Below are 144,179 nucleotides of genomic sequence, written 5' to 3' on the forward strand. Positions count from 1 at the left end.
AACCACTAGACCACTAGGGAAGTCCCTTGCTTTTTTTTTTTTTTTTAATTGCTGTAAAATTAGGCATTACATGGCTAACCCTCATTTTGCTTATCCATTCACCCACTGATGGACATTTGGGTTGTTTCCACTTTGGGGCAATCATGAACAGTGCTGCTCTGAATGTTCACAAACAACTGTTCATGCAGGGCAAGGGCTCTGCAGACAATGCTGAATTCTCCTTCCTCACCTCAGAGAGGCAAGCTCTTTCTTGGAAGAAAATGTACCCAGGCCTCCGGGTGAACCTTGCTTGACAATGATGGATAGAGTGTTAAGACTTATCCACTACTCCTGAGAAGGCAGATTGATACACGGATGTCAGAAGGTCTCAGTCCCTGTATAAGGGATTTTCGCATGTTTCCCTTAATAAGGTGGGACAAGAGCCAGGTGGGACCAATTAGTCCTTTCCTGGATTGATACACAGTAGTCCCCCCTTGTTAGTGGGGCATATGTTCCAAGACCCCAGGTGGATGCCTGAAACCACAGACAGTACCAAGCCCTCTATACACTATGTTTTTCCTATACATACATATGATAAAGTTTAATTTATAAATTAGGCAGAGTAAGAGATTAATAACAATAATAAAACAGAACAATTTTAACAATATACTGTAACAAGAGTCATATGAATGTGGTCTCTCTCTAAAAATATCTTATTTTACAAATTTAATGCCTTTTCCACTTTTTTTTTTTTTAGATGTTGGGGTAGGAGTTTATTAATTAATTTATTTATTTTTGCTGTGTTGGGTCTTCGTTTCTGTGCGAGGGCTTTCTCTAGTTGTGGCAAGCGGGGACCACTCTTCATTGCAGTGTGCGGGCCTCTCACTATCGCGGCCTCTCTTGTTGCGGATCACAGGCTCCAGACGCGCAGGCTCAGTAGTTGTGGCTGACGGGCCCAGCTGCTCTGCGGCATGTGGGATCTTCCCAGACCAGGGCTCGAACCCGTGTCCCCTGCATTAGTAGGCAGATTCTCAACCACTGTGTCACCAGGGAAGCCCCCTGCCTTTTCCACCTTTAAGCACTTATACACTGTGGCTGTAACTTTTTCAGTTTGAGGTGTAACAGCAAAACTAGTGCAGATTTATTTTTTAATTCTTCACAATTTTGTGGATAGAAGATTCATTCTTACTGTAGATCTTAGCAAGCTAGGCATACAATTTTTTTCTTCCTTTGTTAAGTCAAGGACTTTCACCTTTCCACTTAAAAGAAGCACTTTACAGCTGCTCTTTGGCACATCTGAATTGCCAGCAACACGAATTGCACCTTGGGGGTCATTATTAAGTAAAATAAGGGTTACTGGAACACAAGCACTGAGATACCCCAACAGTCCATCTGATAACCGAGCTGCTACTAAGTGACTAATGGGTGGGACATGATGGACAAAAGGATGATTCTCAGCCTAGAGGACGGAATCAGATGGCGCGAGATTTTATCACACTTCTCCTCATAGCATGCAATATAAAACAGATGAAGTGTTTATTTCTGGAATTTTTCATTTAATATTTTTGAACCACCGTTGACCCCTGGTAACTGAAACCACAGATAAGTGAGGACGACTGTATAAAAATGTCTGGAAAAACCTCTTTTCTCACCGGGGTTGCTATAGTGAAAAACTAAGGTTGGTGTCCATTACTGCTACTTGTCCACTGTATGGAGGGAGACTGTCGGCAGAATTCATTCATTCATTCAACAAAATCACTGAGTGCTTTCTACATGCTCGGTAGTACTCTAGGTACTAGGGATATAGGTATGGGAGAAAAAGACAAAAAACAAACACGAAAACAAACCCTGAGATCAGAAAGCTTACTTCTAGTTGGAGAGACAGGCCATAAAAATATGAAAAATATAGTCACAAGGTGATATGTATTATGGGGAAAATTTAAGCAGAGCAAAGGAATAGGGTGTTCTTGGCAGAATGCAAAGGTTGCTATTTTAAAGAGGAAAGTCAGAAAGGTCGGATTAAAAAGGTGACATTTGAGCCAAACCTGAAGCAGGTTGTGGTATCTAATGCTGTCTACCAAATTACCACAGCCTTAGCTGCTATAAAACAACATTTATGGGACTTCCCTGGTGGTCCAGTGAAGAATCCATCTTGCAATGCAGGGGATGCGGGTTCAATCCCTGGTCAGGTAACTAATATCCCACATGCCACGGGGCAACTAACCCCCTGTGCTGCAACTACTGAGCACGCGAGCCACAGCTAGAGAGCCCGTGTGCCACAAACTACAGAGCCCACGTGCTCTGCAGCCTGTGCACCACAACTGGAGAGAAGCTTGCCTGCCACAGTGAAAGATCCCATGTGCTGCAACTAAGACCCAATGTAGTCAATAAATAAATAAATATTTTTTTAAAAAAGAATTTAAAAGCAAGTAAGAGTTCATCAAGGCTGCTAAATAGATCAATCTACTAAAAGCAATCCATTTGTATACATCTGCCACAAACATCTAAAAAATAAAAAAATTTTTAAAAACCCCACACATTCATAATCTCACAGTTTCTGTGTGTCAGGGCGCTAAGCATGGCTTAGCTGGACCCTCTGCTTCAGGGTCTCTCACAATCAAGGCATCGACTGGGGTTGGGGGTCTCACCAAAAGGCTCAGCTGGGGGAGGATCTGCTTCCAAGCTCACATGGTTGTTGTCAGAATTTCAGTTCCTCTAGGGCTATTGGACTAAGGGTCTCAATTCCTAGATAAGCACCCCTCATTTACTTGCCATGTGGGTCTCTCCAACATGGCAACTTGGGTCATCAAAGCCAGCAAGGAAAAGCATCTGTTACCAAGGCAGAAATTACTGCCTTATGTAACCTAATCACAGAATTGATGTCTCATTGCCTGTGATTGGTCCCGCCCATACTCAATGGTAGGAGATTATGAAAGGGTGTCAATACCAGGAAGCAGGATCACTACGGACCATCCTAGAAGCTGCCTGTCCTAGAGATGAAAGAGTGAGTCATGGGGGACCCCAGGGGGAAGAGTGTAACAGGCAGAAGGAATAAATGCAGAGGTCCTGGGTGGGAGCTTGCCTGGGGTGTTCAGGGAACAGCAAGGTGGCCAGTGTGGCTGGAGTACAGCGAGCAAGGTGTAGGGGAGAAGAGACGAGCACAGCAGGGCAGGTAATGGGGGCCAGGTTACGTGGGGCATTTTGACTTTGACTTTTTTCTTTTTTTTTTTTAGCGGTACATGGGACTCTCATTGTTGCGGCCTCTCCCGCTGCAGAGCGCAGGCTCCGGACGCGCAGACTCAGCGGCCATGGCTCACGGGCCCAGCCGCTCCGCGACATGCGGGATCCTCCCGGACCGGGGCACGAACCTGTGTCCCCTGCATCGGCAGGCGGACTCTCAACCACTGCGCCACCAGGGAAGCCCCTGACTTTTACTTTAAATGAGAAGGTAGTCATTGGAGGGTTTTAAGCAGAGGAATGACATGAGCTGAATTGTTCTGGATCCTCGATACTCAAACTTTGGTCCATGGACTAGTAGTAGCAGCAGCACTTAAAGCGCATTAGAAATGAAGAATCTCAGGCCCCACCCCAGACCTACTGCATCAGAAACTGTATTTAATAAGACCCCCAGGTTAGTGGAACACACAGTAGTGGCATCAGAATCGCCTGGATCATTTGTTGAACCATAGCTTGTTGGTCCCCGTTAACTCCCAGAGTTTCTGATTCAGTAAATGTGGGAGGTGGTCTGAGATCCTGCGTTTCTAACAATATCCCAAATGATGCTGCTGCTGCTGGTCCAGGGACCCTGCTTTTAGAACCGCTGGTCTACGGTGTGCCCAGTGCCAGGGCTCAGGGCCGAGTAAGACAAAATCCCTGTCTTGAAGTGGCTCGCAGCTTCAGGCCTTTCTCTGGCCTCTGCGGGGAGACAACACATCAGATCCAAAGCTCTTTCCTTGCCGTAAATCCTAGGAAGGTAGATTTTATATGCTGCCCCTTGAAATCACATTAGTGATGTACGCTCATGACTACCCTGGTGTCCTGTTTTATTTCTGCAGTTAAATCCCATCTCCGTTTCTCCTAGCCATGGCAGACAGAGGGAACAGGTGGTCACCATCTCCCTGCTAATAACTCTTCATATATTTGCAGCCCATTATTAAGTTGCCCTCAGATTTTCCTTCTTCAAGGCTAAATAATTAGCTACCCTTTTCTGAATCACGGGGAGGAGAGGGTTTGGCTGACTATAGCTACCAGCCTTAGTCAGGAGCATATGTGGTAGAAATTCTTGAACCAGTGTAAGGGCTGGAGGTATTATGGGTTGGGGACTTCAGTGGGGTTTCAAAGGCTAGCCCTTCAGATTCCTTCATCTGAGCAAGACCCTTAGAAGTGATGCCAGCAAACAGCATGCAAGATAAGGAGATGTCCAGTGGATCAGCTGGAGGTCAAGCATCACCGGTGAGTCAAACATCTTGAGGGATTATGGACACCATCAGGCCTACCCCTGCCTCCATGCAATCTTCCACCTGATCCTTTCTAGCCAATGGAATGACACTCATGGGGCAGCCTGGCTGCTGGTGACCATCTTCCTCGGTAGGAAGTGTGTGACCAACATAAAGATGATGTTCTTTTTTTTTTAATTAATTAATTTTATTTTTGGCTGCATTGGGTCTTTGTTGCTGCGTGCAGGCTTTCTCTAGTTGCAGCGAGCAGGGGCTACTCTTCCGTGCGGTGTGCGGGCTTCTCATTGCGGTGGCCTCTCTTGTTGCGGAGCACGGGCTCTAGGTGCGTGGGCTGCAGTAGTTGTGGCACTTGGGCTCAGTAGTTGTGGCACACGGGCTTAGGTGCTCCATGGCATGTGGGATCTTCCCAGACCAGGGCTTGTACCTGTGTCCCTTGCATTGGCAGGTGGATTCTTAACCACTGCGCCACCAGGGAAGTCCAAAGATGATGTTATAGTGTGCGGAGGTCAAGGTCAAACTTTAGATCACCTGCATCAGCCTACCGTAGGAGGCCTGTTAGGAAATGCAGATCCCCCAGACCCCACTGCACCAGAATCTCTGCTGAGGAGTCTGAGAATGGGAAATTAACAAGACAGCCCCCATCCTGCTCTTCTGTGCAGTCAGGTTTGAGAACGAATGTCCTAGTGTGTAATACAGCTCTCCTTCTTCTCCTTTTTGGCCATGAACAGAAAAGGACAATGGTTCAGGGTAAACAAAGCATCTAGTACAGCGACTAGTAAAAATAGTGACTTGTCTGTGTAGTGTGTATATATTTTGAAAATAAAAAATAGTAATAGCTAGCATTTCTTGAGACCCTCCTTGGTGGCAGGCACTGTGCTAAGGGATGAATCCTCATTCCCATGAAATAGTGGCTGTTAGCATCCCATTCATGGAGGAGGGAGGTGAGGCGCACAGAGAGACAGGTGTGAAGTCACACAGCTTCTAAGTGGCAGGTGGTACGATTTAGACCCCGGCCCAGCTCACTCCGGAGGTCAGGATTTTTTTTTTTTTTTTTTTTTTTTTTGCGGTACGCGGGCCTCTCACTGTTGTGGCCTCTCCCGTTGCGGAGCACAGGCTCTGGACGCGCAGGCTCAGCGGCCATGGCTCACGGGCCCAGCCGCTCCACGGTATTTGGGATCTTCCCGGACCAGGGCACGAACCCGTGTCCCCTGCATTGGCAGGCGGACTCTCAACCACTGCGCCACCAGGGAAGCCCAGAGGTCAGGATTTTAACCTCCACATTATCCCTTCCTCCCCACGACATACTCTTCCCTTCCAACTGTAAAATAGGGAAAGAGGCACCGTGGCTGCAGATTAAATGTATGCTATGGGGGAAAGAAGCCACTAGTTTTGAACTATGAGCTGGTGTTTCACATGCATTTTTCTCATTGGCCCCATCTCACACCTGCCCTGGGAGGAAAGCATTATACCCTTTCTGTAGGTGAGGAAAACTGAGGTTCCCAGGATTAAATGGCTTGCCTGAGGCCACACAGTTACTATGTAGGTGAGGTTGGACTTGAAGCTATCAAACCACACTACCCCTGGTGAGGATGGAGATGAAAGGGGTCTGGCTCCAATGCAGGGTCACTCAGAGGGTTGCTCTGTTATGTCAGCCCTGGGGCCGCCTTTCCTATTTCCAGACCAGCTATTTAATTAGCCTGGAGCCTTCTTACTTCTGTGGTGTTCAGAAACACTGCCCAGGGTTACAGGCACAGCTAAAACAGGAGCTAAATGGCATGTTCTGGAAGCTGTATAATTAAAATTGACTTGGGAGACAATGCCGTCAGCCTGTATGGCAGAAATAGAAAGTCACCTAACCAGAATGTGTGTTGCCCATATGGATGCCAGTGACTGCTTTTGCTGTTCTGGTGCTTTTTAGTTATAATAGGTATCGTGGGGTCTGTGGTTTGCAGTGCCAACTCCAACTACCTTCTTAAGGATGCTGAAGAGAAAACCATTATTATGTGCCTGTGTCTGCCATCCAGGGCTGGGTCTCTGAGGGGAGAATGTGAGAGGCCAGGTTCCTTGTAGACCCTGTAGACTGAGATGAGCCTGGGAGTGCCACCAGGAGGTGACTGAAGCCTCATGTCCTGATCTTCAACTCTGAGTGTCTTTCTGCATTAGGAGGGGCTGAACTCTGGAACCATCGAAACTGCCCATTGGGCATCTACACTTGGATGTTCCACTGCCGTATCATTGTGCGCATTTTTGTCTCCTGTAGTCTCTTACAGAACCCCTCCTGCCCCTCTCTGGGTCCTTATGGGGTCATGGCTAATGATACCCACATATGTCTGGTCACCTGGTCCAGGCTGACTCAAGCAGAGTGCTGGGTCCTCTGGAAACGCTGCCTGGTCCAGAGGTAGGCATGTGACCTAAGCAGGACCATTTAGAGTTTTTCCCTAAGATTTCACACAAAGCCTCTCTTCCTTTTGGAGCATAAACTGTTAAAATATAAGCTTAGGGCACTAGTGACCATTTTTCTGCCATGTGAAGCAAACTTACTCCAGGGGGAAAAATAATCCAGTGTTCAGAGAGAAGGTACGGAGAGAGAGTGAGTCCTCATGACTTCACCGCATCCCTAAATCCAGACATCTCTGTAGGATTTGCCCTTGGCCTTCCAAGTTAATAAGCCCATCAGCTCTTTTTCGCTCAAGCTGGATTGAACTGGGTTTCTTTCAGGAACCCTAGACAATACACATCTGAGGTTCAACATAACCAAACATAAAACCCCAATTCCTCCCCCAGCAAACCTACCCTCCTCCAGCCTCCCCTGCCTTCCACACCTCATCACTGCTTATTCAGTTTCGGCCACTGATTCATTGCCATGACCTTGGTTCAGACTCACACTGCTTCTTACCCAGATTGCTGCAACAGCCTCCCTGCCTTCAGGCTTGTCTACTCGGTGCTCACAGGTACACAGACAGACAGACAGACAGACAGACACACACACACACACACACACACGCCAGAAATCTGTCTCAGCCTGACCCTTCCTGCTCTTCTATGGGGTAACTCACAAGGCTGCCAGACTACCTGGCCCCTGGTCCCTCCTACCTGTTGAATTTCAGCTGGTACCACCCTCCCCTCACTTCAGCTAGAGAGCTACTTGGAGTTCCCACTCTCACCTCTAAGCTAATGTACATGCGACCTCCAGGGGTTCTTAATCCTTTCTCTGCCATGGACCGCTCTGCCAGTCTGTGGAAGCCTATAGACCCCACCTCAAAATAATGTCTTTTCAATCATAGAGCAGGATACATGGAATTATAATGAAATTATAATATATTGATATACCTTTATCAAAATATTAAAACCAATTTAAATTTAACTATGGTAATGCATGTGCTTCTTCAATAATGCATTAAATAGAAAGACCTAGTGTGGAGGCCTAATAACTGCTGTAATTTTCAAACAGTAAAGAGTGTCAATGAAAAGTCAAGTTATAAGCAACAACTGTGATGTGATAGGAATATATGTGATTTCTACTGGTGACAAAGTCCCAGGTCAGTGACCATGGAGATGTAACTTTATGCCTTTCCAAATTCATGGACTCCTCCACCCCAATTAAGCACCACTGGGCTCTAGAATAATCTCCCCATCTCGGTTCTTTGGGACTCAGCTTAAGGTCACCCCTCAGGAAGCCTTCTCTGACCCTCACCACACTAGGTTAGGGCCCCTCCTCAGTACCCCGACAGCCCCCTGGGTCTCCCTTTATCACACCACAGGTTACATGCAATTCCATGAATTTGTCAGTGTATTGGCCTGGGGGCCTCTCCGCCGAGACCCGTGAAGGTACCAGCTGCCTTATCCAACCAGGCACAGCCTTGGTCTGAGTCCAGGTTTCACCTCAAAGCTGGACCGCAGGTCCCCTGTTGGGCAGGTAGAGGCTCATAGAGCCGGGGACCCTGAAGTGACATTCCCCTGATGAATGACTTAGGACCGATTTCTTGTTCCTTCTTTCATTGGAGGCAGGATGGTGCAGCCCTAAAGAAATGGGCTTTACAGCTAACCAGATCTGCATTTTTCTCCTGTCTCTGTCACTTCTCACCTGTTTACCTTGGGCAACTCCCTTCCCCTTTCAGATCTTCAGCTTCCTCGCCTGTAATATGGGACGATGACAGTACCCACTTTGCAGGGCTCTGGTGAGGATTACACAAGGATGCACGTGAAGGGATCAGCCCTCGATCATAATAATGACTCAAGAGTTGGAGGCACCCATATCAGCTATTGATACCATCCATTTGTTCATTCAACAAGCATTTATTAAGTGCCCATCGCATGCCGGTGCTTGACATACATGAAAGTATTTGATAATCCCAGAGGTAGGTTCTGTTATCCCCATTTAAAATAACCCCCTTCATTGGAGGAGGGGTGCTTGGTATTCTGAGACAGTTTTAAGTCTTTACCGATTAAGGTACCAAACTAACCCTAAGGATTTCATCCCCCTCCACCCAATATCCGGCACTATGCGGCAATGTGGGGCAGTGGCTAGGGAAGGATTTCCGTTTCAGGGGTCTAGGTTTGAATTCCAGCTCCTCGACGCTGTATAGATAGCCCCTGGGCAACTTCACTGCTTTGTGCCTCCGTTTTTTCTCATTTGAAAAGTGGGACAGTAATAGTGCCCACCTCAAGCATATCAGAGAATTAAAAGATTGAATTTGATGTAAAAGGTTTTAAAAGGTTTAAAGCCCTGCCTGGCACAGCCTCAAAAAGCTTAGCTATTCCTCATGAGAACACCTGGCTAACCCCTCCACCTCCCTCAAGTCCCCTCAAGGAGCACCTATCCCAGTGGGCACCCCTCCTCTGTGAAGCCCACTCCCGAACAAGCACACTTCCCATCAGTGTTAAAGAAACATTGTGGATACATACCATGAAGTTGTTAGAAGTACAGACCATGTGGGTTCAAATGCCAGTGTGACCAACTGGCAGCTGTCATGACTTGGTAGAGTGGCTTTACCTCTGTGCACCTCAGTTTCCCCACCCGTAAACTGGGGATAGTTGCAGCAGCTCCCTCAAAAAGTTAAGAGGAGTCAAGCACTCTGCTCGATGTACAGGAGTACGCAAGGCAGAGGAGGACAAGATGAAATGCTTGTGAAGGGTTGAGCACGGTGCCTGCGGAATTATAATCGCTCAACATGTGTTACATGCCATGTGCTACAAATGAAATAGTACATCATACTTAGAAATGTATATGTATGCTAGATATTTACACAAAATATTTACACATATGTATGTTACACCTTTTGTTTATAACTTCCGCATTAATTTTCTCATTTACTCCCACAAGACAGCCCTGGAGGAAAGGCAGGGCAGAGATTTTATGCTATTTTTACTGATGAAAAGACAGAGGCAGTGGGAGATTTAAAAAGCGGGTAAACTGGTGACTGGCAACTGGAGGTGACTGGCAACTGGAGATGGCTGGGCATTTTAAAAAGAGAACCGGCGAAGGGCAGTGTTCCACCTCATATCCCTCAGTGGAGACCCAGCCCCAGCTCTGCGGCCTTGGGGTGGGAGGACCGGTTTGGAGGAGGCCTCCATGCCCAGAGCGTCCCAGCCACGAGGGCTGGCAGGCTGGCGGGTGGATACGCCCGGGGGCGCACGCTCGCTGGCGTGGAGCTTCGAACGGGCAGAGACGCAGGACGCTGGGCGCGACGCTGGGTGGCGCTGCTGGGCCGTCCCGCGCCAGACCTGTTGCGCCCGGGGCGCAAGTCCGGCAGGTTTAGGGTAAAAGGACGCACCGATCTCTCCGCGCGCCCCTGCCACTCTGGCCGCTGTATCTCCCTCGGGGAGCCCAAGGCCCCACCTTAACTTGAGGCTCCCATTCGTTTGGGCTTTGCGTTCCTCACCGCAACAGTTCTAGGCGCGTCGGGGTGGGGGCGGGAATAAAGTTTTTCCAACCTGGTCTGGGAGAGGGCCGGATGGGGAGGACTCTCCCAGCTCCAGACTACAAGGTGGGCTGGACCGTGCCCCTTCGGCTTCACGGCTGCCTTGGAGGCCCTGCTCTTCGTAGGTGCCAGCCTCGGTGCCGACCGGATGGGCTGACCCGCGCACCGCCCCCTCCCACCCCGTTCCCCATCGCGGTCCCCTCCCCCGCCTCCGGCGCGCACGGGCCCCAGCGTCTCCGGCCCCGCCCGCGCAGGGGTCGCTGCAGTCTCCGTGGCTGCCCCGGGCTCCCTCCCCAGGCGCCCCGGCCTTAAGCAAGCCTGGGGAGCGCCTCGCGGGGAGCGCGGGACAGCGAGGGAGGCCGAGGCGGAGGCCCTGGGCGCCCGAGCTCTCCCAACCTGGGAGGCGGCCCCGACTCCGGGAGCCGGAACGCAGGGGAAGGCAAGGACGGGGCGGCCGACGGAGGGGCGGGAGCCGCTCATCAGCCACGCCAGTCACGTCTGGGGCCACCCGGCTGCCTTTTTCTTTCTTTCCCCCTTTGCTTTCTCCCCTCTCTCGGGTTGGCGAGGGCAAAGTGGCCGTGGCGGCGCCATGCCCGGGCCGGAGTGAGTGCGCGCGGGCGAAAATGGCGTACATTCAGGTAGGGCTGAGGCCGGGGGGCCAGGTCCGCGGTGTGGGTGAGGGGTGCCGCGCCCCCTGCGACTGTGAGCGCGCGGGAGGGAGGGCAGACGGCTGCGCTGCCACAAACTTGCCTGGAGAAAAAGGGTGTCTGAGCACAGGCTACCTGTGCAGCAGTGGGGGGTGCGCCCCAGGAGAAGAGGCTGGGGACCCCCGCACCCCAGGACCAAGAGCCCTAAGCGGACTCCTCACGCGCGCCCTCGCCTCCTGGGGAAGGAATGGGGGTGGGGCGGACTTTTCTTCTCCCTTCCCCCACCTCCTCCCTCTTGCACCCCTCCCCAGGGGAGGGGCCGCGGGCAGGGCGGCCCGGGGCGCGCCAGCCGCCCGGCCCGCCAGCTGCCGTTGCCTTGGTGACGGCTCCGGCTAATTGGCCGGCGGAGGGAGCCTGTTCCGGCCAGGAGGGACAAGGACGTCGTCTCTCCCGGGCACTGGGTGTTGAGCGGTGGGGGACCCACCAGAGGCGCGCTGGTGGTGTTGGGGGGCAGCCGATTACTTTGGGCCATTGCATTGGGGTCTGGGAGTGGTGGACCACCATCATCTTGGGGCTACCCCCCAAGAATCCTTAGGCTGAAATAATTTACAAGCACCTTCTTTGCGGGGGGTGAGGGGCGCTGCTTGACTGAAAGACCTTTCTTCTCAATACATGGCGGGGAGGTGGCGACGGGTCAGCGCCAAGGTCATGCAGTCAGACCCGCTGAGCTGCTTGCTTCTGGGGTTGGCTCCTCTCAGCCTGGCAGAGAAGCCCCCAGGCTCCCACAGTCAGGGTGCATCTGGGCTCACATCTCCCCTCGGCTACAGCTGGGGTTGCTGCTGGTCCCCTCGTCCCCCGTTGGCTCACGCACCCCCTCATCATGTCCTTAGACTCTTCCACCGGCCAGGAGCCCTGCTCTGCCACCTAGACCATAGCCTCCACCTCCCTCTCCTGGCTTAGATTCGCTCCATTGACTTCTCTTTTATGGAATCCCTAGGTCATCTTTTCAAGTTCAGTGAAGGTCACGTTTACTGTTCACCTACTGTGTGGATGTTGTCGGGAGGGGCGCTGTTCGACAGTTGCTCAACAGACACTTGGCTGATCACCTACTATGTATGGGCAGTGGGGACACAGCTGAGAAAGCAGCAGGTCCCTGCCCCTCAGAATGCACAGTGCAGTGAGAAAGGAACAATGTTAGAACCGGCTTCTACGGGTCTTAATGACTGCCTTCAAGCACAGAGCAATTAAGTGACTTGCCCCAGGCCATACAGGAGCTTAGGGGTGGTGGTGAGGCCTAAAGGGGGGGCTGGTGGAGATCGGTGGGGGATTTGTTAAGCATCTGGTATGAGGATGGCCCGGTGATGTTGACTTTCCTCCTAGAACAAGGTGTTAAACTTTTTCTGTAAAGGGCTGGATAGTAAATACTTCTTTTTTCTTGGAGGGCTGCGTGGTCTGTGTCACAGCCTCTTGACTCTGGCACTAAGCGGCCGTAGACAGTAGTAAATTAATGGGCATGGCTATGTTTAAATAAAAGTCTGTGGACACTGAAACTGAATTTCATATACTTTGTATGAGCCAAGAAGTATTAATCTTTAAATTTCTTTTTCAACCAAATAAAAATATACAAACCATTCTTAGCTGGAGGGCCATAGAAAAACAGGCTGCAGGCTGGATTTGGTCTGCTAGCCATAGCTTGCACCCCCTGTTCTAGAATATCTGGGTTCTCCTCCTTCCTCCTTTTTTTTCTGGCTCGGATCAGTTCTCCTCCATTGGGTCAAACACATGAAACGGAGCCTCAAAGACTCGGCATGCCTGGGAGCCTCAGAGCATCTTCCCTTTCCTCTTTCTTCATCTTCCTTGGTTTCTCTTTGCCACCCTGATAGTCACCTTGCACCTGGGCCTTGAGAAAGCTGCGTGGTTGTACCTCACTGGGGCCCCTGAGGTGGCCTTGCCTCTGCTCATTCATCATGGTTTTAGAAATGGTTCTCTTTGGATCACTACATACCCAAGAAACACTGCCCTGTGAGCCTGGATTGTTGTGAAAAAGCATCACTTTATCCTTGCACTTTACCATAAGCATTTTAAAGCACTTTCTCATGTAAGCCCCACGAGGGCATAGCTTTTTGCTGCATTGTTCACCTCACCGCTGTATTGGCCAGGACAGTCCCCGGTGCCTAGCAGGTTCCAACTGGACTTGACAAACCGTCTGGTTCTCATAAGCCACAGAAAGGGTTCAGATATTGTGCAGCTGGGCAGGACAAAGCATTTTCATAGTGTCCTAGCTTAGCCCTTCCACTAAAGAAAAGAGGTTAACTGAGGCTCAGAGTGCCCCCCCTGCCACCCCTACTTGCCCAAGTCACATGACTGGCCACTGGTGAGGCCAGGACTAGTGCTTCTTCACTCAGTTTCGTAAGCTCCCCCTCACCCCCCTCCGTGTGATTAGTGCCGGAGACTCCGTTTCCCGAGCTGCAGTAAATCGCTTATCACTTCAAGGATTTTGAGTTTTTCATGAGCTGCGAACCACCTGTGCTGTTATTCACTTCATTTTTTTTCTATAAATAGACTTGCACTTTATTTTAACTTTAAAAAATAGTATGAAAAGGAATCTTTATGTTATTACCATAATAGAAAACCAGGGTCACGTGATATAAACAGAAGGCAACAGGAAAACAATGAGAATAATGCCACATTCTTGGATTCTAGATGGGTAGGCTGTCTCCAAGGCTCTGAGCTGGGATCTGCTCTCTGTTTAAAAAGGAAGGCGGGGATGGGATTTGCAACTGTTAGAAAAATGTCACATACAATGGTACCGAATTAAGAGTTTCTCCTCCTTGCAAGAGAATTGAAAAAGACAGTTAACTTTCTCCCTCTTGACTCAAAGTTCTGAGTTCTATGGGAGACTCCTCCTAACCTACCTGGTTTACTTGGCCCGTTTGGAAAGCCATTAAGACTCTTTCCCAGAAGGGGGTGGCGGGAGCCTGTGCCTTCGGAACCGAACCGAGAGAAGAAACGGGGGTGGAGGTGGGGCTGGAGAAGGGAGGGAGCCCCTCCCTTCTTCCCTGAGGACCAGACTATGGCTTTCTTTTCTTTGGCTCCCTCTATTTGTGGGTGGTCATGTGAAGCTCCCCACCATTGGAGCAGAATTGGAAGGTAGGGCCTCGGGGAGGGCGGTGGAGCCAAGTCACATCCACGCTGTGCCTGCCTGCATGTTAGCTAATCATGTCCTTTTGGGTTGGCTTCATGGCTATTTCTGTATAGGAAGGTTTACTCCTCTCCTGAAGTGTGGCTGCATTGGATAGCATGACTATCTATCCACCCGCTCTGATTCATAACAGCATACGGTGCAAATCAAATCGAAATGCTAAAGTTTCCCATTTATTCGGTGTTGGTTAGCCAGGAGGCTACCAGCAACCCTGAAGGTAGCAACACCTTGTTAGGAGGTCAGCTCCCTTCCCAGGATGGTAAGTGGAAAGAAGCAGGGCTTTTTTTTTTTTTTTTTTTGGGGGGGGGGGAAGGGGTTGCTGGAATATTGCTAAACTGGTCTTGTCTCTCTCTCTCTGTCGCCCCCTTCGCCCTCTGCGCCCCTTGGCTTCACGTGGATCTCTAAAAGGGCAGTTGGAACCTTTAAACGAGGTGAGTTAATTCGGTGATTTGTTTGGTCTGGCTTCTAATCAAGAAATGCTTGCTTGTCATTTTGGAGCCTTATGTGGGGCTGCGGGGATATTGAATATTAAACAGCAACCGGATGTTGATAACGGCACAGTTTCGATCCCCTTCTACGGAAGGGAGATCCCGGTGAAGAGACACTAGTTGATGAGATAAGTTTTCCTTCCCACCCCCTACTTATGCCATTTGATTATCTCTGTTTACTTTCATGTAATGAGATTATTTTTTAAAAAATATTTTTGCTTAGCTTTCAAGAAGACAAAGTAATATTCATTGTGTTTTGAGAACATATTGCATAGCCCTCATGATGTTGAATAAACCACCCACATGTCAAGAAAGACGGTCACATAAACTACAAAAAAAATACCTGCAAATATTTTGCTCGCTATTAATGGCTCGGACGGTTGGTGTTTGCCATCTTTGTGCCTGCAGTTGGTAAATAGAAATGGAAGACATTTTGTCCTAAGTGATCAGTGGCGGAGACAGACCTCCTGAATGTCGTTATTTCTCATCAGGGATCAGCTGCTTGTAATTTTGGGTGTTTTTCCTCTTCTTCCTCTCCACCCTTTCCACCTCCCCTCTACCCCTCTCCACTACCCACCTCCCACAATGGCCTCAGGGTTTTCTTTCTAGAATCTCCGATCTGCTGCTCTGCAGATGGACTTGCCGGCACTGCTGTCAGAAGTGCTATGAATCCAGCTGTTGCCAGTCGAGTGAGGATGAAGTTGAAATTCTGGGACCTTTCCCTGCCCAGACTCCTCCCTGGCTGTAAGTAAAACTGCTTCAAACTTCCTGGAAAGCAATCTTAAGACCTTCCTTTTCTCCGTTTCTGCGAGGGGGTTTGGGGCACGGGAAGGAGGATTTGGGGTATGAAAGCAGGAAAGGCTGAGTTTTCATCGACCTCTTAGTGGCTGATGGGATGTGCTCTGTGCCTCATTGCGTTTGGCAAGCTGGCGAGACCAGCTGGGGGTGGGGCTTCAGTTTAGCTGGTTTCACATCGGGCCTTCTGAGATATGAACTGTGTAATGCTAAGCATGTGGGCACTTTTAATCACGTTGAGTGTCGTTCCAAGCAGAAAAAGATCTGTGAGCGTCTATATTCTTCAAGGGATGTCCAAATTGTAAAGGTTTCAATCCAAGTCAGTATGACAGACTGTCGTAGCACCTGGCACGTGCCTGGCTCATGCTAGATGCTCGGTGAGTATTTGGTGTGGATAGCATGAACAAACAAGTGCCTCTCTGCTGGTTTGAGCAGGAACTTCAGAAACAGGGACGCAGAAAAGCACCTCCAGTCGCCATCGTGTCCTCCTTCGCTGTTTATGTTCTCTCTGGCATCTTTCGTTTTATTTCCAATTCGTTTTCCTCCCGCGCCTGCATACAACATCTCCATCTGCCAGTCGCTCAGATATTTTGGGAACGCAGTTTTGAAGCTTCTCAGCCACGTGTCTGGTCCACCTCTCTGTGGCTGGGAGAGGAATGTGGCCGGAGAGTCTGGGTTGAGTCTAGAGGGCCAGGGCCTGGGAATCATCAAGTGCCACTTCCCAGGATACGGAGGGGAGGCTCAGAGAGGTGGGAAGACAGTGTGAAGGCCCACAGCTGGAGCCTCAGTGGGGATCCACTGCTGTCTCAGCTAAATCCTTGGGCTAAGATTCCAGAAGCCTCTGGCGCCCCATCTTTGCCTCCAAGTTCGGGGTCATGCCTCAGTCCTCTTATTTTCTTAGAAGCAAGTATCAGATATTTCCATAGCAAAATGGCTCTGTGTCAGGCTCTGTGAGTCCAAATCCTGTTTCTCCTACTTTTTTCTAGTTCTGTCCCCTTGGGCAAGTTGCTTGATCTCTCTATGCCTTGACTTCCCATCTGTCAAATGGGGATGATAAAAAGAATAGTATTTATCTTATAGGGTGGTTGTGGTGATTGCATGAATTAGTGTATGGAAAAGTACCTAGGGCTGCTTGATACCTTGTTGGTAATCATAGACGTTAAGTGATTCTTTTTACCCTATTCTGGGCCTCCCCATCTGTAAAGTAGGAAAAGTAATAGAACTTACTTTATAGGGTCGCTGTTAAGAGTAATGAGATGGGCTTCCCTGGTGGCGCAGTGGTTGAGAGTCCGCCTGCTGATGCAGGGAACACGGGTTCGTGCCCCGGTCCGGGAGGATCCCACGTGCCGCGGAGCAGCTGGGCCCGTGAGCCATGGCTGCTGAGCCTGCGCGTCCGGAGCCTGTGCTCCGCAACGGGAGAGGCCACAACAGTGACAGGCCCGCGTACCAAAAAAAAAAAAAAAAAAAGAGTAATGAGATATGCACATAACGTGCTGAGCACAATAGTAAGTATTCATCTCTATTATTATTAGGTACAGATAGAGATTCTTTAAACTGATAAAGATAATGTTAAGGAACCTTCCATTACTCACAGGTTGTAGCCTGAATCCTGCAGGTGTGTATAGAGTTGAGATGTTTGGTGAAACCAACTCGTTAATCAGGGGATCATTCCCATTTTCCAGTGACAGAGGTTGGCTCAGCCCATCTGGTGTCTTTAAAGCCATGCTCAGAAGAACTCCAGCTCTGCTATGGCAGGGCTATCTTGTTCATTCCAAAAAATCGCTGTTGACCAACTGACTAACCTGCAGGCAGAAATTGAGTCCTGAAAGTGCCAGTCATGCTATTGAAAAGTTAATCTCAGTTTCTTTGATAGTTTTTTTCTTGAGGTTGCCCTACAAGGCTAGATAGAGTCCTGTTCCCATGCTCAGGGGATTTAAACTCTAGTATAGGAGATACAGCAGGTATATAAGTTCAGTTTGTGTATTCACACCCTGCACACCCATATGACGGTCTTGCATAGAGTTTTGTTATGGAAAAATCCTGGGAGAATGACTGCAGGCATAGCTGGATCCAGGGGCTCAAATGATGTCATGGGCGTGCATGTACGTGCTCTCACTCTCTTTATGTTTCTTCTGTTTTGGCCTCATTCTTAAGCTTTCTTTCTTCTCTGCCTCATTTTTTTTTTTTTGCGGTACGCAGGCCTCTCACTGTTGTGGCCTCTCCCGTTGCGGAGCACAGGCTCCGGACGCACAGGCTCAGTGGCCATGGCTCACGGGCCCAGCCGCTCCACGGCATGTGGGATCTTCCCAGACCGGGGCACGAACCCGTGTCCCCTGCATCGGCAGGCGGACTCGCAACCACTGCGCCACCAGGGAAGCCCAAGACACTTGTTTTGGTTATGCCACAAGCAGAGAAGTGGGCTGGAACCTTCCAGCAGAGCCAACACACCACACAGCTTCAGGAGGTGCCCTTCACGTGGTGGTCATTATGAATGGGACCACCTAGAGTAGTGCAGTGTGCGGTCTGAGCAGCTGTATATGGCCTTCGTGCTTCCTAAAATGACCCAGGTCTTCCTTGAATCCTGGGCACATTGAGTACATTTTTTTTTTTTTTTTTTGCGGTATGTGGGCCTCTCACTGCTGCGGCCTCTCCCGTTGCGGAGCACAGGCTCCGGATGCACAGGCTCAGCGGCCATGGCTCACGGGCCCAGCCGCTCCGCGGCATGTGGGATCTTCCTGGACCGGGGCACGGACCCGTGTCCCCTGCATCGGCAGGCAGACTCTCAACCACTGCGCCACCAGGGAGGCCCCTGGGTACATTTTTGACTGTCAATATCATGCAAAATATTAAGAGAAATCTGTAAAGGGGAGGTCGGTTAAATCCTTCAAAAAGAGAATTTACAGCTTGTGCTTTCCTCAGGTTTATTTACCAAGCAGGCAGTTGCATGTTATCAAACAGGCAGGGAGTAGAAATGTCAAGTGTACAGGCCTTGTAGTGCTGTTCCTACTGTGACATTTGAACCAAGAACCACAGAACATGCCTCTCTGTGGGGTGGCATGTGGCAGATGAGCTGGCCCTTTGTGTGTGTGATTTGGGGGGACACACCATTAATTGTCACATATGCTTCCATCACGTGGGTCCCCCAGCTTTCTTGGGCTGGGGTGGGCTGGACTGGGCTGGTGAGGGTCAGAAAAATGGTACAATCTGACTGGCTCCTTTTGGGGCAGTGCCAGAAAGACCCTCACTGAAGAGTGAATTAGGTTATTTCTTTGTCCAACAAGCATGTGTTGAGTACCTACTAAGTGCAGGGCTCTTACAGGCCTCCCAGGGGATACCCAGCTCTGTAGCGTGGGGCATGTGATCCGGAGTCTGGTACTGCTGCATTCCACTGGGGTTCTGCCATTTCACAGTGGTGCAGGTCAATTCTCCATCCCTCCCTCCACCCGATTGGGGCCTCCATTTCCCTGTCTGTAAAGGGGGTGGGGGTGGTTCATAACGACTAACTCCTGTATTGTTTCAAGGATGAAATGATGGTTCATACAGAGCATTTAGCACAGTACCTGGCACATAGTAGGTGCTCAGCACCTGGTACTATTTTTTTTTTTTTTTTTTGCGGTACGCAGGCCTCTCACTGTTGTGGCCTCTCACTGTTGTGGCCTCTCCCGTTGTGGAGCACAGTCTCCGGATGCGCAGGCCCAGCGACCATGGCTCATGGGCCCAGCCACTCCACGGCATGTGGGATCCTCCCGGACCGGGGCACGAACCCGTGTCCCCTGCATTGGCAGGCGGACTCTCAACCACTGCGCCACCGGGGAAGCCCTTCCATTCTCCTTTTACAGACCAGGAGCAGGAGGCAAACAAGGGCTGGGAGTTTCACCCCATAACGTGCCCATTCGTCCTGGCTGTGACCCTAGCTTTGGAGGAACATCAGATCAGTCTCATGTCATGTCCAGGCTGCATCTGCAGACCTTATAGAATTTGAAAGTTGAATTTTTCAAGACTAGTTTCGCCTCAGGTTTAAATGTCAAGTTGGGGGATGCAGTCTTGAAGGTATGGCTGAGGGGCTTGCTATCGGCAGCATCAATCTCATGGCCACTTTGCAAGCTGTCTCCCTGCTCCTTCCCCCTCCCAGCATCCTTAGTAGCTGTGTGAGTATTGGGGGATCTTAAAGCCACCTCTGCTATAATAACATCAATTAAAATGTATTGAGCACTTACCTGCAACATACCAACCACTGTTCTAAGCATTTTATATTGTTAACTCAGTGTTCACAGCAACTGGGTAAGGTAGGTACTATTATTAGTCCCATTTTACAGATGGGGAGACGGAGGCACAGAGAGAGGGAGGGACTTGCCTTGAGCTAGCTCTTAATTACTACCTTGTACCGCCACCCGCCGAAGCGCTTTCCATTTTTTCAGCATTTCTCATCCTTATTGGGAGCACATTGAGTTGTGGCTGCTGCTAATTCGCAGCTGTTTCTACACATCAAAATGTTGCTCTTAAATCATTGATTCTCAGGGCCATTTTGTAGCCGTAGCCTTGCCATTCAAAGAAACTTTGAGTGACATTGTTATAGGATATTTTTTAAAGATGCTATAGACACAGTGACTGTTGAAATAGCGGGACACTTCTTACCAAAAGCCACTTGCAGAAGTTCTGATGCCTATAAACAGCCACATTCTCCCTTCCAGACTGAAGATTGACAGACAGGTCTTGTCTTGGTTTAGTCAAAGTGGCGCCCTCTGTGTGGCAATATCCCGAATAAGTTTACATATCCCTCCCCCCACCCCAGCCTCAACTTTGAAATTATGCAAATTCTTGGCAGATTGTTCTAAATTGGGAAATACTCATTTATATCATTTCACATTTTGTGCAACAAGTAAGACGTTATTGAGAGTTAACGGCTATTGAGAGTTTATTTCAAATTTGCATTATTCCAAGTTGCATAAACTGGGTCTGAGAGCAGTTTCGTCATGGGTCTATCTCCCACGGGACAGAGATGCCAATCCCTGGGGATTCTCTGACAATCACTGAGACCTCTTCTGTCCTACAGGTTGACCAGCCGGAACAGTGACAAGGACGGGGACTCTGTCCACACAGGCAGTGATGTCCCGCTGACCCCGCGGACCAACTCCCCAGATCGGAGATGCTCATCCTCGGACACATCTAAGTCTACATACAGCCTGACCCGGAGGATTTCAAGTAAGCGTCTCTGCCGTGACAGTCAAGGGTCCTGGCTCGAGCAAGCCTTGCTGCTCAGCTGCCACTCAGAGTCCTGTGAAGTACACCCCCGCTATCTGGGTCCCCAGGACAAATGGAGAAAGCTGGCATTCCCAGACACTCAGGAGCATCCCCGGGAAAGACGTGCAGGACAGGGTCATCTCTGGGGAGGGGGTGGAGTGGTGTGACAGTCCAGGAGACAAGATGACAGAGATAATGGCAGTGTGACAAAGGAGGGCATTGCACCTGATTTCTTCCAGGTTCAGTAAGAAGCGATCATTTTGATTGATTTTTGTAGTATTGATCACAAGTTTCATTGAATTGCCTCAGTTGATGACATTGTCAGCATATATCATTTCGGACCCCAAAAGGCAAGTGTTAGTTACTGTGTTACGTAGCAGGTCTTGCAAATTCAAGTGACTTCAGGGGCCAAATGGATTGTGTCAGTGGCTGAGTGCAGAGGGTTGGAGAGAGATAAATGTCACCCTAATGCAGTGACAAATGGCAGCTGACTCTTGGCCTTGTACTAGGGCAGGGTGGCGATTGGGGCCAGTTAGGAAGCTAACGTCTCATTGAATGGGGGCAGCTACTACTCAGCTCTTGCCATGTGGGATTGTATTGCCTGATCTTTGGAAAGAGAAACTGGCAGTCTGGGTTTTTATATGAAACTTCTTTACTTTTAAACCCAAACAGAATGTATCTCTGGGTTGAATGTGGCCCTCAGGCCACTCAGTTTGTCCACTCTGATGTATAGCCTGTGTGTTTGACCAGATGGCATGATTTGGGTGTGGAGGAGAAAGCCCAGAGACTCCCAATCTCCTGTCACTCCCCAAATGGGTCTCCTCTGTCTCATTCAGCTGATGTCTGAAATTCACTTAACAGGGAAAAAGCTTAAATTCATGAAACTAATCCACTCAGTTGGAAATGATTGATGTCTGGTCTTTCCCGGGACGAGGTGGGGAAGAAGAAGGAAGTAAAGTTCAAGGGCTTGAAATAGTGAAACGGAGGGGATGTCGGGCTTCTGTAGCCTCAGTCTTTCCATCTGTAGAATGAGAGGGCTGACCTGCCCCACGCTGTGCCATACAGCGGCCACCACCCATGTGGCTGAGCTGAGATGCCCCGCACCTGTTACATACCCAGTGGATTTTGAAGCCAGTGTGAAAAAGAGAATTTATAGTGTCTCACTAAAATGTTTTTATATTGAGTGCATATTGAAATGATTATATTTTGGATATATTGGGTTAAATAAAACATTAAAATTAATTTCGCCTCTTTCTTTGTAGTTTTAAAAAATTGTGGCTACCAGAAAATTTTCAGTTACCTTTGTGGCTGGAACATCTGTATCTGGCTCACATTTATTTTCTCTTGGATGGCGCTAGTCTAGATGATTCCTAAATCTCGTGCCCAGCTCTATACAGAGATGACTGCATTTAGCACATATTTATCAGAGAGTGCAGCCACGCACCGGCAAAGGCTTATGATTTTAGCCAGCAAGACAGGCTTTGGGCAATTAACAAGATGCCATGAAAGGACAAATACCAGTCCCACTAATACGAGGCATCTCATAATCAAACTCCTAAGCCCAGAGAGTAGAATATGGTTACCAGGGGGAGCTGGAACCAGGCGGGTGTTGGTTTCACTTATGCCAGATGAGTAAGTTCTAGAGATTCACTGTCCAGCAGAGTGCATAAAATTAACAGTACTGTATGGAATACTTAAAAAAGAGGGTAGATCTTATGTTCTTACCACACGCATAAAATTAAATAAATAAAGAAGGCAGGAGGAAACTTTTGAAGATGATAGATACGTTTATGGTATAGATTGTGGTGACAGTTTCATGGGTACAAACTTATCTCCAAACTCATCAAGTTCTTTATATTAAATATAGACAGGTTTTTGTATGTCAATCATGCCTCAATTAAGTGCTTGAAAAATGAAAAATGAATGCCATGGGCTCATTGCTAGAATAGAGGGATGAGCAGAGATTGGAATGATGAGCCTGGGAGCAGTGAACTCTGCTGCTTGCCGGGGAGAGGTACCCCGTAAGTGACGAGGTGTGAATGTGATCCTTGAAGATGGGCAATAGCTACCATTTAGTGCCTCTTAACCATGTGCATGTTCTGTGCTGAGCCCTCTCTGTGCATTGCTCAGTGAATCTTCACCACAGTCCCTGAGATGGGTGCTGTGATTGACTCCATGTTTCAGATGGGAAAACCGAGTGTGTAAAGTGTGCCTGGAGTCACATGGCTCATTACTAGAGATTCACACTCACTGGGAAGTAGCCGGGTTGGAATTTGACCCAGGCACTCTGGCCCCAGAGCCTACTCTGTGAAAGTGGAGGCAGTATAGGGTAATGGTTAGAGCCAGACTCTGGGGCCAGACAGGTGGGGCTTGACTCCTGGCTCCTCCTCTTACTAGGTTGTGTGACCTTTGGTGAGTGACTTAAACTTTCTGTTTCCTCATCTGTAAAGTGGAGATAACAGTCCCTGGCTAATACCTTGTGAAGACTAGATGACTAGATATATGCAGTGCAGTTAGGGCAGTACCTGGCGCTTAGCTGCGGTGATGATGGCGATGGGGATGGCTGTACCACCAGGCTGCCTCCCATGGAGTAAATAAGAGGATTTCCGGGAGTGGAGAGCACCTGGCAAAGAGCATTATGAAGCAGAGCGAACAGGTGTGAGGATCCAGGAAATGTCGTCAGTCTCACAGATTGGCCCAGGTCCGGTCCAGTACTTGGTGTGGTGTTCATTGTTATTTCTGATGGGTGTGTAGGTCTCGAGTCCAGACGACCCAGCTCGCCACTCATCGATATTAAACCCATCGAGTTCGGCGTTCTCAGTGCCAAGAAGGAGCCCATCCAGCCCTCGGTGCTCAGACGGACCTATACCCCGGATGACTATTTCAGAAAGTTCGAGCCCCACCTGTACTCCCTCAGCTCCAACAGCGACGACGTGGACTTTCTGACGGACGCAGAGATCCTGTCCAAGTACCAGCTGGGCATGCTGCACTTCAGCACCCAGTACGACCTTCTGCACAACCACCTGACGGTGCGCGTGATCGAGGCCAGGGACCTGCCACCTCCCATCTCCCACGACGGCACGCGCCAGGACATGGCGCACTCCAACCCCTACGTCAAGATCTGCCTCCTGCCAGACCAGAAGAACTCCAAGCAGACTGGGGTCAAACGCAAGACCCAGAAGCCCGTGTTCGAGGAGCGCTACACCTTTGAGATCCCCTTCCTGGAGGCGCAGAGGAGGACCCTGCTGCTGACCGTGCTGGACTTTGATAAGTTCTCACGCCACTGTGTCATCGGCAAGGTGGCCGTGCCTTTGTGCGAGGTCGACTTGGTGAAAGGCGGACACTGGTGGAAGGCGCTGATTCCCAGTTCTCAGGTAAGGGGTGGGTTGGCAGCGTCTCCTCTTGGGAGCTTTTTAAAAAATGATTATTTTTATCTCAGTATTTAACTTTTTTTGTTGTTTTTGCATTTTTAAAACCTTTGGTTTTTTAAATAATTTTTGACTCCCAAGAAGTTGCAAGAACAGTACAGAGAGTCCTGTGTATTCTTCATCCAGCTTCCCCGATGATAAATCTGATACGATCCGAGTGCATTAGCGATACCAGAAAACTGATGTTGGTAACTAAACTACAGACCCTATGCAATTTTTCACCAGTTTTCCCATGCACCTCCGTGTGTGTGTGTGTGTGTGTGTGTGTGTGTGTGTAGTTCTATGAAATTTTACCATGTGTATGGGTTCATGTAGCCACCACTGCCCTGGGAGCTCTTTGTCATTGATGCTGGGTTATTTACTAAGGAGAGTGATTGTCCAGGGTATGAAGCTATCAGTCATTTTGACTTTCCGAAATTGATTTGGGAAAAATAAAATGAAGGCTGAAGAATGGGATGACAGATGGATGTTTTTCGGGCAAATTGTGAGATTAGCTTCCTTCCCTCTTGCACCCCAGGGGAGAGCAATTGGCTGCTTGGGGAGCCACCCATGGACCAGGCTGTCTCACCGGTGGGCTTTTAGGGTCCCTCCCTTGGGCATTCTGTGGGCTGGAGGACAGCACTGCCCCCACTGTGGGTGGAAAGATATGAGGGGAGTGTAAGGGAAGGAAAAAACCCCACCACTTGGAGGCTGGTCTAGACCATCCATGCGGGGACAATGATCCTGTGTAATGCAGATGGGATTGTTTTGCATCAAATACATCAAGGTGCTTCTAAAGCTGAGCTCTACTGTCCAGGGATTTGATAAGCTAGCATCACATTAGGGGTGCAGGTGTTAAACATGAGGCCTGGAGGGGCTGTTCCAGTGTGTGTGTGTGTGTGTGTGTGTGTGTGTGTGTGTGTGTGTGTGTGTGTGTGTGTGTGTGTGTGTGTGTGTGTGTGTGTGTGTGTGTGTGTGTGTGTGTGTGTGTGGCAGGGGAAGTCATTTAATAGGGTGGTGACACCAGAGGAAACACCAGGAGGGGGTGCGAAAGTCACATGAAGGGTGCAGTTATTGAGCCGACCGCCACTGTGGGTGACTGGAGCTGAAACCTGCTGGGGGAACTGGGAGCCAGTGTCAGACACACACCTAAGAGCCTTTCCACCTGAGGGGTGAGGGACCTGGGGTCTTTGTACAGCACCTCCTATCAGCCACTGAATGAGGGCTGGGGGGATGGGGATGTTCATTTCCTGGTATTTCTGTCCTGTTGTTACGCTGGCAGGTACAGAGACTTTTGACATCCAGAAATGCAAAAAAAGTGCAGGAGCTGGCAGGCTGAAGTGGTCACGGTCAGGAGAAGGTGGGCACGATGTTGGCAATGTCTGCTCTAATCCCAAATCCTCTTTCCCGTCACACGATCAGGATATATTTGGTGCTTTCTGTGTATCCTCCTCGATATTTGATATCACTCGGTTTTCCACTGTCAAGAAAATTATGTTGAAACAGGGAGGCCCACCTGACAAAATAAATTCCAAATTTGCCAGCTCCGCTCTTCACATCAGTGGAAGGCCCCGGAGGTGGAGAATCTGGACACCCCCATACCTCGGCTCTTTTAGGTCTTGGCTGAAAGGTTACCTTGCCTGAAATGGAAAGTCTTCCTGGCCCATCTGCCCTGGTTTGGTTCTCCTGAAAGCTGAGGCCAAGGCAGGGGCCTGGGTGCAGATCGTTAATTTAGGAGGTGATCCCAAGAAGCAGGAGTGAGAGCTGAGAAGGAGACAGGGAAGGCGGGAACATCAGAGTCAGTGGTGGTTCTGAAGGTCGCCATTCTGGCACTGGGATGGGCATGGACCCCGTCCTAGCACACTGGCCAGGTGGGCTCCCGAAACCTCACAGAAGGGCTAAGGCAGAGAAGAGAAGCAGCCCAAGTGTGCTGGTGTGCACCGGGTGTGCTGCTCTCTGCCTGAGCTGAGACCTCGCCCAGACAGGACCATGGGAGCATTTGTATCAGACGCCAGAGGCAGCCCCCGCCCTGGGCACTCCCTGTCCCCTTCTCCTGCTTTAGTTTTCTCTATGGCACTTGTCATCATCCCGTAGACCGTACATTTTATGGTCTGTCTCCCCTGCTAGTATGTGAACCCTGTGAGGGCAGTGACTTTTGTCTGTTTGTTCACCGCTCTCTCCCCTGCTCCTGGAACAGTGCCTGGCAGGTGGTGGTGCTCAGGAATATTTATTGAATGAGTGGAGGATGGAGGAAAGAAGGATCCCCAAAGTAAATTTCCTTCTTCTCTCCCTCCCCCCTTCCTCCCTTCCTTCTTCTTCTTCTTTCTCATGTAAAGAAAGGCTCATGGAAATTGAGGGAAGAATGGACTCATATCTGCCATCTCAAGCTTGCTCTGGAATTTATACTCTTTGAGTGGGAGGGTCAGCTGTCTGCAGTTGGGGTCCCGAGAAGCAGAGCTTGAGATAGGATTTCAGTGTGGATTAGTTTCCTTAGGGCTGCTGTGACAAAGCACCACAAATTGGGTGGCTTAAAACTACAGAAATGTATTGGCTCAGAGTTTGGAGGCTTTAAGTTGAAGATCAAGGTGCTGGCAGAGCCGTGCTTCCTCTGAAACCTAGAGGGGATCCTTGCTTGCCTATTTCTAGCTTCTGGTTGTTGGCAGTCTTGGCTTATAGCTGCATCACTCCCATCTCTGCCTCCCCCTCACTTAGCCTGCCTTCTGTCTGTGTGTGTCTGTGTCTTTTCTTGTAAGAACATCAGTCATGTTGGGTTAGGGGCCCACCCTACTCCAGGATGACCTCATCTTCAATAATCACATCTGGAATGACCCTATTTCCAAATAAGGTCACATTCTGAGGTACTGGGGGCTAGGAAGTCAACACACCTTTGGGGGATACAATTCAATCCAAAATGGGACGCAAGAGAAAACCCTGCAGGGGTGGGTGTGAAGTGGTCTAGGTGAAGGGTGACAGCCAAGCAAGGCTGAGCCTCAGCCTGGTGTGTGGTGGGGAGGGGACTCTGGGTCCTGGATCTCATTGCAGCATTTCCTCCTTCAGACAAGGGAGCCAGCCAGCCCACATCGTCAGCCATTGGCGGGGACCGTACTGGGAAATCCGATTTTCAGCCGGGCAGCCCTGGGCCTCCCTGAAGCCTCTATAGTATGGAACAGTGGTTCTGAACAGGGGCAGTTTTGGTCCCAGGACATTTGTCAGTGCTGGGAGACATTTTGGGTTTGGTGGATGGGAGAGTGCTGCTGGCCTCTGGCGGGTAGAGACTAGAGATGCTGCTAAACATCCCGCAACGCACGGGATAGACCCTGCAACACAGAATGATCTGGCCCTAGATGTCCGTAGTGCTGAGGATGAGAAAGCCTGCTGTGGGGTGAAGGGGAGGATGGAGGTTGTGGGGACGGAGCAGGGTCTGCCATGACAGGCAAGACGGGAGCTGGGCTGTTCCCTGTTGGGGAAGGAGGGTTTTCCAGGGAGAGACAGTTGTCAGGGGTCGGGGTCAGGCCAAGGGGAAGATGATGTGAGGGGCAGATCTCCAGGTAGCTGCTTTGGTTTTCATTCCAAATGTGAAAAAGGAGATACCGGTTTTGAACAAAAATCCACATCAAGCAAAATAGGCCTGCATTGGAGACAGAAAACGAAATCCTCACACAGTGTGCCCAGGCGGTTAGGTTGGCCATCACCTCTGATCTCCATTGGAGACAGGCGTCTGCCTTCACCAGAGCGCTCCGAAGATGCAGCTGCGTGGGCGGTGGGTGGAAGCAGTTTCTCGTTTTCAGCCTGACTTCGCGGTATGCGGGTCAGAGCAACTCTGAGAGTTTATTAGTTCTACAGTCTCTGCCGTGGAGACCCCGTGGGGACGTATAGATTGCTGGCTTGTAGGGCCAGCATATAGGCATCTTCTGGCTCACGGCAGAATGTCCCAGTTGCTTTGTGCCTTTGAACATTGTGTCTTTGATCTTGACATTCAGGAAATTAGCAGCTAATGGATCTACTGCAGATTTTTGGTCACATTGAGAACGCTGGGCCAAAAGATAATGGAAATGAAGACATAGAAATACCAAAGTGTGTGGTGTGATTGATGTGGTATGAAGTTATAGTGGCCACTGAGAGAAATTCTCCCATCCAAGTGAATTGAAGTGAATTGATACTTTGGCCATTTAGAGGTGAAATCCATGTAGTCTCAACTCTTTTTTTAAAAAATTATTAATAATTGTGACAAAACACACATAACATAAAATTAACCATCTTTTAGTGGTATTGAGTACATACACACATGTCATCACCCCCCACCCACGTCCAGAACTCTTTTCACCTTGCAAGAAACGAAACTGTGTCCCCATTAAACAATAGCTCCCCACACCCCACTGGCCCCAGCCCCTGGCAGCCACCACTCTACTTTCTGTTTGACTACTTTGGGTACCTCATATAAGTGGAATGATACAATATTTGTCTCTTTGGGGCTGGTTTATTTCACTTAGCATAATGTCCTCAAGGTTTATCCATGTTGTAGCATGTGGCAGGATTTCCTTCCTTTTGAAGGCTGTGTAATATTCCATTGTGTGGACAGACCACGTTTTGTTTGTTTTTTCATGCATCCATTGATGGATGCTTGGTTGCTTCCACATTTTGGTTATTGTGAATAATGCTGCTATGAACAGGGGTGTGCAGTTATTTCTTCAACCTTTTTTTGAGCCAGAAAAATATTCAGGATGAAGGACGTTCGTTTTCTCTTGAGATCATGTGGTTTGGGGAAGGAAGGGGGAGGAAGGTGGAAAGAGCAGAGGTCCCGTGGGCATGCCAGAACCTCACAGAGCATTAGGAGGAACCAGAGTTCTTGTTCCAGCCCTTTCACTAGTTCCCTTGTGACTGGAGTCATGTAACCTCGTAGGTCTTGGTTTGCTCATGTCAAGTGGAGACATGGTACCTGCTGCCCGCTCCCTTGCAGTGCATCTCTAGGGCTATAAACTCTTCTCAGGAGAAAGTAGCTGCTGGCTATGAAAGTCCCTCGAATTGAGGAAAATTATAAATATACTGTACATTATAAATATACAATAAAAATATTGTACATCTATAAACTATCTGTTTATTTAGTCAATGAATATTTGTTAGGTGATTGTCATGTTCTAGGGGCTGGGGCTACTAATTTCACTCTGAGTTTCCTGAGTGTCTACCATGAGCCAGGCAATGTTCTACACGTGCTCACTTGTCTATCTTCACAAGGGCCCATTTTGCAAAGTGGGGAAACTGGGCAGAGAGAAGTTAAGTAATCTTTCTGTGCTGAGTGGTAGAACTGAGGCTCTTTGGCTTAAAAAGTGATGTACCATAACCAGGACATTAGACTGGTTCTCTACAGGAAGCAAAACAGAGCCCCTGCCCTCATGGAGCTTACATTCTAGTGGACGGAGATACTCCGTGAATGAATTAACACATCATGCCTGTTGGCATTGTCTCTGCCAGGAGGAAAAATAAAGCAGGATAAGGGGCTGGAGAGGGGTGGCTGAGTGGTGAGAGTGGGGAAGCTGTTCTAGGTGGGTGAGGAGATGGCATTTAAGTAGAGAGCTGGAAGGGTTGAGGGAGTAAGCCTGGAGGATGTCCAGGGGAAGAGCATTCCAAACAGTGAGTACAGGAAGTGCAAAGGCCCTGAGGCAGAGTGTGTTGAAGGCTGGAGGAGAGTGAGTGAGGGGAGAGCAGCAGGAGTTGAGGTTGAACTGGCTTAAAAGGCCCCATCACATTGATCTTGTAGGCTGAGGTAAAGACTTGGATTTTATTCCTATGGGTGACGGGAAGCCTTGGAGTATTTTGAGAAGGAGGGGTGACCCAGCCAGGCTGCCTGGAGAGAACTGTTCCTGGGAGACTCACAAGTACTTATTTCCAAAATATATAAAGAACTCCAACTAACATAACATTGTAAAGCAACTATACCCCAATTTTAAAAAAGCGAAAGAAAAAAAAACCTCCAATGACTCAAAAGACAAAATCCAGTTTTTAAACAACAACAATTTTGAACAGATGTTTCACAGAAGAAGACTCATGCAAATGGTCTAAAAGCACATAGAAAAGTGCTCAACTTCATTATCCATCAGAGAAATGCAGGTTAAAACCTTAGTGAGATACCACTACAACCCACCTACCAGAATGTCTAAAATCACAAAGACTGACAACATCCAATGTTGGTGAAGACGTGGAGCCCCTGGAACTCTCAGGCAGTGCTGTGGGTATATCATGTGATGTAACCACTTAGGAAGAAATTCTAGTGGTTTCTTGTAAAACTAAACCGATATCTACCCCACGATCCAGCAGTGCCACTCCCAAGAGAAATGAAAATGTTATGTCCACACAAAAACTTGTACACGCATATTCAAAGAAGCTCTACGTGTAATAGCCCCAAACTAGAAATTGCCCAGGTGTCCATCAACAGGATAAAGGATAACAAACTATGATAGCATAGTTTGATAACATATGTACCATTCATATAATGGAACATTATTCAGCAATAAGAAGGAAAAGGGACTGATACAGCGTGGATGAATGTCACAAACATTATGCTAAGTAGAACATCCTGCTGACAACCATTATGAGAAATAGAAGTCAGACCCAAGAGAGCCCATATAGATGATTGCATATATATAAAGTTCAAGAAACGACAAAACTAATCTATGGTGAAAAATCAAAACAGTGGTGGTGACTGGGGAAGGGGATTGACTGGAAAGGGGCCAAAGAGAAGTTTCTAGACTAATAGTGATAGGGCGTTGGATACACAGGTGTATGCATTTGTCAAACTCATCACTTAAGGTTTGCACATTTCATTGCATATAAATTTTATCTGAAAAATAAAAGAGCCATAAACATCAAATTTTGGTTAATGATATGCCTGCTGAAGTGTTCAGGTCTCTAGTGCCTGCAACTTACTTTAAAATGCTCTCAGAAAAAGATTGATAGATGTGCGATAAAGCAAATATAGCATATTTTCAAAATATTAGTTGCAGAATTAATAACTGTTCATTGTACGAGCTCGGTGATATATTTAAAGGGGTTCAGTGTACAGTTATTTCAGCTTCTCTGTATTTGATAACGTTCATAAGAAAATGTTGGGGGACTTCCCTGGTGGCGCAGTGGTTGAGAGTCCGCCTGCCGATGCAGGGGACGTGGGTTCGTGCCCCGGTCCGGGAGGATCCCACATGCCACGGAGCGGCTGGGCCCGTGAGCCATGGCCGCTGAGCCTGCGCATCTGGAGCCTGTGCTCCGCAACAGGAGAGGCCACAAAAAAAAAAAAAAGAAAGAAAATGTTGGGGAACACCAGTTAGGAGTAATACGCTGCGGGCTTCCGGGTGGGAAGGGGAGCGGACAAGTGCCCAGCTTGGGAGACAGTTTGAAGGCAGAGTCTTTGATCCCCAGAGCCAGCCCTTAGCCTTTACACTCCAGCTTCAGAGGTGCTATAAATGAGGGCTCTCAAACAGAGGGGGGATTCTCAAACAGGGGATGCTGCTGTTGTCTTACTTTCTGAGCATCAGAATCAGCCAGGAGCTGTGCCTGTGGGGTTCCCAGACCTCAGCCTCCTGGATTCCGATTTCTTAAGTCTTGGGTGAACCTGCACTTGAGTGAATGTGCTGGGAGAGTCTGACGTAAGTGAACTGCGGACCTCATTCTGGGAGGCACTTGGATGGCCAGTGGAATGCTGCAGGGGCTTGGCTGTTGCAGCTGGACAGACAGGTCTGAGATGTGGTCTCGCTGGTTGGCTGCTGTGTTGGTTTAGCGACCTGGCCTGGCTGCCTGCAAGCCCGATCTAGGCTGCCATTAGGATGGTATTTTATGGAGCCATCTGGGAAAGGGGCAGGCTCCGGGTAGCGTGCTCTTAGATGTTCTTGGGGGATAATTCTGAGTCATGTGGAGTGTAGTATCTTTTATTACAAAGCCACATTGCCTGCTGAGGAACAATGTTTGATTTGAGCCCAGAAAAAGAAAATGTGCTTAGTCAAAAGTGATATTTACACATCTGGCTGCTGGATATTTATGTTTCTGAAAACTGCTTTAATGTGAGATTTGCTTTGGCCAAAGGAACGCCTTTTAGACCTTCAATGCCTATAATTCAGGGCCCCGTGGCTTAGGAAGCGAGGTCTGTGTGTGTTGCCTTTGCAGCATAAGAGTCAGAGGTGGTGGCAATAAGCGTGTTCTGGTTCTCACCACGTACCAGACCCTGGGCTCAGTGTAATACTTAACGATTCCCCACCAGATGGATGGCACTGGCACCTTCATTTTATAGATGGGGACCCTGAGCCTCAGGAAAGTTAAGAAACTTACCCAAAATTGCACAGCTGGAGTAGGGACTTGAACCTGAGACTGACTGCAAGCCCATATCCATAACCGCTATGAAATAATCTATTTAGGAGGAAGTCCTGGCTGAGGACTTTGTAAATTGACTTACCCAGTGTAACTTGGATGTGTTAAGACTGTATTTCTCATAAGTATACCCAGATTTTTATATCAGTGTGTATCTTGCTTCTTTCCACCTTTGGAGCCATTCAGAGGAATTCTGTGTTGGCTTGGAGCCCCTTAGGAGAGCCTTCAGAGTCTGAGGGGTGAGCTGGTGGCCTTCTTCAGGAGCACCAAACTGATTGGATCTTTGGAAGAGGCCAAAGGACAGTCTGATTTGGTAACCAAGTTGATTGTCAGTGTGGGGACTGCTGTTTTGATTGAGCAATAGAAGAAAAATTGCATGACTCTGAAGTAAGATTTACTTTCTTAGGGGCCTCCCAAAATGTTGGTTACAGCCGACAGAACCCATCACAAACTGGCTTTGGTCAAAGAGGAAAGTCTGTGGTTGTGTGGGCTCCAGGCTCCACTGAGTCTGGGGTCCAGGTTGTGTCCTGGGAATCTCTCAGCTGGAATGTTCCTCAGCACCGCCTTCGTCCATTGTCTTTCTTCTCGGGAAGGCCCTTTCTCCAGGGAAGCAAAACCCAGGCTTACCTCCTGCCAGCTGGGCCACACCAGTGGAAAGAGAGATCCTCTTCCCCGAAAGTTCCATAAGTCCCAGGGAGGATTCTCAGGGGCCTGGCCTCCCTCATCCTGCCCTCCTCATGCACAGTGGAGTGTGGCTTTTCACAACCGCTGGAGGCCTTGAAGTGGGAAGGAGCGCAGTTTCAGAGAAGGAAGCATGACTGTCTCCTTATTTCACTGCCATGGCCACAGTTTTCTCTTTACTGCTGAAGCTTCTCTGGCTAATGTCCCCACTAAAGAACTTGGCAGGCAGGGTTCAAGAGCTAGCCCTGGTGGCAGGCATGTATCAACTATTTGGAACGTCCTGGCGGTGGGTGGGTGGACTCCTAGCCCTGGGAGTGTCTCCCATGGCCTCTTACTGTGGGGGTCCCTTCAGAGAGGAGCAGCCCTGGAGGGTGGGCCCTAGTCAGATGGTCCAATCCCAGCTCCCTTCTCTGGGGCTCACTGCCCCCTGAGAGAGTCATCTATTGGCCTAGGTCCGGCTCCCCTAGAAATAGACCCTGAGATCAAGATTTGAGTGCAAGTATTTTATTTGGGGGGTGATGTCAAGAAGAACCAGTGTTATCAGGCAAGTTCCCGCTGTGGGCATCTGGATCACGACCCTCCTGGGCTCTCGGTGTAGGCTTCCCCAGGGGTGGGGGGCGCTGGGGCATGTGTTCACCAGCTCACAGCAGGCACAGGTTGAAGGATGTTTCCAGAAGCACTTAACTCCCCGGGCTCCTCCAGCCTGCCTTATGCATCTGAGGAGAGAGTGTTACCAAACCAAACCAGGGTCGACTCGCCTGCGTGCAATAAAGCCAACCCACTGACACTGGGTTGTGGTGAAGGAAAGTACAGCATTTATTGCAGGGCACCAAGCAAGGAGAACGGGCAACTCATGCTCAAAAGACCCGAACTCCCAATGGCTTTCAGGGAAGGGGTTTTAAAAGCAGTGGGAGGGAGGGGGCTGCAGGGTGTGTGATCAGCTCGTGCACAATTCTCGGATTGGTCGGCATCAAGGTGAAGTTTCAAGCATCATCAGCCTTCTGGTTTCAACCAGGGTCTATGTTCTTGCGATCAGTAGTTTCCATCTGGAGGGGGTCAGCTTCCTATAAAAACAGCTTAGGACTGTGTGTCAGGCCTGTATCTGTGTCTTTCAGGGGACTGGGAGTTGGGTGATCCTGCTGTGTGGCGGATTTATAGTCTAAATTGGTACCAGTTTCCCGGCCCAGTAGCTATTCTGTTTCTACATCTTCATGTTTCCTAATCATGAAGTCTTGAGCCAGCCTTTGGAGAATCAAAGGGAGGCCTGGGAAACTAAAGCAAAAGGCTTTTACTTCAAAGGGGCTTGTATATGGTTCCCATCCCCCCTCTCTTTGGTAGTCCTCAATCTGGAGGGGAACAGGTTTAGGAAAAGAAAGGGAGTAAAGTTTTGGATAGAGAGAGTTAATCATAAACTCAGCAGAGGAACTCAGTTTTAGGGAGACTGGGTTTCAAGAGGACCCTGGTGGCCTGAGACTCTGTGGGCAGAGAGTCTGAGGGCTGGTCAGGGCCGGGGGCTGGGCTGCACCCTCAGCATCACCACACTTAACCTTGCCACGTCGAAGGCTCCGAGTGCAGGATCTTCCACGTTCCCCCTTCCCTCTCCATTCTTCTTTCCTCTGGGCAGGAAGGTGCAAAGCAGATGAGCAAGACGCCTGGCTAAGTGGATGCCCGTGGAGAAAAAGGCGCCGGTCTCCCCTTCTTGAGGAGGCGCCTGATGTTTGCAAGTGACCCTCTTGGCAGCCGTCTCTCTCGCCTTTCAGTGGGTGGGCAGGGAAAATCCCCAGCTCTCCCCACTCGGCCAGTACCTCCCCTATGCTTATAGAGGTGGGAAAGGAGGATGGTTTTGAAAGCTGCAGGACCAGGTCTCTGCATCTTAAAAATCCCGGAGGGAGGTGTTGGGCCCAGGTTTTGCCAGCCCCTTGCTGCCTCTTTCTAGTCCCCAGCTTTGGGCCCAGGCAGCCAGTTCTGGCATCAACAGGAAAAGTCCCCCTCCACATTCTGTCCACGCACAGCTAAAGGCTTAGCCAGACCCCCCGTAACATCAGCTTTTGTTATTTATTCTCTGTAGCTTTGGCACTTAGAAGGAACTTGATAGGTGTTTTGTTTTGTTTTTTTTTTTTGCGTTACGCGGGCCTCTCACTGTTGTGGTCTCTCCCGTTGAGGAGCACAGGCTCCAGACGTGCAGGCTCAGCGGCCGTGGCTCATGGGCCCAGCCGCTCTGCGGCGTGTGGGATCTTCCCGGACCGGAGCACGAACCCATGTCCCCTGCATTGGCAGGCGGACTCGCAACCACTACGCCACCAGGGAAGCCCGATAGGTGTTTTTTGAATTAAATAAATATCATTGTGTAAAGAGTGTTAGCCTTTGAGTTAGACTGACCTGGTTAAGGTCCTGGCTTCACCATGTACTGCTGAATGAACTTGGGTTCAACTCCTCACCTTTAAATTGGGGATAATAATGCTTACTGCGTGGAGAGTTGGGGGAACCTTGTGAAGATAACAACAGCAACATCTGACTTACATAGCACTCACCATGTGCCAGGTATGGTGCTAAGGCTTCTATTGTATTCACTACTATCAGCATCCCATTTTATGGATGGGGAAACTGAGGCATGCATTAAGTAACATGCCTAAGGCCACAGAATTGGGATTTGAACCCAGGCTAGTCCAGCTCCAGGGTTGTGCACTTAGCCACTCTATGGCACTACATTGCCTCTTGATAAAACAAGATCTGGCACGCAAAGCACCTGGCGTATAATATACACTGAATAGTGGGGACCAGGAGCTCAGGCACCAGGAGGTTGGGGAGGGAACTGAGGAGGGAGGAGGCAAAACAAGGGAGGAGAGGTTGGGGAGCAATTGAGATTGAGCCATGAGGAACTGGCCTTAGAATCCAATCGTGTTTCAGTATGTGCTACTTTGGTCTTAACCGTGCCCCAGGCAAACGAAGTTAGAAGGAATTTAGGACATTTTTTAATAGCAAAAATGGTGATGCTTTGAGGTACCCAGAGGCATGTGCTCATTGGGCCTAGTACCTAGAATCTGCCTGGGGCCGTACACGCCCCAGCCTCTCCTGACTACATACTGTATTTGGTGATCACTGACCACCTGATACCTAAATAGGCAAGGCCCTTGACAAGGCATATTCAGTTTTTTAATGAGAAGCCGTCTTTAACTTGTCCTGAGCTGTTGTCAGCCTTGACCCTCTCGGCAGAAACCTGTCCTCTGCGTGTGTTAGTTAAAAGGGTTTCCTGCCCAGGTTTGGTGAACAGCAGTGTTGGTACCACTATGCAGCCAGGGCTGGGCACAGACCAGGCAGCATTACAAGGCAGCATTGACTAGAAGTTTCTTTCTATGTGGTCTTTCTTGTGTCTTCCTCCTAAAATACAAATGTAGTTTACATTTCAGGCCTTAAAGTGAGCTTTTGATTCCTAGTTTATAACGGGAACTGGAAGGGGAGCCAGAGGTGATTTGAACCAATCCTATTTTATAGATGAGAAAGCTGCAGCACAGAGATGTTGAGTGACTTATCCAAGGTCACACAGCTTTCAGTGACAGAAAGGAGACTAGAGTTAGGTCACCTGATCAGCAGGCAGGAGGTCTTACTACTGGCACATGCTGCTTTACCCCACAAGGGAAGGGCTCTATAGTGGCTAAGAGCACAGGCCCTAGAGTCATACAGACCTGGGTTCAAGTCCCAGCTTTGCCACCTTCTACAGATGGGGTCCAGGAAAATTAACTTTATCATTTCTAAGCCTCAGTTTCTTTGTCTATAAAATGGGAATCATGTGGTGTGCTGGAACCAGCTTGAACTGGCCTGTAGAGTCAATTGTTATTTTCAGGAATTTCACAAACCCGCTGACTTCACACTGGCAGATTGAAAATCAGCCGCTGTGTATGAAATTGACAGATGCTGTAGGGTTTGTAATCAGAGCCTCCCCCTTCTGCCCCCCACAGAGCAGAGCCTGACACGTGTATACAGTGGTGCCATGTCGTGGTCAAGAGCACGACCCAGCAGTCCCAAAATCTTCAGGCCAGAGTCAGTCCAGCCACTTCCAGCGGTGTGACCTTGGGCAGTTACTCAAGGTCACTGGTAATAATGGAAATTGCTGACTCTTCCTGAGTGGTTCCCATAGACCCGGTACTGTTCTGGGGCTTTCCGTGTAAGTCAGAAAACCTCCAGGGACTATCATTCTCCCCATTTTACAGTTAAAGAAAGTGAGACAGAAAATTTGAGTAACTTGCCCAAGGCCATGCAGTCAGTGAAGGAAGGAGGCTCCATTCAAATCCCAGCATCTGCTCTTGGCCACCACCCTGTCTCGTTGAGGTTCATCTTCCTTCTTTGGAAGATGGCAGGAATAGCAACCCTGACCTCAAAGGTTGTGGTTGGGGTGGGATGTGATAACGCCTGTGCTGTTCACACAGGCCCTGCACGTGGCAGGGCCTCAGTTGACGTGTGCTTACTGCTGGTAAGCACTGAGTAAATGTCACTGTCAATCATTACCATGATGATTGCACTAAAATCTTCCCAGCCGAGGGACTGCGACTCAGTTTGACCAAGGAGGTTAAAGCAACATTTGCCAGCCGAGCCATTCATCCACTCCAGCTGGGGTTGAGAAGAGGAGACTGTCACTCTGAGTCGCTGGCAGGCTGGGTGGTCCAGGCATCTGGCGGTGCACCCCAGAGAGGATGCTGGGGCTCTCTTCAAAGAGGGAGAGGTTGAAAATTTCCGCGGGCTGTCCCGATTGCTTGAGCACACACAGAGGGCAGGTTCTGGGGCTACCAACATGAGACCTGATCCCTTCCTTTAAGATTCTCATCGTAATACAGTCGGCCCTCCATATACAGGAGTTCTGAATCCAGATCCAGTTGGTTGAATCTGCGGACGCGGAACAGAAGACCAACTGTACTGCACCATTTTGTATAAGGGACTTGAGCATCCGTGGATTCTGGTATCTGAGGGGGTCCTGGAACCAGTCCCTTGCAGATACCAAGGAACGACTGTATAACAATAGTAAGCATTTGTCAGTGCTCCCTGTTTCCTAACACTGCATGAAGCGTTTTCCATACATGATCCTGTTGAATCATACGAGCCTGTGAGGTACAGTGATCACTTTACACCAGAGTAAACTGAGGTTCGAGTCGATGAGTGACTTGCCTCGGTGTTCAAGGAATAAATATTGGAGCCGGGATTTGAACGTAGGTGACTCCGGAGCTCAGTACTTCCTCATTACCTGGAAGGGCCTCTGAGAAACAAGTCAGGGCCATCAGTAACTATGATACAAGGTGAAAATTAGTGGGACCAAAGGAGAACGGTCTGTTTCAAGCAGCAGCAAATCTGACTGTGGCCACCTTAAGGGAAATGATAAATAAAATAATAGATCCACTTACTAAATGCTGGCCTCTAAGCCCTTCCCATATATTAACCCATTTAATTCTTTCATCAATTATATATGACAGGTGCTCTTACTGTCCCTATTGTACAGATGCGAAAACGGACATCAGGGAGTTAGCGAACCTGCCCAAGGTCACACAGTAAATGGCAGAGCCAGGCTTCATACCAGGCTCTCTGGGAGAAAAAAAAGGACAGTATAGAAAGGGTAGTGGAGTAGTTCATAAAAACAAAGGAGGAATTAAACCCTGAAGGCTCCCAGGCAGCTCTGGGATCCTTTGGAGCAGATCTCCACAAACTTCTTTCTAGAGCAGCACTGTCCAGCAGAAGTATAACATGAGCCACTTATGTCATCTGAAATCGCCTAGTGGCCACATTTAAAAAAACTAAAAACAACCAGATGAAATTTATTCTGTACTATTTTATTTAATCTAATATAACTAAAATGTTATTTCCATGTGTAATCATCAGAAATTATTAGTGTGAATTTTTTTTTTTTTAGTGTGAAATTTTACATCTTTCCACACTAGATCGTGGCCTCCATTGTCTATTTCATGCTTACAGCACAGCTCAGGTCGGAGTAGCCATAGTTCAGGTGCTCAGTGGCCACAGGAGGCTGGTGGTGTCTGTTCTGACGGCACAGCACTAGAGCGAGGAGATGGATCGACTTGGATCCAAGGATGTGGGGTTGCTTTCTTTCTCTCTCTCCATTCCAGTTTCAAATTTCCAGGACACAGGGAATCCAGTGGGCCCACACCTTGGGCTGGGTGTCTTGGGCAGGTGCTGTCAGTCACCCCCAGAAGGCGTGGCCCTGTTTGATCTGGACAGTTACTTCAGTTGGCTTTGGCCTCAGGATGTGTGTAATCCCAGTGCTGGGGGAAAGGAGAGAGGGAGAGATGAGATGGAGGATTTAGTTCCTGAAGTGTTTCTGCCCACACTGGTGACTCTGCCAGCTTCCTTGGCTCAGGTGCCCCTTTGAACTGGCACAGGAATTAAACTAGGCAGACAGGTCGGTGCACGGAGTCTGAAGGTCAGATCAGCTTGCAGACACATCTGGAAGAAAGGCTGTACATCCTAGTGGGGGAACCCGCTGGGGAATAGCTCCAACTCCCCACCATCCAGGGCTCTCTCGATGGCCCCTCACACATTCTCAAGGCCCATGGCAGAGGTCCCCTTCAGCACCAGGCCCTATTGAGGCCCCGGCCACCCCTGGATGGTCCAGGTGACTACACTACCTGCACTTCAAGTTTGTGTGATAGAGGAAGTTGGTTTCTGTGTGACAACAGGGTGCTAACAGAGACTGCTTATCTGCAGCACGGAGAGGCCAGCCGCCTCTCATCTTCTGGCGGGAATGGGGGCTGGGACTTGCCTCCTGTGACATTTGTGAAGTGTGTCGGGACCCTTTGGGCCACCAGGGACACAACCCCAACTCGGGCTTTCTTTATAGGAGATGGGAGGAGAGATTCTGGCTCAGGGAACTAAGAACCCCTGGAGTTTCCCGAGCTTCAGACACAGCTGGATCCAGAGGCTCGAGCCTTTTTCTCAGGGCCACCTTTCTCTTTCTCCATCCCTCAGATAGACTCCATCATTAGACAGCCACCAGCCAGTTCACAGCCTGGCACCCTGTGTTCACTTTCTATTGCTCCATAACAATCACAAATTTAGCTGCTTAAAACAACACCCCTTCCTTACCTCACACTTTCCAGGTATGGCTGAGCTGGGTGCTCAGAGTCCCACCAAGTTAAAATCAAGGTGTTGGCTGGGACTTTGATCTCATCTGAGGCTTGGCGTCCTCAGTCAGACTCCCTGGTTATTGGCAGAATTCGGTTTTGTATGGTTGTAGACTGAGCCCTCAGCTCCTAGAGGCCTCCTGCAGTTCCTGCCTTGTGGCTTTCTCTACAGATGGCAGTTTCTTCAGGGTCAGCTTGAACCTGAACTGGAGAGTGTCTGCTGTTGCTCCTTATCTCTGACTTTGAAATCCTCTTTTAAATGGCTCGCCTGATGAGGTCAGGCCCACCCAGGATAATCTCCCTTTTGGTGAACTCAGAGTAACTGATGAGGGACTTAATTACATCTGCAGACTCCCTTTACGTTTTCATTAATGTAACCTAATCATGAGAGTGATGTCGGATCCTCTACACAGGTCCCACCCACTCAAGGGGAGGGGATTGATTGTTCAGAGAGGGTAAACTGTGGGGGGGGGGTTGTGCACCAGTCTTGGGGACCATCTTAGAATTGGATCTCCCACATCCCCCATGGAGGAGGACTCTGATTGGGTGGTTTGGTCACGTGGCCATCTCTGAGCCTGTCACCTGGCCAGCGAGACGAGGAGTTACTCCAGTGGGGGGTGGGCGGGTGCCAAATGCCCAGGGTTAGCCCCACCCAAACCACAGCCAAAGAGGTTCTGGTAAGTGGGAGGGATGCTAAACAGAAAGAAATAACAGATGTATCCTATAGGGCCCCTCCAAAACCTAAGACTGAGAGAAAGTGTGGATTTTCATAAGTGAGAGCTTTTAAGGGCAGCAGGTGTAAGAAAGGAAATGCCCTTCCTCCCTCCCTCCCTCCCTCCTTCCTCCTTCCTTCCTTCCTCCCTCCCTCCCTCCCTCCCTTCCTTTCCTTCCTTCCTTCCTTCCTTCCTTCCTTCCTCCCTCCCTCCCTTCCTTTCCTTCCTTCCTTCCTCCCTTCCTCCCTCCCTCCCTCCCTCCCTCCCTTCCTTTCCTTCCTTCCTTCCTCCTTCCTTCCTTCCTCCCTCCCTCCCTTCCTCCCTTCCTTCCTTCCTTCCATCAATAGATGTATTAGACTTACATCTGAGAGACCTGAGTTCTAATCCAGACTTGACTAAGTGTAAGTATGCCTTCATCTATTCAATAAACATTTACTGAGCACTTAGGGCACTAGTGTTGTCATAGGGACCACTTACTATGTGACCTTGGGAAAGTTACTTGGCTCTTCTGAGCCTTAGTTTTCAGTGGGGGAAATGGGGATAAAAGCCCAAGAGCATAGTTGTCAAGAAGGCACAATCTGGAGCCAGCCTCCTTAGGTTCATACGCCGTAAACTGCTTTTACTCATAACACTTCTGACACCAAATGTGTGGGGTTTTTTCTCCACGCCAGCAAATTCTCCATTTCTCTAGACACCAACTGGGAGTCCTGCAAGTCTGTTCGATTCTGATACTAACTGCTTGGAGTTAGCTCAGACCCCAAAGGCTAAGGGCTCAGTCCCATAAGACTGCCCCCACTTCAGATGCCCAGTACAAGTCCCAGATTGTCAACCATACTTCTGACCCACCCAGCTATAAATCAGGGATTCTCACGACCTCTTCCTCAGGTTCCATAATTTGCTAAAATGGCTCACAAAACTCAGGAAGGCACTTATTATTATCAGTTTATTATAAAGAATACAACTCAGAATGGCCAAATGGAAGAAATGCTTAAGGCAAGGTATTGGGTGTGGGTTGAGGGCGGAGAGCGTCCATGCCCTCTGCAGGGGTACCACGTTCCCAGTACCTCAGTGTGTTCACCAGCTCAGAAGTTCTCTGAACCCTGTTATAAACCCTCTCCTCTTCCCAGACGATGGGGGTTGCGGCTGAGAGTTCCACCCCTCTCATCTTGCCTTAGTCTTTCTGGTGACCAGCCTCCATCTTGAAGCTATTTTGGGAGCCCCAGCCTAAATCAGTTATCTTATTAGCATACAGAAGATACTCATCACTTCAGAGATCCCAAGAGTTTTGGGAGATGTATGCCAGGAACTGGGCACGAAGACCAAATATGTGTTTCTCATTGTATCACACCCCGGCTCTGCTCCCTGCTCACTATGTAAGGTCAGGCACAAGTCTTAACCTCCCCGTGGCTCAGTGTACTCATATGTGCAATGAGGATAATAACAGTCCCTCTCCCAGAGGGTTGTAGTAAAGATTAAATGGGAGGGGCTTCCCTGGTGGCGCAGTGGTTGAGAGTCCGCCTGCCGATGCAGGGACATGTGTTCGTGCCCCGCTCGGGGAAGATCCCACATGTCGTGGAGAGGCTGGGCCCGTGAGCCATGGCCGCTGAGCCTGTGCGTCCGGAGCCTGTGCTCCGCAACGGGAGAGGCCACAACAGTGAGAGGCCCGTGTACCACACACACAAAAAAAGATTAAATGGGAAAGTAAAGGAAAGGGCTCAGAACTCAGGGCCTGGCACGTGGTGTGTTCTCAGTCGTGTTGGTCATCATCATCATCATCAACATCATCAACATCAACATCATCAACATCAACATTATCATCATCATCAACATCATCAACATCATCACCATCATCATCATCGGCATCATTATCATTATCAACGGGTTCTTTTGAGAACTGCATGAGATAATACATGCCACATGCTCCACCCCACGTGTGGTACAGAAGTATTCAGTCAATATTTTCTACTGTGGTTGTTCATCTGTTTAGCGAACATGTTAGCAGGGTTTCCCACGTGCCAGCTCTAGTGCAGACTCTCAGTCTAGACAGAAGGTCTAGACAGTTAGAACCCAGTGTCCTAAGTTGTGCTCTGCGCTGGGACCTCCCTGGGCTGAGGTTCCTGGGGGACATGTTCACTGCTCTGTGCCCAGTGCTGTGCCAGCGCCTGGCTCAGAGCAGAGCTTCTATTTGTGGAATGAATGACCTGTTGGTAGCATTTCCTCTGACGTCTGAGGCCTGTGGGAGGGGCCCCTGTCCCCACTTGGGGGTGGGAGGGGGAGCATGGAGGGAGGTTGGGTGGTCTGGGATGTTCCGTTTGCCTGGCACATAGTGGGACCCTACAAGGAATTTCACAGCATGAGATAGAGGGAAACTGAAGCTGGGGAGTGAAGAACCTCATAGATGGCATTTATCCTGAGGGGGGCATAGGGGCAGGAGCCACTGAAAGATGATAAGTAGCAGAGAAACCTGGCCAGGGTTGCATTTTAGGCTAATCCTCTGGGGTGTTTAGACCAGATAGGTTAGAGCTCACTCTCAACACTACTGATCTTGAGCCAGATCATTCTCTTTTAGGCGGGAATGAGTATTATTAACAGCATCTCTGGTGTCTACCCACTAGATGCCAGTAGCACCTCCTACCCCAGTTGTGACAACCAAAACTGTCTGCAGGCACTGCCAGATGTCCCCTGGAGGCACATAGCCTGATTGAGAAGCACTGGTTGAGAGAAGTGTGAGAGCAGAGGCGGGTGGCCTGTAACTAGTGGGCGAGGCGTCCTGCTGTGACTGAGGGCAGGGGTGGGTTCGGAGTCGAGGATGTTTAGTTGTTGGAAGTGACATGAGGGTCGAGGGTGAAGGAGGCCTCCTGGATCTTGTTCAGTTTGAGGGGCTTGCTGGCTGGGGGAGCTGGGCAGTGAGGAACAGGTGGGGATGAGTGGGGGTGGTGATGCATAGTTCATTTTGGGATGCCGGGGTTGAGGATGACCATTAAGCATCCATGTGGAGATTTCCTGTGGACTAAAGTTAAACTCCCTAAGTGATTGTGTCTGATCCCATCACTTGAAACACCTGTGTTATCAGTTTTTCTGGGGCACTTGTTTAAAATACGAATTCCCAGGCCCCTCCTATGAAGAATCTGATCAAGTAGGTTTGGGGAGACCCCGTAAATCCCCCAGGGATGCTTCTGATGAGGGCAGCTATGGAAACATGGAACTTTGTAAGCCTAGGCCTGTCCCCTGCCTGGATGGCTGGCCGTCACCTCACTCATAATGCGTTCAAGACTGAACTGTTGATTTCTCCCCAGATTGCTCCTCCACACATGTTCTCCATATCCATCAGTGGTATCAGCATTTACCCCTAAACCTAGGAGTCTTATCCTTCAACCATCAGCAAACCATGCCAGCCCTACCAACCACTTCCAGTTTCCTCCACTCCGACTGTCCGGTCTAGGTCACCTTCACCTCTCACCTGGATTATCATAACTCTCCTATGGGTCTCCCTGCTTCATCCGTTTGCCTACCTCAATATATTCTCAAGACAGCAGCCAGGGAATCTAGTAAAATGAATATCAGCTCAGGTCTTCCTCCTGCTTCCAACTTTCCAGTGGTTTCCCATCTCATTCAAGATAAAACTTAAACAAGACCCAATCCCTTCTCCCTCCAACCTGTTTTTCCCTGTTGGTGGCCTCCCTCACTCTGTTCCAGCCATACCAACTTTGTTGGGTTTCTCAAACACGCCAAGCATGGTCCTGCCTCAGGGCCTTTGCACTTGCTGTCTCTGCCTGGAATGCTCTCCCTCCAGATACCTGCATGGCTCCCTCCTTTCTTCATTTAGGTCTGCCCTCAATGTCACCATCTCAGAGAGGCCTTCCTTGACTTCCCTCTTTAAGAGCAGCCCCATCACTTTCTATCCGCTTAGGCAGCTTTATTTTTCTTCACAGTACTTACCACTAGCAGACTTTGCAAACTGATTTCTTTATTATCTCTTCCTTCCACTACAATGTGAAGATCAAGGGGATGGGGATTTTTTCCTGTCTTGTTCACTGCTGGTCCTCCAGTGCTTGGCACATAATAGATGTTCAATAAAAATATTTATGGAAGAGAAGCAAGTAAGGAAGAAAGGAAAGGAGAAGGAGGAAAGAAAACATATAAGGCTTAGGCAGGACTAGAACTCAAAAGAAATCAGCAAGTTTGGGACACACAGAAAATATCATAGTTGAAACCCTAGGCATCAACAGCATTTACCAAGAAACACTGTATAATGTAAGAAGAAAAGGTGACCATGAGTTGAATTCTGGGGAAAACTGCATTTAAGGGCAAGGGACAAGGATTAGGAACTATGAAGACCAGGAAACAGAAGCTAGAGGGAGAGGGAAGGTAGGTGAGAACCCTGTCGTGCATGGCGACAGAATTGCAGGAAGAGCTGATCTCCACTAGAACTTTGTGGGGTGTCTATTATGCCCCCCGTTTTCCCCAGGAGGAGAGGAAAAGAGGCTCAGAGGGGTTCAGCAACATGTCCAAGGCCATACAGTGAGTATGTGGTGGAGCTGGCATTAGGTTGTAGGGCTGTGGCTCAGTCCTACTTATACCACCACTGTATCAGTTTCCAATGGCTGATGTAACAAGTGACAACAGATCAGGTGGCTTAAAACAACAGGAAAGTGTTCTCTCCCAGTTCTGGAGGCTGGAAGTCCAAAATCAAGGTGTTGGCAGGGTCGGGTTCCTTCTGGAGGCCTTGAGGGAGATTTGGTTCCATGATCTTTTTGAGGGACACAATTCAACGTATACCAACCACCCTACCTCCAAATACTGGGGTAGGAAAGAGAGGTAAGGGCGAACATAGAAAGTGCAGCCCTGCCCTGGAGAAATGATAGTACATGAAAAGTAAAATAGCCTCATAAAAGAGTTTGTTACAAGAGGTGCAGAGAAGTGAATAATTACAACATGAGTGGAAGAGGGAGTCAGAAGGAGAGACAGCTTCCATCGGAAGATGAAGGAGGTGCAGCCAGAGAGATCTTTTAAAAATGCATGTTGAATTAGGTGATTCTGTCTAAAGCCTTCTGTGGCTCCCTATTCCTCAGGATAAGTCCAAACTCCTTACCTGGCTGCAAGGCATGAGCTGACCTGCTTTCTCCCCCGGCCTCAGCCCTGCACCTTGCCCTACCCCAGCCCTTCCCCCTTTACTTGTCCATATAGGCCTTTTCTGCTGTTCAGTGGACCTGCTTTTTGGACCTCTAACTCCTTGGCCCTCTAACTCCTGTCCCTACTTCTGCAGGGGAGTCTTAGGAAAGTCGGTTGCCACAGCACCCTGTTATTCTTCATAGCACACACCACAGTGCTAATTAAATCATCTGATTATTAATTAGTTCTGCATAATAATTCATTAAATAATGTTTACTATCAGGAACTGCATTACAGCAACCTTGACTGTCTTGCTTACTGCTGTGTCCTTTGGGTCTAGCATGACTGCCCAGTCAACAGATCATTATTGAGCACCTACTGTATGCTAGCCCTGTGCCTGACATGTGGTAGACACGCTATACATACCTGTGGACTGGATGGTTGGGTAGGGGGTGGTCTAATGAGGTGACTAAGACACAGAGAAGCAGAGGGGGGCTTTCTGTGCAGAAGTGGGATGAGCAGACGAAAGAAGGGTCTGGGGCTGGACCCTGCTGACTTGAAAGCCCTCCCTTGGCTGGCAGAGCTTCTCCCAGCCACTTGCCTGCAAGTGCCCTGGCCCATCCTGGATGCTGCTGCTGCTGCTTCTACTAAAGGGGGACTCTCCCTAACTGTCCACTGTTGGTCCTTCATTATGGACACTGGGTAGCTGGAGACAGGGCTTCATGTCTGCCATTCAGGTTTGGGTTGATAGTGTTGCATATTATGGCGGCATCTCTGCTAGAACAGCTGTCTTTGCTACAAGATGCTCACTGGGGACCCAATTTAGAATAGAGTCAGTATCTCATTCTTTCAAGATGCTTGAGTGGGTCTGAAGTAGGTTGATCTGATTTGGACAGCCATTGAGCACTAGGCATAAACTCTCAGACATGAGAAGACTGAGCCTCTCTCCCATCTTCCCTGGAAGGTTTAGCTTCATACACAGGATATAAACAAACGTTTCTCTTGGCCAGCATTCACCCAGGGTCTGTTCTATACCTGGGGAGATGGACGGAGGTAACATAAAATCACTACCCTTGACAGCCTCATGGGCAGAAAGATAGGAGAAAAGAGGGTCACTACCTCAGAAATGAAAACAGAGCCTTACCTCACACCATACACAAAAACCAAGTCCAGATGGTCCAAGGACTTTTTGAAAAGCCAAACTTTAAGTTTTAGAAGGGAAAAAAGGAGAATATCTTTATGACCTAAGAATAGCAATGCATTTCTGAAAAAGTCATAAAGTATGAACCATAGAGGAAAAAGATAAATGCATTCTACCACTTTAAAACTATAAACTTCTGGGCTTCCCTGGTGGCTCAGTGGTTGAGAGTCCGCCTGCCGATGCAGGGGACACGGGTTCGTGCCCCGGTCCGGGAAAATCCCACATGCCGCGGAGCGGCTGGGCCCGTGAGCCATGGCCACTGAGCCTGCGCGTCCGGAGCCTGTGCTCCACAACGGGAGAGGCCACAACAGTGAGAGGCCCGTGTACCAAAAAAAAAAAAAAAAAAAAAAATCCTACTTATCTTTCTTTTTTCTAGCTTTATTGAGATATAATTGATATAGAACATTGTGTAAGTTTAAGGGGTACAATGTGATGACATGTATAGATGTGTACATTTTGAAGTGACTACCGTGATCAGCTTAGTTGACACATCCTATCTATCTGTTAGAGATTAACTCAAATGCATCCTGAGTGAAGCCTTCCCTAATCATGCCCCTCCCAAGAGTGGGTTGTGCTTCAGTCTTGCACTAGGTCTGGTTCATATGGCTCATTAACAGTTAGGACCTATAACATTTTTTTAATTGAAGTGAAATTCACATAAGGTCAATTTAACCATTTGAAAGTGTACAATTCAGTGGCATTTAGTACATTCTCAACATTGTGTGACCATCACCTCTCTCTACTTCCAGGATATTTCTGTCACTCCCAAGGAGACTCTGTACCCACTAAGCAGTCACTCCCCATTTCCCCCTCCTCCCAGATCCTGGCAACCACTAATCTGCTTTTTGTCTCTATGGATTTACCGATTCTGGATATCTCATGAATAGAATTACACAAGATGTGGTTTTGTGTCTGGCTTCTTTCACCTAGCATCATGTTTTTAAGGTTCACCTACACAACACTGTAGCATGTATCAGTACTTCATCCCTTTTTATGACTGAATAATATTCCATTGTATGGATAGATCACATTTTGTTCATCCATTCATCCACTGATGGACATTTTGGCTGTTTCCACCTTTTGGCTACTGTGAATAGTGCAGCTGTGAAATTCATGTGCACATATTTCTGTTCTCTTGAGTATATACCTAGGAGTGAAATTGCTGGATCATATGGTATCTGTATGTTTAACCTTTCATGGAATGGCCAAACTGTTTAGAGTTTACAGCAGAGCAGCTGTACCATTTTACATGCCCACCAGCAATGTACGGGATTCCAATTTCTCCACATCTGTGCCAACACTTGTTATTTTCTGTTTGTTTTTTAAATAACCATCCTAGTGAGCATGAGGCCCCTGGAATTTTAATTTTTTTATACCTTCCGTAGTCTTCCCCAACAGACTGACTTGTTGATGGCTGGGATTATGCTTTAATTGGCAGCAACATGGTGTGAGAGTTAGTGCAGGGGCTGAGCTTGCATCCTGTCCTTTATGATTTCTTGAGTCACTTGGCTTCTCTGAGCTGGAATCCCTTCGTCTGTAAAATGGAAATTTCTAGGGCTATTGAAGGAAAGAAATGAGATTGAGCCTTAACTTGCCGGGGTCAGTGCCTGTCCTAGGGTGATTTCTCCATAAAGGTTTGCTGTAATTACCGTGTTCATGACTTTCCAGGCCCAGACCCCAGTAACTTGAATAAATGTTTGTTAAATGAATCAGCCCTTCGATATTGCTCAGTTAGCCTTCTTTTCTATTTCTACCAACTGTTTCCCAAATTCCAGACAGCTGTCTTGCAAACTGATCACTCCCAAGACAGAGGGAAAGAGGGGCTCGATCAATGGAACGGCTTCCCTGGAAAAATAGAACATGAAAACCTTGATATGCTTGTGTTGGGGACGGAGCACCGGGAGGGCACAGGGAGCTTGTATCCTACTAAGGGAAGGAAGACTAAAAGAAGCTCTTAGATGACAAACAACCTTCTTAGAAAGGTGATGACACCAGGAAGCTGCCTCTTTGAGGGTTCAGTCAATGGCCTCAGGGGAGGGAAAGAGCAGCTCTCTAGCTCTCTCCACTCCAGAAAGCACTCTCCACTTAGAGAGGGCTTGAGGGCCTCTTAGGCGCTGAGGGCTCAGGAGCTGGCAACCGGGGGTGAGCAGGCTCCCACCCGGTCAGCCGCTGGGCAGTTTTCTCTGGCTCTGGGGACCCTTCCAGAATCCACCTCTTCTCACCCTCCAGCCACACTGGCCTTCCCTCTGTTCTTGAACACACAGGCTTGGTTTCTCCCTCTTTTCACTTGCTGTCTCTCTGCCTGGCGTGTCCCCCACCTCCAAACTCACCTCACAGAGAGGCCTCGCCCTCCGACCACCCTGGCTCACATAGCGGTCCCCACGTCTGCCCCATCGGTCACCACTCTCTTGCCTGACTTTCCTTGCTTTCTTTTTTAATATTTATTTTGTGTTTTTAAATGAAATATTTCTAACATAAAACAATAAAACAAACACCCACGTACCCATCTCCCAGACTTGACAAGGGCTAATGTTCTGCGCTACTTGCTTACTTTAGAGCTTTCCTTTTAATCAACTTTATCGAAGTATAATTTACATACAATAAATACATACATTTTAAATATATAGTTTATTGATTTGGGGGCAAATGCACCTGTGTAACCACTACCACAATCAAGATACAGAATATTTCCATATCCCCAGAAAGGCCCCTCACCTCCTGTACCCTGCAGGAGTTTTCTTCCTGGTACTCAACATTATCTGAAATCACCTCATTCATGACCTTTTTAGTCTGTTTCCTGTCTGTCTTCACCACCAGAGTATATGTTCTACAAAGGCAGGGACCGTATCCCATTCCCAGTCCAGGCACATAGTAGGCCCACAAGCAATCTATGGAAGCCATGATATTGTCTTCATTATCCTTGTGTGTACACATCCCAACACACATGTCTGAGGATATCTGTGGGGTACGTTGCTGGGAATGGAACTATTGGGTTAAAGAATATTTACTCTTTTCTTGTTATCACAAAAGAGACATCTACCCCCCTTTCTCTTGTCTATCCAGGGTTTCTCAACCTCTGCACTGTTGCCATTTGGGCCTGGATCATTCTTTGTTTGGGGTCCGGGAGTTACACTAGATTTGGGTATCCTACAAAGGGAAGGGTGCCAGGAGCATCCCTGACCCCAGTTGTGAGAACCCAGAATGTTTCCAGACATTGGCAAATGTCCCCTGGGGGCAAAATTGTCCCCAGTTGAGAACCACTGGTCTGTGTACGTAGGCTAATTTCTTGCCATCCTAAATTGTTCCTCAGTTGAGCCCATCCCTAAACAAACTACCCTCGACAACTAGATTGGTTGAATCCATTTTTTGCCCTGTTTATGCAGCTCAGCTGACTGAATTACAAGTCCTGATCGCTGTCTTTACAGCTACATCATCAAAGGAGATGCTGGTTTGTTTAAGAAGCAGGGAAGGCATCACTCTGACTTATAAACCTGGGAGGAACAAAAAGTCCACAGGACATGAATGACTTCTCCATGGCCTGGGCACCAGCATAATTCACAGCATTCTTTGCCTGAGGACAAATGTGTCTTCAGGGTCATCCTCTGAAGATGCGGCATCTTCCAGGCCTTTAAGAACAAGAATGAAACCCCTAGCGAATGCGTAAAGGGCTCTGAACTTCTTTGATTACTCAGGACACTGAGTTGGCCGTTTCTTTCTTGAAAAATCTGCAAGCTTATGTGCCCAGAGCTGGACAGCAGGAGCCTAAAGGGCGAAGGAGGACAGGTGGGGACCCAATGACGTGAAGAGGCAGGTCCCATCTAGAGGGCACTGCATTGTGGCCAGATGTTGCCAGGTGGGAATGTGGGCCCAGCCTTGCCAGACCTTCCTGTTTTTCAAGAAAGACAAGAAATCCAGACTTTTTTTAGTGTGAAAAATCTTGATTCTTAAATTTTATAATTATTAACAAGGAATTATCTGTTTAAACATGATGTGAACCAAAGAAAACGCATCTACAGGCTGCCAGTCTGCAACCTCTGAGTTAATTTACAAGGTTGTTTCTTGTTTGGGGACTAAGTCACTCGGTTCAGAAATCTTTTCCTTTGACTCTTCATCTAGTCGACAAATCTTTATTGAGTATCTACGGAGCATTGTTCTAGAGCTGCCACTTGGCATTAATTTGCTCAAATGACTGACACCAAAAGGGGTAGAGATTATGGGTGTGTGAGTGGGTTGGTGGATGAAGAACGGTTGGATAGATGGATGGGTGGATAGATAGATAGGCAGATAGATCAATCTGATCTTTTAGAGATACATGCTAAAATATTACAGATGAAATAATGTGATGTTTGGGAATTACTTCAGGATAATACAGGGAGTTGAACGAGGGGATAGGTGAATCAAGATTGGCCATGTGATGATAATTGTTGAAGCTGAGTGATGGTGGCTATGAGGAGTTTCCTTGTACTCTTCTGCCTTCTTTTGAATATGATTGGAAATTTCCCATACTAAAAATATTTGTTTTAATGTCCTTATCAGTTAGAAATGCACTCTGAAAGAGATATAGGTAAAATGACGTCATGTCTGGGACTTGGTTTAAAATATTCAGGTAAAAATGTTCACAAGTCAGGGTAGAGATGTGCTATGACCTGAATGTTTGTGTTCCCCTCCCCACCACCTGCAAATTTGCGTGTTGGAATCCTGACACCCAGTATGATGGTGTCAGAAGGTGGAGCCTTTGGGAGGGTGATTAGGTCATGAAGGTGGAGCCCCCCTTGAATGGGATTAGTGCCCTTACTAAAACTCCAGAGAACTTTCCAGCCCTCTGCTGCGGATACAGTGAGAAGTCCGCAACCCTGAAGAGGGCCCTCACCCGACCATGTAGGCACCCTGATGTCCCAGCCTCCAGAGCTGTGAAAAATAAATTTCTGTTGTTCATAAGCTACCCTGTCTGTGGTATTTTGTTATTACAGCAGCCTGTATGGACTAAAACAAGATTAAACATCCTTCAGCAAAATGTTGATCATTGGTACAATTGGGTGATGGTTATATGGAGATTCATTGAACTGGCGCATTTAATTTGTATATGGTTGAAATTTTCTACAGTTAAAAAAATGTTTAAAGGGATAGAGAGGTGGGGCCCTCTTGTTTCTAGGTACTTTTGGAAGTATGGAGTCAGGTACTGGGTGCGTATGTGAATTGCCTAGGAGTGTGGTGGTGTTGACAGCAGAGGAATGGGTGCTCTTTACCAAGGGATGTCACAGTCTGAGCTTGCCTTGGTGAGGCGAGATGCATGGGCTCTGTTGTGGACTCAGCCTGTAGGTTGAGAACAGATTTCTCACCTGGATGGTTTCCCTGCAGGGTGGTCTTCCTCCCTGTTACCCTGCAGGGAGGCAGAATAGCACAATGGTCAGAGAATCTGGAATCAGCCTCCCTGGCTCCCAGTGCCAGCCCTACCACTTTCTAGCTGTGGGTGGTCTTGGACATGTTTCTGAGCCTCTGTTTCCTCTGAGCCTCAGTTTCCTCTCTTATTAAATGTAACACTCATATCTCACAGACTCGTTATGAAGATTGAACTAATAATTACATGGTAAGCACTTAGCACAGAGCTCGACAGGTAGCATTGATTTATTATCATTATTGATGCTTTTGTTCTTACCATATTGTGGCTGCTCTGAAACATTCTAAGAGCAGAACAAACTTTCTGAAATAGATGGAAGAAAATAAGTGGGGACAGAGGCTAAAAGAAGTCAAAGAAAGAGGCACTTACTGTCGGCTGATCCACCCACAGAAGTCCATTTGTGAGCTGCTAGAATCAGTTTCCTGCATGATAGGTACAAAAAGAATACCAAAAAAATGCACCTTCCTGACCATATCCTTCCTCCGCAGAATGAGGTAGAGCTGGGGGAGCTGCTTCTGTCACTGAATTATCTCCCGAGCGCTGGGAGACTGAACGTTGATGTCATTCGAGCCAAGCAACTTCTTCAGACAGATGTGAGCCAAGGTTCAGGTACTGTGTGGCCTCTCCTTCCCCCATTTCTTTAGCAAGCCATCTATGTTTGTTTGACACAAGGGACCTGATTTTCTGCATCCTGGATACTATTAATTAATAACGACCCTTTGAGGGCAAAATAGCATCCAGATCTAGGATGTTAGTTCAAGAGGAAGAATAAACGATCGGTTGTTTCTTAGGATGAGGCAGGTAAGTGATACCATTCCAGTTACTCCATTTGAAGCACCGGTTTGACCGAGACCAGGTGCGATAACTACTGAAATCTAGATCCTCTTTGTACACATGCAGCCCCAAAGAAGTGACTTGCCTTTCCAGATGCTATGCATGTAATGGAGACACCATGCTCCAGGTGGCGGTAGCGTGCACTGACCATGCATTCTAATCTGTGAGAGCAGTGGACACACCCTGAGGTTCTTTTCCCAGCTCTTTTCAAGAGTAGCATAAATCTTTATAAATCCCAGCTCTGAAAAGACTGTTGTATTTAAAGTGCCTATAACACACCAATTCAAACGTGACTTTTAATGAAATAGAACAGATTACATTCCATTTGTATGTAGCTTTCCCATGACAGCAAAGGATATTATCATGAAAGCAGCCATGGTTGCTCAGTAGTGGAAGTACAGTCTTCTCTAAGTGCAATAGCTAAAATAAATTACTTTTGCTATAAAGTGACAGCTGAATTTAGAAGACAACTTGTATTCTCAAAAGCCACATTATAGGGCTTCCCTGGTGGTGCAGTGGTTGAGAGTCCGCCTGCCGATGCAGGGGACACAGGTTCGTGCCCCGGTCCGGGAGGATCCCACATGCCGCGGAGCGGCTAGGCCCGTGAGCCACGGCCGCTGAGCCTGTGCGTCTGGAGCCTGTGCACTGCAACAGGAGAGGCCACAACAGTGAGAAGCCCGCATACCGCAAAAAAAAAAAACACAAAAAAACCCACACATTATAAAAACAGGTTTTGAAGGGGCCAGTAGAGGGAATGGTATTAAGGCTGGAGAGTTTCAGAATCACCACAATGGGAGAGTCAGTATGATAAAATGATTAAAGGCTCCAGAGTCAAACTGCCTGGAACCAAAGCCTAGTTCTACTGCTTATAAATAATGTGGCCTTGGGGAAGTTACTTAACCTCTATAAGCCTCAATTTCTCCATCTGAAAAATTGAGATAATAACAGTATTCATCGTACTGGGTTGTTTAAACAAATACGAAATTAGATAATGTACATGAATCTCTTTGTAAACCATAAAGTGATCTGAGAATAATAGTTATAATTCTGTTTTTCCCTGTACGGGCTATGGGCTCACTGACAAGTTAATGGGTCTCTAAGGGCAGAAAACTAGGACAGGCTCTGGGTCTAGCTCTTCTTCCACTAGCCTGATCTTAAACAAATCATTTCCTGTCTTGAGTCCTCAGTTTCTTCATCTGTAAAATGAACTCAATGCCTGACACACGGGAGGAGCTCAATAAATTTTGGATGGCTAGAGTAAGAGAGAAAGGGATGAGCAGATAAGCAGCTGGATGGGAAAAAGGAAGAATATATAATAGATGGATAGATGGGAAAATGGATGAATGAAAGGAGGGGTGGAAACCTGGAATGGATGGACTGATGAGAAATGAAAGGATGGGTCAGTGGTTGGGCTGTCAAATGGATGGGAAGTTGGATGGATAGGTGGGTGGGTGGATGGATGGATAGATGGATGGATGGATGGATTGGGTTTCCTGATCTCCAACGCTATGATTCTGTATCCAATTCCCAGATCCCTTTGTGAAAATCCAGCTGGTACATGGACTCAAGCTTGTGAAAACAAAGAAGACATCCTTCTTAAGAGGCACAATTGATCCTTTCTACAATGAATCCTTCAGCTTCAAAGTTCCCCAAGAAGAACTGGAAAATGCTAGCCTAGTGTTTACAGGTAGGTAGTGTTCCACACATTAATGAATTGCAGGTGAGGCGTATTCAATGTATTGTCCTAGGGATAGAAGGTGATCTAGAGAGGGTGATGTTTAAGAACCTCTCATATGGTATTCAGCTACCTGGGTTTGAACTCACCATTTGTGGACTTGGAAAAGATTCATAGCACCACAAAGTATAATTGTTACAAATGTAAATTTTGGAGCCAGATTTCCTGGCACTTCCACATAATTACTAAAGTCTTGGGCAAGTTACTTAGCCCAGGGGCTTCCAACCCCCAGTTTGCGGACCGGTACTGGTCTGCGGCCTGTTAGGAGCAAGGCTGCACAGCTGGAGGTGAGCGGCGGGGGAGCGAGGGAAGCTTCAACTGCTGCTCCCCATTGCTCGCATTATTGCCTGAACCATCCCCCCCATCGCTTGTATTATCACTTGAACAACTGTTCCACCCCCAACCTCCGTCTGTGGAAAAATTGTCTTCCATGAAACCCTGGTGCCAGAAAGGTTGGGGACCGCTGACTTAGCCTCTCTGAGCCTCAGTTTCTTCCATCTATAAAACGTGAGCAATAATAGTACTTGCTTCATAGGTTTGTCGTGAAGATTAAGTAAATTGTGTCTTTGAGATAATAGTAAGTGCTGTGTTAGCTTTGACAGTATGATGATTCAAGTGGCTTATGGTCTAATAGGGAGACATGAGAAAATAGGATCACCTAACTCTGAGAGGAGGATTTTGAAAGGCTTCCCAGAGGACATGGTATTTAAGTAGAGGCTTCAGGTGCCACACTCTGGCTGAATCTATTGTTTCCAGTGTGTAATTTAATCTACTGTTTCCAGAGTGTATTAGTTATCACCCCAAACTTTAGTGACTTAAAATAATCAACACTTATTATCTCATAGTTCCTGTAGGTCAAGAATCCAGTCATAGATTTGCTGGGTGCTTCTGGCTGAGGTTCTCTGGCAAGGCTGCAATTAAGGTATTGGCAGGGGCTGCAGTCTCATCTGAAGGCTCAACTGGAGGTAGGGTGGGGATCTGTTTTCAAGATCTCTCACACAGTTGTTGGCAGGAATCATTCCTTGCAAAATGTTGGCTTGAGACCTCAGTTCCTTCCTGGGTGTTAGCCAGTGACCTTGCCCGCATGGGCTGCTTCATAGGGCAGTGCACAGCATGGCAGATGGCTTCCATTAGAGTGGGCAAGTGAGGGAGTAAGAGAGGGTAAGCAAGACGGAAGCTCGAGTCTTTTTGTAACCCAGTCTTGGAAGTGACGTCCTATCACTTTTGCCATATTCCACTCATTAGAAGCAACTCGCTAGGTCCAGCTCACATTCAAGGGGAGGGGATGATACAAGGGTGTGAGCAACTCGCTAGGTCCAGCTCACATTCAAGGGGAGGGGATGATACAAGGGTGTGAACAACTCGCTAGGTCCAGCTCACATTCAAGGGGAGGGGATGATACAAGGGTGTGAGCAACTCGCTAGGTCCAGCTCACATTCAAGGGGAGGGGATGATACAAGGGTGTGAACAACTCGCTAGGTCCAGCTCACATTCACGAGGAGGGGGTGATACAAGGGTGTGAATAATTCGCTAGGTCCAGCTCACATTCAAGGGGAGGGGAGGATACAAGGGTGTGGATACTGGAAGGCAGGGATCATTGGAGCCAATTTAGAAGCTGCCCCCACCCACATTATTTCCTGTATCCTTTTCACAGACCTCACCTCTATTATTGCTAATATTCATCATAGTCCACCCTGTCAAGTCAACATCATCCTCATCCATTTACAGGGCAGGGGACTGAGGCCTAAAACATAAGCAGTCCACCCAGAGTCTCAAGCTGGTAAGAGTCAGGATTCAAGCTCTGGTCTTGCTAGCTCCTAAAATCAAGGGATCTGCATTTCTTCGAGCACCCAAGTAGTGCTGGCATTAGGAATCTGACATCATACTTTGAGGAGTCCTGCTCCAGAGTAATTGGAAACCTTCATCTGTTTAGATCCAGTCTAGAATCCTTGGTGCAGGTGTCCCAAGAAAGCAGGCCATGGCTGAAAAATCCTTGCATGCAATCCTTCTGCTGCACAAGCTTATTGCTTCTCATCCCCAAGACTGCTAATGTTCGGTGCTCTAAGACCCCTCCGAGGCAGGCTGGTTCTGGGCTTTCTCAAGACCTGTCACCCAGAGCGTCTGCATCGAATCAGGGCCACCTGCCCTAGCAGATGTAATGATTTCTGATAGAGCCTGTGATGGCTTCTGTCCAGATTGAGTTACCAACAAACAAGGACCCCACTCCCTGCAAGGTTTCAGGTCAAGACAAGACAGTGATTCCACTGACTCCTTAAAAGTAACCAGCAGGCAGTGGGAACCATGTTGAACCAAGACTGGATCCAAGTATGGAATATCGATTCCTACATCCCTCCTGAGAATAAAGGTCTTAACGTTGCACCTTTAGATCAGGAAGGGGTTCGGGCAGGGGGCAAGTTGCATTGAGAGAGCCCGTGTGGAAAGTCCTGACACTTTTGTATTTTACTTAAAATTTTATGACAAAAGTAGCACATGCTTGTGAGTGATACAACCGAAGGATGTGTATGGACCAGGATAACCATACAAGAAGACCTCAAAGGACTGTTATGTAGATTAATGAGATCCATTCATAGTCAATGCTGAGCACTGTGCCAGGCACAAAGCAAGCCCTCAGCTAACTGTTTGCTATTATTAAAAGGAAATTTTACTCTCTTCCTCACCCTCCTTCCAGGCCCTTCTCCCTGAAGTCGCCACCTTTAACGTCCTGGTGTGTCTTACTCCACACTTTTCCCCTTGTTCACACAAATATCAACCACATATGGAAGAGTCAGTTCTTTTAAAAAGTTATTCATTAATTCCAGAACTGTGTATTAAGCAATCCCTGCTCTTGTGGGGGTTTCTGGACCATTCTGTGAACGTCACTCTGAAACTTGCTTCTGTTTCATTAACAGTGAATGTGTTCAGTCCCTCCAGGTCAATGCAAATATGAATGGATCTAACTCTTTGTTTTTAAAAACTGCATTATATACCATCACATGGTATACTGTGATAAAAAGCCAAGGTTATTCATTCTGGGGGCAGGGGTAGGAGTGTGTGACAGAGCTTCAGAGCATGTGATAGGAACTCTGGAGTACACTCCCCAGAAAAATACACAGAAGGACAGAAAATTTTGCACACAGTTCAGAGGTGTTTTGAACCCCTTGAATCCCATCTGTGAGGCCAATACGGCAGAAGCCTCAAACCGGAGTGGCGCTCCCAGCCCCACCTCCCCAACGTACATCTCTCATTTGACATCCCCCCTCCCCCAACTTTAGGGGGCACTTGTCAGCTGCGGCCATCAGCAAGGCCTGTGCTCTCCATTTGTGGAAGACCTGCTTCTCTCCTTTAAAGGTTGGCATTTCAGGCCCCTAGCTCGGGTTTCTCTCCTCAGATTAAAAGCCCATTGAAAATACTCTTTGTAGAGCAGGAAGGATTGCAGGCCTCTGTGCCCACTTAAGCAAGGAATTCTCAAGCCTGGCTGTACTTTAGAATCAGCTGGGAGCTTTAAACTGCTACCAGTGGCCAGATGCCACCCCAGAGACTCTGATTCAGCTGGGCTAAGCCGGGGTCCTGGGCTCTCTATAAATATCTATATTTTTAGTAGCCGCATAGCACAGGGAGATCAGCTCGGTGCTTTGTGACCGCCTGGAGGGGTGGGATAGGGAGGGTGGGAGGGAGACGCAAGAGGGAGGGGATATGGGAACATATGTATATATATGTATAACTGATTCACTTTGTTATAAAGGAGAAACTAACACACCATTGTTAAACAATTATACTCCAAAAAAGATGTAAAAAAAAAAAAAAGAAAACAAAAAAAAAGATAATGCTGTAGAAAATGAAAATCAATGACTTTTCTCAGACGTGATTAATAAAACATGTAACTATGAAAGAAAAAAAATCTATATTTTTAAAGCCCCCCAGATATTTCTAATGCTCAGTCAGCCTTCCGAGCCACAGCTTTGCGTGGAAATCCCAGCTGGGGTGGCATTTTACATAAAGGCCACTGGCTGGAATAATAAAGAAATGTGGATTAAGCTGGTATCTATCTAGGCAAAGCTGTGATTCTCCTGAATTCAAATGCATAAGGTTCTAACTTGCTTTATTTATCAACTGGGGGAAAGAGCTGTCACCTCTAGGCTAAGGATCTGAAAGCCAGTCCATTAACATGTTTCCAAATACTTCCTAACAAAAGGAAGGTTGATCTGCAATTGAAGCATTTGTGGAGAATCCTGGTAAAAGTCTGTAATTAGCCGGTGGGCTGGGCTTTCTGAGCAGTTCCTTTCCTGTGTGGGATGAGGGTTCTTCTGCAGTTTGCAATCAGGTGATTTCTGCAGCTGAAGTTTAAAAGAGGGGAAAAATTGCTTTTTGACTCCTGAGACGGCAGCCTGAGGTCCAGAGTCCTTCCAGGTAGTCAAGTGGAGTTGGCCACTGGGCTTATTGGGCTGTTATTGGAAGTAGGAGGAAAAAAGAAAAGAAAGAAAAAAGGAAACGTAGCTTGATAACAGCTCTTCGAAAAATTAAAAATAGAATTGCCATATGATCCAGCAGTTCTACTTCTGCGCATATGCCCAAAAGAATTGAAAGCAGAACTCAGACATATTTGTACACTCGTGTTCAAAGCAGCCTTATTCACAACAGCTAAAAAGAGCGGGGGTGGGAGCAGGCAACCCAAGTGTGCACTGATGGATGCATAAATGGGTAAACAAATGTGGTGTGTCTATACAGTGGCATGTTATTCAGCCTTAAAAGGAAGGAAACTGATGCATGCTCCTACATGGATGAACCTAGAGGACATTATGCTAAGTAATAAGCCAGATACAAAAGGACAAATAGTGTGTCATTCCCTTTATATGAGGTACTTAGAGTAATCAAATTGATAGGGAGAGAAAGTAGAATAGAGTTACCAGGGGCAGAGGGGAGGGGAGAATGGGGAGTTAGTATTTAATGGGTACAGAGTTTTCGTTTGAGAGGATGAAAAGATTCTGCAGATGGATGGTGGTGATGGATGGTTGCACAATGTGAATTGTCTTAACGCCACCGTATACCTTAAAATGGTTAAAATGGTAAATCTTATGTTACGTGTATTTTACCACAATTTAAAAAAAGGAGAGAGACAAGAAATGTAGCTTGAGCTCCGCAGACCCCCAGTGGTTCAGAGTAGTTCCTGGATGCTGAGGCCAGACCCTTGCAGACTGTCCTCCCTGAGGGGGTGAATGCAGTGGTTAGGGGCCAGACCCTTGAGCCAGATGCCCAGGGTTCACTCCGTGATCTTGGCACTTCCCTTGGCCTCTCTTTGCCTCAGCTTCCTCATCTGTAAAATGGGGACAGTGGCCCTTAACTTCAGTAGATGTTGTCAAGCCCGAAATGAGTTAATATATGTGAAGGCTTAGAGTGGTGCTTGGCTCAGAGAAAGTGCTCCTTCAGTATTAGCTACTATTATTGCTACTTGATGGACACCAGATTTATGCAGCCAGATGCCATCTTAAAGCTTCTGAAAGAAGACGGGTAATTATACATAAATAAATAATATGTTCTACCCACTTTGTCAATTTAGAGTCTGAGATTCTGTGGAAAGTCCAAAAAGCGAAGGACTTATTTTACAGACTTACCTGGGTGGGGTATTGTCTCTTCTTCCTGTCCCTCTCCTTCTGAGTGTCAGAGGAAGACCCTCTGTCTGCTTGGAGGTGAAGTTTGGGGGAGATCGCTAGGTTAGAAGGAACTAAAGTTTATGTCATGCTCCTCTGGCCCTATGCCTCTGTCTGTTTCCCTTAAGTACCCTGGGCTTCCTGGCCTTCTGAAAAGCATTCAAAGCTCTTACTCATCTGGTGACCTTAGTCAGGAGGCACTTAGCTTAGAAAAGGTTCCCAATGCCTGGGAGCAACAGGAGTGGGGACCCGCTGCCTACAGGCAGCCTCTGATGGCAGAGCTGGGGGCGGGCAGGGTCCAGCTGCCCAAGACAGGAGCTAACCAGGTGTCCGTCCCCACCAAATGAATTTTTTTTGAGCACCTACTATGTGCCTGGCACTGTGCTAGATGATCCTTATTCGGTAGACAACCAGACATTCATGACATGTGTTCTCATGGAGCTTTCTTCTGGAGGGAGACGTCAATCAAATGCCACAGCAAAGCGATGTAATTGTGAGTTGGCCTAAGGGTTATGAAGCAGAGAAGCAGGGCCTATTGTAGAAGTGCCCGAGCCAGTCTGGGGAGTGAGAGGAGGTGACATGTGAGCTGGGAGCTGAAGGGTGTAGGGAGGGAGGGGAGATCAGGCAGGGCTGGAGATCAGGCAGGGCTGGAGGGGAAATTGAGGCCGACGTCACGTTTCAGCCTGGTGCTAACGGGCGCTAACCCATGCCCTGCTGCCCTCCCGTCCTGTTAGAATTTCTCAAGGCAGCTGCTGCAGGAACTGGCCTGGGCATAGGCTTCGAAGGGGGCCTGTCAGTGATAACCGGTGCCGGGCGGCTGCAGAACACTGGGGAAGGGAAGCCAGGCAATGAATGACACGCCTAGCTTTTTGCCAACTCTTAGCGTCTCTAGCTAGGACTAGAGAACATGGCACCTCAAACTTTCACATGCAAAGGCGTTCCCCAGGGATTTGTTAAAATGCAGATTCCGTCTGGGGCAGGGCCTGAGATTCTGCATTTCTAACAGCAGCCGGGTGTGCCGATGCTGCAGGTCTGCAGACCATGCTTTGGGGAGCAGATATGGAGAGACCCAGAAAGTGCTTCAGGGTGAGTGACAGTCTTTCTGCCTGTGTTAGAAAGAATCAGACTCTCCAGCTGTGATCCTCACCTCTGCACATCGTTAGATTTCTTAACCCCACCTGTACATTAGTATTACGTGGGGACTGAAAAAGATCCTGATGTCCAGGCCCTGGCCCAGAGCAGGTGAATCAGTCAGGGCATTTGTATCTGGGGTGTGTGTGGATGTGTGTGTGTGTATTTATCAAAACTTCCCAAGTGGATCTCTTGCACAGCCTGGGTTGGCAAGCGTTTGCCTGTCCTGTTCTGCCTCCCTCCCGACCCCACTGTCTGCTTGGAGGCTTCCCAGGCCCCTCTGTGAGAGTGAGTTCCAAGGCACCTGGTCTGTTTTCCATAATTGCTTGGCTTTCTGCAGCTGTAGCATCAAATTGGTTAATTGTATCTGCTGGTGAGATGAGACGGGTGGGGAAGCGTGGAGGAGAATGAGAGGGGAGGTCTGGAGCACAGTGTGCCGCCCTCTTATCTGGAAAGACCTCAGGGTTGAATGGGCAACAGGGGACATGCTGGAAATGTGTCGGGGTTTGAGAAGTGGAGCGCTGGGTTTCTAGCCGAGGAGAGAAGGGCAAGCCAGTCTGAGAGGGGCATAGCCGTTCTGTGAGAGCCAGAAACTCCGTTGAGATCAAGATGCTGTGGGTTTGCTCTGGGGCACAGATGTTCCCCAGCATCTGGCCTCGGCCCACCTATGCCCCGCCCCCTTTCTGCACCCTCCGCAGGCTCTGACTCTTCCTCTCCCAGCCCTGCTCACTCGGTACCAGGCCTAGCTCTGCCTCCTGGAGAGATGGTCGCATGGCCACTCAGAGTATGGATGGAAGTGAGGTGCAATGTGGTTCAGATGTTACCTTTACCACTCAGCAAGTGCCTGTGACCTTGGGTACTTGATATCCCTCTTCTGAGCCTCAGTTTCCTCCCCTGTTATAACATTCCAGTCTCAACAATTCATATAAAGAGCTTTAGGGGCTTCCCTGGTGGCGCAGTGGTTGAGAGTCCACCTGCCGATGCAGGGGACATGGGTTCGTGCCCTGGTCCGGGAAGATCCCACATGTCGCGGAGCGGCTGGGCCCGTGAGCCATGGCCACTGAGCCTGCGCGTCCAGAGCCTGTGCTCCACAACGGGAGGGGCCGCAACAGTGAGAGGCCCGCGTACCGCAAAAAAAAAAAAAAAAAAAAAAAAAAAAAGGTCTTTAGGCAGTGCCTTGTACATAGTTAGTGCTCAAGAAATACCAAATTGGGTTTCCCTGGTGGCGCAGTGGTTAAGAGTCCGCCTGCCAATGCAGGGGACACAGGTTCGAGCCCTGGTCCGGGAAGATCCCACATTGCCGTGGAGTGGCTAGGCCCGTGCGCCACAACTACTGAGCCTGCGCTCTAGAGTCTTCGAGCCACAGCTACTGAAGCCCTCGCGCCTAGAGCCTGTGCTCTGCAGCAAGAGAAGCCAGCGCAATGGGAGGCCCTCGCGCCACAGCAAAGAGTGACCCCCGCTCACGGCAGCTAGAGAAAGCCTGCGTGCAGCAACAGAAGACCTAATGCAGCCAATCAATCAATCAATCTATCTATCTATTTTAAAAAATACCAGATTGATGATGATAGTGAGATTAATGGATGCTGCCATAGAGGAGTGGACCCTGGAATTACACAGACTTGGGTTTGAATCTTGGCCTCACTGTTAACCAGCTATGTGACTTCAAGCAAATGACTCCACCTCTCTGAGTCCCAACTTTGTCTTGTGTAAAATCTAGCAAATCATTCCTATTATAGGAATTAAAGGCAGGTCATCATGTGGACCTGTCCATCCCAGAAGTGACCACTTAGAAATCCATACCTGCTGTTTTAATCATCGCAGTGTGTGTGAGTTGAAACGCTGGCACTTTTGAGGTTACTAGCTCAGCCCAGCTGCCTGTGGTTGTCTCCCTCACCTAATCACCATCACCCCAAAGCTGCCGCTGGTACAGCGTCCAGGAGCCAGGGATGGACACTGAAGCTGTGTGGACTCAGCCACAGGACCAGGCCGGCTTGTGCTGCCTTCAGTGCCCTGGGTTTGGCAGTATGTGAGGGGCTGGCAGTAGGCACTTGGCTCCAGACCCAGTCACGGGCAGTGAGCGGCAGAGTGGGAAGACTAAAGCCTCCACTTTCTAGCCAGAGGGCCTTGAAAGTGGGCCCCTGGAAGCCAGAAAGAGAAAGATTGCAGAGAGGAGGCACTCCAGGAGGGATCCCATAAGCTTATGTATAAACTCCTGAGCTCATCCCAAGCTGCACGTGAGTGGAGATGGCCCTACACAGTGTATCAGAGACTTTGAGAACTGAATCACAGGGTAGACCCCTGGGGGACACACATGAGGCACACATAGGAATAGCACTGCAAAGGCTTTGCACACTGAACTGGCATCGGAATAACAGCACATGAAGGCAGGTTAGAACTTTCAGTCTGAACCTAATCTTTGATCAATTGCCTGCTACAGCTAAAAAAAATCAACATATTCAATAGGATTTTGACAAGACCTAGACTCTCATAATACAAGATCGAAATGCCCAGGATGCAAATTACCTGGTTTATGAAGAACCAGAAAATCTGGCAAGTTCCTAGAGTAAATATAATCAGCAGACACCAACCACAAGATGACCCAGGTATTGGAATTATCAGACAAAGACATTAAAGCAGCTGTTATAACCACGCTTCAGGAAGTAAGAGTGATCCCTCTTAAAAAGAACGATAAGATGGAAAAGACAGCAGATCAACAGATATAGAAATAGAAGATATAAAAAAAAAACACACATGGAAATTTTAGAACTGAAAAGTACAGTCACTGAAATGAAATATTCACTGGATGGACTCCATAGCAGACTGGAGAAAACAGAGGAAAGAGTTGGTGAACTTGAAGAGAGATCAAGCGAAATTAGGCAATCTGAACAACAGAGAATAAAAAAAATTCTCTGGGGGCGGGGGAAGATGAAAAGAAGGGGAAAAAAGACCTATGGAGAAATATTAAGAAGTCTAATATTTATGTCACATGAATCCCAGAAGGAGAGAAGAGAAACAGTGGGGAGCATTGGGATGAGGGTGGACAACCCCAGCTCAGCAGGACCACTACTGTCCTTCCCTTCCCAGAAAACATCAGCAAGTCATGAGTAGACAATATTGCATTGTGGACAAAGTCAGCCAGACCTGGCTTCACACTCTGTGTGGTTGTAGGCAAGTTGCTTTATGTCTCTGAGCCTCAGTTTCCTTGTCTGAACAATGGGAACAATAATACTGATACTTGTCGTTATCGTGAGGCTCCTATGTACTCATTATCTCATTTAATCTTTCAACAACCATATAAGGTGTGATCTCTTTGATGGCCATTTTTCAGTTGGGGAAACTGAAGCTCAGAGAAGGGAAGTGCAATGAATGGAGTCAACTGCAGAGCCTGAGAGAACATCCCCACAAGACTGTCCTCACTTCACGCTCAGTGGTCCCCAGCTCAGGGGTCCCCAGGACCACCCTCACTTTATGCCAGTTGGCTACAAGTTCACAGTCCCTGTGACCACCCTCAGGTTTAATAATTTACCAGAATGACACACAGAACTCAGGAAAGCACTACTTATGACTACAGTTTTATGATAGCGAAAGGGTACAAATTAAAATTAGCCCAGGAAGGCTTCCCTGGTGGCGCAGTGGTTGGGAGTCCGCCTGCCGATGCGGGGGACGTGGGTTCGTGCCCCGGTCCGGGAGGATCCCACGTGCCACGGAGCGGCTGGGCCCGTGAGCCATAGCCGCTCAGCCTGCGCGTCCGGAGCCTGTGCTCCGCAACGGGAGAGGCCACAGCAGTGAGAGGCCCGCATATCTCAAAAAAATAAATAAATAAAATAAAATAAAATAAAATAAAATAAGCCCAGGAAAGAGACGCACAGGGCAGAGTCCAGAGGATCCCGTCATCTTCTCCCCATGGAGTCATGGGCAGCGGTACCTCCTCCTGGTCACTAAGGGTGACTGTGTGCACAGAGTGTTGCCAACCAGGGAGGCTTACCGAGCCTTTGATGTCCAGCATTCTGACTGGGGCTTGATCACACGCTGTCCGGTGGCTGACCTTCCATCTCGAGCGCCTCCCGGAGGTCCAGCTCACGTCTTAGTCATCACTTTCTCCAGGGGTCTGAACTGAACTGCGAGGCCAAAAGCTCCCATCATATATCACATTGTTAGTCCCATGGCCAGAGCCCTGAGACACACAAAGGCACTCCACAGGACATTCCAGGGGCCTGGCGATCACCTCCCAGGAGCCAAGGGCATTGACCACGCCTCGCTTTGGGTAGGCGAATTCTTCACTGCACAGCAAGTAACTAGTCACTTGTGCCAAGTCACCCAGCTGGTGAGTGGTTGAGCTGAGCTTCCCACTCAATCTGTTTGATTCCAAAGCCTTCCTGACTGTTCATCGTACACTTAGGTGTGTATGAATCACCTGGGGATCTTGTTAAAATGCACGTTCTGAATCAGGAAGTCTGAGATGGGACCTGAGCACCTGTATTTCTAATAAGCTCTGGATGACACCAGTGCTGGTGTGAGGACCACAGTTTGAATAGCAAGAAGACCTTTCCTCTGTTCTCCCACGTTACCCCAATACATCTAGAGCAAGGAAGGCAACATGAGTTTGGAGAATTAGCAGAGGACAGATCAAATAGAGGCTGTAGGGCAAGAAGCTTGTAATTGTTTTCTAAGTGCTTCCAGACACATTTGGAGGGGTTTTGACCAGGAACCGATAGGATTTGGATAACGTTTTAAAGTATCATTACAGCTGTTGAGCTGGGTTGAAGGAGAGCAGGATGGGGAGTGAGGCTGTGGTGCTGGTCCAGGGGAGAGGTGATGGTGGCTTGGACCAGGGACGTGGCAGAAAGGTTTCAGAGAAGTAACGTGCTAGGATGTAACTACATAGGCAGAGTCAACAGAACGTGCTGGTGGATTAGAGGTAAAGGACCATCCTCTGTCTCGGCAAGTTACTTAAGTCTGAACCACGATTTCCTTATCTGTACGTCTCAGTTGCCACCTCACAGAGTGGAGTGTTGCAGGGACAAAAGGAAATCCTGTATGTGACATGCTTAGCACAGTGCTTGGTGAGGGCTCTGCGGATCGTGGCTTTGACCTTGGATGTGGGCAGACGCAGAACTCCAGCCAAGTCATCAGGAGAGGGAAGCTGAGACCCGTCACCCTGGGGCTCCCCTGGCAGAGCACAGAGTCCGCAGTGGCACCCGCGCTTTAGCCTCTTCTCCAGAGAGCTCCTTGAGGCTGCCGGAGTCCACCCAGGTGGTAAAACTTGGCTGGATCTTAAACATTCATTGTGGGTTCCAGTGGCAGCCTTTGAAGACCAGGCCAGCTGCCAGGGTTCCTGGGGGGGGGGGTTTATTCCATTTGCATGGTTTTTTAATGATTTTGGTGCCTTTTGATGAAGCCTCGTTCCAGGCAAGTCCCCATGGGGGAGACCATCAGGGGGCTGGGAATTTATCCAGCCATATGTGTGCCTGCAGGGCCTGAGCTACATGGAGTGAGAAGGGGGTGTCAGTGGAGGCCAGGTTCAGCCTCGCCTGTGCCTAAGTGCTGGCTGCTAGCAGTCAGGCCCGGCAGCCAAGGCCAGCACCGGGAGGCTGTGGAGGTGAAAGCTTGTGCGTGAAGTAAAATCAGAAATCGAAAGTATCCTTTCCAGATATCCCTTCTGTCCATTGCCTTGTCCTGACTTCACCAACCCAGAGCTACCAGTCAGCTGGAGAAGGCTTAACCTTTAAAATGCCAGGGCCTGCAGGGCACAAGCTATAGTGTTACCTGTCCTTCTATATTTCGAGGAGAGCTTTCACCGTCATGGAAATAGATGTGGCTTAGAAATGAGAAAACCAGATTCCAGAGCTTGGTTGCTGTATCATGTTGTGAAGGACCTTTTAATATCTTTGAGCCTCCATTCTCCGTCTTTCAGATGCACGTAGAATCTACCTTGGGGTTGTTCAGTTTTTTTTCCTGGTTTCTTATTTTAGATTTCTTTTTTTCCCAGTTTCATTGAGAAATAACTGACATACATCAGTCTATGTACTTAAGACATATAGCATGATGGCTTAATTTACATATATTGTGAAATGATCACCACAATAGGTTTAATTAACATCCATCATCTCATATAGATACAATAAAAAGAAAAGAAAAAAAATTTCCCCTTGTGGTGAGAACTCTTAGGATCTACTCTCTTAACAACTTCCCTGCGTATCATACTATGTTAACTGTAGTCATCATGTTGTACATTGTATCCCTAGTACTTCTGTATCTTCTAATTGGAAGTTTGTACCTTTTGACTTCTTTCTTCCTCTCCCCCCTCCCCTCCCCGACCCTGTTCATTCAGTTTTTAACAATAATAATAGCAAATACATATACAGCATCTCCTACATGCCAGGAACTACTCCAACTGTTTTCACATGAATTAGCTTATTTAATCCTCATAGAAACACTGTGACATGGGCATCGTCATCATTTTAATGAGGAACGAAGAAACTGAGGCAGCAATAGGATGAGCGTCTGGTTCAAGATCCTGGAGCCAGGATTCCGACTCGGGTCATCTCGATCCAGAATCTGGGCTCTCAGTCGCTGGGTTTTAACAGCCTCAAATATTTATCAAGCCTCTACTATGTTGAGGTGCTGTGCTTAGTTGCTGGAGAGATAGATAGCAGAAAGACAGAAGTAATCCATCCTTTCACGATGCTGGCATTCTAGTTGGGGTGAGACAAACAAGAAATAAATAAACACCTAAAGATGAGTAAAGTAAGGCAACAGAGAGGGCCTGGAGCATTACTTTAAACTGGGTAACGTAAGCTGAGAAAGGAGCAGCCCTGCAAAGATGGGAGAGAGGGACATTCTAGGCAGAGGAAATGGCAAATGCAAAGGCCCTGAGGTAAGGATGAGCTTGTTATGTTCAAAGAAAAGAAAGACAGGGGCTTCCCTGGTGGCCCAGTGGTTGAGAATCTGCCTGCTAATGAAGGGGACACGGGTTCGAGCCCTGGTCTGGGAAGATCCCACATGCCGCGGAGCAACTAGGCCCGTGAGCCACAACTACTGAGCCTGCGCATCTGGAGCCTGTGATCCGCAACAAGAGAGGCTGTGATAGTGAGAGGCCCGCGCACCGCGATGAAGAGTGGTCCCCGCTTGCCACAACTAGAGAAAGCCCTCGCACAGAAATGAAGACCCAACACAGGCAAAAAAAAGAAAAGAAAAGAAAAGAAAGACGGTACAGTGGCGAGAGCATAGTTAATGAGGGGAGTGACTTATGCAGTGAGGTCAGAGTGATAAGTAGGGGCCATGGTCAGGAGCTTAGGTGATAACCTCCTGTGTGCCTAGGACTGGAGAAACAGAAATGAGCAAGGCAGATGTGGCTCTGCCTTCACGAAGGATGGGTGAGCTGACGTGAGTGCAGGGCACTTAGCACACAGCAGATGCTCAGTGGGTGTAATTTTCTCTTTCCCTGTTTGTAAGTTGACATGAAAACTGCTTCCCTGGGTGTCTGCCTGACCCCCGCCCTCTGCATTAAATCAGGACAGAATGTAGTTGACTTATGGCAATTATTTCTAGAGATGGCCTTAGGCAAGGGCATAATTTACCAGAAACAACAACAACAACAACAACAAAGCATACAAGTGGGTGAAGAATAAGCAGAGTGGGAGGAGGGCTCATCCTTCCCTCTGTCTCTTGGAGCTGGTGCCCACACTGGCCGGGAAGGGAGGGTCTCTGGGGGCTTAACTCTCAGCCACTCCCTTTAGGATCCTGAGTTACAGCATCCAGGAAGTGTGTCCACTGGCTTGGTGCCAAACTTCCCATTAAGTGTCTGCTTTCAGGTTTTATTCTACTTCATTTTATCGGGGCTGGAGAAGCAGAGGAGAGGCAGCCTGTGGATGATTCGTGGGTGGGGTCCTCTTCCACCCTTGTGCAGGGTCACGTTGGCTTCTCAGTGGCCTCTTTGGTATGGAGAGGCCAAGATACTTAAGAGATGCCTGGACAACCGCGTGATAAAATGAGGGTTCCCAGCCTCATTACAAGAAGTATCCCTAAAATCCCAGTGCATCCCTAAGGCATTTCAGGACGGCAGCAAATCATTCTTCTCCAGGTTACTGAGTGTGACTTGGAAAAGAATTCACAGGAGAGCTAATGGGAGGGGCAGGAATGCAGCTGTAGCTCTTCTCCCCACTTATCATAATAGCCAGCCTTTATCAAGGCTCAGTATGTTCCAGGCTCTGTCCCAGGCACTCTCTCAATTGATCCTCACAACAACCAAATGAGGAACGTACTAGTGTTATTCCCATTTTACAGAGGAGGAAACTCAGAGAGCTCAAGTGACCTGCTCAAAAGGCACTGTATTGTATTAGTTAAGGTAAGGCGAACAGCTGTAATAGATCAAACGCTGAGGTTTTGTGGCCCTTCTTTCTTTTTTTTTTTTTTTTGAAATTTTGAATTTTATTTTATTTATTGTTTTATACAGCAGGTTCTTATTAGTTATCCATTTTATACATATTAGTGTATACGTGTCAATCCCAATCTCCCAATTCAGCCCACCACCACCACTCCCCCCCACCCCCGCTTTCCCCCCTCGGTGTCCATACGTGTCTCTTGGTGTCCATCTGTGTCTCTATTTCTGCCCTGCAAACCGGTTCATCTGTACCATTTTTCTAGGTTCCACATATATGTGTTAATGTACGATATTTGTTTTTCTCTTTCTGACTTACTTCACTCTGTATGACAGTCTCTCCGGCCATCCACGTCTCTACAAATGACCCAATTTCATTCCTTTTTATGGCTAATATTCCATTGTATATACGTACCACATCTTCTTTACCATTCGACTGTCGATGGGCATTTAGGTTGCTTCTGTGACCTGGCTGTTGTAACTAGTGCTGCAATGAACATTGGGGTGCATGTGTCTTTTTGAATTATGGTTTTCTCTGGGTATATGCCCAGTGGTGGGATTGATTGCTGGGTCATATGGTAATTCTATTTTTAGCTTTTAAGGAACCTCCATACTGTTCTCCATAGTGGCTGTATCAATTTACATTCCCACCAACAGAGCAAGAAGGTTCCCTTTTCTCCACACCCTCTCCAGCATTTGTTGTTTGTAGATTTTCTGATGATGCCCATTCTAACTGGTGTGAGGTGATACCTCATTGTAGTTTTGATTTGCATTTCTCTAATGATTAGTGATGTTGAGCATCCTTTCATGTGTTTGTTGGCCATCTGTATGTCTTCTTTGGAGAAATGTCTATTTAGATCTTCTGCCCATTTTTGGATTGGGTTGTTTGTTTTTTGATATTGAGATGCATGAGCTACCTGTATATTTTGGAGATTAATCCTTTGTCAGTTGCTTCTTTTGTAAATATTTTCTCCCATTCTGAGGGTTGTCTTTTCATCTTGTTTATGGTTTCCTTTGCTGTGCAAAAGCTTTTAAGTTTCATTAGGTCCCATTGGTTTATTTATTTTTTTATTTCCATTTCTCTAAGAGGTGGGTCAAAAAGGATCTTGGTGTGATGTATGCCATAGAGTGTTCTGCCTATGTTTTCCTCTAAGAGTTTTATAGTGTCTGGCCTTACATTTAGGTCTTTAATTGTTTTGAGTTTATTTTTGTGTATGGTGTTAGGGAGTGTTCTAATTTCATTCTTTTACATGTAACTGTCCAGTTTTCCCAGCACCACTTATTGAAGAGGCTGTCTTGTCTCCATTGTATATTCTTGCCTCCTTTATCAAAGATAAGGTGACCATGTGTGTGTGGGTTTATCTCTGGGCTCTCTATCCTGTTCCATTGATCTATATTTCTGTTTTTGTGCCAGTACCATATTGTCTTGATTACTGTAGCTTTGTAGTATAGTCTGAACTCGGGGAGTGTGATTCCTCCAGCTCCATTTTTTCCCCTCAAGATTGCTTTGGCTATTTGGGGTCTTTTGTATCTCCAAACAAATTTTAAGATTTTTTGTTCTAGTTCTGTAAAAAATGCCACTGGTAATTTGATAGGGATCACATTGAATCTGTAGATTTCTTTGGGTAGTATAGTCATTTTCACAATATTGATTCTTCCAATCCAAGAACATGGTATATTTCTCCATCTGTTTGTGGCATCTCTGATTTCTTTCATCAGTGTCTTATAGTTTTCTGAGTACAGGTCTCTTACCTCCTTAGGTAGGTTTATTCCTAGGTATTTTATTCTTTTTGTTGCAGTGGTGAATGGGATTGTTTCCTTAATTTCTCTTTCTGATCTTTCGTTGTTAGTGTATAGGAATGCAAGAGATTTCTGTGCATTAATTTTGTATCCTGCAACTTTACCAAATTCATTGATTAGCTCTAGTAGTTTTCTGGTGGCATCTTTAGGATTCTCTATGTATGGTTATCATGTCATCAAACAGTGAGAGTTTTACTTCTTCTTTTCTAATTTTCCTTTTATTTGTTTTTCTTCTCTGGTTGCTGTGGCTAGGACTTCCAAAACGATGTTGAATAATAGTGGCAAGAGTGGACATCTTTGTCTTGTTCCTGATCTTAGAGGAAATGCTTTCAGTTTTTCACCATTGAGAATGATGTTTGCTGTGGGTTTGTCATATATGGCCTTTATTATGTTGAGGTAGGTTCACTCTGTGCCCACTTTCTGGACTGTTGTTATCATAAATGGGTGTTGAATTTTGTCAAAAGCTATTTCTGCATCTATTGAGATGATCATATGGTTTTTCTCCTTCAGTTTGTTAATATGGTATATCACATTGATTAATTTGCATATATTGAAAAATCCTTGCATCCCTGGGATAAATCCCACTTGGTCATGGTGTATGATCCTTTTAATGTGTTGTTGGATTCTGTTTGCTAGTATTATGTTGAGGATTTTTCTATCTATATTCATCAGTGATATTAGTCTGTCATTTTCTTTTTTTGTAGTATCTTTGTCTGGTTTTGGTATCAGGGTGATGGGGGCCTCATAGAATGAGTTTGGGAGTGTTCCTTTGGTTGCAATTTTTGAAAGAGTTTGAGAAGGATGGGTGTTAGCTCTTCTCTAAATGTTTGATGGAATTCACCTGTGAAGCCATCTGGTCCTGGACTTTTGTTTGTTGGAAGATTTTTAATCACAGTTTCAATTTCATTACTTGTGATTGGTCTGTTCATATTTTCTATTTCTTCCTGGTTCAGTCTTGGAAGGTTTTACCTTTCTAAGAATTTGTCCCTTTCTTCCAGGTTGTCCATTTTATTGGCATAGAGTTGCTTGTAGTAGGCTGTTATGATGCTTTGTATTTCTGCAGTGTCTGTTGTAACTTCTCATTTTTCATTTCTAACTTTATTGATTTGAGTCCTCTCCCTCTTTTTCTTGGTGAGTCTGGCTACAAGTTTATCAATTTTGTTTATCTTCCCAAAGAACCAGCGTTTAGTTTTATTGATCTTTGCTATTGTTTTCTTTGTTTCTATTTCATTTATTTCTGCTCTGATCTTTATGATTTCTTTCGTTCTACTAACTTTGGGTTTTGTTTGTTCTTCTTTCTCTAGTTCCTTTAGGTGTAAGGTTAGATTGTTTATTTGAGATTTTTCTTGTTTCTTGAGGTAGGCTTGTATTGCTATAAACTTCCCTCTTAGAACTGCTTTTGCTGCATCCCATAGGTTTTGGATCATCGTATTCTCATTGTAATTTGTCTCTAGGTATTTTTTGATTTCTTCAGTGATCTCTTGGTTATTTAGTAACGTATTGTTTAGCCTCCATCTGCTTGTGTTTTTTACATTTTTTTCCCTGTAATTGATTTCTAATCTCATAGCATTGTGGTTCGGAAAGATGCTTTGTATGACTTCAATTTCATTCATTCATTCATTCATTCATTCATTCATTCATTCATTTATTTTTAGGGTAGTAATTTTTTTTTTTTTCCTGGCTGTGTTGGGTCTTCGTTGCTGTGCATGGGCCTTCTCCAGTTGTGGAGAGCAGGGGCTGCTCTTCATTGTGTTGCGCGGGCTTCTCATTGCTGTGGCTTCTCTTGTGGTGCAGCACTAGCTCTAGGTGGGCGGGCTTCAGTAGTTGTGGCATGCGGTCTTAGTTGCTCTGCAGCATGTGGGATCTTCCTGAACCACGGATCAAACCCACGTCCCCTGCATTGGCAGGTGGATTCTTAACCACTGCACCACGAGGGAAGTCCCTGATTTCAATTTTATTAAATTTACCAAGGCTTGATTTGTGACCCAAGATGTGATCTATCCTGGAGAATGTTCCGTGTGCACTTGAGAAGAAAGTGTAATCTGCAGTTTTTGGATGGAATGTCCTATAAATATCAATTAAATCTATCTGGTCTATTGTGTCATTTAAAGCTTACATTTCCTTATTAATTTTCTATCTGGATGATCTGTCCATTGGTGTAAGTAAGGTGTTAAAGTCCCCCACTATTACTGTGTTACTGTCAATTTCCTCTTTTATAGCTGTTAGCATTGCCTTATGTACTGAGGTGCTCCTGTGTTGGGTGCATATATATTTATAATTGTTATATCTTCTTCTTGGATTGATCCCTTGATCATTATGTAGTGTCCTTCCTTGTCTCTTGTAACATTCTTTAAAGTCTATTTTATCTGATGTGAATATTGCTACTCCAGCTTTCTTTTGGTTTCCATTTGCATGGAATATCTTTTTCCATCCCTTCACTTTCAGTCTGTATGTGTCCCTACGTCTGAAGTGGGTCTCTTGTAGACAGCATATATATGGGTCTTGTTTTTGTATCCATTCAGTGAGCCTGTGTCTTTTGGTTGGAGCATTTAATCCATTCACATTTAAGGTAATTTTTGGTATGTATGTTCCTGTTACCATTTTCTTAATTGTTATGGGCTTGTTTTTGTAGGTCCTCTTCTTCTCTTGTGTTTCCCACTTAGAGAAGTTCCTTTAGCATTTGTCGTAAAGCTGGTTTGGTGGTGCTGAATTCTCTTAGCTTTTGCTTGTCTGTAAAGCTTTTGATTTTTCCATCGAATCTGAATGAGATATGTGCCGGGTAGAGTAATCTTGGTTGCAATTTCTTCCCTTTCATCACTTTAAATATATCCTTCTGGCTTGTACAGTTTCTGCTGAGATTCAGCTGTTAACCTTATGGGAGTTTCCTTGTATGTAATTTGTTGTTTTTCCCTTGTTACTTTCAATAATTTTTCTCTGTCTTTAATTTTTGTCAATTTAATTACTATGTGTCTCAGCGTGTTTCTCCTAGGGTTTATCCTGCCTGGGACTCTGCACTTCCTGGACTTGGGTGGCTATTTCTTTTCCCATGTTAGGGAAGTTTTTGACTATAATCTCTTCAAATATTTCCTTGGGTCCTATCTCTCTCTCTTCTCCTTCTGGGACCCCTATAATGTGAATGTTGTTGTGTTTAATGTTGTTCCAGAGGTCTCGTAGGCTGTCTTCATTTCTTTTCATTCTTTTTTCGTTATTCTGTTCCATGGCAGTGAATTCCACCATTCTGTCTTTCAGATCTCTTATCTGTTATTCTGCCTCAGTTATTCTGCTATTGATTCCTTGTAGTGTATTTTTCACTTCAGTTATGGTATTGTTCATCTCTGTGTGTTTGTTCTTTAATTCTTCTAGGTGTTTTTTCTTTAATTCTTCTAGGTCTTTGTTAAACATTTCTTGCATCTTCTCGATCTTTGCCTCCATTCTTTTTCCGAGGTCCTGGATCATCTTCACTATCATTATTCTGAATTCTTTTTCTGGAAGGTTGCCTATCTCCACTTCATTTAGTTGTTTTTCTGGGGTTTTATCTTGCTCCTTCATCTGGTGCAAAGTCCTCTGCCTTTTCATTTTGTCTTTCTGTGAATGTGGTTTTCCTTCCACAGGCTGCAGAATTGTAGTTTTTCTTGCTTCTGCTGTCTGCCCTCTGGTGGATGAGGCTATCTAAGAGGCCTGTGCAAGCTTCCTTCCTGATGGGAGGGACTGGTGGTGGGTAGAGCTGGGTGTTGCTCTGGTGGGCAGAGCTCAGTAAAACTTTAATCCGTTTGTCTGCTGATGGGTGGGGCTGGGTTTCCTCCCTGTTGGTTGTTTGGCCTGAGGCGACCCAGCACTGGAGCCTACCTGGCTCTTTGGTGGGGCTAATGGCGAACTCTGGGAGGGCTCACACCAAGGAGTACTTTCCAGAACTTCTGCTGCCAGTGTCCTTGTCCCGACCGTGAGTCACAGCCACCCCCTGCCTCTGCAGGAGACCCTCCAACACTAGCAGGTAGGTCTGGTTCAGTCTGCTATGGGGTCACTGCTTCTTCCCTCTGGGTCCTGATGCGCACACTACTTTGTGTGTGCCCTCCAAGAGGCGAGTCTCTGTTTCCCCCAGTCCTGTTGAAGTCCTGCAATCAAATCCCACTAGCCTTCAAAGTCTGATTCTCTAGGAATTCCTCCTCCAATTGCTGGGCCCCCAGGTTGGGAAGCCTGACGTGGGGCTCAGAACCTTCACTCCAGTGGGTGGACTTCTGTGGTATAAGCGTTCTCCAGTTTGTGAGTCACCCACACAGCAGTTATGGGTTTTGATTTTATTGTGATTGCGCCCCTCCTACCGTCTCATTGTGGCTTCTGCTTTGTCTTTGGTTGTGGGTTATCTTTTTTGCTGAGTTCCAGTGTCTTCCTGTTGATGATTGTTCAGCAGTTAGTTGTGATTCCGGTGCTCTTGCAAGAGGGAGTCTTGGCCCTTATTTCTTGCACACTGATCCTTTGTGGGTCTTCTCACAAGTGGCCTTCCACTCGGTGATTCAGTAACCTGGGCCCCTTCCATCTTGTGGCTCTGCCATCTTCTCAGGCCTTGGAGGGTTTCATCTCCAGCTGGTGAATGGGGGAGAGAGAGAGAGAGCTGAGGATTGTGTGTTGCATGGGAAATTTTTATGGGGCAGGCCTGGAAGTTATGAATATCACTTCCGCTTCGACTCAGACACTTTTGGCTACAACTCCCTGCAGGGGAGGCTGGGAAATGTAGTCCACCTGCTTGTCCAGGAAGAAAAGGCTTTGGAGGCCACACAATTTTCTCTGCCACGGGCACCCAAGAGGCAAACAAAAGAGCCAGCCTGGACCCTGAACCAGTTTGCTCCCCTGCCTCTCTGAGCACCTGTTACTTTAGTTCATGATCAGTGTCAATGGGCGATCCCACACCACCAAGTTCCAGGCTTGGGGAATTCAGCCTAACAAGAGAAGTCCTTGCAGTATATTCACCAAATACCTTTTGGCTGGCAAGCCCCGGGCACCTGCTCAAGTAGAAAAGCTGTTAGATGGGTGGTTCTCAGCTGAGCTGATTTTTGTCACGTAGGGGACATCTGGCAATGTCTGGGAGTATTTTTGGTTGTCACAACTTGGGGGAAGCTATTGGCATCTCATGGGTAGAGGCCAGGGATGCTGCTAAACATCCTACACTGCACAAGACAGAGAAGAACGTCAGGGGGGCTGAGGTTGGGACCCCCTGAGCTGGAGTAGCAGCTCTGCTGGTCTCCTTGGAGTTCGCAGGTGAGGTGGTGGCCTCTGCCAGGAGCTGTGAAGGGCAGGTTGGTGTGGGCTCGGAGCCAGTCTGCTCCTGTAATGCGCTTGTTTGGGGCATGTTTCTTCTCTTTGTGGCATTTTAACCTCTCATCATTCCCAGCAGTTTCGCTTTAGCTGCTTAAGTGTGAAGAGTTCCAGGGCAGAGCCTGTTGGCTGAATTCGTGCTCATCTGTGCAGGGTTTCAAACGGCTTCCCTGTTTCTGCCCATAAACACTGGGCCAGACAGAAACATCTTGCTCTGCAGACAAGCCCCATGTCCCAGGTAGTGTGGCCTGGGCAGATCACTGTGGCCTGGCTCAGCGGGAGACAGGGCTGGGCAGCCCTCCTGGGAAGATGAGCGGAGTATTTTTCAATCAGGTCTCTACTCCACCCCACATTGTGGTTTATGGGCGCATGTCACCTGCATGTGGTGACGTGAAGGGGTTACATGGGACAAGGAGTACTGGAGGCTTTTGTATGTTGTTATTATATGTACATGTAAATGTATATTCATATATGTATGTATAATACATATGTGTGTATGATACAAACATACAGGAGAGAGCAGAATAAAAAGTAAAAATCCCTAAGTCCCCCTACTTAAAGGTAACTACTCTTAGCAACTTATTGTAGCCTTCTTTCCAGGAATGTACGCACCTGTGTGTGTGTGTGTGTGTGTGTGTGTGACATGTGTGCACATGTGTGTACGCATAGATCTCCATCCTCTGTTGTTAACATCCAAAATATATAAATATACTTTCATGCAACTTACTCTTTTCACATAATAGATCTTGGATATTTTTCCATATTAATGTATATATTCATTCAACTCAAATATTCATTGAGTACCTCTTGTGAGCCAGGCTCTGTACATACATCAGTGAAGGAATCAGACAAAAGTCCCAGTTTCCTCGGGTGAGTGCTTGAATGTTGTAAACAGAACAGGCAGTAAACAAAAGAGCTGAGTTATGCCGAGTAGAAATGATGTTAAGTACTAGGGAGAAAACGTTGTATACTTAAAAATGGATGGATTTTATTCTATGTAGGTAATTTTTTTTTAATGAAACAACTGGATGTGCTTTTAATTTGCATTTCCCCAGTGACTTGTGGTGTAGATCATGTGGAAGGAGGAAGGCATTGTAGGCAGGGGTTTGCTCTGTGGCCAGTGGTCCAAAGTCAACTTGAACCTTTAGTTTGGTGTTGTGAGTAGACAGATCATCAGGGTGTGAGACCCCTCGGTTCAGGCGCAGGACAGTGTTTCTGGCCATGTGTGGTCTGGTTATTGTGGTCATTGGGATAAGCTGGCAGGACCCACTGGGAGGTCGTCACCGTCTCCCCAGAGTCTTGTCCTGCTCGCTCCTGTGTCCCGGATGATTCACCAAGTTGCCTCCCTGCTGCAGGATCCAACAGCCCTGTGACCAGCCTGTGAACTGAATGGGCACACAGACCTGGAAATTGCTATTTCTATGGTATAAAGAAGCAAGTGAAAGCTATAAAATATAAAAGTAGGACAATTAAGCTGTTTGTGTGTTTGGGTTTTTTTAAATCCCAACATTTTATTAAGAAACTTTAAAAATTTTTGAAAGAATGGTTCTGTCAACATCCGTATTCCCACCACTTAGATTCTGCATTGAACATTTTCTGCTTGCTTTACCACACGTCTCTCCATCTCTCTATTTATCTCTTGATTCATTTTTTTCCTATGCATTTCAAGGTCAGTTGTAGACATTAGTCCCATTCGTTTGTTTTTTAAAGTTGACTTTTTGTTGCAGTGTAATATACATATAGAAAAGTACATCAATCTTAAAGATACAATTCATGAATTTTTATAAAACGAACACACCCATGTGACTGGCACTCAGATCAAGAAAAAGAGCATTCCCAGAAATCTCCTCGTGCCCTTTTCAATTACTACTCCCTCCCCCAGGGAACACTGTGCTGACTTTTCTTATCATACATTCATTTTGTCTCTTTTTGACCTTTGTGTAGGTGGAATCATACCACTTCCTTCACTCAACATCATCCTTATGAAATTTATTCATATAATTATGTGTACTTGTGGTTTTTCATCACATTTTTTTAAAAGTCTTTATTGAATTTGTTACAATATTGCTTCTGTTTTTTATGTTTTGCTTTTTTGGCCGCGAGACATGTGGGATCTTAGCTCCCCGACCAGGGATCAGACCCACACCCCCTGCATTGGAAGGTGAAGTCTTCACCACTGGACCACCAGGGAAGTCCCCTTTCATCACATTTTTAATATAGTATTTCAGTGTGTAACTATACAACAATTTATGTATCTATTCTAAAAGTAGGGTGATATTTAAACATACTAGAATGTGCCTATCCAAATCAGCATCATTTCTTTCAAAGCATGATTTAGAATGCTGCAAATGCCAAGAGAGGTTAAGAGTAGGGACCCAGGAGGTCATCAGGACCTGAGTTCAACCCCAGCTCTACCACTGTCACTCTGCTGGATCCCAGCTGGGCCTCCACCTATCACTAGGATTTGACACCTTGTCTTGAGCTAGGATTCAAGACAATTGCTGCATTGACCCGCTTTGAAGGTTAAGAAAGAGACTCTGTTGGGGAATAAGGAAAAATTATATAGGACAAGTAGATCTCCAGTAGATTCAGTAGATCCTTGATGACACCTGAGAACTTGCATTTCTAACAGGCTCTAGGTGATGCTGAAGCTGGTGTTCTGGGGTCTGTACTTGGAACATCACTGCCCTAGATAGATCAGGGATTGGCAGATCACAGCCCATGGGCTAAATCTGTCCCACTCCCTGTTTTTATAAATAACGTTTTATTGGAACACAGTGAAAAGAAAAAACTGTCTGTTTTTCTCTACTCACAACATTTCTGACACCAAACGTGTGGGGTTTTTCCCCAGCTAAGCCACCAGTCCAGTGGATATTTTGATCTGCTCCTAATACAGTGTGTCTAACCTGACCACATATGAGAATCACCTGGGGAACAGTTGAAAAACACTGGCATCCAGTCCCCTACCCCTAAACCAATCAACAGAATCTCTTGGGGTGAGGCCCAGGCACTGATACTTTTAAAAGTCTTCCAAGTGATTTTCATGTTCGTGGTATCTCCCCTTTATTTTCTCAGTTATTTTAGAAGACGAGGGACATCTTCTAAAGCTTCAGTGGGTGTCTTATAACTAGCTCGGTAGACAGTTTGCAGTGAACATTCTCTCCCAAAGCAATGCCAGCATCTCTTAAACAAATATTACAAAGATGATCCTCATTCAGACGTGTAAGTTTCAGTTGTTCATGTAAAAACAAGCACATTACATTACAGTCACACTTTTAAATGCTTCCTCCTAGACTATAATCCACACACAGATCTGAACGTGATTCTTCAACCCATATGTCATCCCTGTAAACGCAGGCTCCACATGGCTCAGTTTCCACACAGACACAAAGAAGTAGTCCGGCCGTGGTCCGAAGGAATTTTAAAACAGATTACAATCTTGACTTCTTTCTCTTGGGCAAGGAGGAAGATCTGATTCATAAGCCACAGCGACATTCTCAGCAGTCCCTTCCCCCACTCCCGCGTTTCCTCTCGCCCTGAATTTGCTCTGGAATTTCTTCTCTGTTGAGCTCCCAAACACTCTTTATCTCAGAGAGGTGGCTTCTCTCCCTCCCTCTCCCCTCCCAGCTCTTTTTCCCTGCAGATCTTTGTAGTCACTTGGGTCACAGAGACTTTCCTTTGGTGACAATGGATTGGGTGTTAATGAAGGGAAACCCTAAAACGCGTGCTTTTCCCTTAAGGCAGGAATTTTAACCTTGGCACTTGTTGACATTTGGGGTCAGATAATTCTTTGATGTGGTGCTGTCCTGTGCAGTGTACGATGGTTAGGAACATTCCTGGCCTCTACTCACTAGATGCCAGTAGTAACCCCCCATCCCCAGTGTGACAATCCAGATGTCTCCTGACATTGCCAAATTTGGGGGGCAGGATTGGCCCCAGCTGAGAACCACTGGATTAAAGGAATCCAACACTTTAAGCCATCATTGCCTGCAGACCTGGGCAAAAGGGGCCTCTACCCTGGGCCTTGTACTTTATTTTTTTATTTTATTTATTTATTTTTCATCTCTTCATGTCTTCTATTACTTAAAGAGGTCTTTTTTAAAAATTAGTTATCTATTTTATACATATTAGTGTAGATATGTCAACCCCAATCTCCCAATTCATCCCACCACCACCACCCCCTTTCCCCGCTTGGTGTCCATACGTTTGTTCTCTACATCTGTGTCTCTATTTCTGCCTTGCAAACCGGTTCATCTGTACCATTTTTCTAGGTTCCACACACATGCATTAATATATGATACTTGTTTTTCTCTTTCTGACTTACTTCAGTCTGTATGACAGTCTCTACGTCCATCCATGTCTCTACAAATGACCCAATTTCATTCCTTTTTATGGCTGAGTAATATTCCATTGTATATATGTGCCACATCTTCTTTATGAGTTCATCTGTCCATGGGCATTTAGGTTGCTTCCATGACTGGCTATTGTAAATAGTGCTGCAATGAACATTGGGGTGCACACGGCACTGTCATGAGGGGGTTTTAGGGCCATTCTGACTCTTGGCACCTCTGCCTTGACATGCTGACTTGAGGACCTGTTGTGTATATTTCTGTTCCTAATCTTGTCTTTGTCTTGTGTCAGGGTCAGTGGAAGGGGGGAATGGGTGAGAAGTCTCTTCTTTCTGAGACAGAAGGAGGAGAAATGATGCTGAGCTTTGAATTTCAATTCCTTCTATGCCCATGCTGGCTGTGTGACCTTGGACACTCAACCTCCTAAGCCCTCTGAGCCTCTAATTCCCCATCTGCAAATTGGGTGTATAAATAGCACCTTCCCTAATAGGATGGTGGTGTTGGTTAAGTCAAAAATGTATATAAAGTACTTTGCTCAGTGCCTAGTAAAAAGATGTCAGGATTTGGCATTGCTGATTTTAAATTATTGTAATACTGCTATCTAAATTGTCACGATTACTATTAGAAGGAAAAACATGGAGAAAAAATTCCGTCCATGCAGCTGCTATGAATCACAGAATGAGCCAAGAAAGCATGAAAAACGTCACCCTTAAATCATGGATGAAACTAGAACTTAAGAAATCTCGGAGCTGAAAGGGACCTTAAATCCTACATAAACCCACTCATTGTGTAAATGGGGAAACCGAGGCCCAGGGAAGTGATATGATCTACCTGGTTTTAAAGAAAAACCTGAAACAGCTTCTAGGTTCCAGAGAGAAGAAAAAAGAGGTATTTGCAGGCAGTTGGTTCCAGACCCACCTTGGATCCCAAACTACGTGGATGCTCACGTCCCTTATATGAAATGGCCTCCATGTCTACAGATGCAGGGGACCAACTGTAATTTGAGGAAGTTTTGCAAAAGTTGAAAAGAGAATGGGTCCATTTGTGGAGTGGCCTGTGGGGAGGGGGAAGGGGAGGAAGCAGGGGCGTGTAGACTGGGCTCCTCCAAGGGCTGAGATCACTCGTGAACAGTGAACAGCCTGACTAAGCGTGGGGATCCCTCCACAGTAAGGAGTTCAGGAGGACTGTGAAACTGCTAGGATGGGTTTTGGTAGCTCAGTGCAGCTTTTTTTTTTTTTTTTTTTTTTTTTTCAGTACGCGGGCCTCTCACCGTTGTGGCCTCTCCCGTTGCGGAGCACAGGCTCCGGATGCGCAGGCTCAGCGGCCATGGCTCACGGGCCCAGCCGCTCCGCGGCATATGGGATCTTCCCGGACTGGGGCACGAACCCGTGTCCCCTGCATCGGCAGGCAGACTCTCAACCACTGTGCCACCAGGGAAGCCCTTAGTGCAGCTTTTTCAGAAATGCGGGAGCATGCTCAATCCAGCACCCAGAGGTGGACTGCAGGGGACAGCGACGAGGTGGGGTTCCATGAGGCGGGGGTCTCTGTGCAGGTGGGGGCATCACCTTGTGAACCGAACCTGCAAACTGGGCAGCTGCCAAGTCTGCTCCCACTGGTAAAGATCAAGATTTTCTTTCCTTTTCATTTGCAGTGTTTATCACACCCACACTCTAAGTCGTCCAGCTTCCCTGCCAGAACCGTCTGCCTTGGCAAACTAAATTAGCAACCAAAAGAGTTTAGCTCTTGTGGGAAAGAACAAAATCATTTTTACAGCACATATCAACACATGAAAGCCTCACCTTGCCCCTGACTCACTCAGGGCACGTGGATGTTGACTGGAGCAGGGATCTCCCTGCACCTCTGGGCCTCGGGCTCCCCAGCTGTAAAATGGGCCAGTGACAGCAGCTGCCCTAGAGCAGTGGTTCTCAGTGGAAGGGGAGGGGGTGGATTATGTTTGGCAGTGTCTGGAGATACTTTTGGTTGTCACAGCTGGGGAGAGGACTGCTAATGGCATCCAGTGGGCAGAGGCCAGGGGTGCTGCTGGACATCCTGCAGTGCTCAGATCAGCCCCCATAACGTGGAACAATCTGGCCCCAAATGTCAGCAGTGCTGAGGGTGAGAAACCCCATTCTAGTGGGTTGATACGAAGATTGAGTTCATCCATGTGATATGCTTAGCCCTGAGCCATACACATAGTAGGTGCTTCATAAAGCAGTGGTACTCTCCATGTTCCTTCAAAGCCTTGAGCCCATTGGTGCCTCTCATCATGCTTTTGTTTTGCCAGTTGTGTTTCCCTAATCTGAATTGCCATGGCAATCAGCACCACAGAAGCAGACAGATATTGATGTCAAAATATAGGCTCTTTTTACACGGATGCTGAAATAAGATACGGAGACAGAGTTTCGGAGGAGAAAGAGTAGCTTTATTCTTTGCCAGACAAAAAGGGAACACAGCAGGCTAGCGCCTCAAGAACTGTGTCCCTCTCTTCGGGGAATTAGGAGAGGCCTTTTTTTTTCCCCTCCTTGGGATGTATATCGAAGTGTGCATTTCTCTTCAACATTTTATTTATTTGGTTGCTCTGGGTCTTAGTTGCGGCAGGCAGGCTCCTTAGTTGTGGCATGGGAACTCTTAGTTGTGGCACGCATGTGGGATCTAGTTCCCTGACCAGGGATCGAACCCCGGGCCCCCTGCATTGGGAGCATGGAGTCTTAACCACTGTGCCACCAGTGGAGTCCCAGGAGAGGTCTTATAGTCTGAGGTCTGGGATAGGTGATAGGGATCAAAGCAATGACGGCCTTGTATTCTATTTTTTTTTTTTTTTTTTTTTTTTGCAAAAAGTTAAAACAGTCACAGCTGGCATCAGGCAGCCCAGTAATTAGTTCTGTTCATCTCTGGGTTGTGGCTGGGGACCTTTCTGAAATGAAGAATGCTACAAGGGGTAAATTGTTACAAGGGAGTGTAGGGGATGTAAATACCAGGTGCAGGATGTACTTTACATGAGTCAGAGAGTGTTTAAGGAGTTAGCTTTGTGAAGGACAAGTAACAGTTAAAGTAAAACTAGGATTGCTTAACTCTTTCAGGCCAGTTTATGTTGTTTCCCTAGCCTACCCATTGTTCCTTTATTTTCCTTGTTTGTCAGAAAAGAAAAAAACCTTATTTCTATTTTTGCTGCAACATGACAAGGATGCAGGGGCTTGTACATGGTTTCAATATGTTGGTGATTCTTTAAATTTCAGAAAGTAGAATATGCCAGGTGTGTCCATGGCATCTGAGGATAGAGCTGGACTTCAGTGACTCACTGGTCCACACAGAGGGTGATCCTTGGAGACTGTAGCCGTCAGGGTGCATGAGGTTTGTTGAGGTTAGAGAGAGAACAGTGTGACAGGGCACAGAGCACGTTCCTGGCATGCCCGGTGCTGTTCTCTGATCACTGGGGGAGGGGCACTAAAGGGGTTTTGTGTGAGTAAATTTTCTACTCGCCAAACGCGTTCCCCTTAAACTTTAAAAAAGGTTTTAGGGACTTCCCTGGTGACGCAGTGGTTAAGAATCCACCTGCCAATGCAGGGGATGCAGATTTGAGCCCTGGTCCAGGAAGATCCCACATGCTGCGGAGCAACTAAGTCCGTGCGCCACAACTACTGAGCCTGCGCTCTAGAGCCCGCGAGCCACAACTACTGAGCCCGTGTGCCACAGCTACTGAAGCCCACGTGCCTAGAGACTGTGCTCCGCAACAAGAGAAGCCACCGCAATGAGAAGCCCGCGCACCGCAAAGAAGAGTAGCCCCCGCTCGCCGCAACTAAAGAAAGCCCGCGCGCAGCAAAGAAGACCCAACGCAGCCAAAAATTAATTAATTAATTAATTTTTCTTTTAAAAAAGGCTTTAGGGGCTTCCCTGGTGGCGCAGTGGCTGAGAGTCCGCCTGCCGATGCAGGGGACACGGGTTCCTGCCCCGGTCCGGGAAGATCCCACATGCCGCGGAGCGGCTGGGCCCGTGAGCCATGGCCTTTGAGCCTGCCCGTCCGGAGCCTGTGCTCCGCAATGGGAGAGGCCACAACAGTGAGAGGCCCGCGTACCAAAAAAAAAAAAAAAAAAAAAGGCTTTAAAGTTTTAACTGTTTGATAGAAAACTGTTTGTACTTCCTTTGACCCATTAACCAGGACGTTGAGCTTTCCTGCTGATTCAGGATCTTCATTATAAAAATTAATGATCGCACAGTGAGTTTCCCCGGGCTCTATGAAGGAGGAAAGGGTTGTTTGCCCCTTCACCAAATGGCCCTGGTTCTGTTGTACTTTTTTAAGTTCTGGTATCTGTCTGGTAGTCACAGTCTACCAGATTAATTTAAATTACTCCAGATGGGGAAACCACATGACCAAGTTTATTTGAATTATGTCTAAAGCCATGAAGAGTAAATAGGATCTAAGAGGAAATGTGAGGTGCCCTCTTCACAGGTTTTGTGCATGGACTTCGTGACATCTATGCCTTTTTTTCTTAATGGAAGTATAGTTAATTTACAATGTTGTATTAGTTTCAAGTGTACAGCCAAGTGATTCAGTTATACACACACACACACACACACACATTCTTTTTCAGATTCTTTTCCATTATGGGTTATTATAAGATATTGAGCACAGTTCCCTGTGCTATACAGTAGGTCCTTGCTGACATCTATGCCTTTTTGTCACTCTCTGGTTTGTAAAGGTTGTTTTGAAGTTCCCTCCAGATGATGAGGGTAAATTAGAGCCTATACATTTTGCAGGTATATACTGTTGACTGCAGTAAGACGAGTCCCCCATAACAGCCAGTGGGGATATTTGGGGTGCCTCACAACAAAATTTCTAGATGTTATTGTTTCTAAAGAGGAGAAAGGTAGGGATCCAGTTATGAGGAATTTGCTTCCTTTACAGGTTTTTTGCTGCAAATACTGTGAGTGTCTCACCAGCTTGCTCAGTGACTTGGCTTCCCTATCTACAAAGTGGAGTGGTCAGGGGTATCTGGTCTCCTGTCTCTGAGCCCCTTTCTGGATTCAGTAAATATCCAGTCTTAATTCCCTATTCTCACACTCCCTAGAATTTACAGTGATGGCAAATCTTGATACTTGCCCAGGCGACTTTTATGATAGAAGTCATTCGTCTTATTCAGCTTGTTATAATTTGCATTTTAAATGTATGGTTTTTAAAAGACTGTTAAGATTGCCATAACTTTACCAAGTGATTTGCAAGTCCCAAAGCCTGCCCATCAGGTCAGATGGCCATAGCAGCAACTGCTTCCCATCAGAAGGGCTGAATCACTGAGGAGCGACCACCTTTCAAGTGCTGAGTGACTTACCAAGGCCAGTTACTTTGCACATTGGGTGAAGGAACGTAGGCTATCAGATCGCCATTCATCCTTCTGCGCCTTCTGGTAATTTCGATGTTGATTCTCTCATATCAACTTATTGTTTCCTCTGTTTTCTTTCCAAAATAATATATTCTTGTAAGAAGTTCAAACGGTACATACTTATATAATAAGTAGAAAAAGTGGCAAGTTCTCTGTTTTCTCTCTAGGGAGAGCTACTCTTAACAATTTTGTGAATATTCTTCCAGATACTGTTTTCTATTCTATATGTTAACATTTTCTTAAGCAAAAAGAGATTGTGTTTACGTATACTGTTTTGCAACTTGATTTTGTCTCCTAGCAATATGTCTTGGAGATGTTTCCATCTTGTATATATAGGTCTGTCTCATTTTTTACCATGGTTCTGGTTTCCATGGTATCGTCACATCAGAAATTATTTAATTAGTCCTCTCCAGTCTTAGTCTGGGTGCTCCCAAATCTGATCCTAAAACAAGGACATGGGTGCAACCAGGCTACTAGGAAGGTGATCCCAGGAAACACCAGTAAGAGGCTGGGGAAGTGAGACCAGGAAGGGAGGCAGGCCAATCAAGGATGATTTTTTTAAAATTTATTTAATTAATTAATTGATTTACTTATTTATTTATTTTTGGCTGTGTTGGGTCTTTGTTGATGTGCATGGACTTTCTCTAGCTGTGGCGAGCGGGGGCTACTCTTCACTGTGGTGTGTGGGCATCTCATTGTCGTGACTTCTCTTGTTGCGGAGCACGGGCTCTAGGCACATGGACTTCAGGAGTTGCGGCACACAGGCTCAGTAGTTGTGGCTCACGGGCTCTAGAGCGCAGGCTCAGTAGTTGTGGCACACGGGCATAGTTACTCCACGGCATGTGGGATCTTCCTGGACCAGGACTTGAACCTGTGTCCCCTGCATTGGCAGGCGGATTCTTAATCACTGTGCCACCAGGGAATCCCCCAATCAAGGACGATTGATGCGTGGGTAACTGCAGCTCGGGAGGGCCCCAGGACCACCGTCAGGTTCAGTGATACTCTAGAAGGGCTCACAGAACTCAGAAAAGCTGTTATACTCCTGGTTATGGTTTATTGAAGTGAAAGGATACAGACTCAAATCAGCAAAAGGCAGAGTCCAGGAGAGACCGGCCGTGAGTTTCCAGTTGTGTATGGATGGACAGCACTTAATTCTCCCAGTAACGACGTGTGGCAGCATGCTCGGAGGATCGCCAACCAGGGAAGAGCACTGAAGCCTTGGTGTCTAGGATTTGGATTGACCCTAGTCCCCAGCCTTTTCAGAGGTCAAGTTTCTATTGAGTCGTCCAAGGCCCCTACTGAAAGTCACATTGTCAGCATACACTGGCATGTCCCAGGCAGAGAGCACTGGGCGCTCATGGAAGGATGCCAGCAACAGAAGCTATGGGTAGCCTCTGGGGTGGGCTGAGGGGGCAGGCAGGGTACCAACAAGCCTTAGCCACACTTCATCATGAAGTGTTTTTGTTATTTCCATTTTTCATTCTCACAAATGATGTTCTAGAGCAGGGGTTGGTAAACTTCTTTGTAAAGGGCCAGCTAGTAAATATTTTCAGCTTTGTAGGCCACACAGTCTCTGCTGCAGCTACTCAACTCTGCTGCTGTAGCACAAAAGCAGCTGCGGGCATTATGTAAATAAATGGGTTTGACTGGGTTCCAGTAAAACTTTATTTACAAAAAACCGGTACAGACCAGATTTAGCTTGAGGGCTCTAATTTGCCAACCCCTGCTACAGTGGATAATTCTTGTATGTTTATCTTTGTCCATTTGTGCAGATAATTCTATGGGACAGATCCATAGAAGTAGAATTGCTGAATCTTGAGTAATGACATTCTTATTTTGAGCAGATACTGTGAACCTCCCCCAAAAGGTGAACATGCTTCCTCTTTCACCAACAGTGCCTGAGAACCTTTGAGATTTCCTCTTAGAACCACTTGCCAAGAAAGCAAAACCTACACCTATTGACTAGGATGTTTCTGCATTTTCATTCTTGAGCTTTGGAGAGGCAGAGGAAGACAGAACATTTTGCCCCCAGGAAAGAAAGCCAAATGAGGCCTGAAATGGTCTCCTAATGTCTTACTTTCGATTTGAGGCCCACGGGGAAGGGGACTCTGGTAACTTGTTTTCATTTGGTGAAAATTAAACCTTACATTGCCCACTAGGTATAGTTCAATAGTCCTGAATGTTACCTATTCAAAAAAGTTTTTTTTTTTTTTTCAGATGCATCAGAGAGCTTCTCAGCAATTTCCTTTATTAAGCAAAGATTCTTTTCCTAATTTTTCTCTTCCATAAGGGATTTTCATATAAATAAGGTCTACCTATGCAAAGTGAACACTTTACCAAATGTACAAAAAATATACCTGGTCCAATTTTTGTTCACGGAGCTGACAGGTACGGGACACTCTTGATGGAGATGGCACAGCGTTTCACTTAGCCTGGTTCACTCTAGGTCTTTTTTGGGTTTAAAGACAATGGATGAGATTTTTGGTTTTGTTTTTCCACTTTTCTTTTTTTCCCCATATTTTTACATTTGGAATTCTTGATGTGAGCCCCACAGGGGAAACAGAGATTTGTTAGCATTCAAGCTCTGTTTTGGGCTGCATATTTTAGCTGGTTTGTTTGATAATGGGCATCCCTCCTGGGATCCAGCCTGCCTGTGCTCTGCTCACGCTGGGTGAATTTGTGATAGTCCCCATTCTGTAGTCTTTCATTTATAACACAGACACAGCCTGCTTCCCCGTTAGTGAGATGGCATGCCTGGACTACCCACATGCAGATAAGGAATTAGGCAGAACTCGGCTGGGAAGATAAATCAAGCTATCTCATTAGGCTTGAAATACACAAATTAAGCTTGCATGGGAATTAACAGCCTTCCAAAGAGACATGCAGTGCAACAAGGGGAGGAGAAATTGCTGGAGCCCTTTCTCTCAGGAAACTTGCCTCTGTTGCCTAGGTCCCTTTTGTAAAAGGTCAAGAGGTAGAAATTGAGGATCGAAAGAGCAGTGTAGTGTTTATTGAGCACTTACTGAGTGCCAGGCACAGTGTGCATTATCTCACTGAAAGCTCTCAAAGTACTGTTAAGATTCCTGTGTAACCGAGGAGGAAACTGAGTGTCAGAGGGGCTCCTTTGCTTGTCTCAGGGTCTCAGAGCTGTTGAATGACAGAGCCAGGATTCACCTAGGATGTCTGGCCCCATGGCCCAGTGGGTCTTATCTGGGATGAATTGGCCTCCTGGGGATACCAGGCCATGTTTGGAGACTCTGGGGTTTTGACAGCTGGGGGCGGTGGGTGCTACTGGGATCTGGTGGGTAGAGGCCTGAGGTGCTGCTGGACCTCCTACAGTGCACAGGATGCCCCACAAAGAATTATCCAGGCCCCAATGTCAACAGTGCCGGGCTTGGGAACCCTGGTTTAAGTGCTCAGCTGGACTCCAGTGGTGGCTGGCAGTTCCACCAGGACTGTCCGGCTGTAGTGCCCTGAGGACAGTGTGGTGAGTCTATGGGTCGGAAGTTTAAAGTTGCAGCCAAGGGACTCGTGGGAGGATGATGAGGGAATCAGGGAATTCTCATGGTTAAAAGTAACAGTGTCCTGAAGACAAGGACCTCGCACCTGCAGTTGAGGAGTATGGAGACTAACGCCTCTGTCTTGCTCCTGCCTCCTGTCCTGCCCCCTCCTCCTCTCGCCCCTCTGGCTAGTGTTCGGCCACAACATGAAGAGCAGCAACGACTTCATCGGGAGGATCGTCATCGGCCAGTACTCTTCGGGCCCCTCAGAATCCAACCACTGGCGGCGGATGCTCAGTGCCCACCGCACGGCAGTGGAGCAGTGGCACAGCCTGCGGTCCCGGGCCGAGTGTGACCGTGTGTCCCCTGCCTCACTGGAGGTGACCTGAGGGCTGTGGGGAAGGCAGCTTTCATTTGTGAAAAAAGGAAGAAAACTTAGGACAAAAAATATGCCATATATGTATACTATTACATCCACACCTGCACACACACTCATCACCGCACACACACACACACACACACACACACACAACTCCTCTCAGAACTGAAAGGAAGCTGACTATTGATCACAAACTGGCCACCCTCAAGGAGCGAGGCCCGAGAACTTTCCAGAAGTCCCATCCATAGGTCATGAGCTGAGTGGGCTCTGCTCTGAGACTTACGGGCAGTGCTTGCTCTTGTGGATCCCCCTGCCCCAAAATGCACTTTCAACCTCAGGCCAGAGAAAGGGCCTCCCCAAAGGTGCCAACCTCCATTGAGACAAAATTTTCCAAGAGTTTGGCCAGTGTTGGGAGGCCTGACCCCCATGCCCAAAATGCACACCCACTGGGTGACTTCTGAATGGGCTGCTGTTCCTAGGGGTTCTTCAAACCTGGTACCTTTCCCCAAAAGTGTAAGTACTCTGTCTTCTCTTTAGTGGATGTGATAAATAGATTAGACTATTTGGAGAAACCAAACGGCAACAAAAAATATTCCAGTGTAAGAAGGCTCTCCTGGTTTAATTGAACTCGTCCTTGTGTTAGCTTTCATTCTGGGGACTCCCTGTGGGTATGTATGTGGATGTTCTGGTGTGTGTGCCCTCAGGTGAGCACGTGTGTGTGCCTGTGTGTCCGCTTAGTGAGCAAGGCACTGGGCCGGGACCTCAGTCCTGAGTACTCCCTTCTGTCTGCCTCGCCCGTCAGTGAAGTTTCACCCAGCGTCCTCCCGTCTGTGAAGACCCCACCTTCAGTAACAGTAGCGTGTGTGTAAGTCAAGTAAATAAAATATGATAGAACAGAAGTAACATTTTTTGACCGAATCATGGCGACTCTGACTCACAGAAGACCGGCAAAGGACAGTTACAGGGAATAAAATGGCCACCACGGCTGCTGCACCCCCCATCCAAGACGATACCCCTTCTTGTCACACCCTGAGGATCGCTCTGTGTTTGTGTGTGAACCAAAGTCATTTCTCTCGTGCTAAGAAATTAGTGTAGTTAGAACAGATCTCTCTCTCTGTTGGATGCTTCTGTATCTTTTCCCACAGCATATTGTCTGGTATGATGGGGAGCTGTTTATTGACATTAAAGATTATCTATTTGTGCCATGTATTTGAGTTATCTTTTTCTTCGTGAACATGGGCATGGAGGGTAGGAGGGTATTTCAGTTCCTACCATTGTGTAACAAATCATCCCAACGACTCAAAGCACTGGTATTTATTATGCTCACAGATTTTGTGGCTCCAGAATTCAGACCAGACACAGGGATGGCTTGTCTCTTTCCCATGATACCTACGGCCTCAGCTGGAAGACTCGAGGGCCCCAGTGGGTATAACCAGACAACCGGTCACGCTGGACATTGTTGTTAAGATTAGTGTGTGGTCTGGGAAGGAAGAACAGTCTAAACGTTAAGATATATTCATCTGACGACTGACAGGAGAACCCGTGCAAAAAGAAGACGAGGATTTATGTTAAGTCCCTCCCATTGCAAGCAACAGGAAATTAACACAAAATAGTTTAAACAACGAAGGAAGTCCTGGCTTCAGGCATAGCTGGATCCAGGGGCTCAAATGAAGCAATCAGGGCTTTGTTGATCATGCTATCTCCTGGACAGGCTCTCCCCATTCACTGAGCATCATGGTTACCAGCAGCTTAATAGTTCCAACTCATACTTATCATCAAGACCCAGCTTAAACTGACAGCTGCTTCCTGTCCTCCCCACAAGAAGCTTATATTTCTATTTAACTCTTGGGGCCTTACTGTGTGCTAAGCCCAATACCTTCACAGTCTTGTTTAGTTCTCACAACAACCTTTTGATGAAGAAGCTATTATTCCCATTTTCCAGGTAAGGAAAGTAACGCTTTTTTCTATAAAACTATTTGCTTGTTCAGGGCAAGAGCCATGGCTACTTAGCTTTCTATTGGCCATGCCCAATAAAAGGGGCTTGACCTAGGTAACCCCCTGTGGGCTGAGATGGCTTCACCCCTTCTGGCCACATTGGGCATTGCAGGGTCCCCTCGTGGGTCCCTCTGTTGTCTCTCACTCTGGAGTGGAGATGGCATGAAGGTCAAGGGGGAAAGGCAGGGAGGTTGAGTTAGGTTATGTTTGTAAGGAGACAAAAGGAGAAATGTTCCCCTCTCTATAAAATGGCTTCCTTCCCATGGTTGTACAGAAGAGGATAAAAATATGAGAGAACAAACAGAATGAGGAAAGACAGAAACAGGACAGGCATTCGGGACCAGAGGTGAGGTTATATGGTGATTGGGCCCGTGGGCTTCGGGGCCAGAGAAGCCATGGTTCAAACCCCAGGCCCAGCACACCCTACCTGTGCCCTCACACAAGCTGCAGAGCTGCTCTGGGCCTCAGTTTCCTCATTATCTTACATTGGACACTTCAGAAGCCGATGTTGAGGCAAGGACTTGGGTGCCAATGGTTTATTTGGGAGGTGAGCCCAGGAAGCATACGTGGAAGTATACGTCAGGGGAAGGAGAAATGCAAAGGCTGCTTTAACTGGCATTGTGGGCAGCTGGGGCTCAGTCATGCTGGGGGCCCACGTAGAATACGCTTGAGAATGACCGCTGTGGGGAAGCTGGACTATTTAACTACTGCCCCTCTTCTCTCAGGGCTGGAGGGTGAAGCCCCGGAGGCGTTCAATGATTGGCAATTTAGGACTGTCCTGTGTGGGCTGAGCCAGCTGGGGTAGCACCGAGAACGACCCCCGGGCAGAGAATGAGCAAGTGAGCTGTCCCTCGGCATGGCCCAGCCCACCTCAGCATCGGGGGAACTCAGGTGGCCGAGGGCTGGGAGTGGGGCATCCCCAGCATCTGCTCCCCTGATTTACGATAACCACAGGGCTGACTAAGCACCGTGCCAAGTGCTAAGCATCTCATTTAGTCCTCATGCAGCAACCCACGTGAGAGGTGTTATTATTCCTCTTTTATAAATGAGGAAGCCGAGGTTTCATGGGATTAAGTGGCAAGCGAGCATTAGAGCTAGAATGCTGGCCCAGGCCCAGCTGACTCTAGAGCCTGGTATGGGCTAAACTGTATCTCCCCGCAAACTCACATACTTCATGACGCCTTAACCCCCAGTACCTCAGCGTGTGACTGTATTGGGAGGTAGGGTCCTTAAAGGTAACTAAGATTAAATGAGGTCATCAGGGTGGGCCCTGATTCAATACGACTGGTGTCCTTATGTTAAGGGGAAATTAGGACACAGAGACAGACACACAGAGGGAAGACGGCATCTACAAGCAAGGAGCGAGGGCTGGAGACCCAGGCCAAGGAGAGCTCCTTCCTTCCCAGCCTCAGAAGGAAGCAACTCTGCCAACTCCTGGACTTCAGACTTCCGGCCTCCAGAACTATGAGGCTATGAAGCTCTGTTACTTAAGCCACCCAGTTTGTGGTCCTTTGTTACGGCAACCCTGACAAACTTATACAGAACTGGTGTGGCTGACCGCTCTGCTGGGCTGTTTCGTCTGAAAATAGGATGACAGTTTTTACCCCATAGGGTTGTATGTGATGTGAGGGTTAGCCGGGATAATGCCTGCAAAGGCTTAACACACAGCACTTGATGGCCATTCCTACTGGGCACACATCAGGCGATGTTTGCTGAGTGACTGGAGAGAACAGCACAAGCACAGATGTCAGAGACATCCATGTCTCCAAGGATGGTTTGTCAGGAGATGAGGGAAATGCGTTGAAAGGTGAAGAAATAACTTGGTTTCTATAGAAACCTGGACCCCAGGTGCCCTATTGTGGGCCACCTACCCGGTTTAATTAGCATCCTCCTTCTCCTCAGCCAGGAGGTGAGAAAGGAGATGCATGGGCCACCTACACACCCTCTTTGGGGCGCAGGGACCTGAGTTCAAAGGAAGGAGGTAGAGTAGGAGCGGTGGTGTGAAGTTTTAAATCTGCATCTATTTTCCCAGGGCCCATCTTGAGCTGTCTCATCTCTGGGGACTCCAGAACCCTTCAGGACTCCAGTCTACCCCCTGGGACTTGACAGAAGCTATGACCTCTGCCCAGCTCTGCCCAGATGTGATGGTTCCCAGGGCACCAGGAACAGCTATTTTGGGTACTGATATTTTACTTCCAGAAAGCTGGGAATCCCTGCAGGGAAAGAGGAAGAATTCCTTTCCTTTCTGGGTGGCCTGTCTTCCACCACCCGTGGGATACCTTTTCTTTTTTCATGTTCAAGAATACCATTTAAAATAATTCAGGAATGAGCACCACTAAGTAAAAATTTAAAACTTATGTCTAGAAAAGAGACTGGAAGACATTGCCCTGAAGGTGGCAGGGGTTAACTTTTGGAAAGTTGTTTTCCTTCTCAATTTCATACCTTCCTATTCAGTATTTTTGAAGGTTCCATAGTGATGTAATGATAGTTAACATATATTGAGCAGTTATGTGTCAGGCATTGTTCTAAGCACTTGTATGAGGAAAAGTATTGATTTGTCCCCATTTTTCGGATGAGGAAACTGAAGCTAAGACGGATTAAATAATCAGTGTGTGGTCACACAGAAGCAGGTCTGGAATTTGAACACAGATAGAGATGTGCCTGGATTGAAAGGCATGAAATAAACTAGCCTCTACTGTCCCTTTTATAATGGTGGTGAGGGGAAGGGAACTTTGTTTTACTTACTGGTAAATAAATGACAATTTAAAAAAGCTAAGAAACTATATAGATAGATAGATAGATAGGCAGACAGATGATAGGAAGAAAGAAATAGATCTTCACCGAACCCCCAGGCCACCATGAGCACAGCGTGTGTATGCGTGTGTGTACGCGTGGGCCCGGGGCGGACGGGGGGAGAGTAATGTCTTTAAGAACACAGAAAATATATACTGTGTTACAGAGAGACCTCTACAACCTCCAAATGGCAGCAAAGATCCTATTTATTAAGTGAATAAATTATCTATTTCCTAGCCAGTAAACTTGAGGTCTAGAGCAAGGGGTGGCAAGCTATGGCCCGTGGGCCAAATCCAGCCCACTGCTCGTTTTTGTAAATAAAGTTTTATTGGAACCTGGCCAGACCCATTCCTAAAGTCTTTCACAGAGTTGTGACAGAGACCATGTGGCCTGCAAAGCCACTACTCTCTGGCTCTTTACAGAAAAAAATTTAAAGTTGCTGCTATGTAGGATGAATAAGTCTAGAGATGTAAGGTACAGCATAATGATTATAGTTCATCACACTGTACCGAACACTGGAAATTTCCTAAGGAGCAGATTTCAGGTGCACTCACCACACACAAAAGGTAACCCTGTGAGGAGATAATATGTTAATTAGTTTGACTGTGGTATCATTTCACTATATATATGTATATCACATCATCATGTTGTACGCCTTAAATACAAACAATTTTTCTTAAAAAAATAGAATTTTTTAGAAAGTTTGCCTACCCCCATCTAGAACAATGCTTCATAACATTAATGTACATATGACTCCCTGGGGATCTAGTCAAAATGCAGATTCCGATTCAGCAGGCCTGGGGTGGAGCCTGAGGTTCTGCATTTTTAACGAGCTCCGAGGAGATGCCGATGATGCTGGTCCGTGGACCACACTTGGGAGTGAGCGTGTCACAAATACTTTACATGTTTCCATCCAGAGAGGGGGCGTGAACCAACTTACCAAAACCTCCAGCCATCACATATTGTATTATCAACACAGATCATTTAGGAGGTTTATTTGCCAAATCAAAGCCTCCTCCACTTTTCATGGGCTTCCCTGGTGGCGCAGTGGTTGAGAGTCCGCCTGCCAATGCAGGGGACACAGGTTCGTGACCCGGCCCGGGAGGATCCCACATGCCGTGGAGTGGCTGGGCCCGTGAGCCATGCCCGCTGAGCCTGCGCGTCCGGAGCCTGTGCTCCGCAACGGGAGACGCCACAACAGTGAGAGGTCCGCGTAATGCAAAAAAAAAAATGCCGCCTCCACTTTTCAAAAGTATTTCCAGCGGCCTGTGTCTGACTGAAGACCCTCCTTTTCCCCCTGGTTCATTCACACAGAGGGTGTTTGATTTCCATGACAGCAGGGGGCCTCTAAAGTACAGTCAGCACACCAGCTGATGGGGAGTGGGGAGAAAGCCTTCCAACTTTCTTCCATTTTTATAGTTTGTATCAACTTTTTAAAAAAGTCAATTTGGGGGAGGGCTGTTTTATAACAGACATGATGCACATCAATTATATAATAAACATATGTCATTTATAAATAAATGTGCATGCTCTGGGGTGCATCAGCACAAAGCTTTGAGACAACTGGTAGACATGAGTTATGCCATGGCTGAAACTGGGCCTGGGCTGTGCTCGTAGCCTGAGTCAGGCCTTGGCAGGCTTTCAGCCCCGTGTGGGCCGGCAAAACACGCTGTGTGGGCACGAGTTTTATTCCTCACATGCACAGCAGCAGGTGTTCCAGAGAGAAAGTGAGCGGCTGGGACATGCTGGAGCCCTTGTGAATGCCAGCCACATGAAGTGTCAGGGCACCTGGCTGAGCATTTCGGGAGAGAAAGGAGGGAGTGTGCAGGGAAAGCCAGAAAAAGACCTGCACTGGATCAATGACAATCATAGCAAAATTTGCTATCAGTTATTCAACACCTACCACTAGCCAGCTTCTATGCTAAGTATTACAAATTATTACATTTAATCTTTGTGAGGTAGGTACTGTTATTATCCCCTATTTTATAAAGGAGGAAAGTGAGGCTCAGAGAGGCAGAGGATACACAAAGACTGATTTTTAGAGGTATCAATTCATAAATGCAGTGAGATTCCAATGAAACACCAGCGGATCTATTTTAAGTTTGAACACGCTAGAACTGTACACTAATGACAACGTTTGCTTCTTTTTGGTGAACACTTTCTCTGTGTCGAGAAACTTCTACCAGCACATCCTTTAACCTCCAAGAGACCCTGCAGGATCGGACGCGCCTGCCCTTCCTCCTCGCTCTGGGGAATCCAATGCCCTGGAGCTGGGCCGACACGTTGGGGCCCCGCCTGCAGGGGGAGCCCTTTCTCAGCTCCGCGTAATTGTTTCCAGGTGCAAAGGAGGCCTAAGTCTTGTCAGATCTTCAGGTTCTCAGCAGAGGCAGAAATCTCGACTTATACTTCAAATCTCCTGATCTTACACCCTGACAACGAATTTTTAGAAATTTTAAAGCACAGCACGGACCCAACACATCACATCCACAGGTGAGCTCGCTTTGGCCCAGGAGACCTCTGCCCTAGATGCTGACTTGTATTTTTACCTTCTGGTACTACTTCCCTAGGGCTCCGAGATGGATGCTTTATCTGCTGTGCCAGGCAGGGACGCGCGCGCTGCTATTGTCCCATCTTACAGAGTCTCAAGGGAGGCAAGCACGTGCCCAAGGCCACTCGGTGGCTCGGAAGCAGGGCTGCGCTTCCTCTGAGTTCCCCGAAGGGGGCCGGCCAGGGGCGGCTTTCAGGCTGTCACTCTGAGCTGGCCGCGGCCGTGCAGGGAGGAAACAGGAGTCAGGGGAGGGGCGGGGGAGGAGACTGGGGTCTACCCAGTCCTCCTGAGCTCTGGGCAGGAGAGCCGTCCGGACCCGAGCTCCCACGGCAGGGCCTCTCTCCTCTGCTCAGGCCGTGAGGTGGCTTTCTCGGGGCCCAGGATGCAGAGGTGGGGACTGTGGGCCGCGGCCGTCCTGACCCTCCTCTCCGCACAGGCCTTTCCGCAAACGGACATCAATATCAGCCCAGGTGAGCACGGGGCCAGGGCCGGGAGGAGAGGAGGACACCCCGCAAATGCCTGAGCTGTCAGTGAGGCCTCGCTGCCTGGGCTGCAGGCCTGCCTGACCCAAGGAATGCTGGGGGGCCAAGCTGAGCCTCCTGACAGCCCCGCCAGCTGCTCTCCCTCCAGCTCATGCGCATTGTGCTAGGGCCAGACGCAAAGAGACCTGGTAATAAATTCCAGCTTTGCATCTTCAAAGCTGTATGACCTGGCACAAGTTTCTTAACCTCTCTGAGACTCAGTTTCCTTCAGAAAACGGTGGTCACAATGGCACCCTCTGGGGCTACTGTGCAAGGGAGATGAGATAATCTGGGGAAAGTGCCTGGCACCACAGGAAGATCTGGAGATGGTATTTTTGTTAGGGATTTGGCATCTAGGCTCCACAGTCCCACCTTGGCTGTGACAGCTGTTCCCAGGGAGCTGGGCACTCAGGAGGACATAGTTGTCCCTCTAGTGACCTCCCTGGTGGCCTGGCCCTGTGACACCCAGCTCTGAGGATATTCAGTGTCCCCAGGGATTGGGATCCATCAGCCTCGGGATGTGGCCTCCCAGTGTCCCACTTGGAGGACGCGGGGCTTCAAATGAGCTCAATTTCTTCACCCTTGCAAGAGGGAGGCTAGGGTGCTGACTCTGGGGTAGGAAGAGTCCTGAGTCCTACAGTCCCTTCAAGGTGGAAGATCTTGCCCGTCACCTCTACCAGGAGGGTTCTTTCCAAACATGGTTTAAAAACTATAATAATAATAATACCAATAACAACAATATAGCCCTCACTATATGCCAGGCACTGTTTTAAGCACTTTTTACATATGGATTTATTTAATCCTCACAATAACTCTGTGGCAGAGATACTATTTCTGTCCCCATTAAAATAAAACTAACACTGTAATAAAACATCTGTAAGATCCCCATAAAGCCATGTTATTGGGCAGTTACAGTGTTGAGGGGAATTTAAATAGTGGGGTGATAAGACTGCAAGGTAAAATACCTGATGTCCAGGTAAATTTGAATTTCAGGTAAACAATAAATCATTTTTTACTGTAAGTGTCTCAAATATTGCATGGGACATAGCTTCTGCTAAAAATTATTCCTTGTTTATTTGAAATTCAAATTTACCTGGGAATTCTTTTTTTTTTTTTAATCTGGTAACCCTAGTGATGGGAGATAAAGGGTGGTCAGTTCATTTGGGCAAGCATCAGGGGCTCTGGTCTGCCATAAACTCTCTGAGTGTCTGTATTAGTCAGCTCGGGCTGCCATAACAAAACACCGCAGACTGGGTGGCTTCAACAACCGGAAGAGTTCTGGAGGCTACAAGTCCAAGATAAAGATGCCACCTGATCTATTACCTGGTGAGGGCCCTCTTCCCGGCTTGCAAGTAGCCACATGGTGGAGAGAGAGAGTGCTCTTGTCTCTCTTCCTCTTCTTATAAGGGCACTGATCCCATCATGGGGGCTCCATGACTCCATCTAACCCTAATCACCTCCCAAAGACCCCATGAAAACACCATCACATTGTGTGTTGGGACTTCAACATGGGAATCTGGGCGGCACACAAACATTCAGTCCATAACAGTGTCTTTGCCTGCTTGCTCTTGTGCCTCAATATCCTCATCCATGCAATGGGTGAGTAGGAGAGAAGTTGGACAAAATATCCTTGAAAGATAATTTGTGTGTTCCAAGATCTTGCCTTTCTGCCCAGCATAAGAGGAAAGTCCTGAGGCTGAGTTTGAGAGCGGGAACGATAGGGGGTCCTCTCTCTCTCACTAGCTTGAGGACATGGGACCTTTCTCTGAGCTTCAAGCTTCCTCCTGTGGAAAGTGAGGATGATAATGGTGTCCATCAAACGTTTGGGGGAATCTTCAATGAGATGATGCGAGTGAAGCACTTAGCACATAGAAAGCACTTGAAAAATGGCTTATTACCTTACTACTTCTGCCACTGTGGTTGTTGATGTTATGATAGAATTGACCAGGAGACACAGTTTTCTGCTGTGACAAGATGCCTTCAAAAAGGAACTTCCAGACATCTAGCCCCATGCCTCAGTCCCACTCTACAGATGAGGAGACTGAGATCCCTTCCAACCCAGCAACTTTGGACACCTCAGAGTTGGAGTTGGAAGGAAGGGTCCCGGAAATCCACTTGGCCCCATCCTTCCACAATACAGCTGTGGAAACTGAGGCCTACAGAGGCCAAATAATCTGGCCAAGGTCATCATCCGTCCAGTCCAGCAGAAAGCCCAGTTCAAGCCTGAGTGGATAAATCTGCTAGAGGAAAGTGATTTCAGTGCAGTAGAGAACGTGTGAGTTAAGTGTGTGTGCGTGTGTCAAGTGGGTGTGTGTGTGCGTGTGAGTGTGTGTATTGATGTGTGACTAGGGAAGCCTTATCTGGGGTCTTAGTGAGCACTTGCAGACCATGAAGGTGGGCGCACAACCATAGCCCTCCTTACTGAAAGTGGGCCTGGTTCTTCCTCCTCTCCTGCATCCTGAGCCTTTAGGTACAAAACAGAACAGGGTCATTCCATCCTTCATCCCACTGCTCTGGACCTTTCATGAACATGCAAATATACACAAATAGTGCAACCCAGCCATACCCTTAGATCTGCTTTTAGACCTTTAGACACTTCTGAAAGACTGGGAAGGATTTCGCCAGACTAGATCCTTTTCCTAAAACCCTTCTCTGAACCTGGCTTTGATCACTTTGGTTACGTGGATTAACAAATATTAAGTGCTTAAAAGAGGGCCTGGCACCTGGTAAAAGCTACATAAATATTTGCTGTTATGATTCTTCAACCATAACCATAAAAAAGTTTCCTTTCCCTGGCTCCTGAGCCCAAGAACTTTCTACAGCAAAGGAAATTCTAGCAAAGCATTTTGATGCTCACGGCCTGCTTCTGCAGGCCTTCAGGGGTGAGAAGGGAGAATCGGTCAAGTTCCGTAGCCTCTTCCTCTCCCCTCCAAGAAACTGGTATTGTGCACTCAGCACCAGGATTATTCCAGGACCCAGGCTGTTTCTGTTGTAATATCTCATGTTTACTAGAACACCTACTATAAGCCAGGCACTGGCTTCCCTGTGAAGTAGGCACTATCATCATGCCCATTTTACCGATGAGGAAACTGAGGCACAAAGAGGTGAGTTTCTAACTGGAGTCATCTAACTCCAGAGTCTAAGTTCTGAGGCTGGAGCACAGAGGCTTGGGCAACTGGGTGTCCCTACTTCCTAGAGTATACCCTTCCCCACCCTCCAGTCTGTGTCATAGAGTCAGATCCTAGAGTAACCCTGCCTGGACACTCTAACCCATTCCCTACCCCTCCTCTATAGTCACAGAGCCCTCTGCATATTTCTAGAATGTCCCTTAGTCTATGAGGACTCATTGCCATGTGTGCTATGCATTCCTCCCTCCAGACTGTGAGCAACTTGAGGGCACAGACCTCAAGCCAAATAAGCACCCAGGAAACATTGAATTATTACTTAATTATGTTGGTCTTAGTTAGCTCAGGCTGCTATCACAAAATACCATAGACTGGGAGGCTTAAACCACAGGAATTTATTTCTCACAGTTCTAAAGCCCGGGAACTCCAAAATTAAGGTGTTGACCAATTCAGTTCCTGGTGAGAGCTCTTTTCCTGGCTTGCACATGGCCACAGAAAGGAGAGCTCTGGTCTCTCCTCTTCTCCTAATGGCACTAACCCCATCATGGGGGTCCACCCTTATGACATCATATAACCCTAATTTCCTGAAGGCCCCAGCTCCAAATACCATCACACTGGGGGGTAGGGCTTCAACATATGAACTGGAGGGGGACACACAAACATTCAGTCCATAATGCTGTTAAATTGGGTGTTTAATATATTTGTCTTGCCAAATGAGAAAACCAAGACCAGAAAAAGATGTTTTCTGGAGGCACTGTAGTGCTTAGGAATTTTCAAGTCCATCAGACCTTAATCTCATCCTGACACTGCCACTTGCTAGCTGTGGGAGCGAGTGACTTAACATCTTTGAGCCTCGGTTTCTGCACCTATAAAATGGGGATGATACAGATACCCCTCCCAGTTTGGTCTCAACGGTTATATTAACCACGCAATGAATGGCCACTGTTATGAGCAATATAAAAAATCACCCAGTGCTGGCTCCTCTGTATCATGTGACCACAAAAGCAGCCTGGAAGGAGGGAGAACAAAGCTGAGGCATGAGAGGCCTGGGACCAGCAGTTCTGCACCCCAGAGCCAGGGCTCACTGGGAAGGGCCCACTGAGGGTGGGATGTGTGGACCAGGGAGATAGCAGGCAATGAAGGTGACTGAGCCCTCCCAGTGGCCACCCTCCCAGACACTGGGAGACACTTCCGACCCCCTGGGACATCTGGGGCCCAGTAGTGACGGGTGGGTGGTGGCGGGGAGGCCGCCAATGTGGCCCCCAGAGCCTCCCCCTCCACTCCCAGCTGGCTCTCAAGGCTGATCTGGGCAGGAGGAGGCAGGGTAGTGTATTTGTGGGCAGCTGGACTGGGGCCAGGGGAGCGAGCAGCCAGATCGTGTGGGAAGGTGACAGTTTATTCTTTTAAAAAGAGAGAGATTAAAAAAACAAGTCCTGAACTCCAGTGGCATGTCCTCTTTCCTTAACAAGCTCAGAGCTTCCAAAGGCTTTGACTCCCACCCCAGCTGGGAGACCCTGGGGGCCTTTGGTGCTGCTAATTGAAGTAAAATACCATGTAGTTTGGCCTCTTGGTTTCCAGAGCAACAAGCTTCTTTGTGCATCCACACCCCCCCGCCCCCCACCTCCGCTTCCACCCCTCCCCTCCGTCACCTCCAGCCTCATCCCTCTCTCAGATTCCCAGCCAGGCTGAACCTTTTACAATTCTCCAAATGTTCCCTTCTCTCTCATACCTCTGGGCCTTTGCACATGCTGTGCCCTCCACTTGGAACACTCTTCCTCTGACTCTTCCTCATCCTTCAGGTCTCAGTAGGCAGTCTCACATCACCCCTTCCAGGAAGCCTCCTGGATCTCCAAATCTGGGTTATGTGCCACTTTTAGGTGCTCCTGTGGCAACACCTTTATTTTCCCCATCCGGAAGGGGACTCACTCTGGTGTCCTGTCATAATCACCAGTGGACACCCTGAAGGCAGGGTTGGGGTGGCCACCAGTTCAACTAGGGAGAGAAAAGGGGCAAAGAAATGACCAGTTTCTAAAATAATTTGAGCGCTGCTCCCTCAAGTTTTTGCCTGCATGACACAAATCCATATTAATTGCATATTAATGACATTTTATTTCTGTGCTTATTTTTCTTAATGTCAGCCTCCAGAGAGTGTAAGATCCATGAGGTCAGAGGTCACCTCTGTGTAGTGTGCCACAGTATCTCCAGCACATAGCCAACTACCTGAGACCAAGTAGGTGCTCAAATAAGACTTGTTGAATGAATAAGGGGATGAATGAAGAGCCAGACCATCAAGATTGAGACAAAAGGAAATGGGCTTAAATGCAGCAGGAATCTCTAAATTAGGTCTGGAGCCACACAGCCTGGCTTCAAAACCCAGCTCTGCCACTTAAGAGCTGTGTGACCTCAGGCAAGTTACTCAACCTTTCTGTGCTTTGGTTTCTTCATCTATAAAGGGGGATGATTGTGGTACCTACCTTGTAGGATGTATGAAGACCAAATGAATTGATATGTACAAAGCACCTGACACAATGCCTGGCTCAGACGGAAGCTCAGTAGGGTTGGCCCTGGTTATAATGTCACCATCACTACCTGAGTGTCAAGCTATAAAGCTATAGAGATCTCTTCACCAGAGAGACACAGATTAGCAAAGGCTACTCTGGGTTCCAGGTTGATGAAAGTCCTTTAAGGGACTTCCCTGGTGGTCCAGTGATTAAGACTCCACGCTCCCAATGCAGGGGGCCCGGGTTCGATCTCTGGTTAGGGAACCTAGATCCTGTGTGCTGCAGCTAAGAGCCTGCATGCTGCAACTAAGACCTAGCACAGACAAATAAATAAATGTTTTTTTAAAAAAAGAAAGGAAAAAGAAAAAAGTCCTAAGTCTATTCCTCGTTTCTAAAATCCCAGAGGTAGGGGGTTGCCAGGCAGGGTGGAGTTCATTATCATCCCAGTGCAAGCCAGTGGCTCCTTTTTGCCTCCCAGGTCCTCCCAATTAAAGGCCTTTGCCTGCCCAGGTGGAAAGGGGAGTAATTGAGCAGTGACCTGTCACAGCCCCATTTTCTGGTGTGTTTCACCCCAGGCATCCATAACCACCGCTTGCTCAGTGGAGAAAATCAAAGGGACCAGGAGTGGGGAGAAGGGCGGGAAGGTGGGGGCTGAGATTCTCCATTGCTAACGAGCTCCCTGGTGAGGCTGATACTGCTCCAAACAGCAGTCATGGCGCTAAGTAATCTGGAAAACCAGGATCAGTCAACTGCCTCCAGTGCTGAGTTAGAAAAGTCCAGGCACGCCATCCTAGAGTCAAGGTACACCAGGTTGGAGGCATCAGGGCACATGGGCGGTGTCCACACCCTTCTCACCACTGTCCCCCAAAAGGGGCAGTTGACCCAAAGAAGCAGCATTTGATTTCCTAGCATGCATTTAGTCATTCAAAACTAGTTATTGCACACCTACTATGTGCCAGGCACTGGGGAGAGGGATGATCACAGCAGACCTTGTGCAGGGGGAGGCCAGACTGAACAAGAATTCACGGGGATGCGTGAAAGGAGGGATGAGGGGCTCTAGGAGCTCTTAGAGAGCCTCCTACCTCATCTTCTCTAAAGAAGCCACCATGTGGCTGAGACTCAAAGAAGAAACTCGAATTGGCCGAAGACAGGCCAAGGGAAGTATCTGCAAAGATGTGGACACACTTTGAGAAATGGCAAGAGCTGAAGCAAACCTGGAGCATGTTGTGAGCGACAGGGGATAAGCTGCAGGGGCAGGTGGGAGCCCTGCTCCTGAGGGTGATGGGCACTCCTGGAGGGCTTCGGTGAGATGAGATCAGGGTGTTGGAAGGATCCCTCTGGATTTGGAAGGTGAGCTAAGGCAGGAAGAACAGCCAAGCGGCAATTGAGGAGGTCTCTGTGAGAGACGACAGGGGGAGGAAGAATGTGGAAGGGAAAGAGAAAGAGACAGAGACAGAAGTGGGGGAGGGAGAGGGAGGGAGGGAGGAAGACAGGAAGGAAAGAAAGGAAGGAAGGGAGGAGGGAAGAAAAGAAAGAAAGGAAGTGGAGAGGTGCTGGGAGATGGAATAAACGACTTAAAAATTGATTGGATGTGCGTAGAGGGAAAGAGAGGAGGTAAAGATGATTTGGGGCAAATATCCAACAATGCTAGACAATTCTGGTCAGTTCCAGCCAATTCTTGTCAGTTTTGTCTAATCAAAACTGTGTGTGCGGGGCTTCCCTGGTGGCGCAGTGGTTGGGAGTCCGCCTGCCGATGCAGGGGACGCGGGTTCGTGCCCCGATCCCGGAGGATCCCACGTGCCGCGGAGCGGCTGGGCCCGCGAGCCATGGCCGCGGAGCCTGTGTGTCCGGAGCCTGTGCTCCGCAACGGGAGAGGCCACAGCAGTGAGAGGCCCGCGTACAGCAAAAAAAAAAAAAAAAAAAAAAAAAAAACTGTGTGTGTATGGGACTTCCCGGGTGGTCCAGTGGTTAAGACTCCACGTGTCCACTGCAGGGGGCGCGGGTTCGATCCCTGGTCTGGAACTAAGATCCCGCATGCCGTGTGTGTGTGTGTGTGTGTGTGTGTGTGTGTGTGTGTGTGTGTACACTGTGCATTTTTCTGGGGAAAGAAAGGAACAGTAGCTTTAATCAAGACAGCTATACTATAATATTTGATATCAAATAAATCACAAAGGTAGAGCAAATGTAATGGGGTATCCTAGGTTGGATCTTGGGAACAGAAAAAGAAAAAACTGGTGAAATCTGAATAACGCCTGTAGTTTACTGAAGAGTATGTACCCATATTAATTTCTTAGTTATGACAGATATACTGTGGGAATGTAGGATGTTAACATCAGGGGAAACTGGATGAAGGTTATTCAGGGACTCTGTATAATATCTTTGCAACTTTTCTGTAAATCTAAATTTATTCGAAAATAAAAAGTTTAATTTTTTTTAAGTGAAGGAAAAGAAAAAGAGATAGAGGACAAAGAGGGTGGAAACTTCCAGATCAGACCTTATGGTAAATTAGAGAACAGAAAACGTCTCCACTATAGACATCCAGAAATACAGATAAACTTTACAAACATCCTTTGAAAATTAAGCTGGGCTTCCAAGAAAGTGAGGAGGGCAACCAGGGGCGGGAAACAAAGTTAGAGATGGAAACCAAAGCAGTGGGCACATGCACGGCAGAGCGCTGGGTGCGGTGTCAGCCTCCCTAATACAGAAGCTCGGGCTTCACGTCCACACCAGGGAGGGAGTGATGAGACTCGGACCCTCTCACAGAGAGGAGACCCGTGAAGAGTCCCACCTTACAGGAAAAGATACGACGAGTGGGGAGGGGGCAATCCTGCCTCTGTCAGAGAGATGATGAAATTTGTCAGCTTCCTCCCAAACTCAGGGAGGAAATGCAAGACTTCCCCTCTGCAGCTCCTTTGGTGAAGTCTGTACCATTAAATTTAGACACAGGGCCTCCCTGGTGGCGCAAGTGGTTGAGAGTCCGCCTGCCGATGCAGGGGATACGGGTTCGTGCCCCGGTCTGGGAGGATCCCATATGCCGCGGAGCGGCTGGGCCCGTGGGCCATGGCCGCTGAGCCTGCGCGTCCGGAGCCTGTGCTCCGCAACGGGGGAGGCCACGACAGTGAGAGGCCCGCATACCGCAAAAAAAAAAAAAAAAAAAAAAAATTTAGACACAATGTTCTAGCAATGCCCCGGGGCTTTTAAGCCATGGGTTTATAATAGTTATATATTTTAACTCCAAAATTAGAAAAATAACACAAACTCTACTTCTAATCGGTTGTGTGGCTTAATTTTTGTTAAAGAAACTACAGATAGGCTGAGAAATGTGGACGTTTGCTGTGATGTTTTGTGTTGCTGCCCTGTGTGGTTATTTTACATTTTGGAGTTCTGCCTTCCATCTAGGGCGAGGATTCTATTGACATTTGGGGTCAGAAAACCCTTTGCTGTGGGGCTGTCCTGGTCATTGTAGGATGTTTAGCAGCATTTCTGGCTTCTACCCACTGGATGCTAATAGCACCACTACTTCTATTTTCGACAACCAAGAATGTCTCTAGGCATTGTTTAATGTCCCCTGAGAATCAAAATCACCCCTGGTTGAGAATCGGTGCTCCAGGGTGATCGACTAAGGGGGGTCTGGGATGTGGCACTTTCAGATTTAGAACTGGAACAGTCCTGGGCAAACTGGGGTGGTTACATCCCCTACTTCCATCTCTAATATGAATAGTTAGGGTTCAAGATAATTATAGGACGGGTGAGAGTGGGGAAAGTGGTTTAGCACCAGCAAGTATCATACTCTTGGGCTAACTATTCCAGCCAACACCTGGACAGACGTGGCCACATTTTCACCAATGAGTGTCCTCGGTTACAAGTGATGGGTGGAAAGCAGATGGAAATGATTTGCTGCTTCTCATCCATGCAAAGGGGGAACTGCTCCAAAAGCAGACCCCTGGGAATGATTCAGCCGAATCTCTCTGTGTGGAAGGAATGGGCAAAAGTCCCCACAGGGAGCTCAGCAGCGCCCAGCATCACAAGGGGTCCTTCAGCCCTCTCAGCATCGAGGCAACGTCCTCCTAGACCAATGCTCTCAACTGAGAAAGGAGGAGACTGAAGTCCAGGGAGGGGCAGGGAAGGGCCGAGGTCCTGAGCCCCCTAACTCCATAAGCAAGAGTTCTCTCCCTTTGCCATGTAAGGGAGGGTTAAGAGAGCAAATTCTGAATCAGCTGGCTCCAGTTTGGATACTGGCACACACTGAAAGACAGTTGGCCGGGACTGGTGGGGAGAGGTGAGACAAGGCAGGACTGACCAGCGCAGCTGCCTAGGATGGGGGAAGGGCTGGTTCTGATCAAACAGGAAAGCCCAATGGCTCTCATCAGGGACAGGTAGCCCAGATGGAAGCTGCCTGCTTAGCATAGCTCTATTTTTTTTTAAGCTTTATTTATTTTTTTAAAGTAAATTCTATCTATTTATTTATTTGGCTGCGTCAGGTCTTAGTTGCGGCATGCGGGATCTTTCATTGTGGCACGCGGGCTTAGTTGCCCCGCGGCACGTGGGATCTTAGTTCCCCGACCAGGGATCGAACCCTCATCCCCTGCATTGGAAGGCGGATTCTCAACCACTGGACCACCAGGGAAGTCCCAGCATAGCTCTATTGACTAAAGCAACTGTCCCGTTCCTTCCCCAGAAAAATTCATATAGATGTGTATGTGTGCACATACATGCATACAGACTTTTGATTTTGCATTTAATTTCAAGGGATTCACTGGACCCCTGAAGCCCATTAACCTCAGTGATAAAACCCTGAGCTAATCGTTAATAATCATACTATTATGGAGCATCCATGTATGCCAAGCACTCGGTGACTTTATTTGACCCAATGAGTTGACCTAGCAACCTGATGAAGTAGGGGCTGACACATGATTAACCATCCTCAGCCTTATTGGTTTCCCATGATGAAGTATCATGTGGATTTTTTTTTTTTATGTTACAAGGAATACATTTTTTTAAAATTACTTTATTTATTTATTTATTTATTTTTGGCTGTGTTAGGTCTTCGTTGCTGCGCCCGGGCTTTCTTTAGTTGCGGTGAGCGGGGGCTACTCTTCGTTGCGGTACGCAGGCTTCTCATTGTCATGGCTTCTCTTGTTGTGGAGCACGGGCTCTAGGCATGCAGGCTTCAGTAGTTGTGGCACACGGGCTCAGTAGTTGTGGCTTGCGGACTCTAGAGCTCAGGCTCAGTAGTTGTGGCGCACAGGCTTAGTTGCTCCGCAGCATGTGGGATCTTGCCGGGCTCGGGCTCGAACCCGTGCCCCCTGCATTGGCAGGCGGATTCTTAACCACTGCGCCACCAGGGAAGCCCATCATGTGGATTTTAAAATCAAAGACTTTGGTGTCAGGAGGCCTGGGTTCAAATCCCTACTCTGCCTACTACCAGCAGGATGATCTCAGGCAAGTCACTTAACCTGTCTAAGTCTCAGTTTCCCTCTACGTGCTTGACGCATCATAAATGCTCAGTAAAGGTGGTCCACTACTTCCTTATTCATGAGCCCAGCCAGCTATTACAGTGGCTTTGAAGGCAAGATTTCACACCCCTGGGCATCACAAAAGGGACCCCAAAGATCTTCCAGTCGGACAGCTGAGAAGGGAAGGAATGTGCCAGCATCACATGGCATGTCAGGCGCAGAGCTGGAGCTGGCACCTGGGCTTCTGGATCCCAGTCTAGCAATGTCACCACTGCCCGGTGCCTGCACTCACAGATGAGCCACCCAACTGAGTTCCAGGCAGGTTCTCAGCATGCCTTTCTCCCCCAGTCAGTCATCTTCAGTCGTGGTTTCCAAAAACATATATGCTAAGAGGCCTCCAGAGGGGCTGAGACTTTGGAGAACTTTAGTGTCTCAAACATGGGGTTTTTATTTGTCCCTTTTCAGAATTAAGAACACATCCTGAGCCCCAGTAGTTCCACGGGCTAAAGATATAAATAGTCTTGACTACAGTAGGGAAATATACACCTTGGCCAGAGAGCCCAGAAGTGCAGATTGAAATAAGATGCCATTTTTTTGCTTATAAAATTTGCAAAGATTGCCATTAAAGTGGTAACACTCAGCGCAGGCAAGGCCTCTGTGTGGTGGGCACTCTCAGACATCACCGTGGGAGTATAAATTGCTTTCAGGAGGCGACTTAGCAAACTGTATCAAAGCCTTAAAAATCTAGCCCCAGAAAATCATCAGAAATGCTGCAAAATCTTTATGCGCAAGCCTTTTCATCTCAGGATTATTTCTAATTGTTTTTTAAAAAGAGAAAACAATCTAATTATCCCAAAATTGGGGAATGATTAAATAAACTCCAGGGGGGGCCACTAGGGAATACTAAAGAGCTATTTGAAACAATGTTTACAAAAATTTATAATGACATGAGGGGAAATGCTTATACTCTTAATTTTTAGAAATCAGAATACTGACAGGGGTGTATGGTCAATATAATCACAATTGCATTTTTTAAAAAACCTTTGCATTCAACATGACAAGAAGAAAAACACTCTAATGTAGTAACGTTTTCCAAGGATTCTATAATGAGCACATATTACTTTTATTATTTTGTAAACTTTAGGTATGCGTTAATCATAAGGCGACACTTTTTACTTTCATTCTTAAAAAGATGTCATAAGCTGTAGCATCAGCGTTTGCACGGCCCATCTTCTTCCCAATCCGTATTCTCTCTGCCCCCAGCCATGCCAGAGCCGCCCCAGGCTTCCCTGTGCCCACTGTTTTGGATGGAGTTCAAAGGCCACTGCTATAGATTTTTCCCTCTCAATAAGACCTGGGCTGAGGCTGACTTCTACTGCTCTGAGTTCTCCATCGGCAGGAAGTCCGCCAAACTGGCCTCCATCCACAGGTGAGTGGACTCCTCTGTCCTCTGTAGCCCGACCAAACACCCTCTTTGGAAAGGGATGTGGAGAATGGTGTGTCCCACTGGCGTTTCCCTTTGATAACTGCAGCTTTTATTCAGCCCAATTTCTCATTGAAACTGGCCTTGGCAGTAGAGGACAAAGCATTTAGCAAGGGTAGCAAACAGCAGGCTGGAAGGTCCACTTTTATAAGTGCCGATCTTGTGCTGTGCCCTGTTCTGTATCACAGGGGGTTTGACCCTATGATATAACTCACATAATATGTATGTAAAGAACATAACATAAGACATAATAACTGACATTTATTTGCTAAGAGTTTATAAGCATCAAGTTCCCACAAACCATATTAGGTAAGTATCCTCATTTCACAGATACGGAACCTGAGGCTCCAAGAAGGTAACTTGCTATAAAGTGGTGGAGCTGGGATTTGAACCTGAGCAGTTGGGTTCCATAGCCCACCCACCAAGGCCTCCTTCAGTGTTCCTCCATGCCTCCTAAGCCCCAGCCATGCTCACCATCTCGAAGCTCTCCGAAGTGGTCCAGCCCATTCACACCTGCATACTTTGCACATTCTGTTCCCTCAGCTGGGAATTCCCGTCCCTATCTTCTCCTCCAGGGAGACACTTCCTTAACCTTCCAGACTCAGTTCTGCCATCTTTCCACCGAAATCACCCCTGACTTGATGGCACCTGACTGCACTCACCACCCACCTCTCCAGGAGCACTTTCTTCATCACTTTAGTGACTTCTTTTCACATCTGTCTTCCCTGCTGATTTGTGGGTTCTTTGAAGCCAGGTGTGATGTGTTCCATTGCCACTAAACTACAAATTTACAATCTTACCTCATTTTTCAAGAATCTCAGAGACTTGAAGTTACAATGACGGTTGGTTCTTTATGCTTTAGAGTCCCTGAGTTTTGTTAAGAGTGGGGAAGGGGTCCTCAATCTTAGTTTCCAAAGAAGTCTTGAATCCTTGCATCAACTCATCCAGCAGATTTATTGAGCACCCACTGCATCCTTGGTGGTGCTAAAGAATATAGTGAGGTAGTCAGGGTCTGACCAGGAAAACAGGAACAACTACAAACATTTAACACAGAGAGAATTTCATACATACACAAGTGATGGACTCTGAGAACTTAAAGAAGCAGTAGTGTATCTAGAGATTCACACCAGCAGGAAGCCAACTCCAACCCTAACTAGAGGGCGGGCCAGTCCTATGGGAGCTAGAGCCACAGAAGGCAGGCAGCCCCTGCCAGCACCTCCCCAGGCAGAGAGGGAAAGAAATACCCTGGCTTCTCTCTCCCTCCCATCCTTCCCATCAGTGCCTCCCATTACATGGAGGGCAGCTGACATGGAAGCCTGGGAAAGGCGATCTTCGGGGGTCAAATCCCCTATGATACAGAGCACAGCACGTGACTGGCATTTATAAAGATGGATAAAATAAGTTCTCAAAAATAACCAACCTACAGAGGAAACTGAAATATATGTAATAAACAGTAAATTTAAAAGTGATTCCAAATGAAGATTTCCCTTTGGCCAGTCCACAGGAAGGACGGCTCAGCCTGTCTCACAGTGCATGTAATCTATCCCTTGGTTTAATAGGCATTAGAAAGGATTCCAGCCAAATTCAGGGGTTTTCCAAGAGCCCCTGACCCAGATCCTGTTCCTTTCTGCTTAAACTTACCTCCTTCTTCTCTTCTCAAGTCCCGACATCCCTCTTTTTCTCTCTTATACTAACGTTTCCCAAATGTTATACCAGCATTTCCTATCTCATACAGGTAGTTTTCCACTTTGGTATATAATACTTTCCCAAAAACATGTAGAAAAGTTGAATTTGCACAACGCATTCATCTGTTATAAGTTCAGTTCCCATAAAGCTAGACAATATTATAAAATCTCTAATTTCATCTTGTCTTTGAGACACAATCCAATTTTCTAATTCTGGCATTTTTTCATGCTTTGTAATTTTGTTCTTTTCCTTCATAATTAAGCACACTATCAACTTATGTTCATGGAGCATCTGATTAAAGTTTAAGGTGTTCATACTTTCAGCTTACCTAATAATTTCCATCTTTGCTTCAAGTGACAGTTGAATTAAGTTCATTTGATCTCTGCTTACTACTTGCAGTAGCATCTTGGGCCTTTCTATCTCCCAGTTATTTTGACCAGATATGGGGAAAATGCAATAAAATATTGAAATAGTTTCCTGAGCAGGTGCCACCGAACAAAGATGGCACTAGTGCTAAAATGGCTGGGCAGCCACTCCCCCAGATGACCGCTCACCATGCATGTTCAGCAGTTGATGTAGGATACCGTGAATTGTGCATGAGAGGGGCACTTGGGGATGCCAGTGCCTAGCTGGGTAGGACCAATGGCAAAGACCCATTGGACTGGAGTGCACTTTGTCCCCAGAAATCTACCACTCTGATATTAGACAGAACACACTATCTTGGAACATCGGCATTGAATAGAGCCTGGTGATGGTGTGAGATAAGATGTCAAATAGAAAAAAGGCGTCGTGTGGGTCCGTGTTGGTCTCTCTCTTTGGGGAGACCAGCCCATCAGAAATAGAAAACTAAACCAACCAGCCTGCCCTGGGGAGCATGGAAACTTTGTGCTACAGGTGGGCAAGAATTGGATAGAGGGTGCTCATGGAGGCTTTCCTGGAAGAACTAGGCCTGGATCAGGATCTTGAAGGCTTGGGAAGCTTAGGGAATGGGGGCAGCAGATGTTCAAAAGGAAGAAACCTGTGCAATGTTATGTGCATTGATTGAGGGCATTAGAGTCAGTCAGCCCTAGGCTGGTCCCCACTCCACCACTTCCTACCTGGACGACCTCTCCCAAGTCCCACAAACTCTCTGAGCCAGAGTCCTCAGCTGGGAAATAGAAGTAGTTACACTGACTTTAAGGTTGAGGGGCTTTAGAGGAGATAAAAATGCATCTGAAGTTCTTACACAAGTGCTTGGGTAACTCAAGGCTCCATGGTGGGAGCTGTTATTATTTTTATTAATTATAATTATGGGCGTGTCAAGAGGTCAGTGCTTACTTAGCATGCGCACGTCAGATCATCTTTCCGAGGGCAAGTAAGCCTTGACTCACCCACCCTCTTTCCTTTCCATTGCCTCTAATAGTATCTGTCTTAGTCCTTTTAGGCTGCTATAACAAAAATATCACAGACTGGGTGGCTGATAGACAATAGAAATCTATTTCTCACTGTTCTAGAGGCTGGAGTCCAAGATCAGGGCTCCATTGTGGTCAGGTTCTGGTGAGGGCTCACTCCCTTATTTGCAGATGGTCATCTTCATGCTGTGTCCTCACATGGCAGAAGGGGCAAGGGATCTCTCTGGGGCCTCTTTTATAAGGACACTAATCCCATTCACAGGGCTCCACCTTCATGAACTAATCACCCCCAAGGGCCCCACCTCCCAACACCATCACATTAGGGGTTAGGATTTCAACATATGAATTGTGGGGCAAGGGACTAACATTCAGTTCATAACAATATTTGTTTAGCAATGCCCAGCATGTGACTGCCTAGAGCACTGTGTTGAGAAGGATTCTGAGAGCCAGAATTCTGAGTGCTTCTGGGATGGATTAAGAATGTCTTCCACAAACACAAAATTAAGGAGAGTAGATATGTGTGCTTTGACTTGCCACCAACGCCTCAAGCAAAAGGAAATCTATTGGTGGGTGTTCTAGACAAGGTGGCAGCCTGTAGAGAGTGGTCATTTAGAACAGCAGTCTCCAACCTGTTTGGCACCAGGGACCAGTTTCGTGGAAGACAATTTTTCCACGGACCAGGGCGGGGGTTGCAGGGGTGATGGTTCGGGCGGTAATGCGGATCATGGGGAGCGGCAGATGAAGCTTTGCTCACTGGCCTGCTGCTCACCTCCTGCTGTGCGGCCCGGTTCCTAACAGGCAGCAGACTGCTACTGGTCCAGGGCCCGGGGGTTGGCGACCCTTGATTTAGAAGACGCCAATGGGAGCAGATATACACCGTTGTAATGTAAAGGGTACCTCAACATAGTCTTGTTTTGAAGTGAGTTATTGGTTAGGTGTTTGTTAGGTCTGGGGCTGATTATTATTACTTTGTAATGACTTCTTCAACACACCAATGTTCACCTTTTAGTGTCATGTGGAAGCCAAAAATGTGGAATCCCTTGTCCAGTGGGATCTCTGGGTCTGTGAACTGCTTGAGTGAACTGTGCCTGTTATTTGTTCATTTTCTGTCACATCCCTTGCCCACCGTTCTCATCTCTGAAAATGACATTTCCCAGATTCATGGATATTGGGGCACTAGGTGAGCAGTTGCCTTGGCCCCCCTCCAGGGCCTCCAATGCAGCAGCTCCAAGTATCATGTCCACACACAGCTACAACCCCAGGAAGGAAGGCAGTGGTGGAAACTGGGGCCTTTTCCACACACCACTCTCCATTTATAGGGGAGGAGAATGTTTCCAAGACGTCCTCTACCAATTCCCCCATACATCTAATTGGCTGAATTTGGTCAGATGGCCAATGTTAGCTGCAAAGGAGGCTGAGAAAGTGAAATCTGACCTTCCTAAATTTGGTTGTAGGCAACGGGCAAAAGGATTAGGAATGACTGTGAGGTAGGTAACCTGTAGCATCTGCCGCTGTGCCTGTTTGATGTGAGGATGAAATGAGTTCATGTATATAAAACATTCGGCATAGTACCTGGCATGAAATCAGTGCTCAAGAAACATTTTAATGACCTGAAGAAAAAAATCTCTGTGTTCCTATCTATCTATCTGTCTATCTATCCATTCATCCATCCCTATTTCTCTGTTGTTTTTGGCAGCAGACTGCCTCCAGGGTCCTCCATCAATTTCTTTTGTTGGGTGAATTACTTTATAAGCTCTTTGAAATAGGAGGTGAGAATCCCCCAAGAAGACACCAGTGCCTTCTGCTATGGTTTGAATGTTTGTGTGCCCTCAAGATGCATATGTTGAAATCCTAATGCCCAATGTGATGGTATTAGGAGATGGGGCCTTGGGGAAATGCTTAAGTTCTGAGGGTGAAGCCCTGATGAATAAGGTTAGTGCCCTTATAAAAGAGGCCCCACAGAGCTCCCCTGCCCCCTTCTGCCATATGGGGGCACAGCAAGAAGTCTGCACCCAGAAGGGGCCCTCACCTGACCATGCTGGCACCCTGATTTTTCATTTCCCAGCCTCCAGAACTGTGAGAAATAAATTCCTGTAGTTCATAAGCCACCCAGTATGTGGTATTTTGTTGTAGCAGCCTGAATGGCCTAAGATACCTGCTGAAGAGGGTGGACTGATAATTGCAGGATTTGGTTTTGCTGAGTCGTCTATGCAGGTTCAGGCCTCGAGCTGAATTTTCCAGCAAAACAAAAGATCTTGAAGATGTTCTGTGAGAAAGGGTTAGGAGAGAGGAGGCTATGTAAGGACTGGCGCCATAAGGAGGGCTTTTGAGAAAGAGCAAAAACATCCAGTGGAGATTTTCGTTATTTGATGTGTACAATGCAAATTCAGCTCCTTTCTTTGTCTATTCAATATAATCCACCTTGTTTGCTAGTGTTTTTACATTTCTAGGATGAGTAACAGCGTGTGCTGAGTCCTGCTTTGGACCAAATCCAGAGATGCCCCTGAGAGGACAGCCCATATGGGTGCCTTAGTTAAAAAAGGAAAAAGAGAAAGCAGGACTGCATCACATCCTCTATTTACTTTGGTCTGGGAGGGCTAACAAAGACTTCTGTCCATTTTCAACTCAATCCTATGGCAAGAGGCAATGAGTAACATGCTACCGGGTTTCTTACCTTCGCAGCTGGGAGGAGAATGTCTTTGTGTATGACCTCGTGAACAGCTGTGTTCCTGGGATCCCAGCTGACATCTGGACAGGGCTTCATGATCACAGGCAGGTGAGGAGGTGCCGACCATCGAGCCCTTTTGGAAGTTCCAGCCAAGATTCCATTTTGATTTAACCAGCCTTTCACATGGAACCTGTGTGCCAGGTCACTGCTATGTGCCCAGCACACAGAGAGATCAGACACGATGATACCCAGTTAGAATATGATAATCATTGTGAAAGAGGGTATTATGGGAACATATTGGATGGCCAGGGATGGCCTCTGTTTAGGTTTGGGTTCTCCAAAAAGCAGACACAAAAACGTGATTGGATGGGTAAGAGGCTTTTGAGGGAAAACATTGGCAAAGGAAAAAAGACGGGAGGGTTGAAGAGGCAGGGAAGACCTTCAGGCCATGATGTGGGTCTGAGCCCTGTGAAAGAAGAGGGGGAGGGAACAGCTGAGTGGGGAGAGCCTTAGATCACAGCTCACCCTGGAAAGTCTTAGCTAAGCCAGTGGGGTGTCCCCAGGCAAAGGATGCCCATTCCAGGAGTCCCACATTGGGCAGGAGCAAGCCAGCACTAATACCCCTGACATGCTAAGTCACTAACTGGGAACAGCATGGAGGAAGCACAGTCTCACTGTGAATACAGTGCTGGGTCCAAGGGGCTTTCAGTCAGCCATGCTTCCTCAGCTGGTCCTCCTGAAGGAGCTCTGAGCAGTGCACGTCTACAGCTGCCACAGCCTCCCTGGGTAAGAGATATTTAGGCTAACATCTAGTGGGTAAATAGGAATCAGCCGGAGGAAGAGCATTCCAGGTAGAGGGCACAGCATGGGCAAAGGTCCTGAGGTGGGAGAGATCACGGCACACTCAAGGACATTAAAGACTAGTGTGTCTGGGATGCAGAGTGGCGCAGTGGTGAGTTGAATAACGGTGGAGAATAAGGCCAAAGAGGCTGGCTTGGGCCAGAGCTCATACCTGGCAATATCACGGCACACTCCACCTGGAGATTTGGACTCCACACTTTCCATGGAGAAGTTGTATCCTGAGCATCTCTCCTGCATGTATGCCTCCAGCCCTGCCTCAGATAGGGTTCCAGTTCCAGCTCCTGTTCTGCCACTTACTGGATGGTAGGTGACTGGGACTTTTTTTTTTTTTTTTTTTTTTTTTTTTTTTTTTTTGCGTCTCTGAGCTTCAGTTTCCTCAGCTGTAAAATGGGATGACAATAATAGTGCCTGGTTGTAAAAAGTAAATGGGCCAAGGTATGTAAAGGACTTAGCCTGTGCTCGGCACACTGTGAGAGCTCATTAAGGGTGGTTGAAGTTGCTGTCAAAGTAGCAGAAGTGGGACTTCCCTGGTGGTCCAGTGGCTAAGACTCCGCGCTCCCAATGCCCGGGGCCTGGGTTTCGATCCCTGGTCAGAGAACTAGATCCCACATGTATGCTGCAACTAAAAGCCTGCATGCCACAGCTAAAAGATTCTGCATGGGGCTTCCCTGGTGGCGCAGTGGTTGAGAGTCTGCCTGCCGATGCAGGGGACACAGGTTCGTGCCCCGGTCCGGGAAGATCCCACATGCCGCAGAGCGGCTGGGCCCATGAGCCATGGCCGCTGAGCCTGCGCGTCCGGAGCCTGTGCTCCGCAATGGGAGAGGCCACAACAGTGAGAGGCCCGCGTACAGCAAAAAAAAAAAAAAAAAAAAAAAAAAAAGCTTCTGCATGCCACAACTAAAGATCCTGCATGCCGCAACGAAGATCCCACGTGCCACAACTAAGACCTGGTGCAGCCAAATAAACAAATATTAAAAAAAAAAAAGTAACAGAAGTATCAATAGTGGCCAGACTCAGTATAGATATTTTAAAAAATCAATAGAATTCATCTGGCAAAAACTTGTATAGAAGTTGTAACATTAAAAAACCAAAATGTCCCATTATAATAGTAACTTTAAAATTGGCTTATGAATATACTTAGAGTTAAGGAACTTGTATAACAAGACCTAAGAATAATAATAACAAATGATACAGTAAAAGGACTTGTTTTTATAGTTTTCTTTTCAAGCCTAGGCACCACATGCCAGGCACTAGCTAAGTCTCTTAATGCTTTTAATTCATTCAATTCTCTCAATAATTCTCTGAGGGAAATATTAGCTCTATTTTATAGTTGTGGAAACTGAGGCTCAGAGCCCTCAACAAACGGCAGCTAGTAATGTTACCAGCCAGAGCCAGGACCAAACTCAAGTTTGGCTGCTCATTGCTCAAAAGACAATGTTCGAGAGACAGGGTTGGTAGAACAAGAAAGATGCTTTATTCCAGAAGCCGGCAACCTGGGGAGATGACGGACTAGCATCCCCAAAACCATCTCCCAGTTGCTGGTTAGGAGACAAAGGCTTTAAAGGGGAGTTTCAGGGGTGCACAGGCAGGGGGGCTATGAGCAGAACAGCACAGCCAGCTCCGACAATCACCTTGAAACTGGTCATGCGGTGGTTGGATCAGCATCATTTTGATTGTTTTAAGCATAATCTTCAACTCCAGGGTCAGTTTGTTCTCACTTCCTTGAGGCCAGTTCTTGGCACTGAGCTAGGCATAGATTCAGTACTGCTCAAGATGGAGCAGCTTATGTCATGGCTGCAGTCTGGTCATCATGCAGTTAGCTTTTTCCCTCTGATGGCAGTCATAATATCTGCAAAACAACTCAGGAATGTGCATAGGACACTGTGATCTATATCTTTCAGGAAGGAACTAAAGATTCTGTGACTCTATTGTCCTAATCATTAACTGTTTGAGCCTGCTTTTTTGTGACTCAGGGAAGGTCTGGGAGACTATAACTTTTCTGAAAACAAGAGGCAGGGGACATGGAGGGGCTTTTGTACCTGGGAGGGCCCTGTAGGGTCCTGCTCAGTTTCAGTAATGGTGGTTAATAATAGTATATCAGGGCTTCCCTGGTGGTGCAGTGGTTGAGATGCAGGGGACACGGGTTCGTGCCCCAGTCCGGGAAGATCCCACATGCCGCAGAGCGGCTAGGCCTGTGAACCATGGCCGCTGAGCCTGTGCGTCCGGAGCCTGTGCTCCGCAACGGGAGAGGCCACAACAGTGAGAGGCCCGCGTACCGCAAAAAAAAAAAAAAAAAAAAAAATAATAATAATAATAGTATATCAGATAAAAGTGAGGGCTTCTGCACTGTTAGATATGGTGGTATTAGAATGTTACCCCAAGCTGGAGCTGGCTCAAATGCCTGATCTTTCTCTCCTTGGCTTGCTTCCTTTCCTCTGGGTGCAACCCCCCAGGAAGGGCAGTTTGAATGGACAGACGGCTCATCCTATGACTATAGCTACTGGGATGGGAGCCAGCCAGACGATGGCATCCATGCGGACCCAGAAGAGGAGGACTGCGTGCAAATATGGTACCGACCCACCAGCGGTGGGTGCCCTCGAGACCAGGGCTCTTGCAGGGGTGCTGGGGAGGTGCCAGGGATAGCCAGGGAACTGTGAATTATTCAACACCTTGGAGAGTGACCAGAGGTCATGGGGAGGGGGGGGCGGGTGAGGGGGTGTTAGGGGCGTGGCAGTTCCCTATGGTGGATGCATTTTAAACAATGTTTAATGGTGCGTTGTTGACATGCAAACTGTGATTTGGATGGAAAGACATTAGAGATAGAAGCATGAAAAAAAGAAAGAAACTTGTACAGAGACCAGAGGATGGTGCTTTTATGTCATCTCACCAACGCACCAGAGGTGGCTCGTGCTCCTGGACATTAGAACAAAGGGATGCCTGGAGGAGCGCCCAGGTGTAGTAGTGAAAAGAGTACCCAGATGGGTACAAGTACTGGCCCTGTTGCTTTCTAGTTCTGTGTCCTTGCAGGCAATTACTTATTCTCTCTGAGATTCCCTTTTCTCTTCTGTAAATGGATTTAAAAATCGTTGCGGGCTTCCCTGGTGGCACAGTGGTTGAGAGTCCGCCTGCCAATGCAGGGGACACGGGTTCATGCCCCGGTCCAGGAGGATCCCACATGCCGCGGAGCGGCTAGGCCCATGAGCCATGGCCACTGAGCCTGCGCGTCTGGAGCCTGTGCTCTATAACAGGAGAGGCCACTACAGCGAGAGGCCCGTGTACCGCAAAAAAAAATCGTTGCTACCCACAGGGCTGTTCTGAGCATTGAAGGAGATACAGTTGATACAGCACAGTGGTAAGAGCATGGACTCTGGAGTTGAATGTCCTTGTCTGAACCCCAGCTCAACCACTTATGAACTGTGTAGCCCAAAGTAAGTGCCTTAACCTCTTGGTGCCTCAGATTCTCCATCTGCAAAATGGGGCTAATGACACAACTCACAGGGTTGATGTGAAGGAAAAAGAAGATAAGAGACATAAAGTGACTGCAATGGTTTGCATGTGGTATCAGCAATCACCACCATCATCGTGAACCACAACGTCACTGCTCACACCAATCTTAAGAAGTAAAAACTATTAATATTTCCATTTTGCAGATGAAGAAATCAAGACTCGGAGAAGTTAAGTGATTTATTCAAGTCTGTCCAGCAAGCAGATATGGAGCTGGGTTTCAAGCCTATATCTACTCCAGATGCAAGTGCTGAACTGCTGCCATTCCCACTCTGCTCCTTGTTCTTTTTCTGATTAGGGGAGGGAGGCATGGGACAGCGACTTGCTATCCCGGGAGCCAGAGCTGGGCCACTCTGGGTGAGGCTTGTCCTGTTCCTCCACAGTGGCAAGTCAACACTAGCCTTATGAGAGAGTAAGGCTGGACAGCAGCCTCATTAAGCATCTGCAGAAAGGAATGCCAGTGTAGACACCAGGCCTATGGGAGAGGACTTTTACTCTGGTGGGATGGCAGGGTTACTTTTACTGTGGTGGATGGACCTTCACACAGAGTCTCTGCTTTTTCCCATCACAGCTCTGAGGTCATGGAATGATAACACCTGCAGCCGAAAGTTCCCCTTTGTCTGCAAGATCGCAGCTCTGACCATTCACTGATCCAGTCTCGCCCTCTCGGAGCAAGCCCAACTCCAGCATCGACTTGTAGATGTACCTAATGTAAAGTCGACACTCAATAAATGTAAAACACACAGAGGAGACAAATCTCTCAGACAGAGATTTTATACAAGCAAATCTTAAGATACAGAGTGATCACTTGGTGACGAGTGACAGGAAAACCAACTCAGCTGGCTTGATAAATGAAGGATGGTGGATTTATTGGTCCAAGTAATAAAAGTCCAGGGGTTGTTCTAGATTCAGAGTTGAATCTCACTGGCCTGGCTCAGGGCACATGCCCATTCTTGAAGCAATCTCTTTTGCATATGCTGGTCAGCTAGACCCTGCTTAGATGCACATGGCTGGGCAGGAGGGGTGGGGTCAACATCACCTGAACTACATGGGCCCAAGGAGGAAGGTGGTTCCCCAAGGAAAAGGAAAATATCACCAAACTCATACATTGCTGGTGGGAATGTAAAATGGTAAAGCCATTCTGGAAAACAGTTTGGCACTTGCTCAAAAAGTTAAACACAGAAATACCATGTGGTCCCAGCAATTCCAATTCTGGGTATATACCCAAGAGAACTGAAAACAGGTATTCAAATATGAATGGTCATAGTAGCATTACTCATAATGGCCCCCAAAGTGGGAACATCTTTGGGGGCACCACCCAGATGACCCCATCCCATTGTCAGGATCCCAACCAGGGCCTTGACGGTAGCATAACACGCTCCCTTGGTTGAGAGCTCAACTCCCTTTGAAGTTCGGATACTCTGAGTCCCAGGCTTGATCTGCCTCCTGCCACAAGAGATGAGAACTTCTTTGTCTGCAACCAAAGAGACTCTGGCTTTCACTCTTGGAGCAAGAACCTGTTACTTGTCCTCGGCTGTTTACTTTATTATTATTATTATTATATATATATTTTTGGGGGCGGGTGGGGGGATGCGTTGGGTCTTCGTTGCTGCCCACTGGCTTTCTCTAGCTGCGGTGAGTGGGGGCTACCCTTCGTTGCAGTGTGCGGGCTTCTCATTGCGGTGGCTTCTCTTGTTGTGGAGCACGGGCTCTAGGCACACAGGCTTCAGTAGTTGTGGCTCACGGGCTTAGTAGTTGTGGCTCAGGGGCTCTAGAGCACAGGCTCAGTAGTTGTGGCGCACGGACTTTAGTTGCTCCACGGCACGTGGAATCTTCCTGGACCAGGGACTGAACCCGTGTCCCCTGCATTAGCAGGCGGATTCTTAACCACTGCGCCACCAGGGAAGCCCCTCAGCTGTTTATTATCTTTCTGTAGAATATCAAAGTCTTAGCAATAGCCACAGTCTAGTTATGCTTATAGGTACTCTTCTCTGCTCGTCAACTACCTGCTACCTCGCTCCTACGAGTGCATCCCCTTCCCGAACACCCTCCCATTTCACTCCATGGAAGTTTGAACAGTTGAACACCACCTCGTGCCAGGGGCTGTCTGTTCCACACACCACCACTGATCGCCAGCTTGGAGGTGAGCGATCCAGCTTCTAAGGCCCATCTTGTCACTTGCTTCCTCGACTGTTCCTGACTGGGTTCTCTGGAAGCAGTTGCTGAGACAGGGTTTGTAAAAGATGTTTATTAGGGATAAGTACCTGTGCAGGGAAGGCGGAGGAAGAAGCGGAATTGAGATGCAGCCTGACAAATTATTGGTCCACCTGGCAGGGAGATCTGGGGCAAATAGAGGCGATCAGAGTGGACCTCATAGGACTGAAATGGCCAGGCCTTTAGCCGCATACTCCACTCAGTCACTGATGTGGGCTCCCCTGGAAAGGGGTTGACTTTTCTTTCTTTTTTTTTTTTTTTTTTGGCTGTGTTGCGTCTTCATTGCTGCATGGGCTTTCTCTAGTTGTGGCGAGCAGGGTCTATTTGTTGCCATGCACGGGCTTCTCATTGCAGCGGCTTCTCTTGTTTCAGAGCACGGGCTCTAGGCGCGCGGGCTTCAGTAGTTGCAGCTCATGGGCTCAGTAGTTGTGGTTCACGGGCTTTAGAATGCAGGCTCAGTAGTTGTGGCTCGCGGGCTTAGTTGCTTTGCAGCATGTGGGAATCTTCCCGGACCGGCGCTCGAACCCGTGTCCCCTGCATTGGCAGGCAGATTCTTAACCACTGCGCCACCAGGGAAGTCCCAAGGAGTTGACTTTGATTAAGGCAGCTCTCTGCAGCTGAGGCTCACCCTGTAGGAGCTGACAGCTGGAAGCCACTCTGCCCCCTTCCTTGAAGGTGGGGATCTGGGTGGTACATCTCAGTGTTACCACATCTGGAATCAGAAAGACATGGGGTTCAGGCTTCCAGGGCTTGCAGAGCCCACATGCTCTAAAGCCTGCGCACCACAACTAGAGAAGAGAAAAACCCACAGGCCACAACTAGAGAGCAGCCCACGCACCACAACGAAAGATCCCACATGCCTCAATGAAGATCCTGGGTGCACAACTAAGACCCGACACAGCCAAAAATAAATTAAATAAATAATAAATAAATCTTAAAAAAAAAAAAAGACATTGGTTCAAATCTCACCATTGCCACTTACCATGTGATCTCATGGAAGTGGTTTAACCTCTCTTGAGTTTCAGTTTTCTCCTTTGTAACATGGAGACACAGTCCCTTCCAGCTCTAACTGATTTATCAGGCAGCTTTGGGAAATGAAGAGCTCTGCATAGGTGACGTTTCCAGAAAACTAAAATTCATTCCTCAAGCATCACAACTATCTCTACTTTTTCCACTTTGGATAGAAATCTTTCTAAACTATGTTATACATTTTCCTGCTTCCTTAAACAGAAGATACTCAAGGGGATTAGTCTTTTCTTGATGACTCAGGGTCATGTGGGCTGCATCAACTTCAGGTATTTTTGTCTCCTCTTATCATATCTGGGTGTCACTGTGCCAGTCTCTGACAGCCCACAGAATCCCCCGTCTTTTCTAGGTTGTTGCTGCTGAGATGCTGTGGGCTGGGAAGCCAGGCAACCAAGCCTGAGAATAATTTGAGGGAGAAGAGAGAGAGAGAGAGAGAGAACTCGCCTTAGACTGCAGGACAGTCTAGGACGCCTCCACGTTCTCTCCTTCACTGGGAGTCAGACTTGCATCCAAGTCTGATGACTTTACCAGCCTTCCCTGGCTCCCTTCCTGTTTTCTTTCACACAGGCATTTCCTCTAATAAAATCTCTGCATATACTTAATTTATCTTGGCACCTGCTTCTCAAAGGACCCAGATTAATACATACAGTGTATTCAGACGGCCCTCCCAAAAGTCTGCCCTAATTTACACTCCACCTGCAGTGTAGGAGAGCCCCTCTTCACCTGCACTTTTGCCAACACATTGGTCCCACCTTCAAACTGAACCTCCAATGAGCAGGTGGACACTCCTTCCACTCCCTTGGCAACCCTCAGGGGCATTCTGTCGGCAAATGCATCATTGAGACTGATTTAATTGCTGGTGACAGAAAACCCAACCCAAACTGCCTTAAACACAAAAGGGCTTTTCTTTACTCATAGACTTGTAAAGTCCAGAGGTATCTACCTTCAGGCTCAGCTTGATCCAGGAATTTAAGTGATGTCACCAAAGGCATTGTGTCCACGCTCTGCCTCCATGCTGTTGGCTTGATCCTGAAGTTCCAGTCTCTCCCCTTAGGGAAGCAAAAATGGCCAGGGTAATTCTAAATCTTACACCCTTCAAGAGAATGAGGGGCCTTTCTTTCCCAGAAGCCCTTGCAGTCACCTCCTCTTGCCTCACTGGCTGTACCAGGTTAGTTGGCCAACTTTTAACCAATCACTCTGGCCAGAAGACGAGCCTGATTGCTTTAGCCAATCAGGCTCTGTGCAATCAAGGCTGAGAGCTGGTGAGAGATGGCTTCCCAAAAGGAATTGGAGGTGCTGTTTTATCAAAAGAGAGCTAATGTTGAAAGCCATGTTGAAAACAAAACAAAACATCTCTGTTACAAGAAGGCAAGGAGGAGCCAACTTTAAATTTCAAACTGGGGGGGAGGATTGAAAACATGGAAGAGTAACTGCAGCCTCAGGAGAGTCTTCTTAGAGAAGGGCAGGACCGCATCTTGCCCCCATCAAGAGTCCTTGGGAGCTTCCCTGGTGGCGCAGTGGTTGAGAGTCCGCCTGCCAATGCAGGGGACACGGGTTCATGCCCCAGTCTGGGAAGATCCCACATGCCGCAGAGTGGCTGGGCCCGTGAGCCATGGCCGCTGAGCCTGCATGTCTGGAGCCTGTGCTCCGCAACGGGAGAGGCCACAACAGTGAGAGGCCCATGTACCTCAAAAATAATAATAATAATAATTATTATTATTATTTATTTATTTTTTGGCTGTGTTGGGTCTTCCTTGCTGCACGCGGGCTTTCTCTAGTTGCGGTGAGCAGGGGCTACTCTTCGTTGCGGTGCATGGGCTTCTCATTGTGGTGGCTTCTCTTGTTGCGGAGCACAGGCTCTAGGCGTGTGGGCTTCAGTAGTTGTGGCACGTGGGCTCAGTAGTTGTGGCTTGCGGGCTCTAGAGCACAGGCTCAGTAGTTGTGGCGCACGGGCTTAGTTGCTCCGCGGCATGTGAGATCTTCCCGGACTAGGGCTTGAACCCATGTCCCCTGCATTGGCAGGCGGATTCTTAACTACTGCTCCACCAGAGAAGTCCTGAAAAGGTTTTAAAATGTCACTAACTCCGTCCCCTGTCTCATGATTACCATCCAGTGCAGGGAGCAAACTATGAGCCACAGGCCAAATCTGGCCTAGTACCTGTTTTTGTAAATAAAGTTTTATTGGCACATGGCCATGCCCATTTGTTTACATGTTGTGTTCCCACTACTCAACTACATCAGAGTTGAGTAATTGTGGCAGAGACCACCCGCCCCACAAAGCCTAAAATAGCGTCTTATCTGGATTTTGACAGAGAAAATTGGCTGACTCCTGCTCTAGTGTAACCCCCCAAAAACTTATTGCTCCCTGTAAATCTCAAGAGAAGCCTGCTCAGACTTCCAGTGTGGTGGAATTCACACAGGCAGCTAGTTTAATGCTTTGTGCCTCAGGATCCCCATCTGAAAAATGGGTATGAGTGTCTTTCTATAAAAGCCTGCCCTGGAGCTTCAAGATTATACTCTTGCACGTAAAGCACCTAAGGAAGGAGCTGGCACTCAGCAGAGACCTGCTAGTTGGGGAAGCAAAGCCTGAGGCTGTGCCGATTTGAATGGGATTCAGTCCCAGTTTGTTTCATTGGATTCTCACGACCTCTCAGCTTGTGTAGAAGCCACCCTGGGGTCTGACCTTGGGGAGGTAAATTCCTGTTTCTTAACCAAGCCATTCCCAAATTGCCCTGGATTGGGTCTGAGGGGCTCACACACCATGTCTAGTCTCCTAGATGGGTGGCCAGATGCTGCCCCCACTGCTGCACCCCTCCCAGGGGCCTCCTCCCTCTGAGTGAGACAGCCCTTAGCCCATCCACACGCAGACTTCCCTCAGTAATCCTCTCAGCCACCACATCTAAGGCCAGCTGAACTGACCTAGAAGGTTCTGAGGTCATAAGACTCCAGGCCTCACCTCAGACTTACAACGTGTACACATGGAAATCTTGGCAAATGGAGATGGATTAGGGTTTGGAGATAGAGTTTGGGGCCAACAATCGCTACCTTAAACAAAGAAGCAAAAATTTATGGAAAGTATACAGAATATCTCACAGGAAGGAATGAAAAATGGGAGAGCCAAGACTTGAAAAGGACAGGCACAGTCTCAGTGTGGTAGATAGAATTCTAAGAATGACCCCCAATGATCCTCATCCTTGTATAATCTCCTCCCCTTGAATGTGGGTGGAATCTGTGAATTTGCTAAGATAACACATTGATGATTATGTTATATAGCAAAATTGATTTTGCAGATGTAATTAAGGTTTCTAATAAGTTGACTGGGTTCATAAAAAGGGAGCTTATCCAGGTGGGGCTAATCTAATCACATGAGCTCTTTAAAAGCAGAGTTTTCTCTGGCTCATAGCAGAAGAGGAAGTCAGAGAGACTCCCAGTGTAAGAAATATTTGATGCACTATTGCTGGTTTTGGAGAAGGAGGGGATGCTCAGAGGTGAGAGTGGCCCCGGCTCATGGCCAGCAGGAGGCTGGGATCAGTCCTATAACCACAGGGAACTGAATTACCCAACCCAGGCTTCACCAGGGCCTCCAGAAAAAAACTCAGCCCAGCCGGCATCTTGATTTCAACCTTGTGAGACTCTAAGCAGTGAATCCAGCCAAGCCTGCCCGACTTCTCTAAACTGCAGAAACGTGAGATAATAAATGGTTCTTGTTTTGGCTTTTGTTTTAGTTCATAGATAATGACTTTCATGCTATCTTTGTTACAATTTAAATTTTATATTATTATTACATATTTATTACAGTATTTTTAAGCACAATTTGAAAAAACCGAGTAACAATTTTCTATGCTGCGTGACAAGTTACCACAAATGTAGGGGTTTAAGTCAAAACAAATTTGTTATCTCACAGCTTCTGTGGTTCAAAAGTCCACATGTGGCTCTGGGTCTCACCGGGCTGAAATCAAGTTGTCTGTCAGCTGGGTTGTGGTCTCATTTGAGGCTCGGGTCCTCTTCCCACATTTACTGGTTGTTGACAGAGCTCCTTGTAGCTGTAGGTGTGAGGCCCTCAGCTCCTGGAGGCTGCCCACTGCTCTCTGCCACATGGCCCTCTCCACACATGGCAGTTGGCTTCTTCAAGGTCAACTGGAGAACATCAGCAAGGCTTGAATTTCTTGACTTCCTCTGACTCTGACCTCTAGAACCAGATTCTAAGGGTTCCTGTGGTTAATTCAGACCCACTCTGGATAATCTCCCTTTTGATTAACTGAAAGTCAACAGATTTAGGGACCCCAATTACATTTGCCAAATCCTTTCACCTTTGCCATATAATGTAATTTAATCGGTGAGTTCCCAAGTATTCACAGGACCCACCCACACTCAAGGGGGAGGGGACTGTACCGGGAGTGTACACCAGGGGGCGCCAGTCTTGGGAGCCATCTTAGAATTCCACCTACCAAATTTACTGAGCATTTACCAGTCTCTCTACCAACTGCTTTATTGTACTCATTTAACCTACACATCAATCCCATAAAGGAGGAACTATTGCTTTCCCCATTGCACACGTGAGCAAGGCAAGGCACCAAGAGGTTAAGAGACTGGTCACACAGTGAGTGAGTGGCGGAGCCAGGGTTCAGACCCTGCTGTCTGCCTCTCCTATTTCTCTCTCTGTGTCTCTGTGTTTGTACCTCTCTATGTTCATGTGCATGTCTCTGTGTGTGCATGTCTGTCTGTCCCTCTCCTTTTTTCTTTGTGTGTGTCTCCTCCCCCTCTCTGTCTCTCTTTCTTACACTTACACACACATGCATACACACACACACTCACAACACCTCCCCTCAATCCTTTCCTTCCCCCACCTTTTGGTGAATGTTTGCTTTCAGAGAGTTGTTTGGAAGGGCTTGAAGGGATGAGGATGTTTAACAAAAGGAAGGGTTAGGGAGCTCCTAAGTCTGATCTTATTAATTGCTCACAATTACTGAGCACTTACTGTGTTCCAGGTGCTGTGCTAAACTAAGCACGTTACATCCATCATCTCACTCATCCTCACAACAACCCCAGTTGCTATGATATCCATTTGACTGACAAGGAAATGGGGGCTCAGAGAAGTTAAGCTACTTGCCCAAGGTCACACAGTAAGTGACCAGGTCAGGATGCCCACCTCACATTAGTCCAACCAGCTGCTGGCTTTCCCCTACTCCCTACCGCCTCTCCATCACGGTGAGCAGCTGAGGCGGTCCTGCTGCCTGAAACCTCAGCTCACGTGGAAGGGGAGCAAGAGACAAACAGAAGGCCCTGCCTCTCCCTCCCTCTCCCCGCCTCCCAACCCCACAGTTCTCTCGCCCTGCTTTGCATTCACGACAACATCAATCTTGTTCCAACCCCAGAGCTTGGGAGCCCCGCTGGGCAGGCAGTCTCTGAGTCACTGCACACTGGCAGACGACGCTAAACTAATTTCCCAGCATCTTTGGGAAGGATTTGGTTTCTGTCTCCCAAGCTAAGAGCCACGCAGACGGTGGCGGCAGGCTGGCAGGACCCAGGGGCTCCCTGCCTGGTCTGGGAGAGCCCAGTCTGAGATGTGATAAGATCCTGATTAGCAAAGTGGCTGGGCTTGGAAAGGATCCAGGCTGCAGCCTGAACTGGATTAAGGGATGGGACATTTGGTGCCAAACCACGGGAATGGTGCTAAAACATCCCTAGAAATCTAACCAGATAGAGAAAATTGTCATTATCTTTTACAGTGACTTACAGGACTCTTACTACATGGAGAGATGATTTAATCTTCATTACAACTCCACAAGGTAGGCATCATTTATTATTGCCTTTTTACACATGAGGAAAGTGAGGCACGGTGTTCCAGTCACTTGCTCAAAGCCACAAACCCGGTAGGTGATGGAGCCAGAGTTTTAATCCTGACCACCTGACTCAATAGGACACCAAATCATTAGCCTGACCAGGTGTCCACACATCTTGGTCCAACCCTGATGATAGCACCCATAGAAGGAAAAACAGTAAGTCGGGGGAAAAAATCCATCCTGATATTTCCCAAAGTCTTTAAGAGACTTCCTATTTCAGACTGTGACTAGGGTTAAAGAGTTTCAGAATCACAGCACAGTTTCCTAAATAGAGATGACAGCTAAAATGTTTCTCTTTGGTGAGTCAAGAGGAACTGAGCAGCGGCCTGAAGAACAAATCCATTCTTGGCAGCTCTTTTCTTCCCCATTTGCTTTCATTCTCTCTGCATCACAAATTGGATACAGCTTTCAGGGGCAAGTTCTCTAGGATTAAATGATTAAAATGGAAAGGTTTCCCAAAAAAGAAATCCCTGTATTAAAGATCACTTTTTCCTAAGAAAAATAAATGAATAAATCACTCCAAAAAACAAAACAAAACAAAAAACAGTAAGTTGGTCAACATCCTTCTCTCTCTGGAATTGGTTTTGAATTGGTCCCCAAGTGAGTAGTGATGCTGGGTTTGAAACCAGGCCTAGCCATCTTCCTGGTGTGCATCTTCCTGCTCTCCTGCAGGGCTCAGGGTGCTACTTTCCATTAGTTAATTCCATCAACAGAGGCAGTGTGGGCTGAGGAGCCAGAGCAGAGCAGCCAAGTTCAAGTTCCAGCTTTGCTGCTGCCTATGGCCTTGAGCACTTAACTCCCTGAACTTCAGTTTCCTTGCCTGAAAAGAAGGCAGTGATGATGGCTACCTTGCTGACTGTTCAGAACTGGCCTAGAGAGGTGTATATACATGTTCCCTCATGTAGATAAAGGCATATGGTCAGCCCTCAATCAATGACAGTGGCAGAAGTGACACAGCAGTATTGTTGCCGTAATCCTGTTGGTTAAGTACACAGACTTTAGAGCCCATTTGGGTTCAAAGCTATAGAGTCCTCTATACAGTCATCTGTAAAGTGGGGATACTATTAATACCCACACTTTATTTTTTTTAAGATTTATTATTATTTAATTTATTATTTTTGGCTGTGTCGGGTCTTCGTTGAGGCATGCAGGGTCTTCTCGTTGTGGTGCGCGGACTCTTCATTGGGGCGCTCGGGCTTCTCTCTAGTTGCGGCACGCAGGCTCTCTCGTTGAGGCGTGCAAGCTCAGTACTTGTGGTGTGCGGGCCTAATTGCCCCGCGTCTTGTGGGATCTTAGTTCCCTGACCAGGGATTGAACCCATGTCCCCTGCATTGTAAGGAGGATTCTTTAACGCTGGACTACCAGGGAAGTCCTGCCCACACTTTAATTAGTTAAAATACATAAAGGTTTAGGACACCACTGCAAACTAAATACTCATAATGTTACTTAAAATCATGATAGCAAAAAAAAAATCATGATAGCAAAAAGACTACATGTCCACTTCAACCTTGACCTTGGCTTTGGCAGATGGATATTAAGATTCTGCCAAATGGACTCATTTTAACCAAAGTCTTATTACAGCAAAGCAATCAGTAATAGAGTGGATATTGTGTACAATTCAGTGGTATTTAGTATAAAATGGTAAATTTTATGTTATATGATTTTTACCACAATTTTTAAAAGTATTCTACCCATTAATTTGTTCATCCTAGCAATGTCACAAAGTCTGGACTATTTCGGACAGATGTTGAGTGATCTTTGGGTTATAGTATTATTTTATTCAAAGGATACTGCTGGCCATACAGTGATATTTGAACAAGTGGAACTGTTCCCTCCGCTATGAGAGAAGTTTTCCCAGCCTGCGGTCTTGTGAATGTGCCTTACTGACAACTGACAGTGGGATCGTTAAGTAAACGCAGCCCAGGAGAGCTCGGCTCTGTTCGGATCCAGGGCCAGCCGCAAAAGGCATAATTGTTCGCAGCCCCCTCCAAGCATCATTGCAAGCGTGTTTCACGGCCATGGAAATAGCCCTTTAGAAGTCACCTGAATCCGTCTTCTTAATGATTTCTCTGTGGTTCACAATGCACCATAAATTTATGAAGTTAAACATGCCTCTGCCAGAACATCAGGCTGGAAAGGATATGACAGGCAGCAGTTGAAACCCAGTTTATTTAAAACCCAGTTATCCAGGGCTTCCCTGGTGGCGTAGTGGTTGAGAGTCCGCCTGCCGATGCGGGGGACACGGGTTCGTGCCCCGGTCCGGGAAGATCCCACATGCCGCGGGGCGGCTAGGCCCGTGAGCCATGGCCGCTAAGCCTGTGTGTCCGGAGCTTGTGCTCCACAACGGGAGAGGCCACGGCAGTGAGAGGCCCGCATACCGCAAAAAAAAAACACAACAACCCCAGTTATCCAAAACAACTGAAACAACAAGTTTGGAAGAATGCAACTTATCTCATGGGCCTTCTGTCCTGGTTAAGAGCTGACCCATGGCTTTTGGAACTGAGGACCCCAAACCTCAGGTGTCTGAAAGTTGGCCATTACAGGCAAAATGCCCTCTGTTCATCTTACTTGGCATCATTACATTTTGGCAAGGTTTCTTCTCAGAGAAACACTAGTGGTCCACGAGCCTGGAGCACTCATGTGGTAGCAGGTAGGGATCGAACATGCCCAGCAGCACCACCTGACATTCCCAAAGCCCCACTGGAGCACATATGGGTAGCAGGTGCTTTGCATGTGATGGTGGGTTTCAGTGTGAAAGCTGGACTCTGAGGTCCACACAGGAAAATCTTAGCACTGTTTAAATTTTTTTAAAAAGCTTATAGATAGCAAAGAACTGTGTCTGTGATTGCCTGAGATTTTGTTTAGTTTTTATTTTCAGAGCTAATCACAGGTTTTAATCCTTCCACTTGGAGAAGGCAAATCCCAGCTGAGTCCTATTGATCCTTTTCTTGCTTCTGGACCACATCCTCTTTGGATAATTGGCATCAGTGAGCTCAACAAATTCCAGCCTTTTTCCTGAGAGACTGGGGAACCTGTCTGAGTAATACATGGCAGTAAAAATACTTTCTTGATTCTGTAGGGGATGTAGCCAGGCTCCTGGTTCTCCAGGAGATATAAATCTTAGGCCTCATCAGGCCACCTCCCTCCAATCTCTAGTTCTCAGTATCTCTAGGAACATCAGGGGCCTCCCAGGAGCAAAGAAGCTGTAATTCTCACATGAAACCCAACATATCTGCAACTAGAAGTAACTTGAGATGTTAATATTTTAACTGTATCACTGATAGCTCTAACATGTATATAACCAAGTCTTCTTGGATCAATCTTTTCTTTAATAATAGTGTCAGCTACAGTGCTTTCATCTGGAAGCATTAAAGCTTGAAGAAAACCCATTTCAACTGACTTAAAACAATGATAAACATATAATTTCATATAACAATATGAAATCATGGGACTTCCCCGGTGGCACAATGGTTAAGACTCCATGCCCCAATGCAGGAGGCCTGGGTTCGATCCCTGGTCAGGGAACTAGATCCCACATGCATGCCACAACTAAGAGTTCGCATGCCACAACTAAGGAGCCTGCCTGCCGCAACTAAGACCCGACCCAACCAAATAAATAAATAAATAAATATAAACAATACGAAATCATAAACAAGGCAAGAATGCTCATTCTCACTACTTCTATTCAACATTGTACTGGCAGTTCTAGCCATTGCACCAACACAAGGAAAAGAAATAAAAGCATAAAAATTATAAACAAAGAAGTAAAACTGTCTCTATTTGCAGATGACATGATTATTTACATAGAAAAGCCTAAAGAATCTACACAACAACTGCTAGAACTAATAAGTGAGTTTAACAAGGTTGCAGAATCCAAGGTCAATATACAAAATAACATAACAAGATGCCTCACGAGGGGAGGGGTCCCAGTGGCTCAACAATATCATCAAAGACCTAAGTTCCTTCTAGCTTTCCACATTGCCAAATATAACGTTGATCTTCATGGTTGTGAGAAAACTGACACAGCTCCAAACATCACATCCCCACAAAGCAATATCCAAAGGCCAGGGCAAGAAAAAAGAACATAGTTCTTCCTTGTGTACATTTATGAGATGAGAACATTTTCACAGAGCCCCACCCTCCAGACTTGCCTTCATTAGCCAGAATGATGTCACATGCCCATTTACGAACCAGCTGCTGGCAAAGGTAGCAGAATTACCATGACTGTCTCGAAATATTCAGTATTCACCCTCCCTATTCAGTGGGGCTGGGGAGAGGCACTGTATTCCTTAAAGCTCATGGCCACAGGATATCCGACAAAACCAGAATTTGACTGATGAATAAAAAAGTAAAAATAGTTACCAGGTAAGGAACCAACAGTATCTGCCATAATATCCCACACAATTTCCAGAAATGAAGCCACTGGGTGGCTCCAAGCTGGTCATTTATGAGATTTTATCTTCTGTGGGCACTGGTGTCTACTTCCTGGGGGTAGCATACAGACCCCTTCTGAGTTTCATCTCAACCAGAAAAACCCTTCAGCTATTTATATATTCCTGAATGATAAAAAAAAAATTCTTCCATTCATAAGTATGTTTTTATGAATTGGGGCTCAGGGGTCTACCTGAACTTAGGTCTTTGATGATATTGTTGAGCCACTGGGACCCCTCCCCTCGTGAGGCATCTTGTTATGTTATTTTGTATATTGACCTTGGATTCTGCAACCTTGTTAAACTCACTTATTAGTTCTAGCAGTTGTTGTGTAGATTCTTTAGGCTTTTCTATGTAAATAATCATGTCATCTGCAAATAGAGACAGTTTTACTTCTTTGTTTATAATTTTTATGCTTTCATTTTATACCTGAGTCCCCAATCCCATCTTCTTCAACCTCTAAATTAGATTTCTTTTTTCTTTTTTTAAATCATCTGGTCCCAAATGCCTATGCTCAGCTTGACTTTTTTAGAGATTAACTCGTCCAATAATCCCCTTGAAGTTTCTGCCCATGTCATCACAAATAAGAAGAGTCTTGGAAGGTAGAAACAATGGAATGGGGAGGAGGGAGGCTTTCCTTCATTTCTTTAATCTGCCAAGCCCTCTTCCCCAGCTCCCACCCCACCCAACCATCACCCCACAACCTGCAACTCATCCACAGGCCTCCAGCAACCACACATCCTACGAGATCTTGGTCCTGTACTATTTGCCTCAACTTGCCTTTCACTCACAGAGGATAAATTCTGTACCTTCCTGACTTCCAACTCTGAGACTGCCAATTTTTCTTCTTTCCAGCTGCATGTCACTCTTTGATCCCAATTCTTTTTTTTTTTTTTGAAGTATAGTTGATTTAAAATGTTGTGTTAATTTCTGCTGTACAGCAAAGTGATTCAGTTATACATTCTTTTTTTAATATTCTTTTCCATTATGGTTTATCATAGGATATTGAATATAGTTCCCTGTGCTATACAGTAGGTCCTTGTTGTTTATCTGTTTCATACATAGTAATTTGTATCTGCTAATCCCAAACTCCTAATTTATCCCTTTTCTGACCTTTCCCCTTTGGTAGCCATAAGTTTGTTTCTATGTCTATGAGTCTGTTTCTGTTTTGTAAATAAGTTCATTTGAGTCATATTTTAGATTCCACATATAAGTGATATCATATGGTATTTGTCTTTCTCTTTCTGACTTACTTCACTTAGTATGATAACCTCTGGGTCCATCCATGTTGCTACAAATGGCATTATTTTGTTGTCTTTTATGGCTGAGTAGTATTCCATTGTATATATGTACCACATCTTTATCCATTCATCTATCGATGGACATTTAGGTTTCCTCCATGTCTTGGCTATTATGAATAGTGCTGCTATGAGCATAGGGGTGCATGTATCTTTTCGAATTAGACTTTTGTCTAAAAATATGCCCAGGGGAGGGATTGCTGGATCATACGGCAATTCTACTTTTAGTTTTCTGAGGACACTCCATACTGTTTTCCATCGTGGCTGCACCAACTTACATTCCCATCAACAGTGTAGGAGGGTTCCCTTTTCTCCACACCTTATCCAGCATTGGTTATTTGTAGACTTTTTAATGATGGCCATTCTGACCAGTGTGAGGTAGTACCTCGTTGTACTTTTGATTTGCATTTCTCTAATATTTAGTGATGTTGAGCATCTTTTCATGTGCCTATTGGCCATCTGTATTTCTTCTTTGGAGAAATATCTATGTAGGTCCTCTGCCTACTTTTCGATTGGGTTGTTTGTTTTTTGTTGTTGAGTTGTATGAGCTGTTTGTATATTTTGGGAATTAATCCCTTGTCGTGCACCCAGTTCTTGATGCACGTTTTCTGCTCAGCGCTCTGGGAACCTGGTTGTGGTACCTACCCCTCTGTAGGCAAAAAGGCTGCTCAGGTCTGCCAGACCTCTGAGACCGCACTTCTGATAAGATCTCCTCCCTGTCAGAGTGGGGGAACCAGCTGTATTCTATCCCATTCTTTCATATTCCATGCTTAAATATTTAGCTCAGAAGCTCTCACAGATGTATGAAAGCAATGGCAGGAGACGGAGCAGTTTTAGGTGAGCAAAGGGCTGCCATGGTCAAAATATCTCTTCTTCTCCCCATTTGGAAACTCACTGCCAGCCCCCTCACTCCTTCCTAACTGCTCGCCCGTCCCTGACTCTCCCGTTAGCCAGTCACACATAGCTTTTCCCACACCCCCAAACAGACCAGAGGCCAGGCCTCTGTTGCACCCACTTTTTAAAGAACACTTTCTATCTTCAATTTCATTAAAAAGGATAATATAAAAATATTACTCCACGTGTCCTGCCTCCTATCTCTCCAGCACAATTTGAATTTAATTTTGCTGGGAGAAAAGGAAGAACTCTCAATATCCCTCTTTTATCCTCTGATTTCATTATAAATTGTGAGAATTAAAGCAGTATAATTGTATCATTCAGGGATGTTTTCAGGAAATTGACATAAAAGGGAATTAAAGAAAAAAAACTGTCCATTTTTTTTATCTAGTTAGTGCAAATTTGGAGAGAATAATATTCTTTAACCAGACTTGCCTGTTATCTCCGACAGATTCCTTCCAACACCATTTAGAGAGTAAATGACATCAACACGAAAAGTGGAAATGTATACTGTACAAATATTCTCACTATTCTAATCAAAAGGAAGATAGTTCAGCAAGAAGTTTAAAGCAGTTAAGGCAATTTGGTGCCTTTCAGGCTGGATTTGGTTCATAGACACAGTTTGTTTGTTTTGTATAGTGGGAACTTTTTTTTTTGGCTGCCCTGCACAGTTTGTGGGATCTTAGTTCGCCCCACTAGGGATCAAACCCGGGCCCACGGCAGTGAAATCGCCGAGTCCTAACCACTGGACCGCCAGGGAATTCCACTGGAAACTTTTTAAATAATTAGTTGCTATGGTTTGTTACCCTGATGGCTATTCCCAACTCCCTTCTCTCTGCCCATATCCACTACAGAGATTGAAAAAAGCCAGATACTTGTATTTATGTATCATTTCCTGATTTTAATTATTCTACTGTGGTTTTATATAAGAATAAACTTGCACTTGGGAAACACTGTGAAATACGTAGAGGTAAAGAGTACTCTGTTTGCAACTTATTTTTAAATAATTCAAAAAAATAGAGAATAGTAAAGCAAATGTGGCAAAAAGTTAATTGGAGAATGTGGGTGAAGGATATATGGTTGTTCTTTATATTATTCTTGCAACTTTTCTGTGTTTGAAATTATTTCAAAATAAAGTTACCAAAAGTAAGAAAAATTTTTTTCAGAAAAAGAAAAGGAAAAAAGTGAGATACTCACTGTCCTAGCCCACCTTGAAGCTAAATGTGGTCATGTGACCAAAGTTTGGCCCATGAACTATAAGTCAAGACCTGCTGGGCTTTTGTTGACCCTCATGAGGAACACTTAAGGATGCTATCCCATCTTCTTCTGCATTCCACAGCTGGAATGCAGATGTGATGTTTGAGCTCTGATAACCATATTATGATCATGAGACAACAAGACTAAGTGCAAAAAAAGCCAGTATTTGAAGGATGTGTGTATAAAGAGAAAGAGCCTGGTCCTTGATTACACTGAGGAATTACTGAGTCAGCTCTGTGACTCCCAGTCTCTGGTTTCTTGTGTCCTTGTGTTATAAGCTGTTCATAGTAACTTGCAGCCAAAAGCATTCCTAATGCAGTTGCTGTGCTCAACTCTTTTAATTTAAACTCCACAAATAAATCCTTACCCCTTTTCAAAGAATTAGAAAGGGCAGATATTCCCTCTCTCAGTTCCCTGAAATCCAGGGAGCTGGGACATGCAAACCAGGTGCTGCCAGCTGAAGATCACACCCAGTATTCTGAACGTGGGGGGCAGTTGGAAGATGCCAAAGGCAATGGGATTGATGGTCTAGAGGGGCGTTGCTCAATGTCCCATGGCAGTGGTGCCAATGTTAGCTTTCTCCCAGCCTGCTCCCCTGACGTGACCTGGCTGAGTTCCCAGCTGCTGGGCCTCTCATGGATGTTGCCCATTACCGGAGTCCAGTTCCCCACCTCGCACTTAATTTTCTGAGCCACCTAATATACCTTTACCATAAACCCTTTTTCTGCTAAGGCATCTTGAGAAGATTCTGTTAGCAGTTGGTAACCCTGATGGTATAATTGCACACATCTAAAAATCAGAAAATTCACATTTCTGACTTGTCTTGAAAAATGAGAAGATTATGCAATAGTGAGGCTGAATAGCAGCAACAACCTCCCTTTAAGTGGTGTATTCTAGTTACCTAAGCGACACTTGGGCTTGTGTCTTCCAGTCCTAGCTGTCCGTATTAAATGTTTCCTTTAAAACTTTTCTTCATTTATATCTTATCAGAAATACTCAGCACTTTAACATCCAGTTAACCCATTTTAACTCTGTCAAAAATTTTTTGAGATAAGTCAGATTCGGTAACTGCATGTAGTAGGTACCAATAAAAATATACAAAGTGGATGAATAAATGAATATAAAGAATTATTGTAGCATCTGGAAGTGTTTCACCTGGAGAAAAGAACATGAAGTCTGTAAATAACCAAAGAGATATTAGATGAAAGAAGAATATGTGTGCTTTGGATTGACCCAAAAGTCAGAACTAGAGCTGTAGTGTGGAATTTATACAAAAGCAAGTTTCCCTTTAGACTAAGAAAAACTCAAATAATTTGAGCTGCTCATCATGGAACGGGCTGGCTGCTGAAGCACAGAATAAGACCCTGTGACTGAAGGTATTCACACCAAGACTAGATGGGTATTGGGCAGGGATGCAGGAATTTCTGCGCTCTGTGAATGTTGCGGAGGAATCACTTGGGAATCTTGTTACTGTATAGACTGATTCAGTTAGTTTGGGGTGGGGCCTGAGGTTCTGCACTTTTTTTTTTTTTAATTTTTTGCTGCATTGGGTCTTTGTTGCTGTGCGCGGGCTTTCTCTAGTTGCAGCAAGCGGGGGCTGCTCTTCATTGCAGTGCATAGGCTTCTCATTGCAGTGGCTTCTCTTGTTGCAGAGCACAGGCTCTAGGCACGTGGGCTTCAGTAGTTGTGGCACATGGGCTCAATAGTTGTGGCTCTTGGGCTCTAGAGCGCAGGCTCAGTAGTTGTGGCACATGGGCTTAGTTGCTCTGCGGCATGTGGGATCTTCCTGGACCAGGGCTCGAACCTGTGTCCCCTGCATTGACAGGCTGATTGTAAACCACTGCGCCACCAGGGAATTCCCGAGGTTCTGCATTTTTAACAGGTTCTCAGGGGGAGGCTGATGATCCTGGTGCACAGACCACACTTCAAGTATCTAGAAATTAGATTAGCTCAGAACCCCCTTAGGACTCTGACATTCTATGAATCTACTGTGGATGTCTCTAAGCTCTAAACCTATAGGATCCATAACTGCCCTATCTTTTGTTTCGTCCCAAATACCTAGCTCAGTGCCTGGTACATAGTAGGGTGCTCAAAATACAGTGTTATCGAAGAACACTATTCGGTAATAAAAAACTGAGCGACAGAGGCCAGTCTCCAAAGATCATCTATAGAAGATGATATCTGTATGACATTCTTGAGAAGATAAATCTGTAGTGACACAGAACATATCAGTGCTTGCCAGGAGTTAGGGCTGGGGGAGAATGTAATTACAAAAGAAAAGCACAACAGGGTTTCTGGGGGTGATGAAATGGTTCTGTGTTCTGTTTGTGATGGTGGTTATAGAAATCTATACATGTGTTAAAATTCATAGATCTGTACACCAAAAAGTCAATTTTAATGTATGATAATTTTTTAATAAAATAAGTATTTAAAAAATAATTATTATTATTGAAAACATATATTTTCTGAATCACATTCATTGAATACCTACCCTGGGCCAACCCGGAGCCAGGTACTGAGGAGTTAAAGACAAATGAGACAAACCCCTCACTCCCAACCTGTTTCCTCCATGTTGTTAAAACTGCTCTGTGAAAATAATTATCCAAGAGTCATAAGGGACAAATGGTGGTGCAGAAACCATCTAAGTATTCATCAGTTTGTAATCACCGTTGTTTACACTGGGAATTAAGATGAGTACTAATTACATTCTGTGTTTTTGATGGGCTTGGAAAAAGTTTCAGGAATGCTGCTCAAATTGCCTTATTTATTAACCTGTCCCCACTTAACAAGTCCACGTGTTTGCCTCCAGACTTAACCTTGGAGATTGTCAAATCCATCCAAGAGGAAAGCCGGTTTGCATAATCCAGTCTAGCTGCCAAATGACAGATGAAACAGATCCAGCCCAGAGCAGAGGGAATCTTGACTCAGAACTTGTAAAAATTCAAACAATACAGAAATCTAAAATGTATGGATAGCTGCTGCTGACAGTTTGGTATATATTCCTCCAGTGGTTTCTTCCTATGCACATACTAACATATGTCTATAAATTATTATTATTTTTTTCTGTACGCGGGCCTCTCACTGTTGTGGCCTCTTCCGCTGTGGAGCACAGGCTCCGGACGCACAGGCTCAGCAGCCATGGCTCACGGGCCTAGCCGCCCCGCGGCATGTGGGATCCTCCCAGACCAGGGCACGAACCTGCGTCCCCTGCATCGGCAGGTGGACTCCCAACCACTGTGCCACCAGGGAAGCCCCTATAAATTATTTGTTTTACAACAATGTGATCATACTGAATAAACTGCTCCACAACATTTTTTTTTCACTTAACAATATGGACTTTTTCCATCTCAGTAATAAAGACAGAACTTTTTTTTTTTTTTTGGCAAGGGCTGCACTAATAGACTATTGTTGAAAAACACCATAATTTATTAACTTAGTCTCCTATTGATAGATATTTGCATTACTTCCAGTTTTCAGTGTTACAAACTCAGTCAGGATGGGCTAGGTTAGGCTGCTATAATGAATATTTCAAGTCTTAGTATCTGAGAAAGGTTTATTTCCTGCTCATGACACATTTCCATACTTGCTCAGCTGGGGCTCTGCCCTGTGTCATCCTCGCTCCAGGAACCAGGCTGATGGAGATGCCATTATCTGAAATTAGCAGGACAGTGTGGCATAAGGAAAGAGAGTGTGACGACGCACAAAGGCTTAAAGCTTCTGCCAGAAAGTGACACATGTGACCTGTTCACATTTTGTTTTGGCCCAAACAAGTCACCTGGTCTTGCCTGAGTTCAAATTACAGAGAATAATCCTCTCATGGAAAGGGGAGCCAAATTTTGGCAGAGAGTCAGTCTACCAAGGAACTTCCTCTCACATGCATCTTTATATTCTTGGGGGAATTTCTCAATAGGCTAAATTCCTACGAGTAGAATCACTGGTCAAAACAAAGGCACAGGGCCTCCCGGGTGGCGCAGTGGTTGGGAGTCCACCTGCCGATGCAGGGGACGTGGGTTCATGCCCCGGTCCAGGAGGATCCCACGTGCCGCAGAGCGGTTGGGCCCGTGAGCCATGGCCGCTGAGCCTGCGCGTCTGGAGCCTGTGCTCCACAACGGGAGAGGCCACAACAGTGAGAGGCCCACGTACCGCAAAAAAAAAAACAAAAAAAAAAAACAAAGGCACACACTGCTACGTGTTTACTTGAACAACTAAGTAGATGGATGGCAATGGTGAAAACCAAAGCTCTCATTGTTGGAGTGGGAGAGTATAGATCAGCAAGTAGAGAGGGCTGGAATGATCCATGTGGTGATGCATTAAAGTTGGAGACCTCAGTATGCACTCATATTTAGCTTAACATACATTCAGATGGTTCCATACAGAAACATTTATTGTTATGTGTATACATACAGATTAGTATACAGATACTTTTCTTTGCACTGTCTGCTGAGAAGGCTGAGAAGCAAGGACACCTCCATAGCAATAAGCACTTTGAGCTCTCAGATCTTGGTGTTTAATACCATTCTCCAATACAAGGAAATAGGGCTCCTTGGAGAGATGGCTGATTCTAGGACAGGGACAAGAAATATACAAGATGAGCCTAGAGCATCTTGTAATGAAGAAAGTAAGGAAGTGCTCAAACGAAAAACCACAATGAAGGGGGATGTCAAAGGGACACGGGAGCCCAGTGGCCAAAGCTGGAATGATTTGAACACCAAAATAAATAAAGTAGTATTGGATTATAACCCAAAGTAAAAAAAAAACAAAAAAAAACTCATGAGTCCATACTGATATAAATAAATGATTAAATAAATAGCATAGACAAAAGGTTCTCTCAGGCAAGAGAATTCTGAATAATTTACACAGATACTCTGCCCTCGAGGAGACAGAGCGTTAGGGCTGCACTTTTCAAGTGTGAGCTGCACATAGTGACTTCCAAAGAGCACAGTACGGAAAGGGGGTGGGAAAGCGAGCACCCTTACAGTGGAGAAACCTAACACATACTGCCCAGCCAGGTGATGAAGGCCAGCATCACAGTGAGAATCATGATGATATCACATACCCACGGTGTGATGTGATGACAACGACACCACCTGCGTGGTCTTCCTCCCCAAACCCATGACCACAGTATAATTATAAGAAAGACATAAGACAAACTCAAATTCAGTGACCTTCTACAAAACACCTGTCCAGGGCTTCCCTGGTGGTGCAGTGGTTGAGAGTCCGCCTGCCGATGCAGGGGACAAGGGTTCGAGCCCTGGTCCAGGATGATCCCACATGCCACGGAGCAACTAAGCCCATGAGCCTGCGCTCCAGAGCCACAACTACTGAGCCCGCGCTCTAGAGCCCACATGCCACAACTACTGAGCCTGTGCGCCACAACTACTGAAGCCTGCGCACCTAGAGCCCGTGCTCGGCAACAAGAGAAGCCACTGCAATGAGAAGCCCGCGCACTGCAACGAAGAGTAGCCCCCTCCCGTCGCAACTAGAGAAAGCCCGCGTGCAGCAACGAAGACCCAACACAGCCAAAAATTAATTAA

General features: G+C 47.0%; 2 protein-coding genes across 2 annotated transcripts; both read left to right on the forward strand.

The window, feature by feature from the left end:
• The first annotated feature begins 10,980 nt into the window (after positions 1-10,980).
• SYT17 (synaptotagmin 17) lies at positions 10,981-91,160 on the forward strand. The gene is made up of 8 exons (XM_060078568.1): positions 10,981-10,995; positions 14,620-14,637; positions 15,290-15,438; positions 20,543-20,691; positions 23,485-24,104; positions 53,201-53,321; positions 55,078-55,233; positions 90,964-91,160. The coding sequence occupies exons 1-8, from the start codon at positions 10,981-10,983 to the stop codon at positions 91,158-91,160; spliced, it is 1,425 nt and encodes a 474-aa protein (XP_059934551.1).
• A 7,708-nt stretch (positions 91,161-98,868) lies between these two features.
• CLEC19A (C-type lectin domain containing 19A) lies at positions 98,869-122,333 on the forward strand. Its single transcript, XM_060119893.1, has 5 exons — positions 98,869-98,956; positions 111,353-111,518; positions 117,332-117,425; positions 120,632-120,764; positions 122,254-122,333. Exons 1-5 carry the CDS (start codon positions 98,869-98,871, stop codon positions 122,331-122,333), a joined length of 561 nt encoding a protein of 186 aa, XP_059975876.1.
• The last annotated feature ends 21,846 nt before the right edge of the window (positions 122,334-144,179 follow it).

This window comes from Mesoplodon densirostris, chromosome 16 (genome assembly GCF_025265405.1).
Source record: "Mesoplodon densirostris isolate mMesDen1 chromosome 16, mMesDen1 primary haplotype, whole genome shotgun sequence".
NCBI lineage: Eukaryota > Metazoa > Chordata > Mammalia > Artiodactyla > Ziphiidae > Mesoplodon > Mesoplodon densirostris.

Coding starts and splice junctions, on each gene's coding strand:
- SYT17 (XM_060078568.1), top strand. Junction 20,692..23,484: donor CCTGACCCGGAGGATTTCAA/GTAAGCGTCTCT, acceptor ATGGGTGTGTAG/GTCTCGAGTCCAGACGACCC. Junction 24,105..53,200: donor CGCTGATTCCCAGTTCTCAG/GTAAGGGGTGGG, acceptor CTTCCTCCGCAG/AATGAGGTAGAGCTGGGGGA.
- CLEC19A (XM_060119893.1), top strand. CDS start 98,869: ATGCAGAGGTGGGGACTGTGGGCCGCGGCCGTCCTGACCCTCCTCTCC. Junction 117,426..120,631: donor GGCTTCATGATCACAGGCAG/GTGAGGAGGTGC, acceptor GCAACCCCCCAG/GAAGGGCAGTTTGAATGGAC. Junction 120,765..122,253: donor ATGGTACCGACCCACCAGCG/GTGGGTGCCCTC, acceptor TTCCCATCACAG/CTCTGAGGTCATGGAATGAT.